Raw genomic sequence first — 138,529 nt, forward strand, 5'->3', positions numbered from 1 at the left:
AGGGGCGCCTGGGTGGCACAGCGGTTAAGCGTCTGCCTTCGGCTCAGGGCGTGATCCCGGCGTTATGGGATCGAGCCCCACATCAGGCTCCTCCGCTATGAGCCTGCTTCTTCCTCTCCCACTCCCCCTGCTTGTGTTCCCTCTCTCGCTGGCTGTCTCTATCTCTGTTGAATAAATAAATTTAAAAAAAAATCTTTAAAAAAAAAAGTGTTTGCAGTGACCAAGAAACACGCCCCTGGTCTTCACTGGAAGGAACGAGAACACCAACCTTTTCTTCAGAAAACCGGCAACTCCCAGCAGTGAAAAGGATATAAGTAAGCCCAGCCTTTCTTGTACAAACTGTATTTCAGGATAAACAGACAGCTATAACTAATAAGGAAAAATCTTTTTGTTTTTTTTTTTTTACAAAAGAATTCTACTTAATATTTGTTGAAAAGGCAAAAATTAGAAATGTCGCCATTTTGCAACCCTCGCTGAAACGAATGATCAGGCAGAGACTATGGGTGGATGGGACCAGTACGAGATGCGGGGAGGGGGAGTTCTGTAACGGAAGGGGGCAGACCATCACCTCCCAAACCCACGGTCTGATCAGAGCACCAGGAGGAGAGGGACATGGGGTGCCTGCTGGTGGAAGGCAATATGGAGTACATCCATTAAGTCAAAAAAAAAAAAAGTGGCCATAAGAACAAAAGGAATTGAGTCAGCAAATCCCAGAGAAAATGTGGAGGCCAGACACACTTCATAGGGGAGAACATGGGAGTAAAAAGCAAGGAGAAGAAATGTGTGTGAAAGGGAAATGAGCCAAGAACGTAGCAAGAATTCAGTTAGCAGAGCTGAAGGTCAAGATCCCAGGCCCATGGTCCACTCTCAGTTACCCTGGCAACAAGGCCTCCACTTACCCCAGAGGAAGTAAGCAATGATTAGAAGCAGCCAATGGCAAGCAGCCTGAGGCCCAGGAAGAGTTTGGGAAGAGTTTGAGTGGCAGACGAGGAATGAGGCCACCAATGGGAAGAACTGGCGGATAAAAGGATTATCTGGAGGCTGTCTGCTGGAGGGGTTCGGCAGAACCCCTGAACCGAGGCTTCTCCAGCCAAGTTTGGTCAAGTCAGAGCAGGTAAAATGGTACCACTCTGGTTGTTTCTTGACATCAGTGCCTGGGATGAATCTCACACAAGGAAAAGACAAAGAAAACTCACTCTCCTGTCTTTCCTGGGGCTGCCTGGAGTGGGGTGTAGACCTGGAGGGAAGCACAAGGAGCAACATGTGAGGACTCAGTAACCCAACCCAACCAAGAGGGTTCCATCTGAGCCCCCACGTGGCTGGCATGCACAGCTCGGATGGAGTTCCTCAGAGATGTGCTGAATCCATGCACCTTTCTCCTCCCTTTCCTTTTGTTGGGGGACCAGACTGGGAATTGCAGGGGAGAACCTCTCCTGTTCTAAGGGACAAGGCTGTGTCCGAGCAGGAAGTCATCACCAGGAGAGGGGAAAGGCTCAGTCGTCATAAGTGTGTATATGGGGCGGGGGTTATGGGGGCAGGAAAAGGGATCCTTCCCCAAGTCTTGGCCTCAGTGATGGCAGAACATGGGAACATGAGGGAGCCCGCGAGGTACCACTGTGAGCTCCAACAGCTGGAGAGGAAATGCCGCGAAACCCAAGGGAAGCCTGGGGAAGCCAGAGGGGTGTGGCAGACAGCATCATACCCCCCCAAAGATGTCCACGCCCTGATCCCTGGAGCCTGTGAATATGTTATCTGGCCCGACAAAAGGGGCCCTGCAGATGGGAATGAGTAAAGGGTCTTGAGAGGGGGAGAGGAGTCTGGGTATTCACGTGGGCCCAATTGAATCACATGAGCCCTTAAAAGCCCAGAGCCTTTCCCACCCAACGATGGGGAGATTCAGCGAAAGAAGACGCGGGAGAAGGGCGTGAGTGGCTGTTGCTGGCTTTGGAGATGCAGAGGGTCCCGAGTCAGGGAACGCAGGGGGCCTCTAGAGGCTGCCAGTCACGTGGGAGAGGGACACCTCCCATGTCCTCCTCGGCCCTCAACGCAAGATGTGGGGGGCTCCCGCCCCAGGGAGGGAAGAGAGAGGGAGGAGGAGGGAGAGCGCCTTGCTGTCCCTGATTTCTCCTCACTCCCGCCATTCCCAATGTAAAAGGAAAACACCGGTTTTCTGACAATTGTCTGCGTGATCCCACTTGAAGCGTGTCAGCCCACTTGCACCGGGCAGTTTCACATTGCCGGTCCGTATCGCAGGTCTGCCGGGTGTGCGACTCCAGGGGGTGCCATCCGCACAGAGCTGTGTCTCTCGGGCTCACACCCTCACCTCCTGTTTCTCCTTCCTTCCCCTCCTTTCTCCCGCAGATCTTTCCCCGCACTCCCGCGGCCTTTGCTCTTTTCTGCCATCTTGTGGTCATTCGGAGAATTACAGTCGCCGGAGCGGGAAGCGGGGTAAGTCCTAAAAAGCAATTAGGTACACTTAAAGCCCCTGGAAAGTGTTAGGGGAGGGAGGTTCATTTGGAACCATGATCCAGACAATAAGGCATATTTAAGCCATCTGTTATTTCCACATACTGTTCATTAACTACTCACTAGGAGCAGAGAAGGGAAAGGCAACCAATGGCTCTAAAACAAGCCTGGGGACACTGGACAGGTTGCTAGTGAATTAATCCACTGAGCAACTTCTGAAATCATTCTATGCTGTACATTCGAGTGAGAAATGGGTCTTGCAAGGCGCCGGGGTGGCTCAGTCAGTTGGGTGTCCAACTCTTGATTTTGGCTGGGGTCATGATTTCAGGGTCGGGGGATCCCTGCATCGGGCTTGGCACTTGTCTTGGAGTCCACTTGAGGTTCTTTCTCTCCCTCTCCTTCGGCTCCCCCAAATAAATAAATAAATAAATAAAATCGTAAAGAAAAAAAAAAAGAAGGAAATGGGTCTTTCCCCTTGACCTCGAATGTGGCAAAGTGGGATTCAAGTCTTTGAGTTTGGTTGCCTTTCTCTCTTTAAAGAATTCCCTATTAAGAGGTTAATGCAGGAGATCCTAAAATATTAATGGAACTGTGTTCATGGATTGGGAGGCTTAATATTGTTCAAATGACAATACTACCCAAGGCCATACACAGATTTAAAGCTATCTCTATCAAAATCCTCATGGTATTTTTTAATGGGAAAATGGGAATGGGAAATGGGAAAAACTCATCCTAAACTTCATAGGGAATTTCAAGGGACCCAGAATAGCCAAAAGAATCTTGAAAAATAAGAATAAAGTTGGAGGACTCACATTTCCCCATTTCAAAACTTGACACAAAGTTCCAGTAATCGGAACAGTGTGGTATCTGCGTAAGAACAGACATACAGGGGCGCCTGGGTGGCGGAGCGGTAACGCGTCTGCCTTCAGCTCAGGGCGTGATCCCGGCGTTCTGGGATCGAGCCCCACGTCAGGCTCCTCTGCTATGAGCCTGCTTCTTCCTCTCCCACTTCCCCTGCTTGTGTTCCCTCTCTCGCTGGCTGTCTCTATCTCTGTCGAATAAAAAAAAAAAAAAAAAAAAAAAAAAAAAAAAAAAAGAACAGACATACAGGCCAACAGAATAGAATTAAGAGCCCAGAAATAACCCCTCACAACAATGGTCCATTGGTTTCAACAGGGGTGCCACTGTCCTTCTATGGAGGAGAAATCGGTCTCTCTGACACACGGTGCTGAGAAAACCGGTTGCATGTATGCCAAGAATAAACCTGGGCCCTTACCTTACACCATATACAAAACTTAACTTAGAATTGATCCAAGACCCATATTCTAGGAGCTAGAACTATGAAGCTGTCAGAAGAAAACAGGCACGGTCTTGCAGTTCGCAATGGTTTTTTAACTGTGAAACCTAAACATAGTCAACCAAAATCAAAATAGATCACTGGACTTTGTTAAGATTAAAAACTATGCATCAAAAGACGCAACCAGGGAGCAAAAAAACCACCCACCGAATGGGAGAAAACATTTGCAAATCCTATCCGATAAGGGTTTCATACCCAGAATATACAAAGAACAACAACTCCACAAAAAAAGGCAAAATTGGGGCGCCTGGGTGGCGCAGTCGTTAAGCGTCTGCCTTCGGCTCAGGGCGTGATCCCAGAGTCCTGGGATCGAGCCCCACATCAGGCTCCTCCACTGGGAGCCTGCTTCTTCCTCTCCCACTCCCCCTGCCTGTGTTCCCTCTCTTGCTGGCTGTCTCTCTCTGTGTCAAATAAATAAATAAAATCTTAAAAAAAAAGGCAAAATTGCACATTTTAAAATGGGCAAAGGACTCAAAGATAAACAAATGGCTGACAAATACAGGGAAAGATGTTCCACATCATTAGGGAAATGCAAATCAAGAAGCCTAATGGGCCACCACTCAGCACCCAGTAGGCTGCCTGTCATTAAAAAGCCAGAGAAGACCAATCATCGGGACGGGCGTGCGGAAGCTGGGTCCCGCGCACGTTGCTGGCGGGACTGTAACACCGTACGGCTGCTGTGGAAGCACTTTGGCAATTCTCCAAAAAGTTACATGCAGAATCACCGTCTGACCCAGCAATTCCACGCCCAGGGATACACCCAGAAGAACTGACCACAGGCCCCCCACCGGAGGCTTGTACAGAAACAGTCCTGGCAGCATGAGTCGCGGCAGCCGAAAGGTAGAAACAACCCACGTGTCCAGCAACAGACCAAGGCACAAGCAGACCGTGGTCCATCCATACAATGGGCAAGTGGTCAGCCATGAAAGGAACGAAGCCCAGACCCGTGTTACATCAAGGGATGGACCTTGAAAACATCCTGCTAAATCGGAGAAGCCAGACACGAAAGGCCAACTATTGTACGATTTCACGTATACGGAAATATCTAGAACAGGTGCATCCAGAGACAGGAAGATCAGAGGCTCCCAGGAGCTGGGAGGAAGGAAGAGCAGAGGGATATTGCTCAATGGGGACAGAGTTTATGTCCGCGATGATAAAAAAGTTTTGGAGACAAACAGAGGTGTCATTATGAGGAATTGGACACTTGACCGTGGCTGACATGGCAAATCTTAGGTTGTGTTTATTTTAACTACAACAAGAAAATCATAAATAAATGCACAGACAACCTGGGAGAAGACCGTTTCAATGAGTCCACTAAAAACAAGAGCCCAAACTGTCATAATAAATGGGGAAAGGAGAACAGGCTGGTTTGGGAAGGGATCTTGAGAGATGAGAAGAATGGAAACAAGCTGATAGGACATTTAACCTGCCTCACACTGTATTTCAATGCGTTACTAACTCTTAACATCTTGAGGCTGTGGCTTCTGTCAGATCCTAAGTATGCGGAAAGCTGCCTAGAGCCTAGACTCAGAGGAATTGTCACCTGAGTGCCGTTTGTGGCCAACCGGACCAACTCCATCGTTGGCAGAGACCAGTGCAAAACGAAAATGCAAGACCCCTTGTTCAAAAAACATTAGAGTTTCAAGACTATGACATCAGAGCCTCAAACCAAGTACACTTCCAAGTGAGGGACCCATGCAGCCGGCCCTGTTGGTAGCTGAGAGCTAGCAGGGGCTGAGCGGGTGCTGGGGGTCCCGGGTACTGGATGGAAGTACAGAAAACAGAAGAGGGAGATGGGTGGCCCCAAGGTGCCAGTTGGGTCAGTGTCGCCAAGGCAGACTGAACAGGCATAATATACTGTTCCACAGCCTCACCCCACTCTTCGCTCCGCCTCGGCCAGGCTGGGCTCAACTCCGTGCATCTGGTCCCGGAAGGAACGAACAGAAGGTGCTGGACATCATTGGGTTCTGTGGGCCTGGTGCGGAGCTCTTCCTTCACCATCTCATTTGATTTCTGCCTACGAGGTAGATACTTTCTTGCCATCCGACGGAGGGGGAAACTGAGGCTCAGAACTGCTCTCTTGCTAGGGGGCCCTGCCAGGTCTTGAGCAGGAGGCATTCTCACGCTCACACCGAGGACCCTGCAGGAGGAAACTCGGCACTCCTCCTCAGCCGAATGCCAGGGAGCCTTGTACCTTCCTCCTGCCTTTGTAGGGCTCCTGAGAGCAATGGAAGGCTCCATGTCCTTCTTCTCCCTCCCTGCTCCCATCCTCCAAGTCTCCTGCCATAAACAGCCGAGACAGGCCCAGTGCCAAGGCAGAAAAGCCATTAGCAAACCTGATTCTAGGGGCACTGCTTGGCCCTGCAATTTCAAAGCTGCTCTGAGTCAAAATGTCCCTGCTAATGGGAAAAGCATACCTCCCTTCTCAGCTTGATTTAGAAGCCTTGGAGATTGGACGCCTCCGTGGCTGGAGCATCAAGACTGAGCCAAGTGGGCAGGAAGCGAAGGGACCCTGCTGCTGGCTCTGTCTGGCCAGTGGGGAAAGAACATGACAAGCACCTGTCGCCATGTACTGAGCACTCCGTTCCCCTGGGCCAAGAAATGAAGAAGTGCCTTGTCACCCTAAACCCTCAAAACCCCCTTCTGAGTTGGAAACCATGATTCTCATTTTACAAATAAGGAAACTGAGGCCCAGGGAAGCCACTTCCCTGGCCCACGGGCCCACAGTTAGTAAGGGGGCTGGTGGGATTTTACCCTGGGCAGCTCTGCCTCCCAATGTAAAGCTTTTAACCCCTTAACTATATGGACTCGTGAAAACCCAGCTCTGGGGGGGCTAACGAACCATCGTGGATCTCAGCTCACACCGAGGAAAGGTTCCAACGGCCGCTGGTAATCAAAACAAGAGATTCCTCTTTGGCGGTAAGAAATCTACTTCCTGCTAAGCTGCCAACCCAGGCTGCACCCCCCATTCAACGTGGGGCAGGCGACCCCCTCTCAGCTGTAATGACCCAGGCCCCAGAGGAGGACCCTCACCCATGGGGGCTCACCAATCCCACCCAAAAGCCTGGCAGACTCCCCAGCTGTAGCTCCCAGAGCCCCCCGCCAAAGACCTCAGCCATCAGGTGTTGGTTAAAATGAAGATTCCAGCCTAACTACCATCATGATTGGAAAGTAGCGATGAGTAAAAGCCGTACTCTATGAGAGAGCTGCAACAAGGGAAATGTGACATAAAGGGTCTGTGATCTCGCCTGATGCCACGATCCTGAGAACACGCTACACTGTGCTTTGTCGCCTACATTCATAGCAGAAGGACATCCTACATTGCCGTTAAAGGTTAATGAGAATAAAGATACCATTTTTTCCCCATCCAAGTTCAAGGGGTCAATGGACCCAGTTTGCAGGGTCTCCAGATCCACCAAACCCTCGCTGAATTGCCCCGCTTCCGCCCCATCCTTCTTTCTCCAGACTAACCCCAGATTCCATTTCCCACCCTGAATGTTGAAACCTATGTACCCTACAGGGTTTTTCTGCAGCCACTTCCGGATCATCATGGACAAGTTCTTGTTCGAGATTATCCCTCGAAGCCAGCACCTGGCCTGCAGGACTCTGACCTCCAGAGCTGTAAGATTATAAGTCTGTGTTGCTTGAAGCCACTTGGTTTGTGGTCCTTTGTTACAGCAGCCACAGGAAGCTCATACAGTGACCTTGCCCACGGCCTTTTGGCTTTGTGGCCCTCTGATCCCTCATCTATACAATGAGGAGAATGTTGTCAGTCTCCCCCACTTGTGGGGAGATTTAACCAAGATAATAAATATAAAAAGGCTTGGAAAGTGTCCTATAAATGAGGATTGGATTGTTCGGTCCATTTCAGTGTATCCTTGACCACCTCTCTTTCTGGCTGTTAGCTTTGAGGCCAAAAGCTCCTCCTTGTCTCTCCTTCCGCCCCCTCTCTTCCGTGCTTGGGAAATCTCCTGATGTGTCTTCTGTGGCCTCCCCCTGCAGATTCAGCTTCCAGATGAAGAGCAGGTGGCCGGCCAGGGGTCAGTGGGTTGGCCAGAGCTCAGGCTGGGAGGCTGTGCGACAGAATCAGTCACAGCAGAGAGGACCACAGCTGGGGGCAGCCACGTCCTTGTCTGCAGCTCTGCTGCCCTGTCTCCCTGACCAGGTAGAGTCCCTCAGACAGCCTGTTAAACCACCAAGGGCACTGGGCAAGGCATGACAATTAATCCTGCTAAGGAGATTCAAGCCTGCTCTTGACACGCTTGTCTTCCGTGGGGGGACTCCTTCCTGCCTTTACCAAAATTCATTCGTCATGCGTTCAGTCTCCAAATAAATACTGAAGTTCGCAGCATCGAGGACACGCCAACATGGTTGGTTGCCCGCCCAGCAGCCACTCTGCCCTCCTTCCTTGCTCCCAAAACCGTCCACCCAGTCCCAGGGGATGGACCTTGATTGGGCTAAGCCAATCCTGGTGTCCTCCAGCCTCCTGCCAGTGACTGGTCTAGAGGTGGGCATGTGAGCCCAGTCTGGCCAATCAAACCTAAAGAGAAGGCTAAGGGATTCTGGGAACACTGTCTTCCTGTTCAGAGAGAGATGAGCAACGAAAAGAGGATTTTTATCTTCTTTCTCCCCTCCTGCTCTGGACACTATTGTCTGAGATTGGTGATTTCTAGAGCTTCAGCCTCCATCTTGTGACTTTGAAGTGACCATGCTAAGTCTGAAAGAGTGACATTTCTAGGAAGGAAAAGCTGAAGGGTGGAAGCTGGAGTGGTTAATTTTCTGTGTTGCCTTAACTAGGCTACGATGCCCAGATGTCTGGTCAACCGCCAGGCTAGATGTTGCTGTGAAGGCGTTTTTAGATGTAATTAGCATTAAAATCAGTAGACTGATTAAGTGGATTACCCTCTATAATGACGGTGGGCCTCATCCAATCAGTTGAAGGGGAGAAGAGGAAAGGGGGGAGGAAGGGAGAGAAAGCGAGTATGGTAAAAATGTTAACATTTAAAGAATCTGGGTGGAGGGTATACAAGAATTTATTACGTTCTTCTCAACTTCGCTATATGCCCCAAATGAATTTAAAATAAACATTTAAACCAAGAAAAGGCAGTGGGGAGGGAGCCAGGTTCAAACTTCTTTCATCTCATGTAATGCCTGGGCTTTCCTTGGGAACCTGGAGTCAGAGTACCAGCTTCTGGATGCCCAGAAGCCAGCTCGGGTCAGTTACGGTCCCTCTCATACTCAAAACCAGTGTCTCCTGGGGCATCTGGGTGGCTCAGGTGGTTAAGCGTCTGCCTTCAGCTCAGGTCATGATCCCAGGGTCCTGGGATCGAGCTTCGCATCGGGCTCCCTGCTCAGCGAGGAAGTCTGCTTGTCTCTCTCCCTCTGCCCTTCTCCACGTCACCCTCCGCTCCTGTGTGCTCTCTCTCTCGCTCTCATTAACAACATCTTTAAAAAAAAACCAAAACAGTTCCTCCCTGAAGCTGCAAGGGTTAATCCCACCGAGCCATGGGAGTCTTCTCCCACCTGCACAGCACCACGCACACACCAGGCGGGTTATGATGGCGATGTTTTTATAGCAGCAGACACTCCCTCCCTCGTGTTGACTTGGGGAGAATCTGGATTTTCGTAGGCGAGACTTGCTTGACTCTACATGTACTCCTCTCACGGCAGAATAGGACACCAGTTTCAAATCCGGACTGTCCTGTTTAGTGGCCATATGACCTTGGGCGGGCACTTGAGTTTTCTGTGCCTCAGTTTCCTTATCTGGAAAAGGAGAATAATAACAGCACACCTCTCATAGGAGTGTTTGTGAAGGTAGAGGGCAGCGCCTGGCACAGGAGTGATGCTCTGTAGCCACCAGCAGTCATTGTCACCCACTGGCACGATCCTCTGTCTTGCATCTGCCGGCCGATGACACTAAGTTAGGGACTGGTCCCTTCCAACCTCCGTGTCATCATCTGTACATGCGGACAATGCTACAGGGAGGATTAGATCGTGACAAGCATGGGACATGCTTAGCCCGGTGCTGGGCACACAGTAAGCCCTCACTGAAGGACCAGGGGGAGAAAATGACCTGCAACATGCATTAGGACAGACAAATAACAAGTATTGCTGTTGAGGCTGCAGAGAAATCGGGACCTCTGTGCACTATTGGTGGGACAGTTGTGCCGCTGCTGTGGGAAACAGCATGGCAGTTCCCCGAAAAATTAAAGACTGAGATGAGGGTGCCAGCGAGGCCAGGTTCTGCTGAGGGGTCTCTCTCCCTGGCTTTGCGGGCAGCCACCTGCTCACTGTGTGCTCGCATGTTCTCCCCTCCACATGAAGACAGAGGAGGAAAGATCAAGAACTCTGTTTCTTCCTCTTTGTATAGGGATGAGGATCCCACCCCAATGACCTCATTTGACCTTAACCGCCTCCTTTTGGGGTCTGCCATGTCTCCAAATACATGCTCAGTGGGGCTTAGGGCTTCAACAAGTTAACTGCAGAGAGAGGGAGCAATTCAGCCATCGCACGGATAAACGATCCAACAATCCCACTTCTGGGTTGATATTGGGAAGACTTGAAGGCAGGGTTTCAAAGAGATTTTTGCACACGCACCTTCAGAGCGGCATTATTCACAACGGTCAAAAGGGAGAAGCGACCCCAGTGTTCGTCCACGGATGAATGGAGAAACCAAATGTGGTGTATGCATACCATGGAACCTTCTCCAGCCTTAAGGAAGGAAGCTCTAACACAGGCTCCAATGTGGATGAGCCTTGAGGACATTATGCTAAGTGATAAAAAGCCCACCACAAAAGGACAAATACTGTATAATTCCATTTATATGCAGTATCTAGAGTAATTAAAGCCATAGAGACAGGAAGTAGAATGGGGGTTGCCAGGGGTGGGACCGGGAAGGAGGGGAGATAGGGGGAATTGGAGGGTTGCTTAATGGGTGCAGAGTTTCAGTTTTGCAAGATGAGTAAGTTCTGGGGGTTGGTTGCAGAACAATGTGAACATACTGAAACCCTACTAAACTGTACACTTAGAAATAATTAAGGTTATAAATTTTATGGTATGCATTTTTACCACAATGAAAATAAATTGGAAGTAGATACAAATTCATTACCTGCAAATCTTGCCAGCATTAGAGCAATGGCCCTAAAATGGGCCACCAGGGGGCGTTGTGTACCCATTCCCGGTTCATTCACAGCCTCCCCCTTTTTTCCCCCACAGCAGGAGCTGGTGGTTTCTAGAGGGGGCAAAAAGCACTAGGGTCCTGGAAACAGTTAGAGCTCTTTCTTGCCCACTCCTTCGCCTGGGTGGACCAACCCCAGAGCTGCACCGCACTCTGGCCACAAATCCCTCACCCTTGACTCTGACCCTCGTCTTTCTCGGGGTGGCTTCCCTCTGTGCTGGAGACACAGGGACTTCTGGATGAAGTGCCCACTCCCTGCCTAGCTGCCTGCAGGCTTCCAGACTACCCAGGGGCTGGAGAAGGGGAAAGGTGACCAGGAGTCACCTGCCCCAGGACACCCAAAGATGAGAGGACACCCCAAGGGAAATGGGTCAGAGACCTCTTATTCCAGGCACAAAAGCCTCAAGGTCACCCAGACCTGGGGTTTTTCCAGCTCAGCTGCTCATTCCCTCCCTGGGCCCCAGACTCCTTATCTGTACAATCTGGAATAACACTTGGGAGGATTGAAAAACTTAGTAACATCCCTGATGCCTAGAAAACATTCAGCAAATGAGCAAATTACCATCCCACACCCTGTATTTGGTGCCCGCCTGGTGTCCTCCTCCCGCCTCCTTGTGGGTTTCTACCGCACAGCATCCACTGTCCAGTTAAGAAACCTCTCCTGAAAACACTCAAGCCCTGATTTTCTTTTTTTTTTTTTGGTAAATATTTTATTTATTTATTTGATATAGAGAGAGAGACAGCCAGCAAGAGAGGGAACACAAGCAGGGGGAGTGGGAGAGGAAGAAGCAGGCTCCCAGTGGAGGAGCCTGATGTGGGGCTCGATCCCAGGACCCTGGGATCATGCCCTGAGCCGAAGGCAGACGCTTAACAACTGAGCCACCCAGGAACCCCTCAAGCCCTGATTCTCTAGACATTTAACTAGTGATTTACCTGGTAGGGTTGCAAGTAACAGAAACCCAGTTAAACCACCTCAGGGAAACTGAAGGGTCTCATGAAATCCAAGAAAACATTGAGCAGCAAATAGCTGAGCAGAGCAGACTCAGGATCTGGGCTCATTGGAGAACCCTAGAAAGTCCTTCCTGTTCTCCCTCCATCTCTCTCTCTCTCGCTCCTTCCTTCAGCCTTCTTTATGCCCTCCATGCAGGTCATCCCCAGAACATACACCTGCACTCACTCCTTCCAGCCCAAGGACTCCACTGCCATTCCTAGGGCATGACAAGCACACTCCCACCTCAGGGCCTTTGCACCTGCTATGCCCTTTGCCTAGGATCCCCTTCCCTAGATCTCTGCCTCCTCCAAGTCTTGGTTAACTACCTCCCTCCTCCAAGTCTTGGCTCAGATGTCACCTCAGTGACTCCTTCCTTAAACAACAGGTTGAAAATTGCCCCTCACCCCCACCATAGCACGCTCTAGATTCCTCCTTTGCTTGCCTGCTTTTTTCCTTTAACCGTGGTTCACACACACAAATTAATCGTAATCCTTGCATCATAACCCACTCTCATCAGCTTTTAATGAGCCATTTCCACAAGGTAACACCCAGAACACCACCACCCTAAACAGAAACTAGAATCTCGATAATAACCTACATCTGACCATATGTTTCCCCCCTCATCCCAGCATCACATTCCCCCCACCATAGTCATCACCCCTATTTATTCTTCCCTTGTTTCCTTTTTACAATTTATTACTGCATTATGTGTGTGAGATTTGAGTGGCTCTTAACTTTATAGAAAGGATACCACATGTCTGCAATGGGACACTTTCCACTGGCTGTTCTATGCCAGAGATCCGTCCGTCTTGTGATGTGTGGCCGTAGTCCTTCATTGTGACGGCCGTGTAATACTTCATCATGAGAATTCGTTCGTCTGCTCTCCCATACGCGGGCACTTGGAGGCTTCTCCATCTGGGGCCACTGCAAAGAGAAGCCTTATGAATATTCTGCCACGTGACTCATGTGGAGCCCGGGCAAGAATTTCTGCAGGGTGCACAGTGTGGAGGAGAGTGCAGGCCCATGTTCATGGTGCGCACATTGTCTTCTATTTTGTCTTTAAAAGATGAAACCAGATTGCTTCCCGACACGGTTGCGTCCCCACCGGCAATGCCGAGAGGGATTCATTTTTCCCCGGGGCACACGGGCACTTTACGATATACCGTGTGTTTTCCTTGTGCATTTGTTTACTCTCTTTCTGCATCCCCACCCCCGTGTCAGCAGGGCTGGGATTTTTGTCTCTTTGTTCGCCATTCTATCCCCGGTGCCTAGAACAGAGTCTGGCACATAGTACGAGCTCAATAAACATTTTCCGATGGAATGACCGGAAGGATGGCCCGACACAAGACCCGAGGGCTCATATTAAGTATCACTGGATTATTATTATTCATTTCCCGCAGATACACGGATTCGTCTCTCAATTTCAATTCCCCCCAGTCCAGGGAAAGGATCACTGGCCCAAACTACTGATGCCTGGACCCCCAGGCCACCTCAATCACAGCTTCTGAGGGAGCTTCCCCTTCCGTAACCCCCTATGGCCCTTCAGATAAAAATCCCCCAACCATGCCGGGACTTAGAAGACCCTACCCAGTGACCCTGCCACTTCATCTTACCCCCTGCTCACCCCTGTTGCTCTAAAAAACACATTGCAACCCACCCACACTAAGCTCTTTCACACCTCTGGGCCTTTGCACCTCCGTGTCCCCTCTGCCCCCCCCCTTAACCACATTAAGACTCTGAATCCTTCAGAGGGTAGCTGAAATGTCACGTCCCCTGAGAAGCCCTCCCTGGCTCCTGAGACCCGGTAGGACCCCTGTTAGAGAGTCTCACGATCCCCTGAACTTCCCCTTCATGGCTCTTTGTAAAATTTTCTGATCCCACTTGGGATGATTCTTCGATTCATGTCTCACCCTCACACTAGACTCAGACATAGAGCAGGGATCAATTCGCCTGTGTCTCAGCGCGTAGCCCAGTGCCTGGCAAAGAGGCAGGGGCAATATTTTTGGACAGATGGATGGACAGATAAATGAGTGGATAGATGGAGGGAGGGAGAGGGAGATAAGAGGGTGGAAAGAAGGAAGAGAGGGAGGGAGGGAGGGAATGAGGGGAGAATACTCTCATGGATGGCTGTATAATGATGGAGGGCTAGAAGGGTGGCTGGATGGATGGATCGATGGGCGAATGGATGAGTAGATGATGGACAGAACAAAAGTTGAGTTGATCTCTTTCTGCCATCTTCCCATGCCGCCATAATGGTGCCCATGAGCATCCTAGCTCATGCTCTCCAGACCACCAACAATGCTAAGCCGAAAGGCAATCTACAAGTTCCTTTCCGTTACGTTCCAGAATCATCGTCTGGTTCCTAACCGTGATGGTGAAGCGTGGTTATGTAGGAGAATTTGAAATTCTTGTTATCACAGAACGAGGACATCGCTGTGAACCTCGCATGCAGGTTAACTAAGTGTGATCAGCCTGAAATGTGGTATGTAACTCAAAGATCCAGAAAAGGGGCAGAATCCTGTCCTCCAGCTTATCAGTTTGATCTCACTGTGCTGACAATCTCGGCTAGTATCGCAGCCACGAGGGGGCAAGATGAAAACACACAGAAGAGAAAATCCAGGTAGTCTTTTTCTAGGCAGGTAATGCATACAAACGGATTTTTTTTTTATATATAAAAGAGTTTGTGATCGATCGCTTTTATTCTTCGGCTTCTCCACTGGTGTCGGAGCCATCTCCCCAGTGGCTGGTGGGCTCCTTAAAGCCCAAATTCCTTTCCCCTCCTTGAAATCCCTTTCCCGCATGGCTTCCTGGGCTCCAGGCTTTTGCACTTTCAGATTTTCCACAGCCCAGTGGAGAGGGGCCGTTAGCGCCGTGCCGCACCAGAGCCTCACCTGGACGCCATTCGTTATTCACTCAACAAACACAGAGGCAACATGGTGCTGTGGGAGTTGCGAAAGTGTCTGGGATTCAAGCCCCAACTTTTCTACATACTCCCTGTGGGAACTTGGGCAAATCACTTAACCTTTTTGAGCTTTGGGAGGTTCCCCCCCCATCTGTAAAATGAGGACAATATTCCCCACCTTGTGGGGCGATCGTGAAGAATGGTATTATGTAAGTGCCTGGCATGTAATAGGTACCCAATAAATGATAACCACACCACTCGAGATTAATAAGACACGGTCCCTCATCTCATGGATGTTTCACTTTAGCGGGGACAGCACTGAAGTGGCCAATTGTGATACAGGCTGTCACATCAAGGTATGGATGAAGGAACATAGAGGAAGATGGCAATGAGTTCAGGGAAGGCTTCCTGGAGGAAGTGGCATTCAGTCAGACCTTGAATCTCATTATACAGTCCAGAGTCATGGGTTCTTCTAACTGGCTGCTAAATTTCCATGTGACCTTGAATCAGTCATTTCCCCACCCTGGGGTCCCCAAATCTCCTTCTGTAGCATAAGGTTCATAAACATTAGCTCGGAATCTTTTGAGTCACAGGCTCTTTTGAAAAGAATCTCTGAAAGCCAGAGCCCTTCTCAGAAAAAATGCAGACACGTAAGTTTGTCTGTAAGGGGGGAGGGGGCGCTCATGGACCCCGTAGAGCCAGCCTAGACTGAATCCCAGAGTTCAGTGATCTTGTTGGATCGCTACCACTGCAGAGCTGGCCCCATCCGCACACAGAGCCTCTGTCTGTGGTCTGCGGAAGCCACAAGCAAGCAGAATCACTGACTCAATCTGGGAAAGCCCATCAGGCACTGGGCTGCAGGACAGAGCAGGGGCCCGGGGAGGGGAGGTCACTCCAGCTGGCTGGGGACCCGGAGTTTGGTTCTGGGAAAGCGCCCCTGACCAGTCCTCCCCTGACCTCACCTAGTTTATCAGCATCTGCCCTGGGGAGGAAGAGGAGCGTGGGCTGCTCTGGGCAGGCTCCCAAACAGGCCGCTGACCCCCATCTGTCGCCCAGGCTGGAGTTCCCGGACACATCCTTCATCTTTCCTAATCTAAACACCCGCAGGCCTCGGGGGTTCCATCCCCCTCCCAGCTAAAGTGTGTGCTCAGCTGCATCCATTCTGCCAGAGGAGGGAGACCGGGCCATCCCATTAACACCGGAGCTGCTGCCATCACCTGCCTCCCTTTCCATCCAGCCAACACGCACCCAGCATTTATTAAGCACCTGTTGTTTACAGGCATCTATGAATGAGATGAAGGGTCTCACCTTACCTTCCTCCAAGGTCTCTGCCTCCTGGCCTAGGTCCCCTAAACTCCCCTCAGGGACAAGATGCTGTTGCTATCCCACTCACCTGGAGCAGGTGGGTACTATGGGGAAGTAGGCTCTGAACTGGCTAATTCGGTGCTGGGAGGAGAATCAGCTCTGGGTTGGTGTCTGGGCACTGCTCTAACCTGCTGTGTGATCCTGGCAGTTTCTTACCCTCTCTGGGCCTCAGTCTTCCCACATTTCATGATTTCATTTGGCTCTGAAATGGGCCTTGCTAGCTCCTCCCCCAGAATAGTAGAAGGAGAAGAGAAAGCTACCCTAGAGTGCTCGAAGATCTTCCTTTGGGCAGTCTCTGGATCATAGTCATTCATTCAAGCATTTATTGAGCACCTATTGGGTTCCAGGCCCTGGGACTAAGGCAAATGGAATGTGAAGACAACTAAGATTCAAGCAGGCGACCCATGGACACCTCACTCCAAGCCTGGCTTCCTGCATGGGGTCAGGAGACCTCCTGGGGTCCCAGATGGGCCTAGCCGAGGATTTGGGGCGCCCTGGGGGGGAATCGCGTGTCAGCGCCTCGGCGCTCCGGGCCACGGTCTGTCTCCTCCCCTTCCTCCTTCTCCGCCCCCTCCGCCGCCCCTCCCCGGAGCGCGGCCCCGGCCGCCTCCCACCCGCGGGATCCCGGCATCCAGAGCCGGCGCTTGCGTCCGTCGGTCGGCGGGGCAGTCTGTCCGCGCGCGGAAAGCCCAGCGCCTCGGCGTGCGGCGGCCGCGGGGCCTGGGAGGGAAAGGGCGCGGAGGCGGGACCGCGGCTCCCTCCCACTCCGGGGGGAGCCCAGGAGGCGGAGGTGCTGAAGCGCCAGCGGAGAAGGAGGCAGCACAGCGGAGAAGGCGGTGAGAGCGCGGGGTGATTAGGGACCCCACCCCCGGCTCCTGAGGAGGGCCGGCGCGCGCCTGGGGGAGGTCTGGGCTGGGGAAGGGGGGCTGGTACCCCCAGGGCGGGAGGCAGAGACGATCCAGCTCCCGGCTTCGCCTCCTGGGTGACGCGACCCCCGAGGGGCCCTGGGCCGCGCCTGCAGCGCCGCGCATCCTCGCACATCCCCGCGCATCCCCGCGCACCCTGCATCCCGGCCCGGGAGCGGGCCCCGGGGGAGGGGAGCGCTCGCGGAGCTGAGGAGGGGGCGCCGCAGGCGAGGAGCCTCGGAAAATCGCGCCCCCGGCCCAGCCCTCCCTTCAGGCCTGCCCCAAGGAAACGCGGGCGGCGACCCCCTTAAGCCCCCCTCGCTGGCCCCCCCATCGGTTCCCCATTGTTCTCAGCCGACCGCTCTCCCGGGAAGGGGGAGGGGGTGCTCCGCTCTCCTCTTAAAGGGCCCTCTCCCCTTCTTGTCTCCCGGCAGGTCGCGAGCACGAGTGGGGTGGGGCGTGCCCACGGGCCCCCGCCCCCCTCGCCCCCCCCGCCCAGCTCCGGAGCCGCAGCCCGGCCGGCGGGCCAGGGGTACGCGGCGCACCCTCCCCAGTGCGTTCTTCAACCACCCAGGCCTACCAGGACGCTGTGTGGAGCAGGAATTAGGGAGACTGGGACGCCCCCTTCGGCAGGCGCCGTCGGAGGGGCGGACCCGAGACCAGGCAAGCAGCCCCACTGGACCCAGGCGCAGGGTCTGGGACGCAGTTGGGAACGCAGAGGGCCGACTGGGCGCCGCAGAGCCAGCAGCAGCCTGGCCCGGGCCTCCTGGGTGACAGGCCCTGCGTGGCCGGCTGGGAAGAAGTGACTGGAGACCAGCAGGGAAGAGACTGGACCTAGAGTAGGGGCGGCTGCCTCACTCCCTTTCCTGAGCCAAGGGAGCCAAGGAATTTAGAGCCGCTTTCCCCATCACAAAAAAGACACTTGCTTTCCAGAGCGGCACCTTTATCTGAGACAGCGCTGGGGGAAGGGGTCCTCAGAGCCTGAAGCAGCACCCCACACTCCTTTCACCGGGGCCTCTGGGCCTCAGAGAGGCCCCCGAGTTAGAAAGGAGGCCGGTTGGCTCTTGCTGCCCCCCCCCCGGGGAGAGAGGAAGTTCCCTGCCTGTCCCCAGGCCCAGGAGGAGCTGGGCCGGTCCCAGTGGGGTCCTGGCCCCGGAGGCTGCAGCAGCGGCCATGTCAAGGCCAGGCCAGGGTGTGATGATGCCGGTGAACGGGCTGGGCTTCCCACCGCAGAATGTGGCCCGGGTGGTGGTGTGGGAGTGGCTAAATGAGCACAGCCGTTGGCGGCCTTACACGGCCACCGTGTGCCACCACATCGAGAACGTGCTCAAGGAGGACGCCCGCGGTTCCGTGGTCCTGGGGCAGGTGGACGCCCAGCTGGTGCCCTACATCATCGACCTGCAGTCCATGCACCAGTTTCGCCAGGACACAGGTGAGCACACTGGCCCCCACCCCACCTGTTCAGCCAGGCTGAGACTGAGACAGCCCCACCATCACCACCTTCGTGGTGGGAGGCTAGGATCCCGGCAGCCTCCCCGAGGAGGGGAGACTGAAACTGCTGGAAGGCTGGTCTGCTGATCCAAAAAAGGGACAGCCTAGCCTGGTCCAGCTGAAGACTTGGGTTCCAGTCCAGCCTCACGTATTAGTTGTAGGGCTTTGGGCGAGTCACATCACCTCTCTTAGCCTCAGCTTCCTCATCTGTAAAACTGGTGGATCAATGTCTCCCACAGCTGTGTGAGGATTAAATAAAATTGTGCTCACAGAGCACAGGACCGAGAAAAGCATCAGCACCCAGGAAGAGGGCTTTCCATGTGCTTCCTCACCTGATCCTTTTCCAACAGTCACAGACACTAAGTCTTATTATCGTATAATTATTATGATTATTATATAGTCCCATTTTACAGATAAAGAAACTGAGTCTCATAGAAACTGAGTGATTTAAACTCGGAGCTGAGATTTAGCCCAGGTGATTGAATTCCAGAGCCAATGCTCTTGACCCAGTTTCCTGCACTGGCTCCAGGTGCTGGTGGCATTGGGACGGTGTGATGGGGGGAGGGGTGGTGGTGCTGATGGTGGGGGTGGGGTGGCAATGATGGAGACTGTTGGTGGTGTTGCCGATGGTAGTGTTGACTGTGGAATTGGTGGTGATGGCATTGATCGTCGTGTTGGTGGTTGTCTTGGGGGCGGATTGTGATGGGGCAGTAATGACGGAGAGAATGAGGTTGGTGGCGGTCTTGGTGGCTGTGTGATAGGTGATGATGGTGATAAAGATGGTGAGGTCCACACTTAGCATTCGTGTTCTGGAAACGTGCCATCACTGTGGAGATCTCTCTGAGTCATTGTTGCTCGGTGGTCTCTGACAAGCTTGGGGGGCAGTGGGATGGCGAGTGCCTGCCTCAAGCAAGCTGCCAAACAACGCTTGGCATGTTTGACCCCAAGGACCAGCCGACGGAGGTTTGCAAATCCCTGGTTGACAGAACTGCACATAACAGCCTTGGAGATAGTGGGACACTTCCCTGCTCTCTAGAGCCATTCAGTACGGTAGCCACCAACTACGTGTGGCTATTTATTTATTTATTTTTAAAAGATTTTATTTATTTACCTGACAGAGAGAGAGACAGCCAGCGAGAGAGGGAACACAAGCAGGGGGAGTGGGAGAGGAAGAAGCAGGCTCCCAGAGGAGGAGCCTGATGCGGGGCTTGATCCCAGGACTCCGGGATCACACCTTGAGCTGAAGGCAGATGCTTAACGACTGAGCCACCCAGGTGCCCCTACATGTGGCTATTTAAATTCACGTTGATTAAAATTAAATAAGCTTTAAGATTCAGCCCCTCAGTCCCATTAGCCCCATTTCAAATGCTCAACAGCCACGTGTGTCCCATGGCTACCGTGTTGGACAGCATGATCCAAACATTGCCATTATCACAGAAAGCTCTAGTGGATAGCTATGCTCTAGAACATTGCTTGGTGCCTACAGTGTGGTCACCAAGTGTGGAAACACAGATGAATTCATAATACATGGTTTTAGTCCATCTGTTCCCATAACTCTGGGCCTTGACTGCAGCCAGTGGTGGTGCCAGGCATCCATTCATACTACCATACAATCACTTATTGACCTCGCTGTGTGTCAGACCCTGTGTGAAGCACTAGAGAAAATGCATGATGCAAGACTGACAGAGTCCTGAATAGAGGTTCACTGGAGAACCTGCACGAGAGGACCTACACTGGAGGTCCCAGGGAGCAAGCAAACACATAATGTACAGATGATCAGTTGCAGGTCTGAGAACATGAAATAAGCCTGGGGTAGGGATGGTGACAGAAGATTAATCTGAGGGGGCGCCTGGGTGGCACAGCGGTTAAGCGTCTGCCTTCGGCTCAGGGCGTGATCCCGGCGTTGTGGGATCGGGCCCCACATCAGGCTCCTCTGCTATGAGCCTGCTTCTTCCCTCTCCCACTCCCTCTGCTTGTGTTCCCTCTCTCTCTGGCTGTCTCTATCTCTGTCAAATAAATAAAATCTTTAAAAAAAAAAAAAAAGAAGATTAATCTGAGGAAGTGATGTTTGAGCAGAAATCTGAAGAATGATTGAAGGGAGCAGTGTTCCAGGCAGCGGGATCAGCCAGTGCAAAGGCCCTGTGGTAGGAAGGAGCAGAGTACATTCAAGTCCACTGAGTGTAGAGAGTGCGGTGAGAAGGTGGCGCAAGACGAGGTTGGAGCAGGGCCTGGACAGCCATGAAAAGGGCTTTGAATTTTCTCCAGACAGTAGAGAAAATCACCATTGAACCTCCTGCCCGTTCTTCCAGAGAGGTGCTGAGTCCCTGACAGAGAAGTGAGAAATGCTAGGCGTTCCCTGCCCTATCCGCCTGGTTTATCCCCAGACCCTTGTCTGGTGCAGGGCAGAGGTCGGACATCAGGAGGGGGTGGGTTTTCTCTTTGGCTTGGTGTTCGGCTCTCTGCAGGCTCAGAGCTAGCACTGGGTGCGGACATTTTCCAGGGCCTGGCTTGGAGGGTGGCCCTTAGAGGCAGGGATAGTTCCCTCCACCCCCAAGCCTGCCAAGTTGACCACTCAGCCTTTGATCCCCTCTTTCGGGCCACTTCTCTATTCCCAGCTCCCCCACTTGGGCTCCCAGCTCCCCAAACTGCCTCCATTCCCCACTTCGGCAGTCCCCTTAGTCCCAAAGGCACCCCTTTAACAGTTCAGCCTCACTGAATCCCCCAGAAGTTCAGTTTCAGTGACTTCTGTGCACCTCATCCCCAGAGCTGTTCACCCACACACCTGCCCTGCTTGCCGGAAAAGGGAAAAAACCACTTATCCCTCAACAGGCTCGTGGGAGGCTGCCAAGACCCCCCATGAGGGAGGAAGCCCGGAAACCTATGGGGTGGAGGGTGGGGCACCTTGGTTGTGGAAAAGTTTTCGAGGGAGGGGCTCGATGCCTCCCCACCAGACATGTTATCGTGTGCCCCCTGCCTCTCCCAGAAGTAAGACAATGTCAAGAAAGGACATCTTGTTCTCAGTGGTAGTGGTCCTGCGGAGAGCCTCAAGCAGGCGTCCTTAGCTCTCCACGCCTCAGTTTCCACATTTATGAAACGAGTGAGAGCATCACCTTGCTAGCAGGGCTGTTGGGTTGATGGAGAGAACCAAGCCTGTTATTTTATCCCACAAACGTTAACTGATCACCCACCGTGTGCCTAGCGTGTACTCAACACTGTGAATGCATGAGAAATGGGTAGGAAATGCTCAGTCTTGAAAAGATTGTGGTTCTCTCTCTCTCTCTCTCTCTCTCTGTGTCACACACACACACACACACACACACACACACACACACACACCAATATAAAGTTAGAAAACCCAAAGCTCTCATATATGTACTGAAATAGACTCAGCTCCTATCTAGATTTACTAATTGTAAAATTCTTGATAAGTTCACTGAAGCTGAACTTGAACTTGGTTTGGGGGGAAGTAGCAGGGAGCCCCAGCCTCGTTAGTACCCAAACGCTGGAGCTGACAGACTTTCTGATAAGGTCAGATAGTAAATATCTTAGCCTTTGTGGGCCATACTGTCTCTGTTGTAAGTGCTCGCCCCTGCCTTTGTAGCGTAAAAGCAGCCATAGACAGGAAGCAAATGAACGAATGTGGCCATGTTCTAAGAAAACTAGTGGTGGACACTAAAATTTGAATTTGTAGAATGTTCACAAGTCATGAAATATTCTTTTCTTTCCAACTATTTAAAAATGGAAAAGCCACTCTTAGCTCCTGAGCTGTGCAAAAGCAGGCAGTGGGCGGATCTGGCCCGCAGGCTACAGTTCACCGACCCCTGCTCTCGTGTTCTTAATCTGCCCCTGGGGTAAGACAGCCGCGGCCCACCCGAACACAGCATATGCTGAACTCCACACCTCGTGGGGGGCGCCACGGTGCCCACGTGTGTGCGTCCACGCACACGGCACCAGCCCGCTTGGATGCCACAGACACACGAATGCCCTCTCTATGGGTCTGTCGCACAGCCAGCGGAAGGAAGCCCAGGTGTCAGGCTCGGACCACAGGAGAGAGGCCAGGCCCCGTCCCTTGGGGGCTTCTGTTTGTTCAGCCGGTGCCCGCTCACCTCTTCCCTGCTGGGCTGTTTTCATCACTCCCCATGGGAGGCGAGGTTCCCTTTGAAGCTCTGTAGGTCCAGAGCCCGCATGGAGGGGGACTGCTGTGACCCTGAGCCACGTGATGTTAGCTCCCCACAGTGGTGTCCCAGGCGCAGGGCTGGAAGGAGAGCCAGGGGTAGGCGAGGGATAAGGCAGGTGCCCTTCACAGGCCTGTGTTCTGCAAAATCATGGTCTTCTTGCTGTTTCCCCAGAGCTTTCCTCATCGTCCTGGGTCTTGAGCCGCCCCTACCAGGGGCAAATCAAGATTTCACGAATGGGAAACCCAGGTCAACGGGTTTGCAGCAACTCGTGGCAGACGTGGACCCAAGAGTCATGGTGGCCTTGGGGGGAGGGGTTGGCTCCCACTAGCAGTGGGGAAGTAACGTGGGAACAGCATTCTGCCTCCCTGAAGGGAACTGTCCCCCACCCTGCCACTGGGCTGGTGGCTTCTGAGGGTCTCACCCAGACCCAGGATTTTCCACCTGGTCCCCACAGCTGGACAGTGATGTGACTTGGCCACTTCCCAGGCTACTCCCAGATTCCTGCCTGGACTCACCTGGCTGGGACAGGACGGGCCACCTTTCTGACTGATTGGTATCGCCCATTCTCCTCTCCCTCTGCTGCTAGGGGGACTTATGGCAGCCTTCTTCTCATTCTGTAGATGGGACAGCTGAGGCTGGGAGAGGCCAGGCTGGGGACCACCCACAGCTGCTGTCCTCCAAGCTCGAAGCATGGCTGCACCAGCTCTCCCAAACCTTAGGGCTGGAGTGACGGGGGCAGCTGGTTTCAATTTCCCAAGCCTCCATCATTCATTCTCAGGGAGCTCGGGCTCCGCTCAGCCCTGGTCACTGCCGTTATGGGAATGTCCTGTCTGAGGACATGCTTAGACTGTTGGAAACAAGAGAGGGGAGCGGCCATCACTAGGGAAAACACCGCCAGAATTTAGACTCCTAGGCAGGCCGTTGTTACAGATGGAGAGACTGAGGCCCAGAGAGAGTGAGTGACTTGCCCAAGGTCACACAGCCATTCAGCCCCAAGTTGGAATCCAGGCCTCTCAGACAGATCTTGGGGATAGAGAACAAGGTGACATTCCATGCTGGGCTGAGAGGCTCCCCTCCCCCTTCTCCCTTGAAAGCTCTGTTGGGGCTTGTTGTCAGGATCTGTTCCAAGGCAGGAATGGCCTGTGCAACACAAGAGACCTCCAGGACCAGCTCCCTAGTTACAGGACCTCTTGGGACCCTCTCCCAGCCAATCTGGGAGGCTCCTGCCTCTGGGCTTGGCTGCAGAGGCAAGAAGGACGATGTGTGTTTGGGCAGGGAAGGGTCGGTCCCATGGTGGCAGCAGGTCCAATGCATCTATTCATGGCTGTCTCCCACTACCACCTGTCACACTGCCTCCATTTCCACCATGACAGACCCACCCCTTTGGCCTCTGGATGCTTTCCCGTCTCCAGGAGCCTCTTCTGAAAACAGAAACTCATCTTTACTTTTATCTGACAGTTCAGTGATGTCTGCTCAGTAACAGGCTCTGGGCTGGGTCCTGGGGACTCACAGAGAGGGACAGGGCCCTTGCCAGATTGATTTCAGAGTCTCGTGAGGGCCAAGGCAGATACATAGCATGGGAATAGCAGTTGAACCCCCTGAGTCAGATACAGAGCCGAATTCTAGCTTGGCCCTTGGCTGGCTGTGTGACTGTGGGCAAACCCCCTAACCTCGGGTAGCCTCCGTTCCCTCCTCAGTAAAGTGGGAATGACAATAGTCCCTACCCGAGAGGGGTGGCATGAGGATTAAATGAGATAATCTAGGTAGAAACACGAAGAATATTACTTTGCATATAGTTATCGCATGCTCAAGTCGGAAAGAGATCAGTGCTCCATAGGAGAGGCGCAGGCTGCCTTCAGCCCGGTAATGCGGGCGGTGTGAGCCTGGGGGCTCTGAGAGAGGACTTCCTGGAGGACAAGTCCTCCAAGAGTCCGTATGGTTTGAGGAATGCTTCCAGGTGGAGGACAGCATCAGCAAGGTCCTGGAGGAGACCTCAGGCCCAGGTGGCAGAGGGAGGCTCTGACAGAAGAGGGGAGGGGGTAAGGGAGGCCTCTCGGGTCCCACTGGGCATCACAGGCTGCCAGCTGCTGCCCTTTAGCGGGCGGGCCCCAGGGGACCCAGAGCCATGCCGCAGGACCAGCCTTGTTAATCACAGGCCCCTGGAAGCCAGAGCTGAAGCAGGCTGGGCGGGGGCTGATGCAGACACGTCCTTACAGCCCAGTGGGTTCCCTCCACCCAGCCAGTAGGCATCACCCCATTTTCCACACAGCAAAGCTGAGGCTCAGAGGGCGGGGAGACTGAACTAGGAAGAGATGGGTGGAACATTTAGATCCAGGTCTGTGGCACCCACCCTGTGCCAGGCCTGGCAGCCCCAGCACCTTGGACAGCGCTGCCAGCACCCTGCCCATGCCTGTGGAGGGGGGTGATGGGGCTTGTGGGGGATCCTGGGTCAGATCCTCCTCACAGCCAGCTCTTTCCCTCTCCTCTCCTGTCCCCTGCCCCTCTGCATCCTTCCTTGCCTTCTCCCAACCCCCCAGCCTCCTCCTTCAGAGGGAGCTGTGGAGTCTGACCCAAAGGTGAGGGAGGTGATGAGCGTCGTGGTGGGGGAGGGGACAGGGACTGATCAGCGCCAATACCGGTAAGGTGGAGTCTGGGCATGATAAAGACAGTGGGGTCAGGGAGGGCAATTGTGGCTGTCCTGGGGAGGAGATGGAGGATAATAGGGGTTCCATGGGGGTGGTGATGGAGGGTGGAAAGATGATCCAAAGTGAAGGAGGAGGCATGGGAGTTCTAATGGGGAGGTGATAGAACACGTGACTGGAGGGTAATGAGGTGGGTTCAGGGTGGAGAGGTGATGGGGCAGGACTGGTCACAGTAATGGTGCCCATTCAGGCCGTGGGTGATGGGGTCCCTACTTCCCCTCCCCAGTGTGGAGTTCTCAGGGTGTGGAGGGAGCCCAGGCCCCTCCCCGGCTCACCTCCAGCAACATCCATGTCTCCGGGGCCTCCCTCTTTCCATTAACTCCTACATCACACCCCAGGATAGCCACCCCCAGGGCAGCCTCCACGCCCCAAGACAGTCATCCCTACACCCCGAAGCCCACACAGCCTCCTGATTGACACAGACACTCCCAGCAGCCCCTGGCTGCCCCTGGCTGATACCCACTGAGTACATGGGGCCCAAAACCTGGATCTGGCTGCCTCAGGGAGCCTTGCTGGTGAGGTCCAGGCTCCAGGTTCCCTTCCCAGCAGCAATCTGGTATTGGTCGGGGGAGGGGAACAGGCTTGTGACTTCGGGTAAAACTGCACTCCCTCCTTGAGCCTCCCTTCCTCCTCTGTGATGTGCGCCCAGCAACAGTACCTATCGCATGGGATTGTGATCAGTATTAATTCCTCCATTCAGGCAGCAGGAATGGAATGAGAACATACTATGTGCCAGGCACTGTCCTAGGCCCTGAGGATGCAACAGTGAACAGGACAGACAAACCCCCGCCTTCAAGGCCCTTCTATCTGGTGTGACACAGGAGGCCAGGCACCAAGGAGATCCCAGGGTGTGGGGCTGTTCCTCACCCTGGGGCCCCACAAGTGACCGGCTTGGGGGCTCGGTCTCCTCTGGATCCCGCGTGGCTGTGTCCTTGCTCTGCCACCCCGGCAAAGCCCCTCTCCCTCTCTGGACTCGTCCCACTGTAGCCCTGGAGCTGCTCCAGGCCACCACCTTCACCTGCCCGGGCAGTAGTAGCAGCCGATAATGGGGTGTGGGAGGGAGTCTGGCGCCGGGCCCCAGAGCTGAATGTCCTGAAATGCGGAACAAAGGACCAGGCAATCAAAGGAGGCAGCCCTGGCGGCCAGGACAGTCCTGCAGGCAGCCTCAGTGTGGCCGCTGCTCCTCCCGATGACAGGCTGTGCCCCGCCACTCCTGGGCCTTTGTCCCTTCTCTTCCAACCGCAAGCAGAACACGCCAGAGGAAGCATACGGTTTATCTGAAATCACACCGTTATGGGGCCCTCCTTCTAGAAAGGCTCCTCTCTTCTAGGCAATGAGGGTTCGTTCATGCCGAGGTGTTAATCACCTGACACTGTGGAAGTAAGAGAAGGGGTCTGGGTTCAAGATCTGCCTCTAATTTCTAGGGCATTTGGGTCAAGTCCCTTCTCTCTCTGGGACCCAGTTCCCCCATCCTGAGAACTCAGGCTGAAAACGCAGATGCGTGCAGAGCCTTGCACAGCTAAAAGAAGTGTGGGTAGTGGCTAGTAAGGCAAAGGTTTTCAACTGTTGTTCTCTAGTGCTTGGTACACAGTAGGTGCCTAATACATACTCGAACCCGTGGGGCCGTGGCTCGGTTTCTACCAATGGTGGCCAAGGAGGCCAGTCCCTGTGGCCACATTTTTGGATATTTTGAGACTTTTGAAATCCAGACGTGCGTGAGTCTAACCCCAGTTTTTAAATGCTGGTCACTTTTAAAAATGTAAATAGCACACAGACCGAAACAAACTCACATCCACCACTAACTTGCAATCTCCAGGCCAGTCATTTGCAGCATTCAGTTGGGTCCCTCACATTAATTTGGTCCTTCCTTCCGTCCGTCCTTCAGCTAGCATTTTCCGAGGGCCTATCCCTACGTTCCCAGCAGCCCAACTTTTGAGAAGCTCCCAGGCTGGAGGGAACACGGCCTCAGTATTGTAGTGAGCTGTGTGCTTTAACGGGGTCCTGCAGGGGCAAGGTGCTATGCGAGCCCCAAGAAGGGTGTGATTCTCCCTAAGGATGGCAGAGAAAATTCCAAGAGGAGAGCGCTTGAGCTGAACCAGGAAGATTACTTGGGAAGAATTACTCGGCAGGGAGGAGAGTGGGGTGGGTGAATGGAGTGACAGAGGGAGCGGCGTGTGCAAATCCCCAGAGGCACAGGCATGCACAATGCGTTCAGAAAATAACTAGAAGTTTGGTGTGGTTAGAGGGTGAGGCTGCACAGACAGCTTGTGATGGGTCTCAGAAATGAGCCAAAGAGCTTAGACTGTTTCCAAGGGCACTGGGCAGCTACTGATGGGTATTGAACAGAGGAGTGATGTGGTCAGACTTGAGTTTGGCTCTGGCTGCCACGTGGGAATGCACTGCAGGGTACAGAGGTGGGAGCTGGGACATGGGGGCGACTGTAGTCGCCGAGGCCAGCCATAATGGTGGCTTGGACCGGGGTGGTGGCGGTGGAAGTGGCCAGACGTTCAGATCCATCTGGGTTAAATCCTGGCTTCCTAACTTGGTAGCTGTGTGACTTGGGGCAAGTCACTTCACCTCTCTGTGCTGCAGCATTTGTACAATGCAACAACGGTGCGGTTCTATAGAGCGTTGTGTGGACTGAGAGTTGGCTTACTGAGCACTTAGAACAGAGCCTGGCACGTAGTAGGCCCTCGGTGGGCGTTTACTACTATTACGATGTCTGTTTCAGAGATGAGGAAGGAGAGGCTCAGAGCAGTCAGGTCATGTGCTCAGGGCCACACAGGGCTCCAGGAGCTGGAGGCTCTGTTCCTTCTGTTCCCCACCCCCTCATTTCCACTTGGAGTTCTTGCCGCTGTGCCGGGGGGCTGATCCCAAGTGTGCTAGAAGCCAGGTGACTGAGAAGCCTCACACGCAGCCCATAAAATGGGGAGAGCCAGCTGCCAGCAGCCTGCGGGACAAGGGCCTTTCGGACCCCACTTGAAGGCGGCAGCCTCTCCCAGCGCCAGGCAGCCCCTCGGCCTTCCTTGCCCCTCCCCCCTCCTCTCCACTGCCCTGGTCTGGCTGCCAGCCGACCCTGGGGAGCCTGGGCCAGCTTCAAACGTGCAGAAACCACTAATGGGCCACGGCTCTGCTGACGAGTCCCCTGGGAGAGTTTGAAGGCAAACAGAATGCTGCGGGATTATTGATCACAGGGCGTGGGGTGGGGGGAGAGGCGCCCTGGGTACAGAGCCTGCAGTGCAAACCCCAGCCGGGCCCCTGCCCCAGCCATCCCTCCTCGTCGTCTCAAGGAGCCTGACCTTCCCCATCTTCCAGATGGGACTAAAACCCCTCGGGCCGATGTGGAGGCTGGGCTGCGTGGCACAAGTACCCCCCAGCGGAGGAACTGGCTCGGCCGAAGCACTCGGTAAATCGGGATGGTTGTAGCGGTGCTGCCGCTGCTGCCAGGGGGCGTCGGCCACGCGCGCAGTCAGTGGGGGTTAAGGGAGAGGACCTCTATTCTGGAAGGTCGAATAGCAGGCTGGAGCCTCTGCCGTGTGCCTTGCCCATCCTCCGTGCCTCAGTTTCCTCCTCTGGGAAATGGGCTAGAGGGAGTAGAGTAGAGCAGTAAAGGGAAAAGATGTGGGAGCCAGGCAGCCAGGTGTGGGGTGCGGGGACCCCACTTCCTCGCACCGTAGCCTTGGGCATCTTTCTGAACCGCTCCAGCTGTCATGAGGATTACATGAGCTGACACGAACCGGGGCCAGAGAAGTGTGTTCTCTGACGGGCAACTGTTGGTGTTATGACTACTTCTGCGGCGGTGGAGGACCCGTCTGTAGAGTCCCTCACTGGGGCCCGGTATCTAGCGGGTGCTCAACCCACTGCCCCGCCTCCGGTCACAGGCCCGCTGCCGGACACCCTGCACCTGACAGGAAGTCCCATGACCACCTCCCACGGAGCCCTCCTTCCCATTGGGGTCTGGGTGCCCCCAAACTGAGATCACTTCCCTGCAGGAAGCCGCCCCCAGAGGGAGGGGTCCTCTGCTGGGCCTCAGGGCTGGCTCAGTCCAGGGAGGAGCCCTTTGGAGGCTGAGGGGCAGGCAAGAGGGCATGGGGCCCTCCCTTCTTTACAGTCAGCTTCTTCTAAATGCCAAAAAGCTGGGTGCTAAGACACCCCCACAACACACCTCCAGGAAGGGGGTCAGATCAGCACCACGTTCTCAGGGCAGAAACCTCTCACAGCTAAACACAGAGAGTGAAGCTCAGGTAGTGAGTCCCCCATCGCTGGAGGTATCCCAGGCTGGGCTACCATTTAGCTGGGTTGAACCCCTGAGAACCAGTCCAACCTGGCCTTTCCTTTACTCCGTGAATGGCGCATCAGTTCCAGCCCTCCCAAGGTTACACTTCTCTGGGCCTCAGTTGTCTCATCTGTAAAACGGGAATAATTCTGGTCCCTCCCTGGAAAGAACCATGTGCAAGGAGAAAATGAGTTAGTGAAGGAAAGTACCGAGCACCTTGGGTGCTCAATAAATGCTCACTCTGTTGTTACTGCTGTAGCTACCCTCTGCCCCCTCGTCTTTCCTCCCGGCTCTTCCCTGTCTCTTGGCCTCACTCTCTTGTTCTCCCTGACTCTCTGTGACTGTCTCCGCCTCTAGGTGTGGACTCTTGTTTCTTTATGTCTCTCCCACCTGGTCTCGCGCTCTGCCCCCAGCTCTCCTGGTACCGCCATGCCACAGCACTTCCCATTTCGATCGAGGCCTCCCTTTGGCAGTCTCTCTTGCATGTGTGTCTCTCTGTCTCTCTGCGCCCCCCCCCACCATCTCTCGCTCCCCACTGTGTTTTGATCTCTCTGTTGGTCTCTGCCCCAGGCTTGAACCACTCACTAGCCCCAGTGGCCGTGGCCGCCCCCACACCCGGTCTCCACGGGCCCAGCTCCTGAAATCCTCCAGCTGACACTTGGCCAAAGCCCCTTTTCCCTCAGTGCAGCTGGAACAAGATTGGAATTTTTCAACCAAACATTCTTAAGAAACGAAGGGGAGTTTGGGGGACAGACAACAAAAGCAGACATACAAAAACAAGCCCAGGGATGGTCCGTGCTTGACACGGGTCCCTAACGGCCACGGGAGCACAGTCCCCCCTGCCCCCTCCCCCGTGGCCGCTGCAGCTGGGCGCCCTGGAGGCCCAAGAGGGAAGTGGTCAGCTCAGAGACACCCAGCAGAGTGGGTGGGTGAGAAGGACCAGCTGTGCCTCCAGGCCCCCAGTTTCCCAGGCTGAGGAACCTCCGGCCCCATCTTAGACCCATTGTTCTGGCCAAAAATCTAGGCCAAAGCCACTGGGGAGAAGTGCTCCAGCTCCCTTGGAAATCTGAAGATGTCAGCCCAGGCATGTCACCCGGGATCCAGCCAGCCCCCCTCGGCCTGGTCCACGGCCAGCCCCAGCCTGATCCCGAGCCCGAGGTGGACGGACGGGCAGGCGGCGGGCAGTAGCGGGCACGGCAGGGTGCAGGGCCCAGCAGGGAGGACGGCAGCTGCCCTAATTACTCCAGCTCTCCAGGTTCCAATCTCGTTTGAAAAGGACTCCAGGGACGCAGCCTTTAATAACTACCAGTAAACAGGCAGGAAAATCGATACCTGGTAAATAGAGCCCTGGAGAGAGGGACGCCTGGGCTGGCTGGCCCTGACTTGCTGGGAGGGGCTCTCAGAGTCCTTTGTCGTGGGGCTGGCCAACACTGGCCTTTCCAGTACTGTCCCCCCTTCCCCGGGGACCCTGTGTGCGCTTTGGCTCCCGCTGCTGTCTCTGCTCCCTCTCCATTAAGACCAGCCTCTCCTCCTCCTTTCCACTCCCTCCGAGCCCTGGCCTGTGCCAAGTAGGTTGCCTGTTTCCGTTGCAGACACCTCCTTTGCACAGGCTCTGTGCCTGGTGCTGGGAATGCAGGCGTGGGTCCGACCTGGTTCTTGTCCTCCTCAAAGTCATCCACCAGCGAGGGAGATTAAGAACAACAACGAATGATTTAGTGACAATGCAAGGACAATGCGTGGACAGTGCAGCAGAAACAGAAAAGCAAGTCCAGGAAGAGGGGGACACGTGGAGGGTTTTGTTGGATGAATAGGAGTTTGCCAAGTGAACAAGGGCTGGGGGAACACGGGTAATGTATGTAGTAATAACAGCTGTCTTAGTTAACATTCATTGAGCACTTACTGTGGCCTAGCACTCTGCTGAGCACCTATGGCCAGCATTATCTTGTTTCGTCCTACAGTAATTCTTTGAGGGTATGTATTCATACCCCCATTTTACAGATGAAGACACTGAGGCTATGGTGTGGAGTCAGGATTTTCTCATGGCCTGTGAGACTTCTGAGTTGTTTCTCTCACCCACTTCACTCTGCACCTCCCACCTCTGACCTTGCCCTGCCCGGCTCAAGACTCGACACCCAGAGGTGGTTAACTAGAGCAAGTTCCCATCCTTTCCCTTCCCAGCCAGGGGTTACACCTTCCAGGTAACACGGTGACTTAACCCTCACTGGGAGGCTAAGGGTGGGACTTCAGGCACATCAGACTTGAAGATCATTTATCAAGAGCCCTCATTTTGCAAACAGGCTCTGGGAGGAGAAGGCCAGCACTCAGGAACAGAGCAGGAACAGGATCCAGAAATGTTTCCTCTAATCCCCTCTCAGGCCTGCCCTGGAGGAACAGCATTGTCAAGGAAAAAATCGATATGCACACACTCAATTAAAATGATAAATCAGGCATCAGAATGAGGCAGCCCGGGAGATGGGGGAGGGGGTGTTCCCATGATTGGCTTGAACAACGCAGGAGCCCAGGGATCCCATTCCTCACAGGTCTCGCTCACGTCCACGGCTGCAGCTCTCTGCCTCAATTTTCCCAGCTCTCGGGGTCTGGGCAATTGACAGAGGCGGGTGTAGAGTCCATAGCCCTTGGGATTCTGACAGAGGGGCGAGCAGAGGACAAGCTGTTTCAGGCCTGGGTAGGGACCCAGGTGAAGGTCAGGGAGAGTCTGTGCTCAGGGGAGAGAAGCCTGAGCCAGGCAGAGGGAGGCAGGTGGAGGCGGGTCTTCAGGCAGGTCTGTGGGGGGTCCCCACCCCTCTGGCTGCAAATCCCTGTGCCAGGCCCCTTGGGGTTATGCCAGTTAACAGCCGAACTGTGCTCCGTGTTGTGAGGGTCTGCTGCCTGCCAGGCTCTGTGCCTGGCACTGGGGTACAGCAGTGAGCAAAGCAGTCAAGATCCCTGACCTCTTGGGCTGGCAGCCTAGTGGGAAGAGGCAGAGAGTAAAGAGAGTATGCAGATTAATATATCGTATCAGGTAGTGCCACGTGCCAGGAAGAAAAAGAACGTCAGGTGACTAGCATAACATAATTAAATAAATTAATTAATTAATAAATAATAAAACTTACTACAAAACAGAAAGAGAGAAAGAGAGAAAGAAAATGTCAGGCAAGAAGATGGCACTGGGACAGCTGTGTTAGAAGATGGTCTGGGAGAGTCTTTCTGAAGAGGTGACATTGGAGCAGAGACCCAAAAGGAAGGAGGAAGGAAACTAGGAGAACATCTGGGGCCCGCTGAATCCTTTTCCAGGGGGAAGGAACAGCAGAGGCAAAGCCCTGAGGCTGGACGGTGCTTGGGGAGTTGGAGGAACCACAAGGAGGCCAGGGTAGCTGGAGTGGAGCGAGCGAGAGGGAGGTGGGACATAGTAAGTCAGAGAGGAAGACAGGACTCATGGGACTTGGGAGAAGCTTTGTAGACAATGGGGGCTTTGGAGGGCATAGCCAGGACTTTGGCTTTTACTCCCAGTGAAAGGGGAGATCATGGGAGGATTTTGAGCAGAAGAAAGTTGTAATCTGATTTGCAGAAGCAGAGCCCGGTTGTGAGTCTACTGCACCAGTCCAGGCAGGAGAGAGACAGTGGTTTACAGCAGGTAGAATCAATGCAGTGAGAAGTGGTCAGGTGTGGGATGTATCTGAAGGTAGAGGTGACCAGGTCTACTAATAGACTGGGTGTAACTTATGAGGTAAGTCAGGGGTGAGTCCGAGTTTTGGGGTGGGGTGGTATGGGGGCCCGAGCAGCCGAAGGTAGAGCTCTATCCAGCAATCGCGATGAGGACCATTTCAGGAGGAGCAGGGTTAGGGTGGGGAAAGATCAGAGCTCTGTTTTAGCAGGGGTGAGTTTGAGGGGCCCGTTGGACCTCCACAGCAGCGTTCCGAGGGGCAGCTGGGATCCACAAGTCCGGCTCTCAGAGGGAGAGTGTGGGTCTGGAAATGATGGATTTTGAAGTCATCAGAGTGGTCCTTTTCACAACCCCACAAGGGGGTTGTGGGGTTGCTTGTACCCATTTTAGAGATGAGAAAGCCTGGAGCTCAGGGATGTTGAGTCACCAGACCACAGTCACAGAGCTACCACGCTGGGCAGTGGGGACTTGAAACGAAGTGTTTGCCTTCCAGCCCCGGGTGGCTAGCCCAGTCCCTGGGCTCTGTGGCTATTCTCACTGAATCCTCCCTGCAGCTCTGTGCAAGGGGGAGGGGCACGTCATGGGCCCCCATCACCTTCATTTTCGAGCTGGGGCCACCAAGACCTAGGCAGGCTGAAGACACTTGTCCACAGTTGAGAAGTAGTCAAGTGTGCAGCCTTCCTGCACATGTGCCAAGTGAGCCCGGTCGAACTATCCGTCCACAGTGGTTGCAAGGCACAGAGCAGGCTAAAGGCTCTGAGAAGTCCTGCCGCCTGGACCTTGCCTGATCTCTGTTTTCAGGTAGTATCCCAGGGAGCACCTAGAGCTTTGGGAACATGAAAGCAGGGGTTGAGAGCAAAACCTCAGTGCTCTCATTTTTTAAATGGGGGCATGAATACCCACTTGGCTGGGGTTATCATGTGGTTATGTGCATTTTCAATGAGCACTTGGCATGGAGTCCTCCAAAGAGCAGTCAGCAGATATCTGTTAAAGGAAGGAACACGTGAACAAATAGATAAATAAAAAGCAAAGGAATTGGTGGGTGAAGGGATGGACAGACGCAGGAATGAGCAAAAGGCATGAAGGGACACAAGAGTAACCACACCCAAAAAGGATGAGGATCTGAACTAGTGAATGCATTCATACACTCAGCAACAATCTGTTGAGAGCACCTACCGTGTGCAGGCGATGGAGACCCAGCAGTGAGGAAACCGAAGTCCCTGCCTTGGTGACATTCTAGTGAGAGGAGACAGAAAACAAGATAAATAGGTAAAATATAACTTATGCCAGATGGAGAAAACCAAGCAGGGATGGAGAGAGAGAAAAGGAAGTATGTGGAGGGGTGGCACATTTTTAAAATAGGGTGGCAGTAGATGAGGGAATGGCTGAATGCATGAATTAAATTCGGGAGTGAGAAGACAGTGCATCCGTGAGAAGCATAAGGGATGACTGCAGGCATGGGTGAAGGATCTAACGAATTACTGAATGAACGAACCCAGGAAGATATGCATGCAGGAACTAGGGCGCGAGTGAAGGAATGAATGAATGAGCCAATGGAAGAGTGGTTGAGTGAAGAGGTGAATTCGTGCTTGAATTAAAGCGCCGACGAGGGGATGGGTGAAGGAAGTTTGGAACGAGGCACGAAGGCCGGCCAGCCCCCCACTGCCTGCATGGCCCCCCGCTGCTGACCCTGCTCTCTGCGCTGGGTCCCAATGGCCCCCGCACCCCCTCGCCCCCACCCCACTCCCCGTTCCCTGGGCCTGTGTGGACCGCCCCGGTGTGGATGGTGACCCCGGAGGGTGGGGGGTACGTGCCCCCCAGCCCCGCTCTGACCGCCCTCCCCTTGTGAGCGCAGGCACCATGCGGCCCGTGCGGCGCAACTTCTACGACCCGTCGTCGGCGCCGGGCAAGGGCATCGTGTGGGAGTGGGAGAATGACGGCGGCGCGTGGACGGCCTACGACATGGACATCTGCATCACCATCCAGAACGCCTACGAGAAGCAGCACCCGTGGCTCGACCTCTCGTCGCTCGGCTTCTGCTACCTGATCTACTTCAACAGCATGTCGCAGATGAACCGCCAGACGCGCCGCCGCCGCCGCCTGCGCCGCCGCCTGGACCTGGCCTACCCGCTCACCGTGGGCTCCATCCCCAAGTCGCAGTCGTGGCCCGTGGGCGCCAGCTCGGGCCAGCCCTGCTCGTGCCAGCAGTGCCTGCTGGTCAACAGCACGCGCGCCGCCTCCAACGCCATCCTGGCCTCGCAGCGCCGCAAGGCGCCCCCCGCGCCNCCCCGGCGGCGCGCCCGCCCCGGGGCAGAACAACCTCAACCGGCCCGGGCCGCCGCGCGCCGCCGGCGTGAGCGCACGCGCCTCCATCCCGCCGGGGTAAGACGGGCCCCGGGCGCAGGGTGGCTGCCCTCCAGGGCTAGGAGCGCAGAATCGCGGTGATCCTAACAGTCACAGGCACTGTCTAGCTTCTAGTGGGTGTTCACTTTGTGCCAGGCGTTCATTAACGCCTGAACGTGTTCTCGCTGCCTTCCCTCCAGGCACGGGGACGCTACGCACGAGGTAGGTATCGGCATCACCCCCAGTTTGCGGATGAGGAAGCCAAGCCCTGACTACCCCCAGGAGCACACGGTTCACAAGCAGGGGGCGGGGGGGGGGGCATAAACAGTCCTGGTGTGAGCTCCGTGTGTATCCCTTGCTGAACTACCTGCCGCATCTCACTTCCTACCCCAGAAGGTTCTGTGATGCCCAGGTTGCAGGTGGGGAGGCCGAGGCTGGGAGTGGTATGTTACCTTCCGACAGTCACCCAGCTGGAGAGCAGGGATTGGCATTCAGAGCCCGCGGATTCCAGAGACTGTGTTGTGTTGTCTTGGAATTTTTAGGGGGTTCCCGCCCCTCCCCCAGTCTCATGTCCATCTCATGTGGAGGCTCCAACAAGCACCGACCGCTTGTTCAGAATAGTTCCCCTATAGGCCACCCCTGAAGTTTCCCCGTTACTTTGGGCCGTACTGTGGTTTTTGGGGGGCTCCGGAGACCCCCGGGTGACCTGGGGTAGTAGCAGCAGGGGGTGGAGGTCGAGGAGAAGTCAGGCCGGAAAGAGCCAGCCTCTCTACTCTGCGCTAGCCCAAGCAGCCCTTTTAGGGATCTCCTCTGAATTGGCTTTCCCCACGGGGTTTCACTGAGGAAATCCCTGGGGCGAGGGCCTCTCAGGCCCCAGGATGGGGACCCAGTGAGTCTGTCGACTGCCTGCCCTGAAGCCCTGACTCCATCAGTCTCAGCCTGACGGAATGGGAATGAGAAGGAGGAGCAAAGACCTTGCCCTTGAGACAGACCAGAAGGGAAATGACTAGGTGGGGTGTGGGCTGTGGTGCCCGAGAGGAGGGGTGCCCAGGAGCCAGGGAAGGCCAGCAAAGGTCAGATCTGGATAGAATCTTTGAGGTCGCCACCTCCAGGCTGGAGAAGGGAAGGAATCCTAAAGCTGGCTGCCTTGTCTGCCTTCTGTCCCTTTGAAAGTGACTGCTTGGGCTCAGATGCCCTCTCAGCCTCCTCTGAGTTACGCTGTCTGGGGTGCGTCCTTCCCTTCTTTGAGCCTCAGCCTCATCGTCTGGCAAACAGGAGCAGGATCTCCATTGTGTGGGGACGCTGTGGACCTGAACACAGCGTCTGCTCATCGCAGTAGTGCCACGGTGGCACTTAGGACTCGTGGCACCCAGGGAGAGGGTTGGAGTGGGGGCAAGGGAGCCGCCGCCGGGGCTCGGAGCAACGAATTACTCCTGATTCTTTGGGTGGATTGCTGTAGCTGCCACCTGCCTTCTCACCCTTCCCTGCGCCTTCCCCTCAGGTCATTCCTGCGGGAGAAGAGGGCGGGCCATGGGGACAAGCAGAGGGGCAACCCCTGTGGCCCGGTGCCAACAGAGGGGAGCCCCGTGGAGGTCCAGAAGTCCTCTCGGGGAGGCGTTGTAGGAGGGACTCACCCACTTGGGGTCATGGGACTGCAGTGTTCCTTGTAGGTAGCCTGGCTCTGTTATGAGAAGGGAGGGCTGGCAGGCCCCCGAATGACAGCAAGGGTAGTCAGCTGAAGTGGGTGTGGAGGGGGCAGGACCAGGGAAGTTCAGGGACCTCGGCAGCAAAAATTCGAGAACCTTCTCTCTGGGGCTGTGTTATTGTAACCCACTGGTGGGTTATGAAATCAAAAGGTTGAAACCAGATTTTTCTTGGAATGGAATAGAATGGAATGGAATGGAGTGGAATGGAATAGAACAGAATAGATAGAATAGAATAGAATAGAATAGAATAGAATAGAATAGAATAGAATAGAAAATATAGGCATATATTCTACATAGTGACCGTAAGAATTGGTCCAGGAACCTTTTGTATCACGTTTACGTGTGTTCAGCGGGTTTCCAGGTGAAGTGGATTTCTTAGTCACTGATGAACTTTGTGCAATCCAGTGTTTCAGTGCAGGCTGGGAATTACTCAGCTTTTATTGCTCAATATTAATTCTCCAAGTATGTACCGTGGGTGTGTGTTCACAGAACTGAACAAGACACATGGGCCCAGAGTGACGGGGAGACAGACATACAGCAAGTAAATGAGTAAATGAATACAATCACTGGAGGGAGGGAGAGGGAAGGGCTGGGAGGTAGGGGGACAGGGTGGTATGGCCGAGAGGGAATGGGGGGAGGTCAGGGAAGACCCCTCTGAGGAGGTAGCCAGATCTGGAAAAAGGATGTTCCAGCTAGAGGGAACAGCATATGCAATTCAGCGGGGCTTGGAGCACACGGCGCTTTCAGGGAAGGACATCTCAGGCAGTGGCACAGCAGGTGCGAAGGGGTGGGGGTGGGAATGTGTACAGCAGGCTCTGGAGACGGTACAAGGTTGGAGGTTTCCTGCTAGAACAGTAGGGGCTGAGATTGTTCCCAAATGGGGGTACAGAGCCAGACTGTGTGGGGCCTTAGGGGAGCCTGGGTTTGGTGCTGCCAACAGTGGGGAGCCACAGAATGTGCTTGAGTTCAAGAGGGCTGTGGGGAGAAGAACTTCTCCTTGCGGGTACTGTGCCGATCATTGAACATGTCCTGTCGTGACCTGCTGGAACTCCGTTCTCCCCAGCCACGTGCCCCCACCCAGTCTGTACTGCTTCCCCTCCTGCTCCCCCTGGAGCCGTTTGTTACGCTCTCTGAGAACAGACATTGGCCTGCGAAGGGGTGGTGGGAACTGTCAAGTGCTTTCTCATCCCTCCCCAGCCATGCAGACCCTGCCCCGCCAGACAAGCCTGTGTCAAGGCCCCCTCCCCTCCGAGGAACCCCAGCTCAGAGTGGGGGGTGGGCACAGGACCTGTGGGGTCTGCCTCGGAATGAGGGGAGTGTGAGGAAGACGGGTGGGGGTAGCCGACCCTGGTTCCTCCTGGCTGAAGCCGCTGTGGCCAGGGCACAGCCTATGAGGGGAGACAGATGGGGGTCTCTGAGGAGCCAGGCAGCCAGCCCCCCAGGCCTCGCCCTGGTCCCCCACACCCCCCGAGCCTTCATGGCCTTCTACGCGCTCTCTCTGACTCTATGTTGATGTCCAGTTTCCTCTTTGTGAGGACACCAGTCATAGGTTAGGGTCCACCCTAATGTCATTAGACCGCATTCTAATCCCCTCTGCAAGGACCGGGTCTCCAAAGTGTCCAAGGGACTGGGGGTGAGGACTCCATCAGAGTTCTAGGAGGACACAGTTCAACTGATAGCAGTATCTCTACGTATGGTTCACTGTGTCTCTCTGTCCGTCTGTCTGTCTGTGGTTCCCTCGCCACCTTTCCTTTTCCTCCCTGCTCTCTCCCCTACACTTCCTTCGGTCCCACAGAACTGACACAGACCCCAAGTCCAGTCCTTTGTCAGCTGGGTGATCTTGGGTGCATGGCTTCGCCTCCCTAACCTCAGTTTCCCTACCTGCCAAATGGAGCTAAAATCACTACCACTCATGCATGCTGCCCCAGCAGGGCCCACGGCATACCAAGCTCTAAAACTGCCCACCCCGTATGATCACTTCCCAGCCGCATCTCAGCCCCGGGTGGGGAACAGGACAGGAGGCCCAGAGAGGGGCACCAACTTGCTCAAGGTCACACAGCCAGTGGGACCAGAGCGTCCCCCTGGCCCGGGTATTTTTCCACTGCCCCTGTGTTGGGGCGGGGAGCCAGCTGGCAGCCTGGGCCTGGGGGACACGCAGGGGTGGGGAAGATCCGCCCTGTCTCCTGAGAGGGCAGCGTCCAGCACTTTGGAACGCAGCTGCGGGGTGGACTCAGAGTTTCCACCCCACGTGGTGGAGGGGAGAGAGGGGACAGCTGCAGGCCTGTTTCCATTTACTGAGCTCTTGCTTTGTCCCGGGCCTCATGTCATGGCCTTTCCACACGTTGCCAGTCTTAATGCCCATAGAAACCCCACGTGGTGAGTCTGATTTTCCCCACCCTTCACGGGAAGAGACGAGGCTCCGAAAGGCTGACACTTGAGCAAAAGTCCCCCACTTGGGAGTGTGATTCGAAATCTCCAGTCGGGCAGGGTATTAGGGTGCCCTCCCCCCACTGCCTGTCCACCCCAGGTTTCTTGCCAAGGCCCCAGAGACCCGGCCCTGATTGCACAGGGTGTCAGGGAGCCCGGGGCAGTGGCCGGGCCCAGCTCTGGCCCCTCCTCGCACTGTGTGACCGCAGTGGGACTCATTGCCCCCTCTGGTCCCCAGCGGCTGCACCTGTGAAGCAGGGCCGCTGTCCAGCATGAGGCCAGGTGTCCAAGTGCCCTCACTTTGGAGCCTGCACACACGGTCTCCACTGGCCGCCAGCTATGGGAAGGGGTGCTTCTCCCGTTCATCCCCATCAGGCTTGCACACCACGCCAGCCTGAGCAGAGCCAAGTGGCCTCTTCATACCTCTGGTTCTTCGTGAGCCTGAGGGACCTCTTCCTGTGTGCTGGCCACCAGCGGTTCCTTCTTTTGCCAATGACTTGTTTATTCCTTTTGCTTATCCTTCTCTTGAGCTATTTATTGCTTCCTTACTGATGTGCATATGCTCCTTTTGCGTTAAGGGTTTTAACCCTTTATCTGTCATCTTTTTATCTGTCACAGTTTGCTGTTTCTTTTGACCTTCTTTATAGCCCGTGTTCATCTGTTTTTAGATGAATTAGCCCATATATATTGAGCAACTACTGTGTGCCAGGCATTGTTGGGGGCCCTGGGGATGGAATAATGGACAAGGCAGTTCATCCCTACCCTCCCGGAACCACAGTCTAGCGAGAGACAAACAATAAACTAAATAAATAAAATCTAGAATGTGGTCCAGAGAGGAGTCATTGCTGCAGAGGGAACGTAAAGAATGGGAGACACAGAAGGACTGACGAGAGGGATGTGATTTTAAATAAGGAGGTCACAAGAGGCCTCCCTGAGAATGTAACATTGGAGCAAAGACTAAAGGAGGTTAAAAAGCAAGTCACGCAGAGAACTGGAGGAAGAGCATTGCAGACAGCAGGAACAGCTTGTGCAAAGGCCCTGGGGCAGGAGCAGGCCTGGTATGGTTGAGGAGGTCAGTGTGGCTGCAGAGGCTGCAGGGGGTGAGTGGTGGGGGGGGGAGGTCGGAGATGAAATGGGGCCAGTCCTCTAGGGCCCTGAAGCTGTGGGGGGGCCTTGGGATTTTATTCTCAGTGAAATGGAAGGCAGCAGGGTTGTCAGCTGGAGAGAGTGGTGTGACTTTGTTGTAACAAGTTCCCTCTGGATATTGAGAATATGCCGCAGGTGGGGCCAATGCAGGAGGCAGGAGCCCCTCTGGAGGTGGGCTTTGATGTTGTAGGTGTATTTGGGTGTTTTCCTCCCGTTTTTTACTTCCACCAGTGATTTTACGTTTTTATTTTAAAGACGTCATATTTTGTTCTTCATTTAATAGGTATTACATGTCAATGCTTCAAAACCTACAAAGTACTGAAAAATACAGCATGAAAAGTCTCACCCTTACTGTGTCCTCCCCCATCGGGCCTGTGGCCTGCCCACCCTCCCCCTTTTCCTGGCCTCACTGGTGTGCAGTCTCCCCTCCCTCCCGAGCGCCTCACCACAAGGTCAAACCAAACACCCCCACGCCCCAGACCTGAAGCACTTCCTGCCCTGCTCCCTGGGAGGCCAAACCACACACTCCTGTCTGCATGCGGCTGCCCCAGGTCGTGGGAACCGTGGGAACCGCCAGCCCAGCCCAGCCACCCCCCGCCCCGCTCTCCTGCCCGGCCTCCCCTGACAAAGCCCTGCTCTGGGGCGCTGGGTGGCCAGGGGATTGAAGGAGAGTGATGCTGAACCCCCAGGCCTCTGGATAAATCTGGCTCTAAGTGGTAACCAGCCCTCCAAAAGTCTCTCAAGGGGACTTTTGCACCCTTTATTCCCTAGGAGTGGTCAGGGGCGGGGGTGAGAGGTCCCATTGGATAGAGGAGAAACTGAGGCTCATAGAAGTTCAGAGGCTTGTCCAGGCAAAAAGGAGAAGTGAGCAAAAGCCTCCAGACAGCGGCCGTTGATGGCCTGTGGTTTTGCTGGGCCCAGGGGGCACCCTGGAGCTCACTGTGACATCCTCAGCCCCAGGCCCTGCAGAGGGGGGTGGGACTGGGGAGTTGGCTGGCCCCAGGTACAGGTGGAGGGGGCACTGAATGGGGGCAGGTGAGGGGAGCAGGCCCAAGGAACATGGGGGATCCCCAGGGGCTGTTCAACTTCCTTCTCCCATGACGTGGCGCTCTCACTTCTGCCTTTTCCTACCCACTTGGACCCACCTGACCGAGGCTGGAGCCGCCCAAGGTCCCCCAAGGGACCACGGGGTAAGTGCCAGGGGTCCTGAGGGCCCCTGAGGCCAATCAGGGGACCTGGAAACTGTCAGCAGAGAATGTGACATGTCTGGTGCCTACCCGAGGCATGGGGGCTGGGGGAAGACAGGGAGGCCAGATGTGGGCAGAGCGATGGAAACGCAGCCAGCCTAAAGGGAGTGTCCATGTGACTTCCTTCTTCCCTGGGGTCCCAAGCCCCCCTTTATGCCTGGGACAGTGAGGGGTGGCCAGAGTAGGCACCCGGGTCCACTCGTTCAGCCTCTCATGCAGCCTACCTGGGCCTGGGCCAGGTCCGGGGTCCAGGTCAAGAATTTCAGCCCACCTGTAGGGTCCGGGGGGCTCAGAAAGCTTGCTCAACTCCAGATGGCCCCGCAGATCCGCCTGGTGGGGTCAGACCTGGCCTCTGACTCAGAAACTCCAGGAACCCGTGTCAGCTGCACCACGAACCAGCTGGGTGACCTTAGTGAAGTCACTTCCCTTCTCTTGGCCTCAGTCCCATCATCCATAAAACAAATGACAAACAGACTCCATCTCATGCACTGTCTCTGCTTGAATGGTTACATCTTCCAGGAGCGCTCTTGAGGGGGAGTCGGAAGTTGCATTTTGGCTTAGTAGAAAGGAGTGCTGGGATCGATTGGTGATGCCTGCCATGGGTGCGAGTTTAGCAGAAGTACTACACACGCCATGTATTTGCCATCCCTGCTTCAACCTTGTCTCTGCGGGGACATTGGTATTAGAACTGCTGTCTCTAAGGGCACCATGGGTCCTCTGAAGGGACCACAGAACTAGCAGGGCAATGTCTTCTTTGGTTCAACTCCTCCATTCAGTACTTTCTGAGAACCTATCTGCATGGAGTTTCATCCACAATCCTAAGGCCCCAAGGCTGGTTCAGACCCATTTCTAGAAGCTCACGATCTGGTTCGAGAGCTAGAAGTGGAACCATACAATCAGAAAGCAAGATAAAATGTCTGTATCCTGAAAAAAGAGAGAGAGAGAGAGAGAGAGAAACATGGTCCCTTGGGAATTAAAAGGGGGTGGCTGTGAATCCACTTGAGGTGATCAGAAAAGGCCTCATGAAGACAGAGGCCTTTACACCTGTCTTCAAAGGACAGGCATGAATGGGAATAGACAGTATGAACAGGCAGGAGGAATAGTGTGGCACAGGTGCCCGGGCAGGGAACAGTGTGAGGAACAGCAGCTAGGAAAGTCTCACATTATCTCTTCCCGCCTTTGAGCATTGCCTTCCAGCCAGTGCAGATATGAAGCATCTCTGCTTTTTCTTGGCAAGGAGGAAAGCCGAACACTCCATCCCTCTTTCCCAGACTAAGCCCGGGGGGGTTTCTCTCAGACAGAGCCTCCTGCCTATGCCTCTAAGCCATGGAGAGGGAACTTGGTTCATGTCACATGGCTAAGCACAGACTCGGCAGTCTGACAGCCTGGCTCTTCCACTGGCAAATTACTTCTGCTCTCTGGGCCTCAGTCTTTCCCTCCCCATAGATGGGCTGTCACAGACTCTGGGGAACGAGTAGATGAGGGAGTGAAGCAGGACAACAGCATCAGGCCCATAGTGAGAACCTGGAATTTTCGACTATGGAGAACACCCCACTGTCTGTCTCTGGGTGGTACCACCACTAAGACAATTTCTGTGCAATGCCCAGGTTCCCCAAAACCTTGCCATGGAAGCTGTGCCCCAGGTGGGATGCGGAGCATTTCTGGGAATTTCTGAGGGACTGTTTGCTTGGGCTGTCGCGTAGGATGCCCCCTGAGCGTGAGCTCTGGCAGAGAAGCTCCAGGGGACGAGAGGCCACAGGCGGTGTTTCTCTGGGACAAGTCTCCCTTCAAATATGTGCAGAGAACACATGGGGGAATGCACCTGCTCAGAACATTCCCACCAAATTCAGCCCGCCTTCCTTCATGCAACGAGTGTTTGTCAGACACCTGCTATGCGCTGCACACTAGGGTTGAAGTCAGGTGATCAAGGAAGGTCTCTCTGATGAGGCGGCTTTGCAGCAGAGACCTGGGAGAGCCATTCGGCATCTGGGGGGGGGTGGGGAGTGTTTGGGCAGAGGGCTTAGCAGGTGCAAAGGCCTTGACAGGGGACTATGCTCAGTGGGTTAAAGACACACCAGATGTGTCCAGAGAAGAGAGATGGAGGGGGTAGGAGATGAGGTCACAGAGGCAGGGAGGGCCTGATCAGACCAAAGACTTTACAATCAGGTCATGGTTAGCGCTAAGACAATCAATCAATCAATCAATCAATCAATCAATCAATCGAAGTAATGCAAAAACAGAGATTTCTCCGGAGTAAAATGGTAGGGAAGGTCTCTGATAAGGTGACGTTTGAGCAGAAATCTGTGTTAAGTAAGGGATCAGGGCATGAGGATATCTGGGGAAGGGCATTCTGGGAGAGAGATCAGCAAGTGCAAAGGCCCTGGGGTGGGAATGTGGCTGGTGTGTTCGAGGAACTGCACGAAGATGAGGGAGGCTGGGATACAATGGATGAGGGGTGACCACAGGGGAAACAGAGTTCAAGGGGCAGGTACTGGCTATCTCGCATAGGGTAAGGAGGTTGGATTTTACTCTGAGCAAGGTAGGATCTGTGCAGGGTTGAGGGCAGAGGAAGAACAGGACCTGATGCAAAGGTGGGAAAGACCACCGTGGCAGTGGGACCCATCTCCACCCTGGGGTGGCCAGGCCTGGCTTCTGGTCAGAGCAGATCTCAAGGGGGCCTGATAGCTTCCTCCTACATTTGCCAGGCTGGGCCCCAAAAGGGTGGGGCAGAGAGTGCAGCCTGGCCCCCCTTCCGGGAGGCCTGCGGGCAGCAGACTCTTGTCCAGGGCAGGAGGATGTGCTCGCTGACTCGGAGGAAACAGTGCATCCCACATCAAAAGGGGGCCCCGGGTGGCTCCCACGCTCGGGCATCGTGGGAACCCTGCTACCCTGGGTTCTCTCAGGGGGCCTGCAGGTTCAGAGAGGCTGGGGGCTGCCTTCACACTGTTCCCCAGCTCGTGATGAGTAAATAAAAAACAGCCCCACTGTCACATCCTATCCACAACCTTCCCAGGAGCAAGACTAATTTTTGTAAATCAGGCTCTGTGGTTTTTAAGGGCTGCCAGAAATTGTAGGGCAGCTGAGATTTAGAAACCTTCCTTTTCTGAGGTGCCCCCTTGCCTAAATCCTAGGCCAAAGACTCAGCAAGACCAGGGTCCTGAGCTGGACCAGACGCTGGGCATTAGATAGATCTGGGGTAGTGAACTGTCCTCACTGATTGGCCAAGGCTGTGCTGAGGCTCACGCTCAGCTTGAGAGTGCTGTGATGGATTAGTGATGTCTGCCGCAGGTAGGAGACAAGAAGCAGTGGTTTCCGCACTAAGTATTGTCCTTGCCATCCATTTTACACATAGCCCTGGAGAAAAGGAAGGATTTTTTTTTCATGAGACAGAAGGGAAGAAAGGAGATGGGGGAGACCTAGATATATTGAGGGCCTTAGCAGCGTGTCTACACCAGAACTCTTTTAAAGGACGGGGCAGGGAAGAGGAGAAGCTTGAGGTATATGCCCCTTTGCTTTCCTGTAAGAGTGTGGGGAGGGCTGAGATGAGGTGATAGCCCGCAGGAAGGTCCTGGAGCATTATGACTGACCCCGAAAGGGTCAGATGGAAACTCAGCCCCATCACTTGGGTCCCAGCAGGCTGCTAGGAGGAAATCCTTCTCCACTCACACCTCTGCACCAAACTATGAGCTTTGCATGTTTAGTCTCCCTGAACACTCACAAGGCTTTATTCCCATTACAGATGGGGAGGTTGAGGCACAGCACCTTTCCACACATCACCTCACCTGACCAGGTGCTGGGGGCCCCATGGTACCTGCCCGCCCATAGTACCCCCCTCAGGAGCTGCGTTCAGCGGTTCAGGTCACCGAAGTGTTCGACGACTGATATCTGCTCCAGACACTCCCCAGCCAAGCGTTTGTGTGTCTGTGTGTCTATGTGTCTGTGTGTGTCCCCACATGCAGCGAGTGGCTGTATGAGCTGGCTTCTCTTGTCCGATGGAACGCCCTCACGATGTGCACATGGGTGTGTCACCATGTGTGTCATGCGTTCCCTGAAGCACGTGTGTATGTGCTTGTATGGTGTTTCCCATACGTGTGTGTGTGTGTGTCTGTGAGGGCTGTGTTCCCTGAGATGCATCTGTATGTGCCTTTGGATATAGGTGTGCATGGTATGTGTTCCCTAGGGTGTTGGTGTGTTTGTGTGCTTGTGTGTCTGCGTGCAAATGTGTGTGGCATGTTCCCCACGCACAGGTATTCCGTGTCTGTGTCATCTGGGGAATGAGCTTCCTGGGATGTATGCGGGTCTGTGCATGTCCTGTGGGGAGGGGCCTATTTGTGCCATGTTCTCCATGTTGTGTGTGTGTGTGTGTGTGTGTGTGTGTGTGTGTGTGTGTGTGTACGTGTATGTGGTGGTGTGTTCCCCAAGTATATGTGTGCATGGAAAAGTAGCGCCTGCTCCCCAGGAGCGCGTGCATGTTTCTGGATCCACTGAGGCTGCGCCCACGCCTGCCAAGCATACCCTTTGCTTGAAGGTGCTTCCCAGCTGGCTGCCCGGGACCGACTGTGTCTGCCAGCGGCAAGTGACCAGGCAGCACTGGCCAGGCTCAGACCTTAGCAGGCGGGCCAAGGGGGTGGCAGCAGCAACTTCCCCAGCCGTCCCTGCCCCCATCCCTTCCTGCACCCCCTCCTGGCACATCCCCCAAGCCTCTCTGGCTCCCCTGGCTTTGAGATCACGCCTCTTCATCGAGGCTTATCCATCCAGCCCTTCAACAGCCAGACCGTAGTTCACCTACACAGCCCAGCGCTAAAGTCATAAAGACTCAGGCAGGCACAGTGTACAGATCGCCCCAGCCCCTCTCATCCAGCCCTCCCAGCAGCCCTGGGGGTGAGGTGTTATTATCCCCATTTTACAGATGAGGAAACCGAGGGTCACAGAGGCTCAGTGACTTGCCCAAGTTTGTCACTGCAATACTTTCATGGTTTCCTCTCCAAGGGGAAGGGAAAAGATACACCGTGACTTAGGGGGCGGAGGTGCAGAGAAGTGAAACTTCCAGCCAGGGTTACACATCAGTGGGGTGTTGGTGATGAGTAATGCTATTCGAGTCTTCGTTAGGTGCCGGGAATTCTGCTGGACCCTTGACATGCAGAATTTCATGGGCTCCTCAGAGCAAACATAAGGAAGGTGCCATTTTACAGATGGGAGACAGGCTTAGGAGAGGTGCCGTGATGTGCTGTGTGACACCCAGCCAGTTAGTGCTTGAGCTGAGATATGAGAGCAGCTCTGGCTGATTTCCAAAGCCAGAGCTCTTTGGTGGGGGAGGGCAAAGAGGGGAAGCAGGCTATGGTTTCCTAGGGCCTCTTCACTTGAAGAGGGGCAATGCCTTGGTTACAGGAACTGACATCAGTAGATCTTCAAGAGGGTAAAAAAGTGTTTATTGTAAAATGTCTTTGGAAAACCTAGATGTGTCATTCCTAATCATATTTCTTTATGCAGGACTTATCAGAGCCTTCAACGTACTCATATATGTTGTGAATTTTCAAGGAGACAGTGTTTTATAACTTATTTGATCCCTGAATGCCTCTTTCCCAGAACCTTTTATGGGGACTAATGCTCCATATAGCAAACCTGGAAGAAATAGTGGAATGGTTGCATCACCAAGAGTTGGGTTTCAGGCACAGTGGCCAGTGGAAGGGAGCCTTTGGACCCCACGCTCTCACAGGGGTGGAGGCCAGCTGAGGAGGGGGGAAGAAAAGTACTCAGTCTAGGGGTCCATTCCATTATAACTGGGGCAGAGGTCCCAAACACACCCCGCCCCATAATAGAAGGATGTCTATGTCCGTGGGGATCATTCTAAATGACGGGGACAGGCACAAAGAGGTCAGAGTATCTCCAGGACCCAGAAGGCAAAAAAGGATCCCCTGATCTTCTGGTGTGGGGGGCTGGAGTCCAGCTGCGCCCTCTTTTCTCCCCTCAGGGTCCCCGCGCTCCCGGTGAAGAACTTGAATGGTACCGGGCCGGTCCATCCGGCCCTGGCAGGTGAGATCCAGCCCTGGAAGGACAGACGGGTGGGGCCCATGAGAAGGCGGCCCCACCTGTCTGCCCTGTGACTCCGCCCCTTGACGGGGCTGGTGGGCGGGGCCCAGAGGAAACGCCCCTTACGGTTGGACGCTGACTCTGGGGTAGGCGGAGCCCGCAGAAGGCACTCCATTCGGCTTCCACCCGCCCTGGGGGCCGACGGGACCCCGGCCCACCCGCCTGAAGGCCCCAGGATTCCTGGGGTGGGCGGGCCCTGGGGGAGGCCTCCAGCGCCCACCCAAAGGCGGGAGGACGGGGTGGGCGAGGACCGGTGGGCGCCCCGCCCCCTCACGGCCTCGCCCCCTCCCCAGGGATGACCGGGATCCTGCTGTGTGCGGCGGGCCTGCCAGTGTGCCTGACGCGGGCCCCCAAGCCCATCCTGCACCCGCCACCTGTGAGCAAGAGCGACGTCAAGCCCGTGCCCGGCGTGCCCGGGGTGTGCCGCAAGACCAAGAAGAAGCACCTCAAGAAGAGTACGCCATCCACGCCGACCCTGACCCCACTAACCTAAGCCTTGACCCCGACCCCTCTGACCCCTAACTGCAATTTGTTCTTAGGACTTAGAACTCCACCTCCATCTCCTGATCTCAGCTCCCTTTCCCCTGACCCCCTCTGCCACCAACCTGATTGCGGCAACCGCTGACAGGTGACTCCTGCCAACCCCTCTCTGACCCCTAACCCCGTCCTGAGCCAAGCCCTCAGGGGGAGACTCTAGGCACCCTCGAGCCCATCCCGCTGTGTCGTTGCAGGTAAGAACCCCGAGGATGTGGTTCGAAGGTACATGCAGAAGGTGAAGAACCCGCCTGATGAGGTGAGCCCCCACGAGAGAGTCCTGGCCTGGGCAGAGGGGGGCCACCTCGCCTCCCCACCCTCTCCAGTGGTTCTGGGTGTTACAGTCTCTCCTCCCAGTTTGGGGGTTCGCCTTTTCTCTCTTATGCAATGTCTTCTGGTAAACAGAAATGCTTACGTTCGATAGAATCCCATTTATCAATCTCCCGATGATTGACAGCTTTCGTATCTTATTTTCACCTGTATTTTCCACCCCGTGTTTAAGTTTTGCTTTTGATCGTTAAGCCTTTAATCCCTCTGGAGGGGGGTGCGAGGGAGCCTATCTTCCTCTGCCATGTATCTGCATTCAGTATATGGGGTGTCCTCTCCCTTTGCCAAATGGGTACCGGAGGCAGGGCAGTCTGCCACCCTTGGGAGCCTGGGAGCCTGGCCCCCGCCCAGGGACAGCGCTGACCTGAGGGTGTCCTGCCCTGGCTGGTCCTCAGTCTCCTCTCTGTGCCCCCGCCCATAGGACTGCACCATCTGCATGGAGCGCCTGGTCACAGCATCCGGCTACGAGGGCGTGCTTCGGCACAAGGGTGTGCGGCCCGAGCTTGTGGGCCGCCTGGGCCGCTGCGGCCACATGTACCACCTGCTGTGCCTCGTGGCCATGTACTCCAATGGCAACAAGGTGGGCGGCGCCGGCCAGTGGGTGGAGCCAGTGGGCGGGGCGCAGGCAGAGGGGCGGGGCCGGGATGCCTGGGGTCCTCACCGCCAGCCTCTCTCCCCGCCCCAGGATGGCAGCCTGCAGTGCCCCACCTGCAAGGCCATCTACGGAGAGAAGACGGGCACTCAGCCGCCCGGGAAGATGGAGTTCCACCTCATCCCCCACTCGCTGCCGGGCTTCGCTGACACCCAGACCATCCGCATTGTCTACGACATCCCCACAGGCATCCAGGTGAGCCCCGCCCCCTCCCCGCCCCCCTGGCCTCAACTCCTCTGAACTCTGCAGAGGCCCCTCCCACACCTGTCCGCGGTTCAAGCCCCTGCTCCCCTCCCTACAGGGCCCCGAGCACCCCAACCCAGGCAAGAAGTTCACCGCAAGAGGCTTCCCACGCCACTGCTATCTGCCCAACAACGAGAAGGGCCGAAAGGTAGGTGCCCTGAGGGTGCAGGGGTGTGAGCGCTGGCCAGGGTCCCCCTCACCCCCAATCCCTGTTTCCTCCCTGCACCAGGATCCACCACTACCTCCTAGTGCACGCCCAGCCCTGCCAGCTGCTTCACACCCCCATCTCATCTCCAGCTTGGTGAGGTCGAGGTCTAGACCCCGTTTTACAGAAGCCTCAGACAGGGCAAGTGACTTGCCCAAGGTCACACAGCTAGTAAGTGGGAGGGCCTGGATTTCATCCCAAGCAGTCCAGGCTCTTCACCACCGCACTCCGGATTGTCGGCTTCACTTCTTGTTTTTCAAGAGAAGCCAGACCTTCTGACTTTCGTGTGAAATCTCCAAAGAAGTCACAAAATGTCTATTTAGCAAACCAGATACAGCTGAGGGCCTTCGATTTGAGACCCAGATGAAACAGGCAGATAACCTGGAAAGAGCTCTTACTGGGAGTCCATCTGGGGAAGCGGCCAAGCTGGGCGGCCCCCAGGAAAGCCGCGGGGCTTGGAAGGTGCTAACGGAGCCTCGGCCTCGGCCAGGGAGGGAGGGAGGCCGGGCGGGGCCTCCAGCCGCAGGGCGGGGATGCTGGGACCCTCGCTCACCCCGCACCTGTCCTGGCGCCCGCCCCCCCAGGTGCTGAGGCTGCTCGTCACCGCCTGGGAGCGGAGACTGATCTTTACCATCGGCACATCCAACACCACGGGCGAGTCGGACACCGTGGTGTGGAACGAGATCCACCACAAGACCGAGTTTGGGTCCAACCTCACGGGCCACGGCTACCCGGACGCTAGCTACCTAGACAACGTGCTGGCCGAACTCACAGCCCAGGGCGTGTCCGAGGCCGCAGCCAAGGCCTGAGGCCCGAGGCTGCCCACTTGCCCTCCTGCTTGGTCCCCTGGCCCGGCACTTGCCTCCCTCCACCAGGTGTGTCCTGGCGGCCCAGGTTCAGGGCTGGGGAGGAGCCTGCGGAAGGAGCCAGAAGCATTCTGGAGATGTGGCTGGTGGTAGTTGGAATGCTGGGAGGATGGCAGGCCAGCCGGCTCCGACTTGTAGCTCCCCGAGCCGGTGGCAGAGAGAGCACCAGGAACCACAGCAACCTCCCCACCGAAAAGACAGAGTCCCACCCCCTCACGCTAACACACGTGTCCTGTTGAACACATGCACGCACACCACGTGCCTCTACTTACCCCCACACTGGGGGGGAAGCGACAGAAGACCCCTGTGATACTCCATGTGGATTCCCATCTGTGTCTCTATCACATCTGTACAGGCTTGTCTGCAAACGGGACTCAGGTCAAGCGCCTGGGGGCCTGCTGGGGCTCCGAGGGATGGGGGGCCCTCGGGAAGCTCAGCCTCCCCCCATCTCTGCCACCCGCTGATGGGCAGTCGTGGGCCCATGGGGTAGAAGCCCCAGATGAGTCAGCAGGTTTGCGAAGGGGCAGGCCGGAGAGAGGGGGACCCGAGGGATCTTATTTCGTGCTTGTGTCTCTTCATCCTTCTGGGACTCTGACGTCCTTCTTCTCCCCTCCCATCCCCAGGCCTTATGTCTGTCCCAGATAAAGGCACTGTTCTCCTTTCCTCCCCACCCCATCCTCTCCACCAAATCGCTCCCAAACATCGAGATCCAAAGGCTGGAGCTTCTGGCTTCAGGAGAAAGACAAGGAGCCCTAGCTTAGGCCAGCAGGTCTAAAAAGCCGACCGGACAGCAAAGAGTCCATCTCCCTTTCCTTGGGAGTGGGCAGTGGGGTGGCTGATGGTCTTGGCCAACCAGGGGCCTGTTGCCCAGGCAACTCACCAGCTCCGCCTCTGTTGATTGGCTGCCACGGTGGAAGTCAGCCAAGATTTAAAGGGACGCCAGAGATTGCTCTTTTGAAAACCTACCAGTCCCACTGTGGGTGGAGAAATAAATGGTCTTTCTCCTCCTCACTCAGTCTTTTCCTGCCGAGGGTGGGGGGGAGGGTGGGTGGCTCTGTTCCTGGGGGCCTCTGGTCCACCCCCATTGGGGAGCTTGCAACAAAACGATGACCCCTGGACCATTGCCCCTCTGCCTTGGGCAGCTGGAGATGGAGGGTCCCCATAATTCTCTTGTCTTGGGGTACGCAGGGAATGTGAGGGTGACAGACACAGACCCTCCCAGCCCTGGTCCCCAAGAGGGCAGGGCTGAAGGTGCTGTTCTCAAGCACGGCACAAGACAATGCCCACAGCTGCTCCCCCCCTCCACAGTACTAGGAATGAGGGACCCCCAGCACAGTACTGGGAATGAGGGACTTGGGCTGGGAGCTGAGAGCCTACAGGAAAACATGGAGGAGCTGGGAGACACGGTGATTGGCTCCTCGAGCCCCCGCCCCTGCCCTAAGGAAGGAGGGCCCTGTTCTGTCTAGGGACAGATCCCAGCATCTGCAACAAGCTTCCTATCAGCTCTCAGCATCCCGGGATGCGGGGTGGCTGTGGCGGATGCTGTGGCTCCGGGCGACCCCTGCTGGCCAGGCTCGGGATAGCGCCGCATCTTTCTGGGTCCTCCTTGTCTCCAGATATGCTTTGGTTTCTGTCCCACCCTCTAGTCACACAAAACCAGAAATGAGTCCTTGGAGGCCCTTCCAGTTCTGCCAGTTGGGTGTTCCCAAATATTTTACCCTCTATGATTCATTCTCAAAATCTCTCTTCAAACCCTACTATGCAAAATTGCCCAGCTCTGTGATTATCAAATCCTGTGTTCGACCCTATCATGGGGGAACTTGTTAAAAATCCTGATCCCTGTGCCCACACTCCCTCAGATTCTCATTCAGTAAATCTGGGTGGGGCCCAGGAATCCACATTTCTAGCAGACAACCTAGGGGGTAAGTTTTGGACCACAGTCTAAGAACCACCCACCCCTCGCCCCTGGCTCCGAAGCCACCTCCGTGGAACCCAGTTTGACAACCACACGTCTAGACACTCCCTCCTTATTTTATACAGCATGAACTGAGGTTCCAAGAGGGGTTAAGAACCTAGCCCAAGGTCTCCCAGGCTCCAAGGGTCTGAGCCTCCATTATTCCCAAGGGGACCTGATTCTGGAAGCTTGTGGTAAGGACTCTCGGCCAAGGCAGGGTTCAGGACGATTAGCGAGGTTACACGGCTTGGCAGACATGGAAACAGGAAGGGCTGAGCCTCTTTAGTGCCTGTCTGGGGCAACAAGGCCACGTGGGTGTCAGGGATTCACGTACAGCTGTATCCAGCAGCTCAGGACCTGGCTGGCCTGGTCGGTGTGGGCAGAGGCCAGTCTGGTTTAGCAGAGACCTTCCGCTGAGCCGAATGAGTCAGGCTCCCTATCCCATCCACTCCCACCTGCCTCAGCCCAGAGACAGATTCATCCAGTACAAAGGCCAGCCCCCTGCCAGAGGGCTTCCATGCCCGAGACTAGGACATCTCCAGAAGCCTTCACGCTACCACAGCATCAATGAGGTACAGAACAGCCTCGAGGGGCCTGCTGGCTCCTTCCTCCTCCTTCCAGGCTGGCCCTGGCATCTCTTCAGTGCCCGAGGGGGCCCAGGGCCGCCTTCTGCTGCTCCCGCTGCTGGAACTCCTCGTGGGCTCTGTCCAGATCTGCAAGCACCTCCAGCAGGCGGCCAGCAGCCTCTCTCTTCCGGGCCAGGGCATCAGGACAGGCTCCTGTGAGGGAGACGAGGAGCCACAGGGGCTCAGCCAGGCCAGGGCGGGCTGCCATAACCCAGACCCAATGGCTTTTTCAGGCTCCAGTCTGGCCCTGTGCCTTGAGAGCCCACACTCCGTCCCCCCACTCGCCACACCTGCTGGTGAACTGTGAAGGGGAGAGTCGTGCAGATGGACACAGGAGTATGCTTAGCAAGTTAGGGCAGGTGGCAGAGATGGCGAAGAAAGGGGACCTCCTTAGCCCCTTACCTTCTGTGGCCCCGGAGTCCTTCTCTGCATCTGCCTCTGGACTTGAATCTGTGTTGGGATCCTCCTGGAATTTCATCCTGGAAGTTGAAAGGGAGAAAGACAAGGTTGGCCCCTGATTCCCAATCTTGTTCTCCACCTCAGAGATTCTCTGCTGGTTGCAGGAGACATGACAGGCCCCCACTAGTCTCCACCACCACCACCATCATCACAGCAAATACTTAGAGCGCCTGACACTATTATAAGCCCTTCACATGTATTAACTCATTAAGTATCACAAAAAAATGTATCCGAGGTAGATACTTACTGTTGGCTCCATTATATAGTCCACTGAGACACAGAGAGGTAAAGTAACTTGCCTAAGGTTGCACAGTGTAATAATAACCGTTACCGTGTATTGAGAGCTGTGACCAGGCATCTACAAAATGCTTCATTTGACCGCTCAGGACAACCCCATGAGGAGGGTACTATCATTACCCCTATTTTCCAGATGAGGAAATGGAGGTACAGAGAGGGTAAGCAATGTGCCCGAGATCACACAGCCAGTAAGTGGCTAGCCCTGAATGTGAAGCCAGGCAGGCCAGCTTCAGAACCCACTCTAGAAGGGGCTGGAACAAACGGGTCACTGAATAGGAGTGAAGCCCACCAGGAAGGAAAAGAACAGATCGAAGGTCAGTGCCCATGTCTCAAGGGGCCTGGATATTAAAAGACCCAAGACCCCGTCCTGCACCGGGGCCTGCCTGAGGACGCCTCCCAGGCCTCCCCTTGAGCCCGCACACTGCGCACCAGCGAGCTCCTGAAGCGGGCGGAGAGAATGAATGAATGAACGTGGGAGGCCATGCCGGGCAGCTGGCCTGGCCGGTCATCGCGGGGCAAGCGGGCTGGGCAGGGGCACCCACCTGAGCTGGTCCCGCCTCAGGAGCAGCTGCCGATACACCATCTGGATCTCAGCGTCGGGATCTAGCGGGTCGCTCCAGTCCCCCAGGGTGACGGCCGAGTGTGTGCGGCTGCAGCCAGCAGCTGAGGGGAACACGGCCCCATCAGGACCACCTCCCATCGCCCCCTCCAAAAGCCCCCACGGTAGATGGTGCCCAGGCCTCGACGTTTCTGCCTCTAAAATCACTCTTCCAACCCACTACTTCCATCAAGCCCCACTGCCTCCACTCCCGCCCCGCAGAGCAGTGCCTCACCTCCCTCTAGAGTCCTCCCGCAGTCCAGGCTCCAGCCACACAGACCCTTTCAATCCTTCAGCCCTCCCTGTGCCACCTCCCTGGGCCTTTGCTCATGCTCTTTGCTCTTAATACAACACCTCCTTACCCTATCCCTGTCTCCAACCTTCGTTGCTTAATGCCTACTCTCCTCAGGTCATATCTAAACAGCACCTCCTCCAGGAAGCCCTCCTTGATCTCCTCCTCTGCAGCTGGGTCAGAAGGCATTCTCTGGAGTCTCAAAAGCCGCATCTTGGTACTTAGAAGACTATATTACAATTGTCTGGTTATTCACTTGTCTTCCTGCTGAGCAAGCCTGATGTGTGTAGATGCTTGGCACATAGTAGGTGCTTAAAGAATAACACCTCACGTGTCATGAGCACTCTGCTCAGCAGTGTTCTAAGTGCTTTGTGTAGACCAACTCGCTGAACCCTCACAACAGCCGTAGGAGGCAGGTACTGTCATCCACCTCATTACAAGCTTGAGGAGACTGAGGCACACAGAGGTTAAGTGACCTGCCCCAGGTTGCACAGCCGGCGCAGGGGGAGGTGGGACATCCACCGATCGACAGCTAGGGAGCGCGGAACCTGAGCCCACCTGCCTGCTCACCTGAGCGCTCAGCCTGGAGGCAGCAGGTCCAGCGTGAGCTGCGGAAGGCACCGGGGTGGCAGGAGGCCAGCTTGTCCGGGTTGGGGGCACTGGCCTTGCGCAGGGCCGACAGCCACTGGTTGAGCTCATTCACGTTCTGCAGGGAGCCGGGGTGGGGTGGTTGGGAGGGAACCCGAGGGCCGCCCTCCGCCCCGCCCTCGCGGCGCCTCACCTTGCACTGGAGATACGCGGTGTGCAGCCCTCCCGCCGCGCCCCGCGTCATCACCTGCATCACGTGCGGCAGCTGGAAGGCGCCCTCGTCCACGCGCTCCACGGCGCAGATGTGCGACACCGGGATGGAGGAGCGCATCTGGGAGACAGGCCTGTCACTGCAGGGTAGGCTGGGGGCCGGGGTGGCAGGGCCCAGGGACGGCTTTCCTTTGGGGGCATGCATCAGGGGATGTGCCCCGGGGGTGGGACACTCAAGACTGTGTGTCCGTAATCTGGGTGCAGGACCCCCGTCTCGAGCCCTGAGTCCCCCAGCCCTGCCCCATCACCCTCTAAGGAAGCCAGCTCCCCTGGGCACCAGATTCCATCACCATCACCAATGAGCACAGCAAACCACTGCCATGGCAGATGGGATGTGCTTTCCAGCACTCCGCACTTAGCAACTCCCACCAGTTTCTGAGGCTGGGTCTATGTGCTGATGAGGAAACTGAGGCATAGGGGGATCCACACCCCTCCTGAGGTCACTCAGCTCGTGGAGCCGGCGTTGGAAACCAGAGATTGGAACTCTAGAATCTATGCTTTGCTGACAAAGTGGGAATAATAAGCAAGCACACCCTGTCCGGAGTTCGCTGTTCCTCCCAGACGTGCAGACAGAAATGCGTACACACCAGCAGGCGCCTGAGTTGCTGCTGGATTTCAGTGGCAACCCCATGAGAACAGGGATTTTATGTCTTGTTTACTGCTGTGTGTCCAATGCCTAGAACACTGCATGGTATACAGTAGGCACTCAATAAATGTTTGATGAAGGACCGAGTGAACAAAAGCCTTCGTGTGTGTTCCTATATAGCCAGGCAGGGACCTCTGCACAAGCAGATCCAATTTTAGGTGAGTAGGATGGCGCATGGGCATAGGCCTGCGGGGGAGCATCAGAGGGCTGCTAAGCATTGTCGGTGCCCTGTGCGTGTCACACCTGGGCGGGGTCCGGGGGTCCGGACCACCACAAGAGCATTCTGAAGGACATCTGATGGTGTGTGTGTAGGTGGATGCCTGTGTCTGTCCTGTGCTCACACTGGCCCAAAGGTGTGAGCAGAGCCTGGCCTGAGACTTGGACTTGCCCAGTCCTTGTCCCCCTCCTGGGCCTCAGTTTCCCCCAGCTTACAGAGAGGCAGCTCAATAAGGGAGGCCACTGCTGGAAACCCCTCTGCTGTGGGCTGGAGCCCCACCTGCCACTCAGGACTCTTGGAGTAGGAGAGAGTCTCCCCGCTGAGCCAGAAGTAACGCTTCTTGAAGGCAAAGCGTGTGGCCAGGCTGGCGGGCTCCTCCTTGCGCTTCAGCAGGTAACCTTCACGAACAATCACCGAGGGGGCCACCAGGGCCCTGACTGGGCCCCCAGCCTCTGGGAAATGGGGAGGGGGTGACAATGAACCTCTCCTATCCAGGCTCAACCTGCTGTGCCGTCGTGCCCAGGGCCTCTATGGCCGAGCATGACTCTTCCCCCTAGAGGCAGGAGGGTGAACAACAGGACGGCTGTGGACTCCACTCTCTCCATTAGGGAGTGGATCACTGAAGGTGGGGTGGGGAGCACAAAGGAGGCATCAAGGATCCCTCTCCCGAAGCTTTGTAGGCAATGGTGCAGGCAGCCAGTGTGAGAGGGGTGGAAGGGGGGGCATGCCTCATGAAGTCAGTCCAGGGAGTACCTGCTGGAATCTAGCCCCCCCTGGGGGGGGGTCCCTCCCCAGCGCCACAGGGACCCCGCCACACTACAACCAAAGCTCCACATTCCGACAGGTTCCTCCTACATGACTTGGACCCAACTATCTCATGCCCCGAGCCCTACATTGTGATACAGACTTAGCCCCAACTCTTCTGCTGAAAACAGTCCCAGGCTCCATTTCACTCCCCATCAAAGCCCAGCTGCCTATGAAGCCCCCACACAATCTGGCCCTCACCTCTCCTTTGTGCCCCCTCATTCCCTCTTCTACACTGGCTCCTCCCTGTGGCTCCCTGTTCCCCAACACAGGGCCTTTGCACATGCTGTTCTCAGCCTGGAATACGCTTCCCTGGGATCTTCATGGCTTGCTCTCTGTCCTCCTTCAGGTCTTTGCTCTAATAGCACCCTAGTGAGGCCATTTCTGGCCACTCTGCCTAAAAGTTTGGCCTGCCACCCCCACGCCAACGTTCTCTTCCCTCCTTCATTTTTTCTCCTTACACAATCACTCCTGAACATACTATATTATTTGCTAACTCATCTTGATTATATCCTGTGGTCCCCAGTAGAATAAAACTTCCATGAGAGCAGGAGCTTCCTCTGTCTTTTCCACTGCTCTTTCCCTGGCACCTGGAACAGTGTCTACCAAGCACTTAATAGATATGTTTTGATTGCGTGCACACCACGCGACAGCACCCGCACATATCTCCACGTTGGCTGGGATAGCCTGGAGGACAGGGCCTGAGCTCTGTTCATCTCTGGGACCTAGTACAGGAGGGGCCAGGAAATGTTAGCTGACTGACTAGCTGACCCACAGGTCCATGGTCTCAGCACTGGTGGGGGGTAGGGGAGAAGGGCAGGTCCCAAGGGTCCACAGAGTGACAAGCCCAATGTGGCAGGAACACAGGGACTCACCCTCCTCCCCATCCACATCCACCAGCTGGTCCAGGAAGTGCCTCACACGTGAGATACTCTGCAGCAGGAAGGGGTGGAGGGGGGCCATCCAGAGCTCCTTGCCTTGGCCCAGCTGCTGGCCCAGGTTTCCGATGCTCTGCACAGCCTGGAGCAAAGAAGCAAGGGATGCCAGGGCCAAGGTCACTGCAGGGAGAAGGGCATCTGTGGACCCAGAACAGAGCCCCTGAGTCCTGACTCTCAAATCAGTGTTCAATGAAAGGGGAAGACTCACAGCGGCATCTGCTTTGAGCAGTATCTACCCCTCCCTGTGGACAGATATGCACCCCCAGTGCCCTTATTCTGTTCCCTCCAGAGCCCAATTCCCCCACCCAGGACTGCCTGATCCTATCATGCATACTTTGGAGCCCATCAGAACCTCAAAATATGGCCACTTTGCAAGATATGGTCTAATTCATACTAAGGTGTAAATGACTACTAGCTTGCTTCCCACTTTCCTCCTGGAAGGGTAGGGTTTTCGTTTCAGGAGACAAAATTGGAGAACATATGAATGAATGCCTTCACATTCAAGATGGACGGTTAATGGGTGTTTCAGACAGGTTTCTCTGGGTGTCATTTGGGCCTTCTGTTGGTTTGGCCTTCCCTCTGTTCCTGTGCTTTTCCCTGGCTAAGACCACCCAGAATGTGGGACTCCACTTTTGGCACCTTGGCAAGTAATAGCAGCGAGCGGCTGGTCTGGGGATCTGCGTGCTGGTCCCGGAGGTCAAACAGCTTCGGGGTGAGGATGGCAGGTGCAAAGAAACGCAGGAAGAGAAAGCCACTTATGGCCAGGTACTTCACATCCTGTCAAGAGGAGCAGCAGGTAAGAGGAGCCCCCAAGGACCCACTTCCCAGATGGGGAAACTGAGGCAGCAAGGACTATAGATTGGTGGTGCAAGGGGAAGTGGGATGGGAGGTGGGCCAGGAGACCATGCCGGTCTGCCAAGATGGCTTTTTCTCTCTGGACCTCAGTTTCTCCACCTGGAAAACAGAGTAACAATACCAATCCTGCATGATCCGCTCTAGCCCAACATCGTCCGCTTTGTGCCGAGCGCCATGCTAAGGGCACAGCCCTATAAAGGAAGCAGCATCATGATTCCCCTTTCACAGGTGAGGAAGCAGAAAATCAGAGATGCCAAGGGACTTGCCCAAGGTCACGCAGTTGATGAGTAGAGGAGGCAGAGTTCAGCCTCCCAATCTGATTTATTATATTAATAGCACCCCACCAGATGCCTGGTCTATGGACTACGCACCCTGGGAGGGATTCTAGCTCCGTTTTACAGAGAAGGCAACTGAAACCCAAAGAGAGGTCACCTGCCCAAGGCCACACAGCTGTAAACGGCAGAGCCGAGATTCGAACCCGGGCAGGATTGAGCTCTCGGCTCTTCATCACACTCTCCTGCATTTGCCCCTTGCCACTGCGGAGTGCTCGCTGAGGAACTAACCTGAACCACTAACAATCCCGTGGGGTAGGTACTATTTTCCCCATTCTCTGGGCGAGGACACAGGCTCAGGAGTGAACCCAGGCAGGCTGGCTCCTGAGCCTGTCCTGTGTGGCCCCTCAGTCCCAGCCTCTGCCTTCTACAAACTGTAAAGTGCGGTGCCCCTCGGTGTGATTCCCGGGCCCTGGCCCACCTGCAGGTAAGCCTGGATCCCCCAGCGCCAGCAGAGGCAACTCAGAGAGAGGGTGTGCCTTTATCCCCGGCGCATCTGGCTCTCCCCAGGTCACTCCCCCCACACCGTTCACACTTGCCTGGCTATATTTAGCCCGAGAATGTGCTGCAGTATTTATTTAGGGGGTTGTATTCACACTTGAGACAATACCCTCCCTGGGTCCGTGCCAACTTCCTTCAGCACCTCCGTGCTGACAGTGAGCCCTGCCGACAGCTGGGTACCCGACACTGCCCAGAAGGAGGGTCTCTGCCCCCACCCGCCCTCATCTGGAACCTGAGCTGCCCCCAAGGCCACCGTCCCCGTGGTGCCTGCCATATTCCAGGGTAATTTTAGTCCTTGACATCAGCTCTTTGACTTCCTTTCTTAAGGAGGAGGAACAAGTGTCAGAGCGGCAGAGAAAGGAGTTCCCCTGGGTTTCCATGACCCCATCCACCCTTGTGGCCCTGAGAAAGTCCCTGCTCCCTGCCCATGGACTCTGCCCACCGTGGGAGCTGAGAGCCGGAGGACACTTGCGTGTCACACTGGGTCCCCCACTGTCTGGGGAGCCAGCCTCCCCGCTTCCCTACCCTCCTCCCTGCCACAGCTGTGTCCCACTTAGCACCTGCAGCCCAGGCGAGAGCCTGGCAAAGTGGGGCGTAAATCAAGCGACGTCCCAGTTTGGAGGCCCAGAGCTCACTCCTCAGCAGGAGCTGAGGGGAGAAGGGAGAGACCCCCGCTGGGAGACCAGAGGCCTCGCTTTGAGTCCACAACCCTTGGCCAAGACTCTTTACCGCTCTGGGCCTCAGTGTCCCCACCTGTGAATAGAACGTGGGGAGAGGTATGGCGTAAGCAAGGGCTCTTAACTCAAGCTGTCGGGACTGGGCTGTTACATCTCCAACATTGAGCAGGTCTTAGATTTTTCTGCAAAGTGAACCCCCAGTCCGCATTTCTACTACGCCAGCACTACCCTAAGAGTTAGCCTGATGTGATGTCATCTGTAAGGCAGGACAAAAACAGCCACCTGGAAGGGATGCTGACCATTAAACCAGGGGGGCTCAAACGGGTAACCCATGGGCCAGTCCAGCTGCGAACGTGTAACGACCGGCTCAAAGCGGTGGTGTGGGGTTGTTTTGTTGTTTTTGTTAGGTGAATTAGTGCCAACATTTAAAAAAGGAGAGACCTCACACAACATCCAGAATGCTGGCTTTAGAAAATAAACTCTCGCGGTTTGGCAATACTGGCTCCCCGTTCCTACCCGGCAATGAGTGCCAGGAGCTACCCCATAAGACAAGCCGTGGGCACTCCAGCTTGCCACAGTCCCTACCACGCCCTACTGCCCCAGCCGGGACTGCTTCCTCCATTCACCTCTGTGCCTGAGGCAGCACCCGGACTCTCCGCTTCTACGTGAATACTGGCCAAGCACCAGCACGCGCGGGCATTGATTTTTAGGCTGTTCTGGGCCGTGCACCCGCGTGCTCTCGCGCTCTCTCACACTCTCTCTCGCTCGTGCTTTTTCTCTTCCTGAGAGCGGAATTTAAGAAGCACTTACTTTGGGCCAGACTCTCTTATCTGGTGGTTCTGAGCGCCGATTCGAAGCCAGCCTGCCTAGACAGCTGCCGAGCCCAGCACCCTGTGCCTCAGTCCCTGTGGGTCTCTGCTTCCTCCTCTGGACAATGGAAGGAGTACTGGTCCCCACCCCAGAGGGGGACATGGAGACGAGATGAGGCAAGGAACCCCTGGTCGGGGCTATATATAGCGGCAGCCGCTGTTACCACTGTGAGCACCACCCCTGGATCCCAGACCCTGCCGGGAAGACCGTCCCCGCTCCCGACAGGACACACAGTACTTCAGCGCGGGCAGCTCAGGTCTGTCCCCCCCTGCCCCGCCCGGCCTCCCCGTGTGACCCTGGACAAGCTACGGCCCCTCCCCAGCCTCAGTGTCCCCATCTGCTCCATGGGATCGCGTGGCCCACCTCGTGCTCCGCCTGGGGGAAGCGCTCCTCCACGCGCTGGCGCAGCTGCTTGAAGACGAGGCGCATGGCAGGCGGGCAGCGCCCCACGGAGCCCACGATGGCGTCCACGATGGGCCCCAGGTAGCCCGTCAGCAGCCCCAGGCTGGCGTCCCGCACGTGCTCCTCTGAGGGGGCGCCCTTGAAGGAGATTCTCCTGGGGAAACAGAGTGGCTGTGCCTCCGAGCCCAGCATCCGTCTGCTCAAAACCCTCCACCAGCCCCTACTGAGCTGAGAGCACCCGCCTTCCCATCCCACCTCCATAACCTCCCCTCCTACCATTCCCACCAGGCTTCTTGCTGCTGCTCAAACATGCTGAGCTCACTCCTGTCGCGAAGTCTTCTGCATGCTGTTCCCTCTGCCTGAGACACTCTTGCACCCACGTTTAGCTTAAATGTCCCCTCCTCAAAGAGACCATCCCTTCCCCATCACACATCACGGACCCTGGTTCGGTGCATTGTCGGCAGGGACATGCCAGATACACACGCCCACCTCAGGGCCTTTGCACTGGCTCTTCTCCCTGCCCAGGATACTCTTCACCAGATTTGTGCATGCCTCTGTCCCTCATCTCCTTCAAGTCTCTGCTGAAAGGTCCCCTTCTCTGTGAGGCTGTCCCTCTGACCACCCTATGAAATATTGCAAGCCCCTGCTCTGCTCCTGGCCCTTCACACCCCTTCCCTGCTCTGTCTCCCTCCATTCCCCTGAGCACCTTCAATAACCTTCTTTAGTTGGCTATCTTCCTCCCCGTGGAAGGCGGATTTGCATCTGCTTTGCTCCCTGCTCTGGACCAGTGTTCAGCCAGTGTCTGCACAATAGGTTCTCCACACTGTTTGTTGAGTGGACGATGGAATAACACTTCTCTAGCTGTAATGTTCTTGCCCCTTCCCACACAGGTGTGGGGTCTGTCTTGCCCACCTCCCAGATGGGATTCGAATGCAGGAGCTCAGTGTCAGAGTCCTGCCCGTCACCACTACATTACGCAGCCCGAGGATCGCGGTGGTCCCAGTGAGGCTTTCTGCTGGAATGCGGGGCTCCTGAGTGGTAGCCCAGGAGGGAGGGGAGGCCACTGGCACAGACCCAGCCTGACAAGGCTCTGGGCAGACAAGGAGGCTGCCAGGGGTTGGGGTTCACCGCTGAGGCATTGCTCACCTGGTGCGGCCCAGGTCCATCTTGCACGGGTCCAGCTCCATGTACTTCTTTTCCTCGAAGACGCGGTTAATCACCGGCTTCAGGACCTCGTGCAGGTAAGGCATACCCACGAGCTGAGGGCAGGGGGTACCACGTGGGACGGGGCTGAGGGTGAGGCCGGGGCATGCACACGAGCCGGGGCCGGGGGAACCGTGCAGGGAGGGGCTCAGAGTGAGGCTGAGGCCTGCCCAAGGGCCGGAGTGGGGGGTGCTCTCCAGGTGCATCTCAGAGCAAAGCCGGCCAAGCTCTGGGGTCCCGGGAAGCACAGGAAAGGGGTCCCCTTGAGGAAGCTGCAGCTGGCCCCAGCCTTTGCCTGCTCACCTTCATAAATTGCTCCATTGCCTTGGATGCCAGGGAGTTAGAACGGAAGAGGGTGTTGGGGTCAGCTGGGAGGACAGAAGGAAGTGTTTGCTGGGATTTGGGGGATGAAGCCACCTCACCCCTCCCACCCTAGATGGGAGTCACGATTCTTCCAGCTTCAGGAATCAGGGAGGTTGCAACACCGACTCCATTCACAGTCCAGGGGCCCAGAGTGGTTCAGTGAGTGGCCTAAGGTCACACAGCTCAAGAGCAGCAAAGCCAGCGCCTGGATCCAAGACGGCATCCCCAGCCGGCTGTTGGTGCACAGCGTAGGGACCCCCCCACACACACACACAGAGGAGCCCCTGACCTCTGCCTGAGGCCCCGCGCTTCTCCCTCAGAGACCCTGTGCAGACCCAATCCTGGGGTGAGATGTCTGGGGCTCATGCAGGCAACTCACTGGTCCGGGTCACCTCCCGCCGGGTGAGATAGTCCAGAAAGGACCCAGCCAGGCCCTGGCCAAGAAAGAGCTTCACCAGCTTGGTGGCGAGGTCCTGGCGGCAGTCCCCCGAGGTCAGCTCCTCCAGCACCGCCAGAGGACTGACAGCATCCTCCTGGGCAAGGACAGGAGGCAGGAGAGGTGGCCCGGGGTCCTGGGACCCCACAACAAAAGAGCCCCGGAGGGACCCCTGAAGCAGGGAGGCCACCATCCAGACCCCAGTAGAACGGGTGTACCCACCTCCGCCGGCCCCAGCACAGACTCCATGAGCAGCTCCGTGAGCGGCTGGTAATGCTGGGAGGGCAGGATGCGGTCCTCGATGAGGCGCACCTTCAGCCGCACAGCGCCCAGGGTCCCCCTGACCGGGGTCAGATCGCAGGTGAGGGGGCAGTACGTGCGTACGCGCAGGTGCGGACGGCCAAGAGAGGCAGGTGGGAGCGCAGATAAGGAGCACAGATATTAGCAAAACAAGGCAGATGGGGACAGGTGTGCACAGGTGTGAACAGGTGTGGCCAGGGTGGCCGGGTGTGAACAGATGTTGACGGGGATACACAGGAGCGGACGAGTGCGGACAGTGTTAACAGATACGACTGGTGTGGAATGACGTGGGCAGTGTGAAAAATGTGTGCATTGTGAACGGACAACGGGGGCAGGTGCGGATAGTGTAGTCCGATGCAGACAAGTGTGGACAGGTGTGGACAGGTGTGGGCGTATTTGAACAGATGTTGAGAGGGATACACAGGAACGGACAGGTAAAGTCGATGTAAACAGTGTGGCCAGTATAAGGTGTACAAGAACAGACAATGTGAACAGGTGTGCACAGGTGTGGAACGACCCAGGTTTCTGACTAGTGTGAGCTGATACGTTCACGTGCAAACAGGTGGATGGGTACAAGGTGAACTCACTTGCACATAAGTAAACGCATATTGTAAGACAGACATTTGCTAAGTGAGTGGACAAAGTGACCTGTTGACAGCTTGTGGGCTGACATGGGCACCCACCAGGACCTGCCCACAAGCTGAAGTCACATGAGTTCAGCCTGGCCGCCTCCCTCCGCACCCACATTTACCCAGAATCCTCCTCGGCTCTGGGAAAGGGCAGGAGACGGAACCAGCCACTGGGTGCGTTCTGCTGCAGGACCTGTGGGGGGAACTCCACCTGCGGGGGGACACGGAGACCCTCAGCCGAACCCGACCTTGCCAGACCTGGAAGAAGAGCTCCGACTGCTCACCTGAGGAAGGGAGGCGTAGCCTGCCAGGGGCCACCTCCTCTCCCCTACCATACCCCACCGACACAGCAGCAGCCACACTCCCTCTCCCAGTCCCAAAGTATTAGCTCCTGCCAGGACACTGAGGGCCTCCAGGGTACACTTAATTTACAGCTGGGGAAACTGAGGCTTGGAGCGATGGAGCGACTTGTCCGAGGTCACACAGCTGCTAGAGACCACATATCTGGACTGAGGGCATTTTCAGCTGTTTGGGGACACAAATCGCATCTGTCCAAAAGCTTAAAGACAGTCCAGAAGGCCCCTGAGCCCCACCCCCTCTCTTTTAAAATAACTTTATAAAGATGTAATTTGCATCCCATACAATTCACGTATTTAAAGTGTGTAATTCAATGGCTTTCGGTCTACTCACAGGGTTGTGCAACCGTCACCGCTAATTTCAGAACGTTTTCTGTCAGCCCCCCAATGCCTGTGCTCGTTAGCTGTCACTCCCCATCTCCCACCCCCACCCCCAGCTCCTGGCCACCACTCGTCTACTTTCTGCCTTTACACATTCACTTACTTCAGGCATCCCATATAGGGGCGCCTGAGTAGCTCAGTTGGTTAAGCGACTGCCTTCAGCTCAGGTCATGATCCCAGGGTCCTGGGATCGAGCCCCGCATCAGGTTCCCTGCTCAGCAGGGGGAGTCTGCTTCTCCCTCTCCCCCTGCTCATGCTCTCTCTCTCACTCACTCTCTCTTTCAAATAAAATAAAATCTTAAAAAAAAAAAAAGACATCCCATATAAATGAAATCATATAATCTGTGGGGACGGGCTTCTCCCCCTTAGCATGCTTCCAGATTCATCCGTGTTGTAGCAGCTGCCCGACTTCATTCCCTTTTACGGCTGAGTACTATTCCATTGCAAGGATACACCACGTTGTGTTTATTCATTCAACTGCGGAGGGACGTTTGGGTTGTTTCCGCTCTTGGCCATCACGAACAACGTTGCTGTGAGCCTTCATGTACAAGCTTTTGTGCAGACATGTGTTTCCATTTCTCTTTGGTGCTCACCCAGGAGCGGAGTGCCAGGGCACGTGGTGACGGTCTTTGACCACGTGAGGAACAGCCAGACTGTTCCAAAGCGGCTACTCCATTTACACGCCTACCCCCTGCCCCCCTGGCTGTACATAACCAAGCCTCCCTATAACTTGCTATAATCTTGCCTCCTTTTAAAAACTGTCAGCCCTGACTACACATCCATTCCCACTGAGAGGCAGGGGCAGTCACACCCATTTTACAGATGTGCAAACGGAGGTTCCAAGAGAGAGACCTTGAGCCCGGTGCTTCCAGGGGTAGGGGTGAAGGGCTGAGGTTCTGGAGTCAGGGAAACCTGAACTCAGATTCTGGCTCTGCTCTTTCTTAGGCATATGGCCTTGGGAAAGCCACTCAACTTCTCTGAATGAACCTCCGTTTCCCCATCTATCAAATGCAGACAACAGTCCCAGCCTCACTGGGTGGCCACGAGGGGTACGTAAGTGAGATTATGCTGGAGAAGCACTTAGCACATGGTCATCCTGAGTACTCTCACTCCAGAATGAGCATCTGGGCTTGCCCTGTGACCTTGGGCAGGTTCCTGTCCCTTGGAGAGCCTCGGTCTCCTCACCTGACAATGGGGTAATGAGACTCTATCACCCAGGCCAGGTCAAGGAGCCAGTTGAGACAGCTTTCATACCTATCATTCCAGATCCTAGGAGGTACAGCCCATCTCCCTTCTCCTTTCCTCTCGAAGGCAGTGGGGAGCCATGGAGGGTGTCAGGGGAGGGGGTGCTTACCATGCCCAAGAAGTCATTCTTGCCCACCATGTCCCAGTCCCAGAGCTCCACCCGCAGCGGGGCTGGGGAACCCGGCATCTCCCGCAGCTCCAGCACCTCATCCCAGTGTGGGAAACGGGTCTTCTTGATGGTCTGGGGGAGGGGGAGTGAGGGAGAGCTGAGGAGGGCCTGCCTCCATGCCCACCCCTCCCCCGATCCACGCCACCACTCACTGAAGTCTCCAAGCTCTGGCTGCCCCAGAACACACGTGCGAATGGGTCAGACGTGCCGGTGATATCTCGGGGGGCCAGGTCCCTGGGGACAGATGAGGAAAGGAGTGAGGGATGCAGGACCCTTGAGGACCAATACCCAAGCTGGACTTTGGAAAAGGGGTTCAGGATAGATCATTCAAATGCCTCTGGCCTTCACCATAGGGACCCAGCAAGGGGCACCCCTCACCTTGCCCGTCCAAGCCCAGTATCTTCCTGTTGACCAGTGCTACCCTATGGGGAGGCCCTAGTATGCCCCTATCTTCCAGATAAGGAAACCAAGGCACCAGAAAGTCAAGTCCTAAATCAGAAAGCCCAGGAGGTGAAGATGCAGTGGGGAGTGGGAAGGGAGCCTCAGTTTCCCTGGAGCCCCTGGGTAGGAGACCAGATGCCAGGGTTCAAAGCCTGGCTCCACCACTCACTGGCTGAGTGACACTGGGAAAAGTCCCTTCCTCACCCTGAGTCTCAGTTTCCTCATCTGGAAAATGGAAATAATAACAGATCAACCTCACAGGGCCAAGGCTTAAATGACATGATGTGTATAAAAGGCTTAGCATAGCAGCTGGCAGGATGTTAGTGCTCATTCATTCATTCATTCATTCAACAAATACTCCTATCCACACCCTACCTAGGACCCAAGAAAAGGTTTGAGACAAGGACCCCCTGTCTCTGGTTGCCACGACAACCTGAAAGTCTCACCTCAGTCAGCTTCCCCAATCCCCCCTTCCTGAGGTCCCCCAAATCCAGTGACAAGTCCCCCACCAGGGGCTGCTTGCTTCCTCCTGCTGCTCCTCTCCCACCCGTTTGGCATCCAAAGCCTTCTTTGGTTTCCTAGGAGCCAGCCCAGTTGCTAAGCGACAGCAATCAGTCCCTCTCCTGCTTGCAAGGATCCTGCACAGCCTTGTGGCTGGGGCGGAGGCCACTGGCACAAAGCAGATGAAGAACCCCCTATCCCACGCTCAGTCTTTGTGCCTGTCCTCTGTGACCCCAGTAATTCAACCAGACTCCAGGGAGCCCCAGCTGGAGACAGAAATCTGGAGATGGTGGGAAAGGCACAGAGAGGGCAAGAAAAAGCTTTAAGGTCACACAGCAAACCAGAAATAGAGATCCTCCCCAACCTGAGTGAGGACTGGTCTAAAAGTGAGGGTTGGGGGAGTAAGGTGTGAAAACAAGGCAGAAAGACAAGATGGGAGATGAGAGGGGGGAAAGGCATGGGAGCATTTAGGGAAGAAAAGTGATGGGGGAGCTGAGGAAGAGAGGAGGGGATTACTGAATGATGAATAGGCAGAAGGGAAGATGGATATCCCACGACCTGGTCCTACATCTGTCCTCCTTCTCCTGTTTCTTTGGGAGAGGACCTATCCCTCTCTCACACTCCCAGCTCACATGATTTAGGTAGGCTGATCCCTCTCTCCACTCCAGGAGTGGGTGTGGGACTCAGGCCTAACCCATCGGAGTCCATGTAATTGGGTCAGAGATAGGTACGTGCCCCAGACTGAGCCAATAAGAATCAGTCCCAGGACATTAGTTGGAAATCATGAAGGAAATTTTTCTTCAGTTGGACCTGCCAAGTTGGTAGGATGCCATCCTGGGGCTGCTGGGGTCATCTTTGCCCACAACTGGAGAGAGACTGCCTGAGAATGAAGCTAACACAAAAGATAGCCAAGAAATCTATGTCTACAGATCCTTGATGTCACTGTTTGAGCACCTGGATCCAGCCATGCCTGAAGCTGCATGTCATTCATCCAAGCCAATCTGCTTAAGCTAGTATGAACTGGGGTATCTCTCGCTTACAATTTGATTAATACACCTCCACACTTTGTCTGGCCATCCTGAGTGTCTGACCTTCAGCTGCCGGTCACTGGGGACCCAGCAAGGATTTTGCTCGTGTTCTGACCCCAGGAACGTGCAAACCTGGTGAACTTGGACTGTTTGCCTACAAGAGATCCTGGTTGTGAGCCCAGAAGTGCCCCAGGAGTGAGGTGGTCTCAAAAACCAAGACCGCTAGGGGAATCCAGCAAACTCTTGCTCATTCTCAGACCTACCCCGCACCATCCCCCATTATGACCATACCTGGCCTGGAGCACGTGACAGCGAAGACAACGGCCACGCGCATCCTCCAGCATCTGTACATCCAAGCAGATCTCGCCCTGAACCTCGGCATCTGGGTCCACACGGCTCAGGTTGATCCAGCTATCAATTCCTGCAGGGCACAGGTGCTCACATTTAGTAAGTACCTACCGGACACTGGCATTGCATTAACTTAAACATTCAATTAACATTAAATGTGTATTAAGTCATGGACGTCTCATGTGAGCCTTCTGATGTAGGTACTGTGATTATCCACGCTTGCAGACGAGGAAAACGAGGCACAGTGAAGGAAGAGCTTGGCATGTGATCGCACGGCTGGGAAGTGGCAGAGCTGGGATTTGAATGTGGGCAGTACAGGCCAATGCCCTTCACCCTGTACCATCGCACACTTCTCCCTGGTATACAAAACCCTCCATCATTTAATCCCAACATACTCTCCCCTCACAAAAATGTTGGGGATTCCTACCTCTGAGCCTCCGTCCAGGCAGTTCTCCCTGCCTGAATCAGTCAAGTCAATTTCAACTTCTGTTTCTCTCTCTCATTTCTCTCAATACTTTGAAGATATCATCCACTGACTTCTAGCTGCCATTATAGTTGTTGGGAAGTCATTTCAGCCTGATCACTGATCTCGTGTCAATGGTCTATCTTTTCTCTTTAATTTTAAGGGCTATGTGTTTGATATTCGGCAATTTCACAGCATGGGCAGGTAAGGATTATTTATTTATTTATTTATTTATTTATTTAATCCTGCTTACTGTGGGTTGTGCTGTTTCTACTTATGGAATCATGTCCTTCCTTGAGTTCTGGAAAATTCCAGGTCATCAATTTTTTTTTATCACCTCCTCTCTCCAATTTTTTCTACTCTTTCCTCCTAGGACTCCAATTAAATGGATGTTAGACCTTCTAATTTTCTATGTCTCTGAACTTCTCTTTTATATTTTTCTTCTTGTTTCTCTGGGCTAAAGTCTAAATAATTTCTTCAGATCTCTCTTCCAGCTCACTAATTCTCTCTTCAGCTCTGAATGATCTGCTGTTGAACTCAGCCACTCAGTTTTCAATTTCAATGACTACTTTTTCTCTATAAAAGTTCAATTTGGTTCTTTTTCAAATCTATTTTTAATGTATTGCTTTAATTTATTATGATTATTGCAGGGCCTTTCTGGTGATTATATTTCTATTTATTTAAATATTTTATTCCTTTTAAAATTCTGTATATCATAACTATAAAATCTAAAATCTTCATGGGTTCAAATTCAGTGGTTATTGTGTCTGCTAACTCTTGCTCATGGTGGCCCACTTCCTTGTGTGTGTGATGAAGTACAGTGCCACCTCACCTCTCTCTGTCTTCACGGCTACCACCAAATCCAGGATGCCATCAGCTTCCTCTCACTTGACTACGGCAACAGACTCCTAATTGATCTCCTACATGTATTCCGGTCCCACTGTGATCCAGTATCCACAAAGCAGCTCAGAGATCTTCTGAAAATGTATCTAATCTCTCCTGTCACTCCATTCTCTGATAATATGGCCCCACTCTCCTCACTGTCTTGCTCAAGGACCTTCAATGCCTCCCCAGTGCCTCCAGAAGAAAGTCCAGACTTTAGCCTGACACCTACAACCTTCTCCAATCAAGACCCACCCAGTGTTCCATCTGGCCTGGCCTACACCTGACCCTAGAAGAGAATCTACAGAGACATGCCTTACTGTCTTTCTCGAAGCACCTTTAAGAACCAACTCATTCCCCTTCATCCAGGAAGCCTTCTTTGACTTCTCTAGCCTTCACTCTCCTCTTATCCTCATCCACTGTCCTGCCAGAGATATTCCACATGCCTCCACCCCCACACTCCTGTCTTGCTTAAAAAATAAAAAGAACCCACATTCAGACACATGGATAGTTTCCTTTTTTTTCCTTGCTCCTTGCTCTATGTGAACATATTTTTTGTTTCTATCTGGTACATAAGCTCTTAGAGTTTGGCCTCCTACTTCATTCATCTAATTCCACCCCCTTGGATGGATGTTTGAGGCACAACGGGTACAACTCAGTGGGCAGGTTGAAAACATAGACTTTGGAAGCAGGCACAGTCTGGACTCAACTCCCAGCTCTGCAACTTCTGGGAGGGGCAAGTGCCCTCACCTCGCCAAACCTCATTTCCCATCAGCCATAAATTCAAGATTATTCTAGTGCACACTTCACTTGGTGTTGTGAAGACTAAATATAAAGTGCTTAGTAGCATGCCTGGCACACAGTAAGCCCTCATTAAATAGGAGCAGTGATTATGATAATCAGCATGTAGGCTTTCAACATATCCCCACTGATGAAAAAATACATCATTCAATTACTGACGTTGAGACAATCAGTAGTCATCTAGACACAAGTAATAAAGTTCAATACCTCTCCATACCTTGAATCTGGATAAATTCCAAGTGAATGTAAAAAAGGAAAACAAATTGTTGTGAGGAGGAATCACGTAAAAAAAAATTATCTTAGAGTTGGGAAGGCCTTTTTAGGTATCACAAAAGTCAAGAGCTGTAAAAACAAAAAGATGAACTAGAGAAAAAGAAATAAATTTTATACATAGAAAAAAATGATAAGCAAAAACATAAGTGACAAAGGGAGAAAAACTATTTGCAGCTAATATAACAGAGTTAAATTTCCCTAATATGTAAAGAGCTCCTACAAATCAATAAGAAAAGCCAAACAACCCAGTGAGGGGCAATGCACATACAATGCAAATAAACAACAAACAAAAAAGAAAAAAAGTGACTCTTAAATATGTAAAGAGGCTTTAAATCTCATTCATAGAGAAATACAAAATTACCTATACAAAGAGGCAATTTTTACCTATCAGATACAAGATCAAAGAGCTTGGTAATTGCTGGGCAAAGGTATAGGGTGGGCAAATTGTTACCTCCCCCAAAGAGGGTAACTTAGCAATAACTCTCTAATGTGCTAATATGGATACTCCATGACCAAGCAAATCCACTTCTAGGAATTTATCAGACTGATTGATATCACTGCACATGTGTGAAATCACATTTTTACAAGGCTATTCATGGCTGTACCGTTTGAACTAGGGAGAGACAGTAAACCACCCAAGTGCCCCTCAGGAGGGAACCAGCCAAATAAATGATGATACATCCACACAATGGAGTGCCATGAAGTCAAAGATCAAAGAATGCGGAAGCTCTTGGGGCGCCGATATGGAAAGATCTCCAAGATATGCGGTGAAGTGAAAGGCAAGGTACAGAACAGTGAGTGTAACACGCTGCCATTGCAATAGCAGAGAATGAAACACATATAGTGCCGTGTTAAGAGCCCAGACTGGAGGTAGACAACCTTGGTTCAAATCCCGGCCATCCCACTTAATAACTTCGTGATCTCGGGCAAACCATATAACCTCAGGATGTTCACCTATGGAGCGGGCAGAAAAAGAGTACCTACCTCACAGGGTTATTACCATAATTAAATGAGTTGATTCATGTAAACCACTTGGAATAAATAAACCTATTTAAAATAGGTTTAGACCCTGAGATCAAGACCTGAACTGAGAGGGGCGCCTGGGTGGCACAGCAGTTAAGCATCTGCCTTTGGCTCAGGGTGTGATCCCGGCGTTATGGGATCGAGCCCCACATCAGGCTCCTCTGCTATGAGCCTGCTTCTTCCTCTCCCACTCCCCCTGCTTGTGTTCCCTCTCTTGCTGGCTGTCTCTATCTCTGTCAAATAAATAAATAAAATCTTTAAAAAAAAAAAAAGACCTGAACTGAGATCAAGAGTTGGACGCTTAACTGACTGAGCCATCCAGGCGCCCCTCTGTGTGTGTATTTGTGATATGTGTGTGCGGTTTGTGTGCATGTGTGTGTCTGGGTCCCCAGGTGTCCTCCACCTGTATGGCCCAAGGGTCCCCAGCCCCCTGTGCCCTCTTTTGCAGGACAGCAACTGTCTAGCGGAGCCTGAGCCCCTTCTGGGGGGAGGAGTACGCCATACACCTGCCTATTTAAAATAGCTCTAGGGGCGCCTGGGTGGCTCAGTCAGCTAAGGTCTGCCTTCGCCTCAGGTCATGATCTCAGGGTCCTGGGATCGAGCCTCATGTCGGGCTTCCTGCTCAGCAGGGAGTCTGCTCCCCCCTCTCCCTCTGCCTCTCCCCCTACTTGTGTTCTCTCTCTCTTTCAAATAAATTAATTAAATCTTTTTAAAAATAAATAAAATAAAATAACATAAAATAAAATAAAACAAAATAAAATATCTCTAGAAGGACATACAAGAAACTGACAACCTTGAAAACGAAAATGGAATAGCTGGGTTAAGAGGAACAGTTTCACCACTAATTATACCTTTCGAATATTGAAGTATGTAAAGTAATTAACTACTCAATAAATAAACTAAATTTAAAAAAAAATTTTTAATCAACTGATGGCGACGCCTGGGTGGCTCAGTCGGTTAAGCATCTGACTCTTGGTTTCAGCTCAGGTCATGATCTCCAGGTTGTGAGATTGAGCCCCATGTCAGGCTCTATGCTGGGCATAGAGCCTGCTTAAGATTCTCTCTCTCCCTCTCCCTCTGCTGCTCCCGCACCCCACTTGGGTGTGTGTGTTCTCTCTCTCACTCTCTCTGCAAAAAGGAAAGAAAGAAAAGAAAAGAAAAAAGAAAAGAAAAGGAAAGAAAGGAAGGAAGGAAGGAAGAAGAAGAAGAAAGAAAGAAAAAGAAAGAAAGAAAGAAAGAAAGAAAGAAAGAAAGAAAGAAAGAAAAAAGGAAGAAAGAAAGAAAGAGAGAGAAAGAAAGAGAGGGACGGAGGGAGGAAGGAAGAAAGGAAGAAAGAAAGGTCAACAACTGAAATAATTTTCCACTGAAGACTGCTTCCTCGTGCCACTTGCTACGTGCCTGCAAACGTGGGCATGGCCACCCCTATTCCGTCTGCCCAACTGAAGGGTGCTGCCCCTCGCCCACCTCGGGGGTCGGCTGCAATTGCGTCCTTGCTCAGCGAGATCTTGCCAATGATGTCGTCGCGCCTGTGGAAAGGCGGGCAGGGGAGGGTCCAAGTCACTGAGTAGCAGGAGCAGGCATCAAGGGCCGGCTGGGTGGCTACTTTGCTCCCGGGCATCCCGCCTTCCCCCAGGTCACCAAACATGGGTCCCCAGTACACGCACCCCACTGTATCCTCGTCCAGCACATAGAAGGCCAGATGGTGGAAATCCAGGGGCACATGTATGGTGTACTCCTCCCCCCAGAAGGGGCTCAGGCTCCGCCAGACAGTTGCTGTCCTGGAAAAGAGGGCACAGGGGGCTGGGGACCCTTGGGCCATACAGGCAGAGGACACCTGGGGACCCAGACACACACATGCACACAAACCGCACACACATATCACAAATATACACACAGAGGGGCGCCTGGATGGCTCAGTCAGTTAAGCGTCCAACTCTTGATCTCAGTTCAGGTCTTGATCTCAGGGTCATGAGTTCAAGCCCCACACTGGGCGCCATGCTGGGTGTGGAGGCTACTTAAAAAAACAAAAACAAAACACAAATACACACCCAGCAACCCCAACACTCACATGTCCCGAGACCTACGTAGACACATGCACACACACACACACACACTTCCACAAGGATGCACACAAAAAGAGAGACACAGATACACCAAGAAAGCCAGACACACATCCCCGTATACACAGATACACAAATACATCCTCAGAAATTTCTAGAAATGCACATCTGTTTCTACATATGGACACATGTAGATACAGAGAAAACAGACACATTCACATAAACACACAGACCCAAAAAAATGTCCAGCACACAGACACACACACACACACACACACACACACACACACACAGAGTGATAGATGGCAGATATACACAGTAACCGACAACATGTAAATCCCACCCATCCGCTCACTCACTCCGTAAACACCCTGGCTGTGTGCCAAGCCTGTGGGCTATGGAGAATCAGTGGAAGAGGTGCCCAGGTCCCTGCCGCCACAGAGCCCCCTTCAGTGGGCAGGTGCTCTCTCCTGAGCTCTTATGACACATAACACAGTGAGAGAAGTCCTGTGATTGGGGTGAGCTCAGTGGCACCTGGCTGGGTCTGCGGGTGTGGACAGGAGGAGTCAGAAAAGACTCCCTGCAGGAGCTAGTCAGGCAAAGGGGGAAGAGAAAATGAGGACAAGATGGCTGGCACAGCATGTGCAAAGGTCCTGAGGCAGGAGTGAGCTTGTTGAGTCTGAGGAAGAGGAAGGTGCTGGATGGGAAATGGGGAAGCGTGAGAGGCCAGGAGACCATGAAGTCAGCAGGAGCCAGAGCACTCAGGAAGCAAGAGGGAACCACAGGAGGGTTAGGGACCAAAGCAAGCCTAGAAACAGACACACACACACACACAGAGCATCTTCACCCAGACGCCCCTGTACATGCACTTCCCTTTACCCAGAAGGGAATGAGGAACCCACTTTGCCCAATGAAGACACACCCAAATCTATGGCTGCAAAATTGGGTCATATACCTGCCACTCTTCCCTTCCCTTCCCCCACACTCTTCCCCAACAGAGTGTGAACATACACACGCGTAGGCACACGGAGATGCGCACTCTGCCCTCTACCCCAGACCACTGTCAGATGGACCTTTCTTCCCAAACACCCTCTTCCCCCTGTCCTGGCCTTTTCCCGGCCGGAAGTCCCTCTTCAGAGCCCAGAGATGGGCAGACAGCAGCCTGGGATCACACAGAGAATCTCTCTGTGGGTTTGGGGGTGGACCCACAGCGTGTGGGGAGGCGGCAGCATGAACATAGAGAACAATGGAGGGGGTCAGCTGGGGTGCTGCAGGCTGACCCTCACCCATGTGGGCACCCCACCCCCCGCTCTCAGCCCATCCGGACCGGAACCAGCCCCAGAAGCATCCTGAATCCTGCTGTCTCCATAGGAACCCAGGCCTCAGCCACCCGCCCACCTGCCCACCCACACCACTCAGGCCTGCGGGGGTGGGAGCCAACCACAGCCCAGCCCGTGTCCCTCCACCCCCGTCCAAACTCTCTCACTCACCAAACATGCTCACGTCCTCACGATGGCGTCTGTGTAACCAAACAAGCAGACACTGGTGCTCACGTGTGTATGCAGGGCAGCCCACGGGTGTGCACACACACACACACACACGCACACACACACACCCCCCACCGGTACACAATGTGAGCCTGTGAACCGCACACTCCCAGGGACATGCACATGTGGTCACAGGCATTCACATCAGCCCTCCACCACCCCCACACACACTCATAAGCAGGCCCAGCTGGGCACGCATACACACACACACACACACACACCCTGGTGCCCGCAGCACCCAGCAGGCCCGGAACCAGCCAGCCCAGCCAAGCGTGAGGTGCCCGCCTCCGGGGAGGCCACTATGGGAGGCACAGGCTGGCAGCTGCTGAGTCAGCCCCGGGACACTGGCAGGGACATCATCTGGTCCGGGGGGGAAGGTGTCGGCCAGTCAGGATGGGGAGAGGGGAGCTGGCAGCCCCAGCTGTCTGTCCCGAGAGGAGCAAAGCACCAAGCATCCACTGACAGCCCCACACATCCATCCTCGGTGTAAGCATTGTCCTCGCCTGGCTCCTCTTTTCCACGTGCAATCTTGCGCCCAGACTCCCCAGGTCTAGAAGGAGCTCCTCCTCCATCCCCTGCCCTGTTCCTCTGTCCGCAAGCCCAGCCTCTCCTCTCCTCACCTGGCCACCACCTCGTCATCCACCTTCACGATGCAGTAGGGGTCACTGCTCCCAGACCTGCAGGAGGAGGACGTTCAGGAGGGAGGCTGAGAGGGCAGCCATGAGTGGCGGTCCCAACCCACCCTCATGTACAGATAGGGGCAACTGCGGCCCAGAGAGGGGCGGGGAGTAGCCCAGGGTCACACAGCAAGTCGGGCTAAGAGGCAGAACCTCAGGGGACCAGCAGGAGATGCCATGGGGCACAGCCCACCCACTGCATGCCCGACCCCCGTGCACGGGCTCTCTGGGCTTCCACTCACAGAGACAGAACACTGAGGCATGAGGCCAGAAAGTTCCCAGGGCTGGTTCCAGGAAGCCTGGAGCCATGGTCCACGGCATGCACTGGACAGGCATTGCAGTGTTACCGCCTGCCAGCTGTGGAACCCGGCAAGCCCCCTCCTCTCTGTGTGTGCTGCTTTTTCCTCTCTATAACGTGAACACACATCTCGTGGGGGGGGGGGTAAGGGGGGCCGGAGGAACAAAAGGAGATAAAGCATGGTGGGCTGCATCTCCAGCTGACCCCAGAGCTCTCCTCCAGGAGCCTTAACACCCTGGGGAAAGCATTGCCAACCAGCTTTTCATTTCCACGGGACTTTCCCTGGGGAGGGGACTCCCAGTGCTCAGCCTGGTGGGGATGCCCCTCTGCTGGCACAGAACAGGGCACCCAGATCTCAAAACTCCACCAACAGCACAGATGTGCTGCAGCCCCTTGAAGAGGCAGGAGACATGAGCCAACCAAAGCCAGCTCCATCCCCCCTTCATAATAAGAGTTACCAGCCCACTCCCAAGCTGTCCACTAGGGCCCTCATCTTCCCTCTCTCCCATTGCACGGGCTTCCTTTGTCTTCCACCAAACTCAGTCCAGCCTCAGGGCCTTTGCACTTGCTGTGGCAGCTGCCTGAGACACTCTGTCCCTGATCTCGTCATGGCTGGCTCAGTCCTATTACTCAAACCTCAGCCCCAAAGTCACCTCCTCAGAGAGCCCATCCCTGGCCACCTCTGTCCTTTGTAAAATTGACCTCCGATCCCTCTGGGCACCTGAAGGCATCTTGCTCCCTGTTTCTCTCTGTGTTTAGTGTCTGTCTCCATGGCTCCCTCAAACTTCTGAACTGTGAGCTCCTTGGGGGAGGACCTGTATCCTCCTTCCCACAACCCCCCAACTGAGTTGGGATTCAAACCCAGGTCTGTGGGGCTCAGCACACATGCTCTTAACAAATGTCACCTTCGCCCCAGTTCACAATCCTCTCCCCAAGTGGCCCCCTCTTCTGATGCCCCAGCCCCCACCCCTCCTCTCTCTCTGCCACCTTCAATCAGTCACCAATCCACAAATGCCCCAGGATTTCAGGGAAGGAGTTGCTGGCACAAGGACCCAGCTGCCATCTGAGTCCTGTCTGCTGGATGAGTCCTTCCTTGTGCCTCAGTTTCCTCTCTGGACTCCCACCCTCAGCTCCCTCTGTGTGGCTGCTCCAGTGCCTCCACTTCCCCATCAGGCCTCTATCCCTGAACACCTCAGGCTGGGTGGTGGTCTGTGTCCCTGCACTCTTTTCTGGGTTCTACCGCTGAACCCACTTCTGAGTAGCGCCCTAGGCCTCAGTTTCCCCTTCTGAATCTATCTCAAACCCACTGGGCTGAGTAACCCTGGGAGCCTCAGTTTCCTAATCTGGCTCTATGCCCCGGGATGCCTCTGGCTGGGTAACCCCTATATCTCAGTTCTCTGGCTGGGTTCTCTATCCCTGAGCCTCTTTTAGGTACGGTCCCATTCCTCAGTTTCCCCAACAGCAGATGTGGAGGAAGATTGGCTGGGATCCCACTAGCAAAGAGCTGGGAGACACGCCCCCTTCCATCAACCAGGACTGACCCTGGGGCACCTCTTGGGAGCCAAGTTTTCTCGTCGGCTCCACAGCTCTGACGCACAAGGGCCTTATCAGGCTCCCATCAGGTAGAAGGCAGCAGTGGCAGGAGGGGTGCCCCCTCCAGACCCTCAATCTCTCCAGACCCTTGACCTCTCCCATGGGCCCTGCCCCAACTCAAGTGTGGGAAAGAAGGCCCCTCGGCCACTGCCTGCCCAGGGTGGTTTATGCACGGGAGCAGTCAGGGCTCAAATCCCAGCTGTGTGACCTTGGGCAAGCGATTTTGCCTCTCTGGGCCTCTCTTTCTCCCATTTATAAAATGGAAATGCTCACAGGACCACAGGAAGTGTTAAGCTAGGACCTGGCCCAGAGTAAGCCCTGGATGACTTATAGCTGCTCTTATTAATAAGGGTAATACTCAAAAATTGTCAGTGGAGGCCTCCTCCAGAGTCAGGTCAGACCCTGCCCCCAAATCTGATGAGGCTTCAGGACGAGTCTGGGCCCTTTCCCTTAGGAGACCAGAGAGAGAACACACCCCCATCTAAGAGTCTCCATGGGTATGGAGATCCCAGCAGACTCTGAGGACAGCCCCTCTGAAGAAGGGAGCCAACAGTTAGGGAAACTGAGGCAGGGTGGCTGGATCCCCAACTAGGGCTTAGTGACTCCTTCCCACCCTTGCTGTGGGGCTCACCTTGGCCTGAGAACTTGGGGGAGAAAGGGTGGCCAAGAAGTGGAGGAACCAGATATGAGTTAAATCCCTCTGCAGGAGAGGCAGAAGGAGCCCTGCGAATCCCGTCGACCCCACAAGCCATGTCCACCCTGAGAGCCGTGTCCGGGGCCAAGCGCAGCACCCGCCACTCCCTCATGGCCCTCACCCAGGACCGGGAGATGGAAACCTGATTTCTGGAGGCCACTCCACCCCACCCCCGGCCCTCCGGCAGTTTCCAGGCCCCCATTCCTGGCCTCACTGCCTCGACAGTTCGAGAATGTCATTCTCAGAGGCTCTGACAGGGTGTCCCAGAAGGAGGGAAGCAGGGGCTTGTCCAGATGCTGCATTCACACAGCCAGCGCTCTGCTTCTATCCCAGGTGCATGCTTATTCGGGGGTAGCTGATGAAGATGAGGGGAAGCTAAAACTGCTCCCAGCAGCCCAGGGTTGGGGAGGGGTGAGGTTCACAAAATCAAAGGCGGGAGACCCCTCGCTGGGGACCCACAGCTGGCGGGGTCAGGGCATAGCTAAGCCCTCATCTCAACTTGAGTAAAGGCTCAGAATTCAGATTTCTGCTCACCTTGGCCACGGGGTGAATCCTAACAGGCTCTCCACCCCCCACAGCTGCTCTGGGCTGGGCAGCTCCTGTCCAGAGCTCCCATTGTCCAGGTGGGAAATCAAGACCCAAGAGGACCAGGTTCAAGGTCACACAGCTGACGTCCTGCCAAGGATCCCACACCTGTTCCAGGTGCTGACACCTCAGAGCCCCTTCCGGGCTCCAGGCCAAGCAGGAGGGAGACCCCCTCCTGCCACGGTCTGCTGATCCGGCAACTGCTGACAGCCCTAGAGGAAGCAGAGCCAAGGACTGGTACCAACAGGAGCCCCAGGGTCCTCCAGCCCCATCACACCTGGCTGGAGAGGGTGCTACGGCGGCGGGGGGGGGGGTTCTTCAAGAGGCTCAGCATCCAGGGAAGGCCCACACAGGGAGCTCCTCGCTGGGGAGCTCAGGGCTCTGAGTCCAGAGGACCCCAGTTTCCCCCAGGCCTGGTTGGGGGGCCACCTGATGACTGTCTTTGAACCTAAACACCAGATGCACACAGAGGAATACTGGGGCCACCCAGCGCTCTGGGCCTTCTTCCCAGGCTTCTTTTGATAGGCACCCACCCTGGTCTGGAGAAGCCCCACGTCTGGCACCGGCCTGAACTAACGAAGAGATTCCCCCCACCTCCGATACCCTCCCCAGTTCCAACAAAATCCGACCCTCCAGTTCCCTTTCGTACATCGCAGGAACAAAGACACCCCCCTTCCTGGGGGCAGGTGGCGCATCTGCTAAGTCTGGGCGCCCCTTTCCGATAGGACAGCGATGGGCATGGGGTTTTAGCCCCGTGAAGGCGGATCTGCACCAATACTGTGTCTTAGACAAGAACCCCCTGCCCATCTCCCCGACCCTCCCCGGCATGCGGAACGGGCTACCCCCGCCTCATCCCATGTCGGTGCACCCCTCACCCGCGACTCCCCCGGGGGTACTCACACGTCCTTGGCGGGTAGCGCCCGGCCCTCCACCACGCGGACATTCAGGGAGCTGCTCTTGGCCATGGCGCCCAGCCCCAAACTTTACGGGCAGAAGGGTGCCCAGGTGCCGAGGCTGGACCACGGAGGGGACGTCTACATGTCACCAGCTGCGAGCCTGACGCCCCGTCCCGGGGTCCCAGCGCCGCCTATGCGAGACGCGGGTAGCAAGGCGGGAGGTTTCCGGAGGAGAAAGAATAGGTGTCTGGGGAGGGGGAGCCCCTCGGACTCTACAGGTAGGAGCGGTGCACGGAGGAAGCCGAGCGCGCCGGGGGCACCCGCAGCTCTGGCCTCCTAGTCTGGAGCTCCAGGAGGGCGGGCGGGGGCGGGAGGGGCAAACCAGGGCCCTCCCCCCAATCCCGCCTCCCGCGTGTCCCCCGCCCGTCCCCGGGCCCCCTCGCGCGCCCTCTGTCGGCACCCCAAGCAAGTGCGCCGGAGCGCACCGGCCGCGGAGACCTGGGCGCGCAGAGACTGCCAGGTGGGGAGCAGCCCATGGCCAGGGCGGGCGTGGCCGGTGGCTCGTGGTGAGTTGGCATGGGGTTCAGAAGACACAGCTTGTCCCCTGCCTGCCCTCCCTCCAGCACAGTTGCACCTCCCTGGCCCTCCCCTGCCTCGCATCCCGGCTCCGCCTCCTCGGTCCCAGCTCCGTGCCCTGTCCGGGAGCAGTACCCGCGGCCGGCGGGAGGCGTCGCTAAGGAGGGAGTGGCACATTCGGGGTGGGGGTGGCGGGTCCGTTCAGAGTCAAGGGAGGGGCCCTGAACATCCCCTTCCCTCTCCTTTAGTTTCCAATTAAACCCAGACTGTGCGAGCGGCAGCTCCCACGTCACGGACTGGCACTGCGGGGGAGGCGGCTGCGGCTGGAGGGGGAGGGGAGGCCTGACGCTAACCACGAGAGCAGTGACAGAAGTCATCTACAACTGTTTGAACACTGACTGTGTGCCAGGCACTGTTCTAAGCGGTTTCCGGGGATTGTATCGTCTTCGTCCTCACCATAATTCTACGCACTAAGTACTATTGCACTATCGCCCCCATTTTATGGATAAAGAAACAGGTTCAAAGGGATTAGATAGCTAGGGAAGGGCTCAGGCAGTAATTGGCTTGCCTTCCTGGATTGGAATCCTGACTCCACCACTTGTTAGCTGTGTGGTCTTGAGCAAGTCACTTAACCTCTCTGCGCCGTGGCTTGCTTTCGTCATCTGTACAATAGGAATAACATAGTATTCTGCTCACAGGGTTTTGAGAGAATTCGATGAGATAAACCAGACTGGAAAGAAGCAGATACAGGTCTCAAAACAATCACAGGCTCGTAAGAAGCTTCTAGAAGGCGTTTGCTATTATCATTATTTTTGTCCTTCGAGGCACAACTCAAATGTCACCTCTCCTAGGAAGCCTTCCAAGATACCCTTCCATCCCCAGACAGAGGTCTTCTTCTCTTTTTCTCTGCTCCTCAGCTCCAGGTTTGTACATTTTTCAAGTGTCAAAACTTGGAAGTTTGAAAAACACATTTGAAACAATGCGACAGGAAGAGCCTGTCCCACGGCAGATACTTACACTATTTCTTCCCATGAGTTTATTGTTTACCCGCCTGAGAGTTCTTGGAAGAGCTGCCATCAAGCCTGACTCAGTTTGGTCAGCCCAGGGCTGGGCACCAATGGGAAGGCCCCAGCTGAATGACTACCACAGCCGACGCCCAGACTGGCGGGACCAGGAGGGCCTGGAACAGCCACAAGGAGTAACCAGTGATCTGTCTCCCAAGTTCCCTCCTTGACATCCCAATCAGAACCCCAGCCAAGCTGGTAAGGGATTCCGATCCCTGGAGTTCTCTCCCCAGCTGGCCACTGTCTGCTGAGTCCTCCAACTTCCAAAGACTGGGCCTCCATTACCCCATCTGGGATATGGGTCTAGCAGGGCTGGCCCCAAGGCTTAGAAGTATTGCAGCATCCTTCAGCAGGGTACGAGAGGCGATCCAGGGTCGAATCCAGAACCACGGTAGCCCCAAGGGAGTGTTAACCACCAATCCCCTCCAGCGGCCTCACTAGTCACCCCCGATCCTTACCAGGGGAAAACGGTACTGGCTAAGTACATGTTACTTCAAGACAGGCTCCCTGTCCTTTTCCTGCCCCCACCTAGGTGAAAGCTTTAGGCTAACCCTTTTTCTTCTGAGATCCTGCAGAGACCTCAGATAGGCTCTCCGGCTCCCAGGGACCCGTGACAGAACATGAGGGGCCCGGTCCTGGGGCCATGTGGGATGCCAGCCTAACCCGCCACCAGCCAACTCGGCCAGTCTTCCGGAGCTGAGCAGGAAGTCGCATTCCCAGAGTCCCCTCCACAGGTCCCCAGGGAGGTTATGAAGGCTATGGAATGTGCCAGCCAGGCCTCCACGGAGCTAGCTCTGTCACCTGTCCAATAACCGGCCTTGGACCCTGAAATGCGCCTGGGGCTGTGGTCACAGTCCTCAAACTTTCCAAATGGCTTCGCCACTTCCTGTTGTTCTGAGAAGCTCTGACTTGAAACTAGCAGAGGGTTTGAGGTCTCCCAGGGCAGCTCCTGTTGAGGGACCAAAGGGTGAAGGGGGCGGAGAGAAGGAGTGTGACCTGTTGGAGACTACCCAGCTCAGAGAGGGGAGGGTGGGCTCACAAGCACCCAAACCTGGGCCGTCATGTGGGAAGGGTCTCATCTTTCTCACGGTTGTTGTGAGTCGATCCAGAGTCAGTGTAAGGCACCTGGCATCATTCCTGGCACATAGATGCTCAAGAAATGGTTAGCCTCCTCCCTTTCCCCTTCCTCTAAGCCCTTAAAGACAAGCCCATGACCATCTTCTTGCAGCTCTCTACCTAGCCTAGCACCCCTGGGATGCATACAAGTGCTGCAAAAAGCCTAAAGTGGCAGGAGACAGGCCCTGAGCTCAGGGGGTAAGAGCAGAGGTTCAAGCACCCAGCCAAGCCAACCTGAGACTGAATTGTGGCACCTACCCTTATGAGCTGGGTGTTCTTGGAGACCCTCTGGGAGCCTCGGTTTCCTTATCTGTAAATTGGGGATAACAACAGCACCCACCTCATCGCCTGGGTGTGAGGATGGGATAAAGAAAAAGTCAGCTGTTTGGCACAGCCTGGCATACAACCAGGGCTCAGTAAGAGTCATGGCCATAGTAGGACATCCTGAACCCAAGGCTGTGTCTGACCCCGAGCTGCCCTAGGTGGAACACCAGGCCCCACCCCGAATTCCAGGGACGGATGGGGCTACCACATCTCAGTAGCCAGAGAGGCTCCAGGCTGCTGCGCAAGAAGAATTTGGGGCTTTGCATCTCAGCCGAGAAATCTGATCGAGAGATCCCAAGGTCAGGGATGGCCGTGTTCCATCTCACGTGTTCGGCAATGCCACAGCGGGAACGTGAAACTGTCCACGGCAGAACTTACCCCCATGGAAACTGGCAAATTCTATAATGTGGGGGGTGGGGTGGGAGGGTCAGTTTAACACCACACCAGATTCCCCTTTGAGACACCACTCCTGAACTCAATATTCTTAAGATTTTACTCCTATCCCCTCACCCCACACCCACAGTGCCCTCGCCCTAAGCTGCCTTCCAAAGCCCTTCCCTTCCGTTTCCCGTTTCCTTGTTGATCTCCCACCCATACAAGTGAATAAAGATGTGGAGGGGCGGGGCTAACAAAGTACAGACAATGTCGTGTCAATGTCAGGGACTACGACTGGGCTGTTAAAAAGGATATGCTCGAAGACCTGGAAGGACAGGAAAAATGCTAAAAAAGAAAATATAAGTAATGGGGGAAACACGATGCCACAAAATATTATATGTATAGTCTCTGTATGAATATTCCTTTTATTCAGTAGATCTGTGTTGAGTGCCTACTGTGTCCCAGGCAGTGGGGATACAGCGAGGTACAAGACGGCCCAGCCCTGCTCTCCTGGGGCTCTCAGGAGCGTGGGGAACTGACAAAAGTCGCTCGCTGCTGACGAAATAGGTCAGTAGGAGGTAGGAAGTGATACGCAGACAGTAAAGCAAGTGTCACAGTAGGGCAGCAGCAGAGGGCTTTCCTAGACACGATGACATGTGCTGCTTTTTTTCATCAGAAAATGCTCTGCGCTGCCTCCCACTTCTGAAAGCACCCCTGCCCCGGCTTTGCTGATGGCCCACAGCCTCCGGGAAGGCAGTCGAGACCACTCCCCGCCTCCCTCACCCCTGCCTGTTGGCACCATTCTGTGACCTTGGTCTCCTGTTCTCTTGTTTTGTGGTATTTTACAGGCTCGTTGTATCTCTTAAATGTCAGGGACAATGTCTGATTCATGCCACGCCTCCCACACCGCTTGGCACATAAGAAAGACTGAAAACACGCTCGCGGGGTTAAACAGAATTCTGTTCCCCTCCAGGGCTGGAATCGGGCCTCTCTCGTTGCGATAATAGTTGTATTATTTCTTACTTCCTTTCTCCCCACAGTGCCTAGGATGGCGGCATCACCACTGCCAACTTATCGCCTCTCTGCGCCACCTCCACCCCCAAACCAGGGCCAGACCCCTTCTCTGGCTCCACAGACCTGTCTGTCTCTAGACCTTAGTTTCCCCTCCTGGGAAGTGGCACTATCCCTTCTGAGGCCAAGGTTGGGGCAAGGCACTCAAGCCCTGGCCCAGGTTGGGGGTGAGGAGCGTGTTCTTTGTCTCGGGAACACAAAGCCCCATTTGTGATCGCCGGGCAGGATTCTGGGCCGGGAGCCACGGAGGACAGGAGGCTGCGGTGGGAGGAGTGGGCAGGATTTCCACAAACCCCTCCCATGGGCTGGCTGCCGAGGAAGCAAAAAGTCCCCTCCTCCCGCAGCCTGAAACAAGGTATCCGTCTGTCACTCTGACCCCCCCTGCTTCCTCCTTCCTCAGCCCTACTCCCCAAGGTGCCCCCTCCCGCCCCCGCCTTGGAATGGAGAAGTAGGAAGAGGGAAACCACCCAAGCATGAGACCTGGGGGTGGGGAGAGTGGATATTTCCAGAGCTGTGCGCTGTGGTCAAGGGCAAGGCCAGCCGAGAAGTCGTGTCCTGCTGTCACGCAGCAGCCCCACTCACCCTATCTCTCAGGATGTGGGGACAGACATAGGTGGGGGTTTGGGACCTGTGCCTCAGCAGCATGGCAGGGGAGCCCCCAGGGGACCTAAGAGCAATGGGCCATTTAAAACAGAACTGCTGAGGCCTGGGGCACGGACCCATAGCTTCAGCCTCGTGAAGACAAGCTGTTCGTGCAGGGACTTTCTCCACTCCTTGAAGCCATGAGTGGTTAGTTCCAACGCAGGGATGGGTTATCTCTAAAAACAAAACCAAGGCCCACCACTTCTCAGCCTCATGTCCTCGGAGGGTCACTTAACTTCCCTGGGCCTCTATTCCCTCATCTGTTACTGGTCACAGGTCTGGCCCCTCCTGGGTCCTCTCTCATCATCCTTGAATGCTGCACACCAACCTGCAGACCTTTGTTCTCTTTGTGAGGAGGGGCCACATCCTCCTGCCTCAGGGCCTTTGCACATGCTATTCCCTCTACTTGGAATACTTTTCCTTTCTTCTTCTTACCCTTCCTCATCCTTCAGGTCCTTGTCTCACCCCTCGCATGTTACTGCCTCAAAGAGGCTTCCCTCCCTGCTCCTTGCACCCTAGTTCTGCCTTATGCACTGCTGTATCCTCACACACTGCCTGGTACAGAGTAGGCGCTCAATAAAATATCTGCCCCCAAAAAACACCTCTAAAAGAATAGACATCCAAAAGGCTAGGCTGCATACTAGCTTCAAGATGACGACAGCCACTGAAGAGGGAAGGAAGGGAATGAACCTGAGGAGGGAAGGATCCAAGAAGGGCTCAACCGTATCCAGAGTATTGTGGTTAAGAGGGTGGGCTCCACACCCAGGTGGCCCAAGTTCAAATCCCACCTTACACTTGACACAATGCGTAAAGGAAAAAGCGGCAAATCGGATCATCCAAATTTAAAACCTTGCTTTGCAAAAGACCATGTGAAGAGACTGAAGAGATCACTACAGCCTGGGACAAAATACCCAACAGAGGATTATCTGGAACATCGAGACCTGTATCTAGAATATATAAAGAAGTTCTCAAGACTCAACAGCTAAGAACACTGCATTAGAACATAGGCAACAGGCACGAACAGATATTTTGCTGAAGAGGATACACAGATGGCAAAGAAGCACACAAAAAGATGTTCATTATCACAGCCGGGAGAGAAATGCCAAGGAAAACCACAACGAGACACCACTGCACACCTGTCAAGACGGCTAAAGCGAACGTGGTGAGGGTGAGGATGCAGAAAAGGGGATCACTCATACACTGGCCTTGGGAATTTAAAGTGGCACAGCCGCCCTGGAAGAGACTCCAGTAGCTTCCTTAACAATGGTGCTCGTGGGCTTCTATCCTGGAGGGAGGAAAACTCAAGCTCATGCAAAAACCAGGACATGAATCTTCACGCTGGCTTTATTCAAGAGAGCCCCAAACTGCAAATAACCCAAACGTCCTTCTACCTGAACGCTTCACCAGCCCCGGCACACCCATCCCATGGCACGCTACTCGGCGATCAAAAAAAGTAAACCCTGATGCGTGTAGCAAGCAGGATGGATCTTAAGAGAGTTAAGCTGAGTGATAAAAGCCAGTCTCGAAGGCTACATACTGTGCAATTCCACTTATATAACATCATTGAAGGGACAAAACTGTACAGATGGAGAACGGATACACAGTTGCCAGGGGTTAGGGAGACAGGAAGGAGGGAGGTGGTCTTAGCTATCAAAGCCTGGGTGGCTCAGTCGGTTAAGTGTCTGCCTTTGGCTCAGGTCATGATCCGGGAGTCCTGGGATCAAGCCTGCCGCCCGCTCAGTGGGGAGTCTGCCCCTCCCTCTCCATCTGCAGCTCCCCCAGCTCATGCATGCTCTCTCTCGCACTCTCTCTCAAATAAATAAATAAATCTTAAAAAAAAAAAAAAGCATAACATGAAGGATCCCTGTGAGAAACGTTCTGTGGGTAGCTTGATTGTGGCTGTCACAGGAGTCCACGTGTTGATAACTTTGCACAGAATTAAACACACACACACACACACACACACACACACACACACACAGAAGTACATGTAAAACCGTGAGGTCTTAATGAGCCTGGTGGATTGTATTGTTGCCAATTTCTTGGTGGTGATATTGTACTGCAGTGTGCAAGATGGAACCGCTGGGGGAAACGGGTGGAGGGAAATGGGATTTCTCTGTGTTACTTCTTCAATGGCATGTGAATCTACAATGATCTCTAAATAAAAAAGTCTTCCAGGAGCTACACATCTATTAGAATGACCTTAAAAAAACCCACCAATACCAACTGCTGGCAAGGATACGGAGTAATGAGACGGCTCGTGCATTGCTGGTGTGAATACAAAAATGGTACGGCCCCTTGGAAAAAGTTTGCAGTTTTTTATTCAGTTAGACATAGACTCACCATATGACTCAGCAATCCTACTCCTACGTATTTATACAGAGCAGAATGAAAGCTTCTGTTCACACAAAAAACTGTACATGAACACAGGCTATATTTGTAATTGCCCAGAACCAGAGATGACCCAGCTGGAGGCTGACTAAACAGACCATGATATATAATCAAATACTACTCAGCAATGAAGAAGAAGGAAATACGGGCACACACGTCGACATGAATGAATCTCAGATGAACGCTCCTGGGTTACAGAAGCCAGACTCAAGCAGCTACAAAGTACAGAATTCCATTTCTGGGGACACCTGGGTGGCTCAGTCAGTTAAGCATCTGCCTTTGGCTCAGGTCATGATCTCAGGATCCTGGGATCGAGCCCCCATCGAGCTCTGTGCTCAGTGGGGAGCCTGCTTTTCTTTCTGTCCCTCCCCCTGCTTGTGTTCTCTCTCTCTCTCTCTCTCTGACAAACAAATAAAACCTCAACAACAACAACAAAAAAGAATTCCATTTCCAATATTCTGGAAAAGGCACAACTATTGGGACAGAGAACAGGTCCGGGGTTGCCAGGGGCTGGGGCGGGGACAAGGGCTGATTATGAAGGAGCATGGGGACTTCGCAGAGTGATGGGAACATTTTGTATCTTGGCTGTGGTGGTGGTTACGTGACTTCACGCATTTACCAAAACCCATAGAACCAAATGTAAAAAAGAAATGAATTTTACATTATGTAAATTATACCTCAGTATTTTTAAATCAAGAAAAAATTAGGTCGTGTATCTTATAACTTCACATCAATTTATGCAGAAGAATATATGGGCAATTTAATGCAACATGCTCGAAGAGGAAAATGTACATTATTTCTGCTCCTTTCTAAAAATATGCTCTAACAAAACGCTCAGGAGTTGTTTTTAGCCACGTAGGCACTATAAGTATAGTCTTTTCCCTAATAGTGTTATTCTACTATAAGAAAATGCATTTCTTGACATGAAAAAAATTATTTAAAACAGGAAACTAAAACGATAGAAAGCAAAGATGATTAGATGCTAGGGTGTGTTATTTCTGGGTGGAGGACCCAGGGGTATTACTCTGGGCATTTTTCCCCTAATACCATCCCCTGGAGTGCTGTTCTAAGAATTAAATTGCTGTTATATAGACGGTGCTTGGCACAGTGTCTGAGCCACAGTAAGGGCCCAAAGTATGTCAGCTCCTCCCCTCCCCTATTCTCCAAATCTAGACCACGGGTCCCTTTCAAGCCCGTCTCCACTGGGTGGTGCTAATCTCCCTCACCGGGCTGGGGGCTCCATGAGACTTGGTCAGGGTAGCCCCAGCCCCAGCAAAGGGAGTTGACTTTCAGTGAGCTGCAACATAGTAGGCCCTCAGCATCTTGCCAGGGAGTGAATGACCCTGCCCAGGACCTGGCAAACAGTGGGCACCCAATAATTATTCTTTCGAACGGACAACTGAGCATACAGCCATGATAGAGGCGTTCCATCCCACCCAGCCAGAAAAGGGCTTGACCAGACGTGCGGCGCCAAGAAGGTAAATTTTTGGCTGAGGGACCCACCTCCTCCTCGCTGCACCCCAGTTTAGACTAGGGGTTAAAGCCGCCTCTGGAACGGGCAGAGCCTGCTCCCTCCCTCTCCCTCCCAGGATGGATGCCCCAGGCCTCAGGCAGGCAACGGAATGTTGTGTGGTTGGTTGCCCCGGCAACCAAAGCCTGCTAGGTGGCTGACTTAGAGCACAGAGCTCGCTGCCCACTGCCCTCCATCCGAAACCCCCAGGGCCTCCGGAGCTCATGCAAGACTCCGGGCTGGTGGAAAGAAAGCCCAGGGCAATTGCAAGGAAGATGGCCAAGCCCTGGGAGGAATATTTCCAACTGGCCTTGCAAGAGAAAATGCCCAAGTGAGTGCTTCAGAATGGCAGGGAGGGGTGGAAGGGGGGAAGAAGTGGGAGGGATAACCCATGCCTTCCCCTTGCCTGTGGTGCCCTGCTTCCTTCGGCAGTTCCTGGTGGCGGATTACTGTCCGCACTTCCCAGAGGGAGAAACTGAGGCTCAGAGGAAAGTGGTCTCTGGGCTAGTTGGGGCAGAGCTGGGGGGCCAGCCCAGGCCTCTCTTCTGTTCCTGATCCCCACCCCGGGCTGATGTCCAGCTGAGACTAAATCGTTTGGACTGAGGGGGGAAGGAATTCTGTGAACTCCTGCTCCCCTCTCCCTGAGAACTCTGCATTTTCAAGGAGGAGTGGAGGAAGCTTGTTGGGGGCCTGCTTTGTGCTCGGCAGTGATTGAGAGTCCCAAGCTCAGTACTGGGAATGCCCTGCTGGAGAGAATGTTCAAGCATCCCTTCTGCTCTATACACAGCACCGTGGAGGGCTGTGTGCAACTCCCCTTCCCCCAACACACACCCCAGCCAGACTCCAGATCCCTGCCTCCTCCTGGAGCCCCCGCAGGGAGGTCTAACAGCCTCCCAGCCACAGCTTGGCCACAGCAAGGAGCTGATCTCCCCTGTGCCCCATTTAGCCTTCCACCAGCACCTTCCTTCCAGTTCACCTGAAGTTCACTTTTCTCGGCCCCTTCCCCCGCCCGGTCACTGCACCAACTGTGCTCTCAAACTGCAGCGTGACCGACCCTCCTCACCCCTCCCCTACAACCACCTGAACAGAACCAAATCCCATCACCATCTCCTGCAGCTGCCCTGCCTCTCCTATGGTCCTCGCCCCCCACAGCAGCCTCAAGTGTCTTCCACAAACCAAGGTCCTTCTCTTAGGGCCTTGGCATTGGCTGTTCCCTGCGGGTATCCACGCGCTCACTCCCTCTTGCCCTTCCAGTCTTTGCCCAGATGACCTCAGGTCTCCTTGGAGACTTTTTCACCTCCCCATTGAAAGATTTCCTTTTGCCTGCTTAGTGACCTACCATGTCCTAGCATTATTTATTGTTTGCTAGCTTTGTTTTCTGTGGCCCCCCAGCAGAATGCCAGCTTCTGGAAGGTGGGGATTTTTGTCTGCCTTGGTCACATCTGCAGCAGCCCCCCCTCCCCGTCCTAGAAAGGTGCCTGGCACAGTGCAGTTGCTCAATATAATTTGTTGAATGAATGAACAATTCAATAGCTAGTATATGGCTAATGGAGGCATTTTAGGCACTAGTGGGGAGTCTGGGGACCCTGACTCTTGCCTCCTTTATCCCTACCTCCCCCTTGGAGCCCTTCCAGGAAGATCCCAGATCAAAATGTGGACCACCTCCCACCAGTGCTGCGCCTCCTGGAGAAGAGGCAGGAGCTGGTGGATGCAGACCTGGCTCTGCAGGCCCAAAAGGAGGTGAGCCTCCACTGCAGTCCCTGAGATTTTGGGGGACCCCAGGCAAAAAAAAAAAAAAAAGATGGTGAGCAGGGGTTGGGAAGTGATAGAACCAACTTATTAGCTACAGGGTCGGAGACGGGTCATTTCATCACTCGGAATCTTGGGTTCCTCATCAGTGATCAAATGAGGATCAAATGAGATCAGTTGGTGCAAATAAATGTGCACTGAGCACCTACTATGTGCACGACACTGAGAGTGTACTAAGTGCATGACACTGCACCGGGATCTAGAAGTCTCACCATAGTCCCCACCCTCATGGGGCTCACAGTCTAAAGAAGGAGACAGACAAGTGTCCAGGTGGTGAAGGCTATCAGGTGGGGAAGCACTGAGAAGGCTGTGGGAACCCGGAGGAAGCCCATATCTCCACAAAGGGGTGGCCAAGGAGGGCTTCCTGGAGGAAGTCATGTCTGGGGATTGGGGAAGGGCAAGTCAGCTAATCCAGCAAAGGGGGTGAGGTGAGGAGGGAGAAGTGGGCAGAGGGAACAGCGCATACAAAGATTGGAAGGCAAGGGCGAAACACAAGTGGATGAGTGTCTGGAAGACAGTGTCAGAGGAACGGGGTAAGATGAGGCCAGAAGGAAGAACAGGGACAGCGGCATTCAGGGGCTTCAAGAAGGCATTCAGTCTTCATCACCTGTGGTGGGAGCCACTGAGGAGGGGGGGTGTTGAGCAGGGATGTAGTGACAAGAGCCAGGACAATAGATGACAGAAGTTAAGTATGAACCCGAAAGCGCTGGATAACTTGAACCCCCAAACGCACACACACCCCCAACTCCTCACCTCTCCCCAGGTGTTCCAGACCATGATGGCAGCGCAGAAGCAGCGCTGGGAACAGGTGGAACAGAAGGAGCGGGAGCTAAAGGGGTCTTTTGTCCGCTTTGACAAGTTCTTGCAGGTAGGTGGAGACAGCTGAGGGAGGGGAGGCAGGTCACTGGGTCACAAAGTCACCATCCCGTAGGGGCCAGACTTGCGTGTGAATTCTAAAAGTGGGCTTCCTAATACAAGAGGGAGTAGTACGAAATACGCACGCACTGCCTGATGCATTGGAGTTTTTAAAAAGCATGGGGGAGAAGCGAGGGACCAAAATCAGAGACACTGGCTGAATCTGCCCACGGGCCATCTATTTGCAACCCACCGCGCCGCGTGCCGTGTTGGGGCAGGTGGAAGCGGTGAGTCCCGCCGGCTCCCAAGTACTGAGGGCAGTCGCCTCCTTTCCATCTGCCTCCCCAGGACACCGAGGCCCGGCGCAGCCGCGCACTGCGGAGGGCGGCAGAAGAGCGGCTGCAGGCGAGCCGCCAGGAGGCCGAGGCGCTTCGGCTTCGGGCCCAGCTGGAGGAGCTGCTGCGGGAGCGCGCGCGGCTGCAGCGCCGGCTGGAGCGCCTGGAGCCCTGCGCGCGCCTGCTGGGCGGAGTGTTGGAGCAGCTGCCGGAGGTAAGCGCCCTGCACGTGGCTTTGGGGCTCTGGGACGGCTCTGGGTGTGCACTACTGGAGCGCCGCCTGTACACCAGGTATCACCACTTATAGAGCATTGACTGTATGCCAGGGACAAGGTTTGTCCTTGAACTCTTCCCAACGCCCGGTGAAGTGAGTCCTGCTCTTGTCTACAGCATTTTATAAATGGCGAAACTGTGGCTCACAATGGTAACTAACTCTCAGGGAGACACAGGCGAAGGGGGGGTGTATCCAGGCACTCCATAAATACCAGTGGAATGAAACAATCCCAGGTAGTGAGGCTTGGCTAGGCTTTATGCTGGGGTGGGGAGGGGCAGGGGTAGCCCTCATTCCTGGGGTAGGCGCTGTGTGACGCCCTCCTTTCGCACGTGGGCTAACCGAGGAGGTGCCCGAGGGCCAGGTGGCGTGGGGACTCCATCTCGACCGCACCCCAGTTCCAGGAGGTCCCAGAGCTGGTGGCGCGCTTCGATGGCCTGGCCGACATGCAGGCGGCGCTGAGGCTCACGGAGCGCCAGCGGGTGGCCGAGCTGGAGGAGGCGCGCGCGCGGCTGCAGCGGCTGCGAGAAGCCGGGCAGGACGAGCTGCTGGGGCAGGGCCAGAGGCGAGCGCAGCTGCTGGAGCGCCTGGAGGCTGCGAGGGAGCGCACGCTACGTGGGGTACGGCACACCGGGAGGAGGTGGGCACCGGGGACCCCAGCCTCCCATCGCCCGGGACGAGCGCCAGGGTTCACAGGAACAGAAGGGGCAGCGCTTACCCCCAGAGGGGCGTTGGTGGGAACGCGCAAATGCAAGCGTCAGAAAGCGCTTTAGGGCACAGGGGGCCGGTCCTAGCGGAACGTGACCCCCGGTTCCTGCTTTCCTCTCCCCAAGGCGCCCATGCGCCCCTGACTGGAGGGAAGTGGCCGGGCCCCAGCCCTCCTCAGCCAGCTCCAAGCTTGATCTGGAAGGGGACGGGGGTGTTCTTCAGGAATCCAAGTGGATTCAGATCCAGAACACGGCGGCCGAGAAGACCCTTCTCCTGGGCCGCACTAGAATGGCGGCGCTCAACCTCTTCCAGCTTGTGTGCCGGCACAAGAGGCAGCCCCCCGCCCTGGACATCGAGGACACTGAAGGGCAGCTGGAGCAGGTGCGCTCCCTCCTTACAGCCCCTCCACCCCCCGAACCTTCAGGAACTTCCCAGCGCGGGAAATCTCACCCACTCTGGGTTAAGCATGACCCTCTGTGAGCCGCACGAACACTGCCAGCACCACAGATGTGGGCTCCACGGCCACCTGGGAACCCTGCCTAGGACGCCTGGGTTGGGTCTCGGCTCCGAGGGGCATCTGGTCTGTGGCCACATGGAAGTTGGGCTCCTCTCTGGGCAGTGTGCTGACGACACCGCACGTTCATGACAGCAGTCTGTCCTTTGTCCCAGGGTCAGACGGCACAAACAAGTGACAACATCGATGAGAAACCAGGTGGAGACTCACCTTTAATTAATCCCTGAGCCTCTTGCTCCCTGCACGGACAGGCCTCAGCTTCCCTAGGAAGGGAGAGGGTGGGGCTGGGTCCTTCCTTGTCTTTCTGCACAAGCGCATCACAAATGTCACTGTGGACCAAGTCATTCAGGTTTGCAAGGTTGTAGAATGTGTGACATGGTTTATAACGGAAGGAGGGGTTTCTGACTTCGGACAACTCTGTTGCTTCTAATGGGGACCCAAAGCACAGTCCCTTTTACTGGAAGAAACACGTAGAAATGCTTGCCTGCCCCTGCCACTCCTGTCCTGCGCCCAGCACCCTGGATCCCAACCGAACACCAAGAACTTGGGCCCCAAGAGCCTACCTTTGTGCCACATGCTGAGTGGGACAGATCTGTGGACACCACTGCTCTCCCAAGTGTGGCCCAGTACCCTGAGCCACACAAGACAACACCAGGAGGGACAGAGGCTCAGTATGACAGAGTGGGCAAAAGCCTGTCCCTTTTCAACCGACCCTGATCCTACCAAGGAGAAAGGCTCAGTGCAGGGCGAGTGTGCCTTTAACCCCTACAGTGCTCCCTGGGCCTGGGCCCGGGCCTCACACTCCCTGTAAGCAGCAGCGGCAGGCCAGAACCAGGAGTGCAACCGGGTTTCATGTTCATCATAGTATTTTTCCATTGCCCCGCCACTTATGACAAGGGGTAACTAATTCTATTTTTGTTAGAAATATAGTTTCCTTCTCAAATGTTTATTTCAGTGACAAATGTGAAGGGAGAGCCCAAAGGTAAATTGGCCTCAAGTTCTGGCACTTGGCAGTGGACCCGTGGGCATTAAGTTCACATCAATAAGTAAGTTAATTAAAACGAAATATGGAAGTGTTAGCCCATGGAGATGAGAGCAGGTCAAACACCAACGAATATGACTGATCTATTAAAAGGGGGAAAAATGAATTAATAGAAATGAAAATACTCATTTAATTATAATGCAGGTGATAACCAGCTAGGAAACTGAGGGTGTCTGCTCACAGACCATTCAGGAGGCTTGGACTGAGGCTGAGGGACCCAGAACAGCCTAGGGCAGGTTGACTGGCCCCTGGGAAACACCGTCATTGCTTTTAATAGAGGTTTCCACCCCCAACCCCTGCTCTGTGGCATCCCAGGTTGGGGGGGGAGTGGAACTGGACACTCAGGGGCTGGGATGTGACTGGCTGGCCTGGGGACCCACAGGTGAAGCTGTTCATCCTGGACCTCTCTGCCATGCTGGCCAGTCTTCGTCAGGCCGAGCTCACACCTGCCTCCCAGCCCTGACCCAGGTGAGTGGGGGGGGTCCCCCAGAAAAGAGGTGAACATTTCCCGCGGGGTGTGTGCTGAATGGTCCTCACCTTGAGCTCCGAGCGAGATGGGAGGGCCGTGCCCGCTCAGACTGCTGTGGGGAGTAATGGAGGGGCATACAACAAGTACTAAATAAATGTGGGCTATGTCCCTCATCCTATCCCTCATCCACCACATGGCCTGGGCCAGGTCCTCCCTCCCAGGGGAGTCATGGCATTAAACAAGCCGATGTGTGTCAGGTGTCTGGAATGAAGCCCAATGCAAATTCTGGTAAATTCTAGATGAGTGTTTGGTAAGCAAAGTAAAACAGGACCAGCAAGAGGGCCACACAAGCACCCACACATGGGGCATCTGCTCACAAAGCTTCCTCTATTGTGGATCCGTGGCCTGAGAATCCAGCTGCTGGAGGCTGCCCTTGACCTTCCCAAGACCCCACACTGGGGCTGGGGAGCCCAGGGCTTGGAGGGCAGAGGCCAGGTCAGGTTCTGACCTCTGTGGGTGTGGTGGGGCCATGCGAACCCCTTCACAGCCAGAGGAGGAGCTGCTGAGCCCTGTGCCCCACACCCCACTTCCCTGCTCCTTCCCCATCCCCCACTTTCTCAACTCAGCAGGCATAGTAGCTGGGACTTTAATACCTGGGTCCGCCCCTTCCGGTTCCTTGGGTAGACTGCACTCCCCGTCCACTCGAGGTGCTTAGTAAAGGTTTATTACATTAAAAATACATCACTGGGCCTGAGGCACGCAGGGCTTGGCCCCATGTGGCCACCACCTTGGAGCTCAGGAACCACCTAGAACACGTGGAAGCAGCAGCAGCTGAGTGTCCCGACCCTGCCAGCAAACCGCCGGGCACCCCCGAAGACCCTGTTTGAATGGCTCCATCCCGGGCAGAGGCAGCACCCCTCTTCTGCAGCGGGCTCCACGGCCGGCACAGGGCCAGGCACGCAGTGGCACATGGGGACATCCGCTGACGGAGGAGCCCGGGGCTGGCTCACCTGCCTCACATCCTCTTCCTCATCTTGCCCTTCTTGGCGGGGGCGCCTCGGCCGAAGGCGGCCCGCTGCAGCTCCTGCGCGCGGCGGCGGTTGCGGGCCGAGAGCTGCTTCAGGCCCCCGCGCTGTAGGAAGCGAAGCTTCTGCGCCCGGCGCCGCTGCTTCAGAATCTGCTGCTTGGTCTTGAGCTCCGAGCGCACGCGGCCTGCAGGGGCGCCTGGGGTGCGGGGCTGGGACGCACCTGCCAGGACAGGAATTCAGAGAGCTTGGCTTTCTAGTCACTCCTACGGCCTCCTCTTCCCAGATGCCTCCAGACCACGCCCCTCCCCCGCTCCCGCTCTGGGTTCACTGCTGTGGCCCCAGTGGTCTGGCTGATGGTAGACGCTAATAAAGCTTCCAGAGTCTGCTGTCATGGTCAACGGCGTGGACCCTCAAGCCCACACTGCCCGGGTTCAAATCCCAGCCGGGACCTCCCGGACCTTGAGCAAGTCACTTAACTTCTCTGAGCCTCCGTTCCCTACTCTGAATTACAGAATAGCACCTACCCCACGGGTCCCAATGCGGAGATGAGGAGGAGGCGTGTACCGTGCTCAGAACAAGAGTCAGCCCAGAGTAAAGGCCTCCTAGGTGCACTATCACGAGTGTAGACCGTCCGATGGAAATTATTGAGCATGTGCTCCATGCCGGGCACTGGGACCCAGCACTGACTGAGAAAGGCTCCAGTCCCTGTCTCCAAGGACTGCACGCGCTAGGCTTGTTAGCTTAACTTCCTTGGGCAAGAGAGAGGTCAGAGAGGGCCAGAGAGGGGAAGGGATGTGCCCACAGTCACAGAGCAAAGTGGTACCAGCAGACGCCAGTGGCCCCACCCCAGCCTGCTCTCCCAGGTCTCCGAGAGGGCACTTATTCTCTGCCTCCCTGGCTCCCCACTAAGCCCTGGGTCCCCTTCCTCTACCACGTTCCCTCTCCCTGCCTGGCTCCTCCCTTCCCACAAGAGTGACCTTTTCCGGGCTCCCACACAGATGATCATTAAGGCGGCCCCAGATGTCTCCACGGGGGCCAGGGTGCCTGACAGGGACCCATCACCTCCAAGGAGGACAAAGCACGGAGGGAGAACAGCTGCTCCTTCCTGAAGCCCACAGGCCATTCTCACCCCGTGGCCCAGCAGGCCCAGAGCAGTGGGTAAAACCAGGAGCTGGGCCATGAGGGGTGAGAGGCCCGGGGAAGGCAGGAGCCCGTCCACAGGGGCACCGAGAGAGGGAGATGGAGGCACCAAGCGGGAAAAGAGACACACAGAGAGACAGGGAAGGAGAGAGACAAAGACTGAGAGATGCGTGTGTAGAGAGGAAGAGAAACGACGAGGGAGACAGATGGAGACGGAGAGGAGACAGAAAGACCAAGACATGGGAAGAAAGGAGACCAAGACAGAATGAGGAGAAAGGCAGAGAAAGGAGAGGGACAGGAATGCAGAGTCAGAGAGGAACAGGGACCCAAAGAGGAAGCTTCCAAGAAAATCAGAGACAGAAAGGGAAAACTGGAAGAGACCTAGCCAGAGAGGAGAGACGCTGAGGGAAGAGGGGAGTCCACACGGAGCACTGAAGGGACCTGGAGGGAGGTGCAGAGGACGAGCTAAGGGGCTGTGACAGAGAACAGCGCCCAGACTGAAGGTCCCAGACCCAGAGACACCCAAGAGGAAGTGAGCAGCCCTTCGAGGTTGCGGGGAGACAGCAGGGCTAGGTCCCTGGCCCAGGAAGGCCCTGGGGAGGGGAAGCACCTAGGCCCAGTTGCCGCTCTCGTGAGCTAATTCGCTCCCCGCGCCTGTAAGACAGACGTTCTGTCTTCTTGCCGCCAGGTCACGAGGGGAGTGTCCAGCACAGAACCTGTCCCCACACAGCAAGGGGGAGCCCGCTGACAGAGGTGGGGGCAGGATGGGGGCCATCCCTCCCCCAGGGCACGGTGGACGTCCTGAGCCCTGCCACCCCGTGGTCCTTCTGCCCTGAGGGGCTGACCAAGGCCCTGGCATACAGGGCGGCTGAGCCGCTTGGTGGCTGTAAAGGACAGACTCTGGCGGACAGAGCCCGCTCAAATCCCACTGCAGCCTGGCACAGGCGCAAGGGCTCAGCCCGGCCAAAGACAACCAAGTGATGCTGATCAAATGGACCACTTGGCAACCTGTTTTGAGGACCATCCTACCTTGGCCTCTGCCCCACTTCCCGCCTCTTCGCTCTGGGCCTCGCTGGTGGGATGGTCCTTCGTCTTCTGAGTCACGATCATCGATTTTCTGTTTCTGTTTCCACTTCTGGTAGCTGGGAAGCCGCGTTAAGGAGGCTGCGTGCCGGACCATGATGCCCTAGACACCAGTGGGCGGGGAGCAGGTCCTGAACCCCCTCCAGCGGATATAGGTACCACCTCTCCGGGTGGGGCAACAGAAGCTGTTCACCCCGCCCCCACATCCAGAGTACGCACTGATAGAGGCTGCTCGGCCCCTCCCCTGACCCACTCCCACCTCCGGGGGCTGCTCGGCCCCGCCCCCCCGCCCCGCCCCTCTGGATACAGGTCCCGTTTGTAGGAGCTGCTGATGTAGCGGCCACTCTCGGTCTTTATCTTTTTCTTGTCTTCCTGTCCTGACTGTCCCACAAACCGTTTCTTCTTCCGGTCCCTGCGGGAGACAGAGTTGGGAGAGCTAATGTGGAAGGAGGTGGCCTGGGGCTCACGCTTCCCCTCGGCGCCTGTTTCTTCCCCACCCCCTCAAGGGAAGCAGCCAGCCGATGTCCAGCATACAGCAAGTGCTCAATAAAGGCCCATTCCCTGCCCCTTTTCACCTCTTCGTGGCAGCCTACGTCTCAAAAGGTGGTGTGGGGGTCACTGGGAATTGGGGGGCTTGTATCAGGGGTAGGGGCTCAACGGAGGTTCCCAATCCTACCCCACCACCTCCTGGCTCTGTGACCCTGGGTTAAGTCACAGCATTTCTCTGGAACCACAGTCCAAATGGGAGAAATGCGTCAGGAGCTCTGTCGAGAAAGACGAGCTGGCAGCAAGGAGAGATGGATCGAGATCCGTGCTGTGTACGGTCACATCAAGGGGACAGGACGTGGGGGTGGGGGCGGTGGGGTCACTGTCCTTGCTGTATGTCATCACATGGGACAACCCAGAAGGGCTCACAATCCATGCTGCACAAAATCAAGTGGGGGGTGTGATACTTCCTGCTCTAGGGGAACAAACGGGAGTCAGGACAGATAGGGGCCACCTGCCCACTGTGTGGGACCGCAGGGCAGACAGGGGGGCACGGGGGTGCATGCTCACTCGCTCGCTCGCTCACTCACCACTTGAGCTGCTGCCGGCCCCTGGTCAGGTTCTGGGCCTCGTCCCCCATCAGGTCCAGGACAGCGCCAGCCACCTGTTGCTCGAATGCCCCCCCATCCCCACCGATGCTCAGGCTGCAGAGGAAGGGCGGGGACATGCCACAGGGTCAGTGGGGGGTCCATCAGGCCCCACCTGCCCCACCCCAGACCAGCCGGCCACTCACCCGCGCTCACTGTCAAAGTCCTTGGGCCGGTAGGGGATGTAGAACTCCTGGTCCCGACGCCGGGCTTCCTCCCTCCGCCTCTTGGCTCCCTGGTTGGGTCCCAGCTGCTGCCGTTTCCGGCCCATGACTTCCGTGAAGACATCCTGGCAGACCGAGGCCGGGCGTCACACCCGCAGCCCCGGGGGAAGCCGCCGGCCTCTCCACCCGCCAGTCCAGCTAGAGTTAAGGGCCAGCAGCTTCTGGGACTTTAAAAGTTTGGAACTGCCATCTGCACCCTCTGTTTCCTCGTCCGCACTGCGGGACGACCTCAGCGCCAGCAGAGCAGGCCAGGGGCAGGAGGAGGGGGCTGTGGGCCAACCGGGGTAAGACCCACTTTCCAGCCCCAGGCCCAGACTCTAGGGTCGCCACGGTGGGGGCCATACCTCCATACTCTCTCCCGCTGCCTCCTCCTCCTCCTGGGGCTTCTGTTCCAGGGGTGCCGGGCAGCCGGGGGCGGGGCCAGCTGTGTCCTCCTGCCGCCCCTGCCGTCCCTGCTGGAAGCTGGCGATGGCCTTGCGGTCCTTTTGCCGCTTGGCGCGCATCACCTGGCTGCTCAGGTCCCGGCTGGAGGCGTTGATCTCAAAGATGGTCTGTGGAGGGAACACATGAGTCCTTCACCCACCGGCCTGCTTCTCCCCAGCCCTGCCCTCACCAGCCTGGTGGGCTCCCTATGGCATTCCTCCCCGAGTCCTTTCAACTCTATGAGGTGCATACTCTGGTTCCCTGCATTTCACCATTAGAAAGGAGGCCCAGAGAGGGCAAGTAACCAACCCGAGGTCACAAGGCTGAGACAAGCGAGCGTGGCATTTCGATCCTGATTTACTTGGTTCTGAAACCAGTACTCTTAACTAGGACCCTCTCCAGCTCCTTTTCCCTGATACTGGCTGCCTGCCAGTCTTGCCCACTCCTAAGTAGGTCCTTCCGAGCTTCTGTGCATGCTTGGCATAGGCCCCAGATGGGGTGCCCAGTGGGAGCCAAGAGGGGATGACAGGTGCCTGAAATCACAGACAGGCCTGGCAACATCACTCCCCTCTGTGAGCCTCAGTCTACCCCTCTGGAAGGGGCAGGAAGTGGCTACCACACGTGGAATCTGCTGCAGACCAGCAGAGATGGTTCTAGAATAAGAGGCATCTCTAGGGATGCTGAAGAGGCAGTGCCTCAAGCTCAGAAGAAAAGCCCCGCTGGGGTCCTGCTGGGGGTCAGGAGCTCAGCCAGAGTCCTGGCTCCACGGCAGCCACCGTGACCCCCGGCCCCGTGGGCTCTCCCACTCTGACTCACCGCCCGCGAGCGGTAGCTCTTGATGCTGTCCACCAGCTTCAGCCGCTGCAGCTCCTTCTCCTCGAAGCGCGAGCCTAGTGGGCATGGGGAGGAGGAGGCGTGAGGCCGGGGAGGCTCCACGGGGCCACCCGCTGCCCACCGCCCCAAGCCCCCTGCAGGGACTCACTGAAGAGGGGGTGCAGACCCAGTCCCGCGAGGTCCAGCTCCTTGGCCCGCTTGATGGACTCAGGCGAGGGCGCGGGCCGGGAGCGCACGTACTGCTGCTGGGCGTTGTCGGCCACCCGGCCCAGGCCCCGCAGCTCCAGCACCGCTGCCAGGGTGCTCCGCAGGCCGCCCTCCTCGTCGTCCACCACGCTCTGCGGCACCCGGCCCAGCACGCCGTCCGCGCCGCCCGCACCTGCCGGCACACACGCAGCCCATCAGAGGCCTGCTAGCCCGGCATCCTGCCTGCACCTGTCCCTCCCCTCCCCGGCCCGGAAGCGCGAAATAATCCCCAGCTACAGAGCGGCTGCTCCGACCGGCCACTCAACCGAGCTCGACCCGCAATTACAGCCCGAGGGCCGCTACCTGTTCTCCCCAAGATCGTTTTCTTGGAACTCAGCCCCCCCATGAAGGTTCTTATTGTCCTTGGCTAACTTGTCACCAGAAGGGCGGGACTGAGGAGCTGCCGCGGGTCATCGGACCTGCGGAGCCTAAGCCATTCCCTCGCTCGCTCTTTCTGTTGACTCTCCCATGAGACCATGGGATCCCCCAACAATCCCACGTTACAGAAGAGGAAACTGAGGCTCAGCAGAGGTTTAGGCTTGCCCAGCAGCATGCTGCAGGGTGGTGTCAGGATTCAGCTCCTGCATCGGGTCAAGAGCCTGGCCGCCCACCTCCTCCGGACTATGTCGGTCCCGGGCCATGCTGCCCACCCTGCTGAGCTTCGGGGCAAACCCCCCAACAGCGAACTACTCCACAGCTGGCTTCTGCTAGGACGCCGTGGGGGCTCCTTCCCTCTCCCTGCCCCTCCCACCCCCACTGCTGGGTCTCAACCCAGGGGGTCTGCCAAGGGCTCCAGAATCTACATTTGGACAACGGGCCCAGCGGCTCGGCGGCAGACACTCCTGATGCTCTGACCCTCGGATGCAGCACACAGTAGGTGCTCAGTGAACACGTGTGGGGCTGCCCCCAGCACGGGCTCCATTACACCTGGCTTCTTGAATCCAGGCTCCCACCTCCCTGCCGAGTAACCAAGCAACGTGGGATGCGTGGCTGGGCCTCACCTGTAAAGCGACCCTCCCGATGTTCCCAGATGGACACAGGAGACAATGTACACTAACAGTTTGACACACAGTAGGACCACAGGAGGAGGCTCCCGTGATCGCTGTTGCCCGCCCCATGCAATCCCGCCCCACAGAGAATAAGGGAAAGTTCTGTGAGCTCAGCCTGAATGAACCTCAGTCTCCCTCTGCCTGCCCCGGAAACTTAGTCAAGGGCAGGGTCTCAAACAGATACCCGCAGGGGCCAGACAAGAGGAGCAGGGGAGGCAGGGACTACAGTGAACCTGGGGGCCCATCTATCCGGGGCACGTGGCCCAGACCAACTGCGTAGCAACCTCAGGATAAGGTAGACTGAGCAGTTAGACCCAGCCGTTTTCCAACAGACATCAGGAATCTGGATTTTTATGTGAAATTCTGAGTTTAAAATACAGGGATCGCGCCCTAGGGTCAAATCCAGCCCAGCCTCCTCCCAGAGCCTGCACCGTGAGCTCCGCAGGTGACCCACAGGGACCTCCTGCCTCAGTGTCCCAGCCTCCACTCACCTGAGGACCCCTCATGGGGGGGGGCAGGGGTGAGGGCGCGGCCGAGGAACAGGTGCAGGTCCAGCAGATAGGGGACCTCGTCTGGGGCCACCAAGGAGTAGGCTGTGCCGCTTCGGCCGGCCCGGGCCACGCGGCCTGTGGTGAAAAAAGGTCAAGCTGAAGCAAAGACAAAGGGCCCTATAGCCCAGCATGAGTCCCGCTGGCCCGACTCTAAGGGGTGCAGGCCAGGCCAAGGCCACACCTCCCTGAGCTGCTGTCCTCGACTACAAAAAGAGAAGGGGCCCCAACAGTCACCAGGGTTCCCTGCACAAGCGTGTGAGCCCACACAGTGCTCTGGGAAACAAGCAGAAATAAAGGTAAGGCCCTGTGTTCGTTATCAGCATCAAAAGTCTTCAGCACCCCCACTTCGGGAGACTTTCCCCAAGGAAATAACCAAGGACCCAAAGATGCACATTCAACGGTGTCTACAGCAGCTCTGCCTGGAACAAGCCCAAGTGGGAAACCACTTCAAGACTTGACAGAGGCCTGGCTAAACGACTTAGCTGATGACCACATGATGGGACAAAAACACAGGTGAGGAAAGGGGCCGGCACACTGTGGCCAGTGACCAAACCTGGCCCCCTCCCTGTTTGTGTCAATAAAGTTTTATAGGCACACAGCCATGCTCCTTCATTTACATATTTTCTCAGGCTGCTTTCGAGCTACAATGGCAGAGATCAGGGAGATTACATGCCCTCAGAGCCTAAAGCATTTACTATTTGGCCCTTTACAAACTCAGATTTGCCAACCCCGTCACAGCGTGATGTTTAATGGTGAATGGAAAACACGCGCGCAAGACAAAGGTGACAGGAAAGAATGTCCAGTGTGATTCTAATTCTGTGTTGAGTGAATCCAAGTGTAAAGTTACCTCTGGCTTGTTTCTGCATCTTGCAAAAACAAGAGTCACCACATTTGCAAGATTCGTTCTGGGTGGTCTGACTCTCACCGTGGGTCACACGGCACATGAGAAACTCCCTTTGCGGGGGGGGGGGTGTTCTGCAGACCCCTCAAGGAAGCTGAAGCCAGCTCTTCCCAGAGCCATAGATACCAGGGCACAGCAAGCAGCAAACAACAAGGAGCCCAGGCCCCCAGACCTGCGGCTGGGGACCTGGATGGAGGCCTCCCACACGCCCCGACTGAAGGTGGCAGCAATTCTCCCGGGGCCCAGCATGGGCAGCCAGAATTTACTTATTCAACGAAGTTCAATGGCATGGAACCTGCCCACCAGATTCTCCTCTCACGCATTTAACTTATTTGTACTTAAAAACGAAGGCACAGTTACAAGTTAAAAGGAGGCAAAGAGAATAGAATGGTGGTTGCCTGGGGCTGGGGGAGGGAGGGCAGGGAGTTAGTGTTAATGAGAACAGAGTTTCAGTTTGGAAAGACGAGAAGGCTCTGGAGGTGGACGGTGGTAACGATTGCACAACCACACGAACGTACTTAACGCCTCTGAACTTATACCTAAAAACGATTAAAATTGCAATCATGCATGGTGTATACTTTACCACGATTTTTAAAGAGGCAGCAGTGGCAAGAGACATACTAAAATGACAGCCATGTCACCAGGGAGGCAAGCAGGGACAGTGGTGAAGAGGAGGTTCCAAACCCAGCGGTCCCACTTTGCTACCTGTATGACCCCTGGCCAGTTATGAACCTCCCTGGCCTCAGTTTCTTCTTCTATAAGATGGGGCTGATGCTGCTGGCACCCACTACATAGGATGGTTATGCAGACGGAAAGAGTCAGTAAAATGCTAGCACCCAGGCCCGAAAGGAGCGCTGGGGGGGGGTGGGCACCAGCTGCTGTCGTATCCCCAATGACAGGCACATGGCTTACTGCCTTCTGTGTGCTTTGCTTCATTTTCCAGTTTTCCTACTATGTGGGAACCTTTCTTTTTTTTTTTTTTTAAAGATTTTATTTATTTATTTGACAGAGATAGAGACAGCCAGCGAGAGAGGGACCACAAGCAGGGGGAGTGGGAGAGGAAGAAGCAGGCTCATAGCAGAGGAGCCTGATATGGGGGCTCGATCCCATAACGCCGGGATCACGCCCTGAGCCGAAGGCAGACGCTTAACCGCTGTGCCACCCAGGCGCCCCTGGGAGCCTTACTTTTATCCCTGAAAAATTACAGAGTACTTGGCCTGGGAGGGCAGAGATGAAGGTGGGTCCCACGTGCTAACTCGACAAAGTCAGGAGCCCCTTCCCGTCTGCCCTGGATGACAGGAGGCAGAGGGGTCCGTGTGTTATTTCGATCTTGCAAGGTTTGAAGGAGAGGAACTAAAAAGACAGAGTTTCAGGGAGAGGACCGTGAGGAGGAGGGAGTCAGGGGACATGCCACCAGGCCCCAGGACAGGAAAGGGAGAGAGAGCCCAGAACGGGGCATCCAGACAGCGGGAGGATCGCAGCTGCTCAGAGCTGTGGGAACCAGGCCTGGGCCACATCCCCAGAGATGCGAACTCACGGGGCCTCTGGCCAGGCCTCGATTTCTCTGCCTAGAGCACTGAGCCCTGCACCATCAGCTCCCACCCTGGGCCAGGTCCAGCCATGGGCTCCTCACCCACGCGGTGCAAGAAGAGCTTGCCCTTGGCAGGAAAGCTGTAGTTGATGACGTTGTCCAGTAGCGGGATGTCCAGGCCGCGGGCTGCTAGGTCCGTCACGATGAGGGTGGAACACTTGCCGTGGGTGAACTTGGCGAGGTTGATCTTGCGGGCCGTCTGGTCCAGGGCACTGTAGATGTGGGTGCAGCTCACCCCCTGCGTCGTCAGCAGCTGTGCAGAGTGAAGACAAGAGGGAGGGAAAGGGGTAAGAGGGCTTCCAGGAGACAGGAGAGGAAACCAGGCCACGGCGGGGGTGCCACGCTGTGCTGGGAAGACCGACGGCTCTGGAGGGGGACACCTCTGGTCTGAATCCTAACTCTGAGGGGTAGTGTCATCAGTACAAACGGGGCCTCTATCACCTCCTATCTCTCTGCAGGGCCAGAGGGGTATCAAAGGAGATGACATGTGCAGAGGTCTCCTGTAAAAGTGCCAGCCCAGAACACCAACCTCATCCCGCCTCTGCCACTAACATGCTGTGTGACCTTGAGCAAATTACCTAACCTCTCTGTGCCTTTGCTTTCCTTATCTGTAGAATGGGGGAGACTAATAGTTCCTTCTTTGTGGCTTTGTGACAAGGACTAAATGAGTTACTATACATACAGGGCTGAGCCCAGGGCCAGGGACATAAGAAGTACTGTGACAGTGTTAACCGCTCTTTAAAAATTACTATTTTGGTTTTATTCATCAGTGATCCCAGCAGCTGCACAAAGGAAGCACCGTTAAACGCACGTGAAACCCAGTGAACTGCGTCCTCAGATAACAGACCCCAGGTGCGGCCACCGGGGTAGGTGGTAACGACTGGGAAGGGGCACCGGCAGCCTCTGGGGCAGCTGGACTGCCCCAGGCCAAGGGTCCCGGGTATATACATATAGAAAAACTACACCATGCTACTCCTGGAAGCTCAGGACACTTTACCCAGCTTCCAGCTTGCAGGGCACACCTCCATTTTAAAATGTGAGATACACGGAACGCTGAAAATCTACAGAAAATGGGAGGATTGGGGGCTGGGGAGGTACACATCAAAACAACCTGGATGTAGGGAACTATCAGAGGAATCAAGACTGGGCCTGAGTTGATAACTGAGTACTTGGGAGTTCGTGATGCTATTCGCTGACGTTAGTATGTGCTTGGAATTCTTTTTTGTTTTTTTAAAGATTTTATTATTTATTTGAGAGAGAGAGAAAGAGAGAGAGAGAGCGTGCTCATTCGAGAAAGAGCCGGGGTGGGGGTGGGGGGTGGGTAGCAGCAGAGGAAGAGGGAGAAGCAGGATCTCTGCTGAGCAGGGAGTCGGCTGCAGGGCTCGATCCCAGGACCCTGGAATCAGGACCTGTGCCCAAGGCAGATGCTTAACTGACGGAGCCACCCAGGCGCCCCAGCAATTCTTTATGACCAAAAGTTAAAGAATAAAAGAGGACCAGCCCTGGCCAGGCCTGTGCCCAGCTCTGGTGCTGCCCTCTGGTGGCCGCACACGGAACTGCAGCTCCGACCTTGCCACAGAGGAGGTGGTGTCCCCAGGAGGATGGCCCAGTGGTGGCTTCCCCAACCGACCCCCTCAGGGCCCCCTCACCTCGCTGAGGTACTCGGCGTGGTGCTTCGTGGCCACAAACACCACCGTCTGGTCCTGGGGCCGCACCACGGTGCGCAGCAGGTGGAGCAGCACGGCAGCCTTGGTGTCCTCGCGCACCAGGAAGAAGGAGGTCTGTGGGGAGAGGGGCCGCGGTGGGCGCACAGGGCCTTGGCAGCAGGCCGGGGCAGGGGCACGGGCGGAGCCTCACCTTGAGCTGCTCGTTGAGTTTGGCATCCACATCGAGCCGGATGAGCACGGGCTCCGTGAGGCCTGCGGTTGGCACAGGGCGGGTGTTGGGGGGTGGGTAGTCACGGAAGGACGAGCCCCGCAAGGCCCCAAACCGGCGGCGGCCCCTAGCCGCGCCCCGGCTCACTCACCCGCCCGCGCGAACTCCACCAGCAGTTTGGGCAGCGTGGCAGAAAACAGGACGGTCTGGTGGCCCCCGGGGAGGCGGCTGATGATTTCCTGCAGCTGCTCAGCAAACCCCATCTCAAAGAGCCTGAGGACAGAGGGCGGGGGTCGGGAGAGGGGCTTCCACCCCAGCGAGCTCCAAACCCGCCGCCCTTGCCCCCGGCGCACTCTCTGCCACTTGCACTGTGTGTGCCCCATGTGATTCTTCACGTCACTTTTTAGTTCACCTTTTCTCTGCGTGACCACCTCATCCCCACAGTGATGACCTAAAATCCTTGAGTCTGATCTCAGTTACACGGCTCAGTGTCATGCTGAAGCCAAAGCTAGCGGCCCTCCCTCGGCGCCAGGCACGGTTTGAGTGCTTTCCAAGCACTGACTCTCCCAGCACCTGCCAGTGTGGGCTAGTGGATCCCCTGTCCATGGATGAGCCCACCAAGGGCCACGGACCCTCAGATTTGCCCAAGTTCACAGAGCTGGGTTATGATCCCACCCCGTCTGGCTCCAGTCGGCGCTCCCCACGCTGTGCTACTTTGTATTTCTTTGAAATCATGTGTTTGCTGTTGTACTGTTTCCTTCCATATCCCTAAAAAGAAATACAGTATACAAACACAAAATAAAAACTGTCGGTGCTGCCCCGGGTCTGTGGCCCACGTTGGGGGAAACGCTGCCTTGAGCACGGCCACACAGGCCTCTCCCGGTGAAGTGCTGCCTCCGGGCCTCGGGGCCAACCTTGGCGCAGGTGCGCAGGCAGCGCGCGGCCTCACCTGTCGGCCTCGTCGAACACCACGTACTCCACACTCTGCAGCCTCAAGTTCATCTCCACAGCCACGTGCACCAAGCGCCCAGGGGTAGCAATGATTCTGGAAGGGGGCGTGCAGGCCAGGTCACCCGGGGCCGGGGCCGCCGGCAGAGCCCTCCTCGCCCTCCCCAGCAGCTGGCCGTCGGGGAAGAGACCCCAGACTGCCGTCTTCAACCCAAACTCACATGTCGGGATTTTCATGCAGGGCGGCAAACTGGTCTTCCATCCTGCGGGGGAAGAGGAGGTGTCAGCTTGACACACAGGCCGCTTTAGTCCCTCTCTGTCTCCAGAACCAGGTGGCCAGGTGAGGCCCACACCCGCCCCCAGGCTCCGAAGTCGGGAAAGGCTATGGCTGAGCTACTGGGCAAAGGCGCTGCCCTGACAAGACATGAGTTCAAACATACAGACGGACTGATACTGCAGAGTTCCCCAAGAGATGGGCTCAGCCCCGGAGCTCCCCTCATTCCCTCTCTGGACTGTCACCTACCAGCTAACCCCGGAACTGCCAGCTCCCCAAGATGTCAGGCTGCTGGGTCTCTGTCCTTGTTCTTAAACCCCCGGGGCACACAGCCCTAACGCTGGTCCTCCTCTGAAACACCCTCGGAACACCTATAGGAGCCAGAATTTTGAGTCTGGCCTAGCCCAGGGAGGCATTTCGGACAAGCAGGAGCTCCAGAGATAACAAATTACAACGCGGGCAAAAGAACACTTAAAAGCCAAACATTCTTCTCAGAATTCAAAGCGACCGGTCACAGTGACATTCCGAGAGAAGAATAAGGAAGGGGCTGCCCTGTGAAGGAGAAGCTGTGGGACGGGGCAGGAGACTGGGGTCCAATCTTAGCTCGACCACCAAATCGCCACGCGGCTCTGGGCCCGTCACATCCTCGGTCTGCTCATCTGGAGAACAGATATGGTGACTGCCACCCCAAAAGATGAGACCACTGCATCGGGAAACCTGAGCTATTACCAACGCTCCTTGATTTCTGGGCAACAGCTCACTATTAGGTGTGCGTATTAAAGTAGGTACAACCGAGCAGCCTGAGAGTCGACCCTGTGCACCGCCAGCTCCCCTAGGAGCACCCAAACCCCTTTAGGAGCTGCGTGGGAAACTCCTATGGTATTTCACTGCCTGTTCCCCCTTCTCTTTGGGGTGCGCAGAGACGCTGCCACTGTTTCTAAGCCTCCCGGGCTCTGTTGACCCGGCACCCAGGAGACTCGGCTGGTGCTTGCAGGGTGGGGCCCATGGCAGGGGGCGAGGGGGTTCTTACTTGTCCCCGCCCAGGATCAGGGCGGTCCTGAGGCCTGTGAACTTGCCGAGCTGTGAAGAGAGAGAGAGGGAGAGAGATGACTCAGCCCGTGCAGGCCTCCCTGACCGGCCCGGCTCAGCCCAGCCCAGCGGCCCCAACAAACCTCCTTGGTGAACTTCATGGTCTGCAAGGCCAGCTCGCGGGTGGGCGAGAGGACGAGGGCGCGGGCCCCGGTCTGGGCGCTGCGGGTCTTGAGCCGCTCGAACATGGGGATAAGGAAGCAGGCCGTCTTGCCGCTGCCGGTCCGGGCCATGGCCACCACGTCCTTGCCATCCAGGATCACCGGGATGGTCTGCAGGGAAGCGGGTGGGAGAGGGGCAGGGTCAGGTCCTGCCCCCTGTACCACACGCTCCAGAGCACTGAGCCCCCAGGGAGAGGGCGAACTCGGGGTCTCGCCAAGTGGGAAGGGGTCTGTTGCCCGGTCCTGAGCCCATTCCTGCCAAGGCTTATTTTGTACACTTCCAGGGATGAGCAGCTCACTACTCCCAACTCTTTCCACTGCTGGAACACACCCTTCTTAGGTAAAACCAGACTCTACCTCCCAGTCTTATCCTCGTCCTCAGAACCCCAGAGAATCATTGTCCACCTCTTGGCTAAATGTCTGAGAACAATGCTCATGACCCAGAGGTGATAATGGGGCACCTGCGAGTTGCCTGGACAGGGGCTTAGCAGTGGGCAGCCCTGAGGAGGCTCAAATGGCAAAGAGGACAACTTTCTCCACCTGGGAAACAGACCAGATGTGACAGCTCAGACAGGGGGCAGGGGTCTCGAGGCTGGACAGGAGGGTCAAATCCCTCCCCCCAAGCCCCATTAACCTTCCCCGTCTCGTACCTTCCTCTGGATGGGTGTTGGCACCTTGTAGCCCTTCTTCATGATGCCCTTGAACACTGGGTAGCTCAAGCCTGGGAGAGAGACAGGGGTGGTCGGGCGAGGGCAGCCCCGTGACACAACACAGAAAGCCGACCAGGCCAGATGACCGTATCATCAACATCAACAGCAAGAAAAAAACGAAAGGCGACGGAACAAAACTTAGGAGACAAACCGAGCCCCGGGTGGGATTCACCTCACGCAGATACACGCTTAGTGCCGTGAGCCAACCTGGGGTCTCAAGGTGGCGGGATCTAAGCCCTGCTGAGGACCTGTGCCCATTGCAGGCAAGGGAAAGGTCACGTGGCAAGTATTTAGGGCTACCGAGAGGGGATGTCTGCAACTCGCATCAGAATGCTCCAGGATGCGGAGGACAAGCAAGGGGGTGGTTTGGAGCAACAGGATGGTCGACACTGGCGATGGGTACGGGGAGACTCACTGTTTTCTATTTTTTTATATGTTTGAAATTTTTTATAGCTAAAAAAATGGGTGGGAAGTGGTCAGGGGCTGCGAAGGGCGCAGGTGTGGGTGCTGACCAATGAGGCACGTGGCCCCGCATGAGGGAGGAGGTGGCTTTGGAGACTGAACATGACTCGGCCTTGTGGCAACGAGAGGACAATGGGAGGCCTGGGGACAGGAAGCACCGTGGCTGTAGCTGCTTTTTCGTCAACCCTTCATCTTTCTGATCCAGAAAGGCAAAAAGTAACCACATGTAGATATTTTTATTTGCTTTTTCTCTAATCACTGATAAAAGTTTAGTAGTTTTAACATATTAATTCACCGTCCAAATTCCTTTTGTGAGTCGACTATTCATTTTCTTCACCCAATGTTCTATCAGGGTATCTTTTTCTTACTGATTTGTAAAAGCTCTTTGTATGTTAGCGATGTTAATCCTGGATCTGCCCCCAAGGTGGCAAGTACGTCCCTGATACAGCATTTACTTTGACTTAGTTTACAGGGTTTTTTGGCGAACATACATCTAAACGAAAAAAAGTCAAATTAGACAAGGTTCAGATCATACCTAGGGCTTCTTCTTTTTAAAACTATAAAAATATTCACCTTGATATTTAAATCTTTGCGCCAGATGCTACTGATTGGTAAAGAGCAAGAAGGAGAGCTCGGCGTTATTTCCCGCTAGCCAGGTGTCCCCATACCACCCACTACACCTTTCTGCCCTCTCCTCTGAAATGCATTCTGTCCTGCAGTAAATCCCCAAACATCCTCGCCTATTCTGTGGCCAGCGCTGCCTTGAGTCTGCTTTATCTGCTCTCTCACCGCGCCAGTCCTCAGTCTACCCAACACCTACCACAGAGCTGGGCCCTGAGCACAGAGGGCATGAGGAACCCCTGCTGCGCCTCCCCCAAAGTCCCTGGATGCCTGGCTCACCCACCCATGGACTGGAAGCCTCCGGACTTCTTCTTCTTCTTGTTCTGGGCGCGTACCATCTCCCGCGTGTCCGGCTCCACGTCTGAGGTGCATTCCGAGGTGGGGAAGGTGGGCAGGGGTCTGCCAGGTCCCAGCTGGGAGGGAGGAACAGAGAGGCAGCGTCACCCCAGGCACAATCAGACCACTGGGGACAGGGAGAGGGACTACCTTGTTGTGGGCACCCCTCCATTCAAGCCCATGACGCCCCCGCCAGATCACGTGACTTCTCTACTAAAGGGCTCCCCTATGACTGGGCCAGGGCAGGGCAGAGGGCCAGTGTGTGGGCCGTGCAGATTGACTGCCTAGGTTTCAATCCCAACTCTGTCACTTTGTCACTTACCTGTTGCGATACCTCAGGCGAGACACTTAATCTCCCCGAGTCTGTTTCCACGTCGGGGAAACGGGGATGACATACAAGAGCACATGTCTCACAGGGCGTGTGAAGACTAAATGGGTAAGTGTAAAGCCCAGAGCAGCACCCAGCACATAAATGGTGCTATTATCATCATCGGTATCCTGGTCTGTCATCCAAAGCCCTCAAAATTAAAAACCCTAGGGGGCCAATCAAAGCACATACTGTGTGTGTGGTTCTAGACTTCTCCAAGCTGCCCTGTCCCCCTCTCCTGAGCCCCCTTCTGATCCATCACCCTTCCCAGCTCTGCGCTCTCTCATGCTGGCCTCCTTCCTGCCTAGCCAGAACCCACTTGTCCTAGAACAGATATATCCAACCCAGACACCTCCTCTGGGGAGCCTTCTCAGACCACAGAGCTGTCCCCCTTCCTCTCAGAAATAACATTTCTGGAGCACTAATTCATAATAATGGTTAAAACTTCTGCGGCACTCACTCGAAGCCAGGTGCTGTTCTGCGCATTCGTATAAATTAGCCCACTTTGAATCCTCACGGCAACTCTATGAAGTAGCTATTAGTCTGTCCATTTTACAGAGAAGGAAAATGAGACACAGAGCGATGAAGTGACCTGCCCACGCTCACACAGCCGGCAGGGATTTGAACCCTGGCTTCAGAGTCTAGGTTCTTTCCTCTGTGACCCTCTGTGGCCCCCTACGACCGTCTGGGTCAGAGCTGCAGCGGGTCCAGTGTGGTCTGTGAGCTAAGAATGATTTTATACATTCAAAAGTTTGTAAAAATATCAAACAAAGAAGAGAATGACCTTATATGGCCCCACAAAGCCTAAAATATTTACCACCTGGTCCTTAACACGTAAAGTTTGCCAACCTCTGCTGAATGAGCAGAATGCGTGAACACTGTAATTTAATCCTTTCATGAGTCTTGTAATCCTCTGTCTTGTACACATGTGGAAACTTCTGCCTTCTACAGATGCGGCACAGAGAGATTAAGCAACTTCTCCAAAGTCCCACAGCCAGTACACGGTTGGGCCACATTTGAACACAGAACCGCACCAGGGCAAAGCTTTTTGTCTGAACTGTATCCGTGGGCTCATCTTTGGCACCTACTACCTTGCCCTCTTGTGTGCTTTACCAATTTCTCCACGTTTATAGAGCACCTACTGTGTGCCAAACACTGGCTCCAATGGGGTGCGAAAACATAATAAGATCCAGTCTGGTCCCTGGAACACAGATTCCTCTCTTATCTAAACACCCACTCTTTCATCTACTCACCCAAACCCCACTCTGTGCCAGGCACCGGCTGGGCACAAGGCTGTGGGAAATAATGGGCTTTTAGCTCTTCTGCCCCCCTGGTGATCACATCCGACCCTCCACCTTTTGCATACAGTTGGCACTCAGTAGTGGAAACAGCATGGGCCCTAGAACCAGAGGTTTGAATCCTGGCTCTTCCACTCACAAGCTGTGAAGATCTTGGTCAAATTCCTAAACCCCTCTAGGCCTCAGGGTTCTCCTCTGGAAAATGGGGATGGCAGCACTTAGCTTACGGAGCTGGTATGAGGGTTAAATGATAAGGCTTGTAAAGTTCTTAGCATGGAGTCTGGCACACACTAATCGGTCAGCAAACGCGAGTTTAATTTATTATTTGTTACCCAGGGGCTTGGGGGCGTCACTGCCTCAAGCCACGAGGCCCGGCCTCCGCTTAATTCAACCTGGCAAGAATCCCCCAAACTCTTGGAAGTCAGCGCTTCGGCACCCGCACTTTTCATTGGACCAAAGGGCGCGAGGACCCGCCCCCTGGGCAGGAGGTAGCCAATGAGAGGCCGCGACCGAAAGCCGGCCAGGAAGGCCCGAACGCCCGGGCCCCTGGAACGCATAGGCTCTAGCGTCGGGGGCCGGGGCGTGACGGGTGTGGAGACACGTGCTCAGACTGGCGGTCCTGTCCCCGACCCCCAGCCAGCCGACCTCTCCCCACCCTCAGCCGTGCCCACTCCCCAGCTGAGGAAACCGAGGCCGCGGGGCAATGCGCAGAGCCGGGGCCCGGGCTCCAAAGTGTGCCCCGGCGCCGCTCTCCTACCTTCTGGGCCCGGGTGTCATCTTCCGCCTGTATCTCAAACTCGCCGTCCTCCGAGTCGCTGCTGCGGGCCTGGGAGGCCGCGCCTCGGCGCTTCCGCAGCCCCTTCTTTTTCCTCCACTGCGCCATGGCAGCGCGGGACCGAGGTCCGGCCGCCGCGCGCGTGCCGGCAGCCATGCGGGCCCCGGTGCAGGGAACCGGGGAGGGGGCGGGGCCTGCAGGGACGTACCAACGGCGCAGCCGGGCGGGGGGGGCATCGCGTCTATGCTGTCCGCCTGCGCTGCCTCTCCTTCTGTAGCCCTAGGAGGATTGGCGCGTACGCGCGAACACACACCTGACTGGCGTGCAAGGGCCCTCTCCGTGGCTTCGGGGAAACTCCGGGTGCGTCGAAACGGGGTGCCCCCCCCCGGTGCTAGTGGTTCCGGCCGCGCCGCCCCGCCCCTCGCTGGTTGCCGTGGGCTGCGCGCGCCGGACACACGTCTCTAGGGCCTGGCTGTCGCGCGAGTCCGTCCGCGCGGTTCCCGGGGCTGGGGCTGGGGGTGGGGGTGGGAGCTGGGGGCGGCCGGAGCCTCCTGGGCTCTGGGACTCCGGGCTGCAGATAAACTGGGATCTCGGAGGCATCCACGGAGGAGTTCAGACCTGGTGAGGAGGGGCCACTGAGTTTGCAGCCGACATCCTGGAGCCGAGATGTTCAGGTAGGAAAATAACTCAAGAACGCAGGGACCTCGGACATCAGCCGGGGCGTTGACTTGGGGAGCGGGGAATACGGGGCAATTGGAGGGATGGGCGTGATCTGCCAGTAGTAGAATGGTTAAGTACGTAAGCTCTGCACTCTGTCAGGTTCAGATTTCTCTTCCACTGTTTTAGCTTTATTAGGTGCGACTTACAGGTGTGACTTCGGCTTCTAAAGCCTCAGTTTTGTCATCTGTAGAATGGACAGAACCAAAGCTACTTCGAAGGACTGTTAAGACGATTAAATGAAGCAATGCTTGTAAAGCTTTTTGCACAAGGTAGGCATGAGATAATACTGGGTATTATATTCACCGCATAAACACATACAGGATTTAAGGACCTGCCTTGTCTCCCCCATCCCACCATGCTAAGTTTTCTTGTTGGTGCCAAAATAGGCACAGGCCCCATCTCTTCTTCATCCGCGTAGTGTTCAACACTGAGCACTGTATGCCACGAATGCACATTTATTCATTAAATATTTACCAGTAACACCCCTCTCCCTATTGTTGTGACAGCCAAAAGACAGACGAACAGATTTCTGAAGTGTCGCCTGGGGTTGGCGGCTCCCCTTTTGCCCTTGGGTTGGGAACTTAAGCGACAGCCCATCTTCCTCTGCTGGCTGACAACGACAGGGGTGTTTCACAGGGAGCCCTGGAGGCGGGACCTGGCAGGCAAAGCATGCCTGGGATCACGCAGAACTATGGGCAGCATGAAGACCCCCGTGGAGCTGGCGGTCAGTGGGATACAGACCCTCCCCCTTCAGCACCGTTGCCGGGGCAGCCACCGGGTCAAGGCCAGGGCGTCATACGTGGATGAGTCTTTGTTTGGCAGCCCTGCGGGTACCCGGCCCACACCACCAGACTTTGACCCACCCTGGGTGGAGAAGGCCAACAGAACCAGTGGAGTGGGCACAGGGACATCACGGGCGTCAGGGGCCAACGGGAGCTGTGAGACCACCTCCTCCAGCGGCAGCACCCCAACCCTTACACCAAGGAAGAAGAACAAATACAGGTAACGGGATGGGGAGATGCACTCCTGTACTTGTGAAGCCACCTGGGTTCCTATTAGAGCTTGCTGTTGACATGCTGTGTGACTTTGGGCAAGCACCTTGACCTCACTGAGCTGCAGTTTCCTTATGTGGAAAATGGGACCTAGTGGGACTTTGGAGAGTAAATGAAGTGAGGTGTGTACAGGGCTTGGCACAACATCCTGTCAGGAAGCTCTCAAAGTGATAATGATGATGGTTGAACACCCATTTCCAAATGCCACAGACCAAGCAAGTGAGGCCCAGGGGGGTCAGGTGATTTGCCTAAGATCACAGAGCAGTTTGCATAAGAATATTAATGTGTTTGATCCACGAAATGACATAAGATGTAGTGGGTCCCAATTTCAGCGAGTCATTTTGGAAATGGTTTTTGCTGCCTTTTCACGAACAACCTAGAAAAACAGGAGTTGATGCTAATAGTTATTATTGTAAATTAATAAGTTAGATTATTTGGATTATTTCAGGTTGATATCCGCCTGGAGGAAGGTGTCTAGTGGTGAGCCACAGGGCTCTATCTTGTTTATTGTCATCGGTGGTTTGGACAAAAACACAGAAGACTGGAATATTCGTCATTTACCGCTGCCATAATAAAATACCTAGACTGGGGAGCTTAAACAATGGAAATTAGTTTTCTCGCATTTCTGGAGGCTAAACGTCCAAGTTCAAGGTACTAGCAGACTGAAGCCTCTCCTCACCTGTTCTCTCATGGCCTTTTCTCTGTGAGCATGTACACTCGTGGTGTCTCCCCCCTTTCTCACAAGGACACCAATCCTGTTGCTTTAGAGCCCACCTTTATGACCTTGGTCAAACCTAATTATCTCTTTAAAATTCAGTGTGAATTTTGGGAGGGCATAGTTCAATCCGTAACAACTAGCCAATCGTATTTGGGGTCCATTCTGAGCCAGGAGGGGCATAGATTGGTGGAAAGGAGTGAAAATGGGAATGGTGCCTATTTAAGGACATAAAATTCAATGAGAGAAAAGTAAGGCTCCGTTATTATTATGCCAGCTTGAGCATCATGCATCTGACGTAGGGGCCATAAGGTAGGGTCAGGTCGTCATTAGCAGCACTGACACCTACAACGTAGCTGAAAACGTTGTTGTAGTGTGGGCTGCATTAACAGGGGTATGGTGTCCATGATGAGGGAGGTCAACTCAACGCTGTCCTGGAGGTCAGAATGTTGTGCAGGATGCTCACAAGTAGAGGGTGTCAGGAGAGAAGGTACATAAAAGAGAGGCTATTGAGTAAAACCTTTGGCTCTGGACAGACAGGCAACAAGCAGGTGTGGTTTGAGAAATTAAATCAAGCGGCAAAAAGTTGACGTTTCAAAGACTTGCAGGTTCAACACAGAAGCACTCTCAGTCCTGGCCAAAAGCCATCAAGCTGACACCTTGTAGGTGTGCCATGAACATTTGGGAGATGAACAGAAAAAAAATAATTGCTGAGTGAATCTAATTAAAGGTGAGAAGCCTAGAAATCACTTGTGTCTGATATGCTGATCCCAGAGCTTGGGCCCTTGAGCCAGGCTGGATTTGAATCTTGTCTCTACCCTCCTTGCTGCAGGGCCTTCCCCTCCCTATGCCTCCTTTACTTGTTTGTAAAACGGGATTATTCTATCTCCCTCCTGTGGAGGTTCCCTGAGAGATAATGAGATGAGGCACATGACAGGCCGGAAGAGCCCTAAGTAAATATGCAAAAATTTTAAAAGCTGCTTTGGTGAGGAGGCCAGGTCAGCTTTATAACAAAAGTTCAAACTGAGCGCCCTCTCAATGCCAGGCACCTTGCTGTGTCATTTCAAATACTGTGGACGGGCCACAGGACTGCAGAGGATTCGGCTGACAAGGCCACTAGGGAGAAGGAGAATTGGGGGTAAAAAAGTAAAGACTGTAAAGATTAACGTTATATTAACTGGGACTCTGAGATGCAAGTGACAGAAAACTTAACCAAACTGGCTTCAGCAGAAAAAGGACATGTAGGGCTTGCTTATCAGGGGCCCAAACTGTTGTTGGATCCTGTCTCCCTCTTAGCCCAGCTTGCCCCGCCACATTCCAGCCAAGCCAGCCACCCTTACATCCTGCCGGCTTATCAAGGCCAGTTGGCAGACAAATATCTTTCCTAGTGGTTTCAACAAGGGTCCTAAGGCAGGCGCTCATTGGGCAGGATGGGTCATATGGCCTTTCCCAAGCCAATCAATATGGCCAGGAAGGTGCGATATGCAAATTGGCCAGGCCTGGGGCATGTAGGGGAGGTAAAGGGGGAGGTCGGGATGCAGGGGGCTGGCTGCTTGGCTGGGGAAAAACAACAGAGATGGGGATGGTGGGACACCAGAGGGCTGTGGCCTCGCTGTGGCTGCCAGGCTAGGAGACAGGGACTTTGGGATCGACAGGCAACCCTCTCTGCTACTGCAGGTGCCTGGCAGGGGTGGGGGCTTAAGGTTTTTAGGGTTTGTTCATTCCCTCAGCTGACTGCATTTCTCTTCCCTTTATCAGACTGATCAGCCACACTCCTTCATACTGTGATGAGTCGCTCTTTGGCTCCCGACCTGAGGGCACCAACTGGGAAGGACCATGGATGGCAAAGGGGGATGCTGCCAAACTCCATTCCCTCTTCTGGACACCCCCAGCCACCCCTAGGGGCAGCCACTCACCCCGCCCCAGGGAAACCCCGCTGCGAGCCATTCACCCAGCTGGTCCCTCGAAGACAGAGCCCAAGGTGGCAGCAGACTCCCAGAAGTTGTCCACGGATGGGTTAGACTCTCCACACCCTCTGAGGCGGGAACGTTCCCATTCCCTCACACACCTGAATGTCCCCAGAACTGGTCGCCCACCCACTAGTGGCCCCCACACCAACGGGCCTCGGGATCCCAGGCCTTCCCCATCGGGGGTGACCCTCCAGAGTCCCCTAGTGACACCCAGGGCTCGCTCGGTTCGTATTTCAGTGCCAGCCACCCCCCAGCGAGGTGGGGCCACCCAGAAACCAAAGCCCCCTTGGAAATGAGTTTCTTGGCCGTCCCATCAGGCTTTCCCATGCGGTCACGGCAAGGGGCCCAGTTTCGAAGGAGGGCAGACGGGAGTCTCCTAGGTGACCATGAGGCATTGGAGAAGCACTCATGGGGGCAGACATAGCGAGAGTGGGCAGTGCCTCTCTTTATGCTGACAACTGCCAGTTTCTTCCTTTTACCCCATCATGGGGTTTTGACGGCTGCCCCCTGAGATGCCTGTTCCAGTCTTGCTAGAGCCATAGGCCGTAGAAGTGCCAACCCAGGGGTGCCCCTGGGAGGGGCCCACCACTCCCCCATCACTTCCACATCGTCTTGCTGCCAAGTGTGAATAAATGGCACGATCGCCAACCTGAAGGGTCCCTTATTCCTTCAAGCCAAGCTTCCTGCTCAGGATGAGTTTCCAGCTGAGTCTGGAGTTTTCCCAGGCACAGTGAATGGACCATGGGGAACAGGATCTGGGTGATGCGTAGGTGGACATGTTTTTATTTTAACAATCATGTATTTATTTTCACATATTAAAAATATATCAGTACCTCATCAAAGCCATGACTTTGACTAATTTTATTTTCCTTAGGGTAAGGGCCAATAGAGGCCTGAGTGGAATTAAATAACAAAGTTTAAAAATATAATAAAGAAGTGGCAGAAATCATAACTGTGGCCAGTTGACAACTAATGTTTGGGAACATGGGCCTCATACATTTCCCACGTTTTCCAAAAAAACAGAATGACGAGGACTCTGCCAAGTGGAGAAGTCCAAGAAGGCCAGAAGGTTACACATGGCATCCAAGAGCACTTGGGACAGATAGCGGGGTAAGCACTCCGGGAGCGACCCACTCTCTGGCTCAGGTGCCTGTCATCTGCACCACCCTGGGTCAGGTCACTTACCCTGCTCGGATGGAGTTGCACCCAGAATCTCAGGATCCTGCTGGATTTGTGTGGGGGCTAGGCTTTGGCCTCTTTGTGTCCCCATTTCCCTCCAGTGCACCTCCAGGAAGCGCTGGGGTTCTAGAGAGCCCAGTTAGAAGCCACATCCTTGGTTCTGTACTTCCCCCTCCAGGAGGGGAAGAGCAGACACGTGGGGGAGCAGTCTGGGAGGGACCAACGGTGGCCAGGACCAGGGACACCCATGCACATGCCTACAGGGGTCAGGTGGGCCGTGAGCAAAGCAACCCCGCCGCACTCTTGGCACAAACACTTTGCAAACATGTAGGATGTTTAAACTCCTAGAATTTTCACAAAGAATTAGTTTCCTCCTTGGTTTCACCTGAGACATCTAGCTCTCTGCCTTTATCTCCTCTCCCTGTGTTAGACAAACCAGAAATGCCTCTCCTCCTGAATAAAAGAGGGTGACAGTCCGAGTGTGGTGATACTGGCGCAACCGGCACAGGCTGTGTGTGTGGAAGGCAGCTGGGGGTGGTGAGGACTGGGGCAACCTGCAATGTCTGCCATCTTAAAGGGGCTGCTGCTCGGTTCTAGAAGACAGGCGGACCCCGGGGTATCTGGATGAGATGTTTCCAGGAAAAGCAGAAAGCTGGATTTCTCTGGGACAGTTCCTGACCTGAAAACCTGATCCTGGAGTTCTCTGCCTGCCCTCACCACACCCCCCAACCTCCTGCAGGCAGCTGTGACCACAGCCCACCGCCCTGGTGGCTGGTATGTCCACTGCAGTCGTGGCAAGGAGCCTGGGGCCAAGAAGGCTGCAGCCCAGGGTCTGGGTTCCCACTGAGGCTAAAGGAAGGAATAGCTCTGTGCTGACATCCTGGCCCACGTGCTCTCCCCATGGGAAGGGCATCTACACGTATGGACACACGCAGCCAACAGCCCTGGGCAAAGGGACATTTATTTACAGGATGTGGTTTAAACGGCTTTTAACTTTGAAAAACCATTCAGGCCAGGAATGGCAAGGCTCCCCCTCCTTGTGGCCTCCTGGCCTGCTCTGTGGGAAGTGAGGAGCCCGGTGGCACAGGCCAGGAGCCAGGCCCCCAGGGGGAGATTTATTTCTTGGCCTTGCCCTTGGCCTTGGCCTTGGCCTTGCTCTTCTCCTTGATCCTCCCTTTGCTCTTGCTCCGCTTCTTCTTCCTGGACTTGAGCATGGAGCGGACCAGGTAGCCCCTCCACAAAGCCTGGATGAGCGTGGCGGCCCGCACCATGCGCAGCATCTCCTGCTCCGCCTCTGTTCTCTTCTTGGCGTTGACCTCCCGCTTGGCCCGGATCTGGGAGAACTCCTGCACGAGGACGTCGCACTTCTGCTTCAGCTCCTCCAGCTGGACCTTCTCCTCCTTGTGGATGAGGTCAAGCTTCTCGTACTCTTCCTGGGATGAGGGTCGGGGGGGCGTCACCAAGCATAGGGCGCCACCTGCCACCCTCTCCCCCACGCACCCCCACCCATCCTGAAGGGGCTTCCGCCCCAACAGTGCCGCCTGCGCTAAGCCTTTCTGCATCCGAGGCCCAGGTGAGAACAGGAGAGGTGCTGTGGTCCATCCCCTCTTGAGGTGGGACCTGACTGAAGTCATCTCAGGAAGAAGGAAAGAACCCAGGCCGGTGGGTTGGGCAGACTGGGTTTCGCATCCCAGATTGGCTATGCCTTGAGGGGGCCTTCACTGTCGGAGCTTCATTTGTCCTCTGAAACATGGGGACAATTCCAAACCCAGGAAGTGGGTGGGAGCTTTCTGCAGGATTAAATGATGGGGTGGACACAGTGTACCAGATGCAGGGCCAGGCACACAGTGGGGACATAAAAATGCAAGCTCTGGGGCGCCTGGGTGGCTCAGTCGGTTAAGCATCCAACTCTTGCTCTCAATCCAGGTCATGATCTCAGGGTCGTGAGATCGAGCCCCACATCAGGCTCTGTGCTCGGTGTGGAGTCTGCTTGGGATTCTCTCTCTCCGTCTCCCTCTGCCCATCCCCTCACTCACGCTCTCTCTCTCAAAGAAATAAATCTTAAAAAAAAAAAAAATGGAACTCCTGCCACTAAAGCCATGTGTCTCACAAAAGGTACTCAGAGTGGAATGACTGAGTCCCACAGTTCTTCCTTACGTCCAACTGTTGCCTCCCGTTGCAGTTTACATCTATCTCCCTCCCTCCCTTCCACTCACTTACCAATAGCCTATCAGAAGTGAAGGGCTCCCCAAGGACACAGAGCTGAGTAGACTCGGTCTCTGCTGACAAGGAACCCACCACCCTCATTGGGACTAGAGAAACAAGAGCACAGCCTCTGAAGTCCCTCCTCCCTGGAGCACTCCTGATCAGACAGAGCAAGACCCCCACTTGCCCTTCTCCTGACCTGGGACCACTCAGAGGCTGATGTCATCTCTAGTGCTTGCCAAACCTTCCTGGCCCTGAAGTTGGGACCGTGGGCCACCAATGTTATCACAAAGCTGTGGGGAGGGGCCGGGGAGGGGCTCGAGGGCACCCCGTTTTCCAGGCCACCATTCCCTAAGCACTTCCTCCAGGCCAGATCCTGTGCTGCGTGCAAGCATTTGTGACCATGGTGCCCCACTGCATCCCCATCATGGTCCCAGCATGGTCAGCACTGCCTCTGGGGATCACAGGCACAATCAGGCTCAGAAAGGTCAACCACGCCCCTTGCTTCCGGTCACCCAGCTGGTCAGTGACACCGGAGTATAAGCTCCAGGTGATAATGGGGACCATCCTCCCTGCGCTACTCCAGCACATGGCTCGTCTCAGGCCCATCTGGGTCACTGCGTGAAGCAGGGGAGGCAAGCTCATGCCTGAGTCTGCGGGGAAGGGGCCCCGGCTTGTGAGGCTGCTGGCAGGAGCTGAGCGTGGAAGGGACAGAGAGTATGGGATGTGGACACTAGATGGAGCCAAGATCGTTGGGCCTAGTGACAAGCACTTAGTAGCTTCCAGCTTCTGGCTCCTTCCTTTTCCATCTCTCCCTTCACTGCCCCAGGCCAGACAAACCCCAGGCCTAAGGGAGGGCGCAGGGAAGCCTGTCTGGGGAGGCCCAGAGCTTGGCATAGTTCATGGACCATTCCTAGAGGATCATGGGAAATGCACCCGAGAGACGTATTGCAGCACAAATACCTGCTTCTCACCCATCTCCATGTCGTACTTCTGGATCCAGTTCTCGATTTCCGTCTCCACTCTATATTTCTTCTAAAAAAATTCAGTGAGTCAGTGTTTGATGGATTAATATGAACAGTAAACTGCACCAAGCTCACTCTGCTCCAGGGTTATTGCCTTGCGCACCGAATCTACACAACAAGGTAGGTTCTCTTCCATTTCACAGACGTGGAAACTGAGGATCAGATGTGCTAACTCACTTGCCCAAGATCACAGAGCTGACAAGTGGTAGAGCCTGGAACTGGAAGCCAGAGGTCTGACTCCAGAACATTCTAGGCAGAGGAAGTGGCAAGTGCAAAGGCCCTGAGGTAGGAACAGGCTTGGGGTGTTTCAGAACAGAAATTGAGCTGGTGTGACCAGAATGGAATGGCTGAGGAGGAGCGGGGTCCCAGGGAGGTCAGAGTGAGAAGCTGCCTCGTAGAAGGAAGTGTCAGCAGGGGAAAGAGTTTAGATCCTAGTGTAACGGAGAGGGGAAGCCATTGGATGGATTGAGATGTAGGAGAGGGACAGAATCTAATTTGTTTTTAAAAGATCAGCTCCCATACGTACCATGGAATGTTGTTATTCAGCCGTAAAAAGGAATGAAGAATTGATCAATGCTTACGTGGATGGACCCTGAAAACATGATGCTAAATGAAAGAAACCAGACGCCAAAGACCACATATTGTGTGATTCCATTTACGTGAAGCATCCAGAACAGGCAAATCCATAGAGACAGAACACAGATCGGCGGTTGCCAGGGGCTGGGGAGAGGGGAGTGGCTGCTAATGGGTCCAGGGTTTTATCTGGGGGGACAGAAATGTTCTGGAACTATCCAGAGGTAGGTGTTGTACGGGGTGAAGGTACTAAATGCCACTGACTCGTTCACTTTACAATGGTTAATTTTATATCATATTCACCTCAGTGAAAAAGAAACCAGCTCCCTAATCCTGCAGAGCAAGAGCTCTTCACTTGGACACCGCGAACGGGCTGGCTTCAGGGGGCCTGTGGCCCCAGGAATCGTCCACCAGTTACGAGTAGGTGTACCTGTGCCTCCTTGTGGAGGAGAGGCCCATGGCTGCCACCAGATGCTGTGACACTAGACAAGAACTAGGAGCAAGTGTTGGAGAAGGTGCCCTTTGCGAGGAAACAGATTTGAAAGTAAGCTGGGTGCGTGCACGCTGGGGCTCCGCAGAGACACTGGAGAAGACGAAAGAAGAGATGACGTTTACCAAGCGCTTACTAGGCACTCATTCTTAGGAGAATCTCATTCAATTCTCCTAACGACCCGTTAGCCCAATCTGATCACTTTGGCCTTAAAAATGGCAAAACTGAGGCTGGAGGGGATTATGAAATTCACATCCTTTGTACAACAAAGTGGGTATTATCACCCCTTTGGGGTGGGGGTTGTGCTCAGAGCAGTTAAGGAACTTGCCCAAGGTCACACAGCCAGTTTGCTGCAGGATGGGACCAGTCCCTCTGCCCCAGTCCCCAGGCCTGTGAGCAGCCAGCTCCCAGGGGATGCTGGCTCAATCCTGGGCTTCCCCTGCTCCGCTGCCCTCCTCCTCAGGGGAGCTGTTCCCTGGGTGCCTGGAGCAGCCCTACCTTGCCCTGCCCTCACGCTAGACCTCTCTCTGCCCTTCCCTGCCCCGCGGACCTCCCTTGGCCTCCACCCCTTCCCCCCTGCACCCTGCTGTCCCCCGCACCTTCCTCAGCGCCTGCTCTGCCTCCCAGTTTTCCACAACCAGGTTGTGGTATTGGGACCTCAGCATGAGTAACTCCTGCTGGATCTTGGCCACCCTGGCCTGCGAGGCCCGGAAGTCAGCCTTCTGCTGCTTCTTGGCCTCCTGCTTGGTGCGAAGGAGGCTGTTCTCCGAGAGCTTGAGCATCTGGTGCAAGTGGTTTTTCAGTTCTTGGATCACAAAGTTCTCCTTCTCCACCTGGGCCGGGAAGACGAGAGGCTCTGTTACTACCTGCCCGATGCCCGATAATCCCAGGAGAACCGGCATTCCTGCCCGCTAGGAACAGGCGTAGAGTGGAACAGGCGACCTGCCTTATTACCTTGCAGATTCCTACCCCTCACGCCCCAGGGGGACAGAGACGGCCCGCTTGCAGGCAAGGGAATTGAAGCTCAAGGGGTCGAGTCGTCTGTCTGGGGCTGTACGGCTGAGCCGGGACTCGAGGCCAGGTCTGCCTGATTCAGAGCCCATGTTCTTGGCCGCCCCACTCTGCTTCCTGGCAGGAGTGATGGGCACAGGCGAGCCGGAGAGCGGCGGCCGGGCAGGTGTGGGACAGTGGTGGTACTCCTGCCCGGGGTACAGAACGGGAGTGCTCAGTTGGCAGAGACACTTGGCATCATTCTTGAAAGTAAGAGATACACATACTGTGGGGATTGTCACCTGCTGACACTCGAGGGCCTGACTTGTCCCCTGCCCTCAGCTGGTTCTAGAACAGGAATGGGGGTGGAGGATGGGGACTTTTTGTAAATAGGTTTCAAAGGCTGGTCCCAAGCCCTAGAGTCTCCCTCTGAGCACATCAGTGCGGTGACTGGCTCAGGCCAGCGGCCTTGGGCTGGGCCGCAGGGGGTCTGAGCTCGCCTCCTGCCCACAGGGAGCTGCGGGGTGGAGGGGCCTTTGGGCAAGCCGATCCTGAGGGCAAGGCTTCCCGCTCTAGGTGTTTGGGTTCTAGAGCAGCTGGTATTATCAGCAGTCAGAGCTTTTCCTGACCCCACAGCCTCCTAACTGGTGTCACCCCCTCATTTTACGCTGAGATCCAAGGGACGTGATAAAATTTGCCCACCTGGAAAAATGGAATTCGACCCCAGATCTGTCCAACTTGGAGGCCTGAGCTGTTTCCACCACCTGACTGGGACCAACAAAGCCACTTGGGGCCCCTCTCCCTGTCCCTCACTGGCACCCTTCTAACCTGTGAGTGGTCTCCCCTGACTGAGCACCCAAGAGCCTGTCATCTCTCCACTCAGAAAGAGTTTCCAGAGGCGACTGGGCGGCTCAGTCAGTTGTTAAGCATTTGCCTTTGGCTCAGGTCATGATCTGGGGGTCCTGGGATCAAGCCCCGCATCGGGCTCCCTGCTCAGCAAGGAGTCTGCTCCTTCCCCGCCGCTGCCTCCAGCTCTGCTCTCAGTCTCTCTCTGTCTCAAATAAATATATAAAATCTTTAAAAAAAGGAAAAGAAAGAAAATAGTTTCCATGCCCCTCTTTTGTGCCAGGCTTACCGGGGACATGACAGTGGGCCAAAAGAGACAAGGTCCCCATCCTCTTATGGGGTTGCCAGACCTACACCAAATCATCAAATAATCACATAAACATTTACCAACAAACTCTGATGAATGCCTTAAAGGACGACGTCGGTGAGAACGTAAGGACGGGGGAACGGCCTAAGCCTACGGACTACTTCCAGGCTGTATCCCTAATGGGCAAGGACCAGGGCCCTCCTCCCCTTTCTTCCACTTGCTGGTTGGACCAGTGGTGACGTGATGCGGGGACAGTTTCTGGGTCCACAGTTAGAAGTCCCATATGGGGGGGTGCCTGGGTGGCACAGCGGTTAAGCGTCTGCCTTCGGCTCAGGGCGTGATCCCAGCATTTTGGGATCGAGCCCCACATCAGGCTCTTCTGCTGAGAGCCTTTTTCTTCCTCTCCTACTCCCCTGCTTGAGTTCCCTCTCTCGCTGGCTGTCTCTATCTCTGTTGAATAAATAAATAAAAAATCTTTAAAAAAAAAATAAAGAAGAAGTCCTGTATGGGGCACAGCAGAAGGGCCAACACAGAAGGAGCCTGGACCCCTGACAATTTTACAAGGCAGAGTTCCTGTGCCTGCTCCAGCTTTTCCACTAGAGAGAAATACATTTCCATCTTGGCTAAGCCACTATTATTCTGGGTCTCTGTTTCGGCAGCCAAACCCTATACTTAGATACCATCTCACAATGTACGTAAAGCATAATACATAGTTATGTGTCCCAAATGGTTATTAGGTTAGGATCATGTTAGCATTTCCCTTCTTAAAAATTCTTCTAGAGCTTCCACCTGTCCCATCTGCCCCTTGTCCTCAAGACAGAGATCACATGCCTTGATCAGGCCTCAAAGGCACAATGGGATCTGCTGGCAAGGCCTAAAGTATTTACTATCCAGCCCTTCGTAGAAAAAGTTTGCCTGATGCTGGCCGGCAGGTCCCTGCCTACCTCTCTTGCCTGCTTCACTCCCTCTCGTTCTTCATGTGTTGGCTTTGATGTCTCTGACCCTTTGGGTCCAAGCTCAGTTCTCTTGTAACACCGTCTCTAGCACTCTATGCTTCCCCTTCATTATACTTCTCAAAACTGTAATTAAATCAGCTCTTGAAGACCTACCTCCGGTGAACTGCACGAGGCGGGGGCCGTGTGGAGTTACATATACGACCTGGTACCTGGCAAGCACTCACGACAATATTTGTCAAGTGAATGAATGACAGCAGGCATTGCAATCACTGAGGAAAAACCACCACTGCCCAAAGGTCTGTCTCCTCTGTGCGGCTCCTTCCGTAACCTGACCAATACCATAAAACCATACCTCCGCGTCCCTGTTCTTCACGCTGGCCACCAATTCATTTTCAAGAGTGTTGATGATTCCTTGATTCCTCCTGTTCCGTATATTGATATCCTGTATGAACTGACTCTTGTCTCGAGCTTCCATGGGGCCGGTGAGTAGCTTCTCAAAGAGGAAACCCCGCAGTTCTATCAGGCAGTCGATGAAATTCTGGGCTTCGGCGCTTCTGCTCAGGGTGTACGTCTGCAAGAGCCTCACCGCCTGTGGATTATTGAGCAAGAGTCTCAGGGTGTCCTTGGTGGATTCTTTGATCTGCTGCATAAGGGGTGGGAGGCTGGATTTCTGCAGTTCTACGGAGAGGATGCGATCTCTGAACCACCCTTCCTCCTTAAACTCTTCCTCCTCCTGCAATCGCCTTTCTTTATCCTGCAGGTAAAAGACAGTGTCCAGGAGGCTGCGGCAGAGATCCTCGTGCTCGCTCACAGCCTTCATGATGTCCTGCCCCAGCACCCCCTCCAAGGTCTCGTAATTGGAAGCCATGTAGGACAGCAGGGTCACCAACTCCACCTTGTGGATGGTCTCGTCCAGTACGGACATGACCCTCTCGGCCTCAATGGTGGTGAGTTTGGACTTGGAGGGGACCAAGGGTTTTAGCAGGGAGGCTGGCTTCTTGGATGGCTCTGCCGTCAGCTTCATTCTGTTGATGTCGGGGCCCTGGTAGAGAGGGGCCACACCGAGGGCATCTAGAGCCATTTTCTGAGCAGTCTTCTTGCCTCCTTACGCCCTGGGAGATCAAGACGAGGTTAGACTGCACAGGTCTCCAGCTGTTATTGTCTCTGGCAACCCTGTGAAGGAAGGAGTGAGCAGTTAGTCGAGTCGTGCTGCCAGGATGTGGCTGGTGTGGCCCTGGCAGCCACACACAGGGTCGATGTCGAGAGTTCATCCCGGGTGCCCCACAGCAAGTACACAGAGCCCCTCATTGAAAGCAGTTTCTAGCTTTGTGACAGCATCGGGCCACAAGGGTGGGACGACCAAGGGGAGAGGTGTCAGGCAGGGAAGCGACTTAACTATGTAGGACAGTAAGTAGCCCCTGAAATGGATTTGTTCAGTCATTTATAGTAATGAGCATTTAAATGCAACAGATATCATTTCGGGTGGCTTAACATGAATGAATAAAAGTCAATGTGAGTGGACTTATTTAAAAAAAAGTATCTAAATATGGAAAACGAGTTACACGGGTGATGGAAAGAGTTGAGAGGCTAACCAGGGAAGGGGAAGCCATCCAGTCAATGTCAAAGGCAGGAGTCTACCACAGAAGGAGGTGGTGGTGAGCGTGGGGACAAGGGTCACCCGGGGGGAAGCTGGAACCACAGCCATTTCCTGTCCAGGAGGAGCTATAGCTATAGCCCGGAGGAGCTGGGGCCACTGCTGGCAACGCAGCCCAAAGCAGAGAGAAGAAGAAAACACCATGGTTTCTTCTTCCTCCCGCCCTCCAGTCCACCACCAGTGCCTCCCATTGGCCAGACCCAGTCGGGAAACCAGATGATAAGGGAGTGTGGGCCCAGCAAGCCTGCAGGTGTCAGCAGCCTGAGGCAGAGCAGCACAGGGACAGAGCAAACAAGGCAGCTGAGAGCAAACAGGACTAGGACCAGCACAGCACCGCCTCACTGGTCATTAAGTGTGGATTGCAAACATCAGAGTGGGGGTGACATCGAAACACAATTTTTAAGTCCTGTTTCACTAAATGTGATGTCATATCCTGGATTGGATCTTGGAATGAAAAACGGACACTGGTAGGACAACGAAAAATCCAAAACCAAGCCGGATAGCATAGTCAGCAGCATTGTATCAATGCTAATTTCTTGCTTTCGACAGACACATCATGGCTATTTAAGATGTTAATGCCGCGGGAGCTGAATGAAGGGCATGTGGGAATCCTGAACAATCTTTGCAACTTTTCTGTAAATCTACAATTATTACAAAATAAAAAGCTTATTTAAAATTCAAGACGCTCAGAAAAATGTAAGGCAGCAATCAGAGACCAATCATTGATGTTGCCCACATGGCATGACGGCCGAGGACTAGATTTGCAAGTGGCCCTGCTTGGGCTCCGACCCGTGCTGGGGCACCCTGGGCTGGCTGTCTCATCCCCCTCAGCCTGGGCTTCCTCAGCCCTAAAACAGGGATCCTACGATTCAATGGGAAGTTTCTGGCACAGGGCCTGGGCATTGTGAGTGCACAGTAAATGATAACTAGCACGATTAGCCCAGGGAAACCGAGATCCCAAGTCCAGGACTGTGGTGATTTCCTCGTCTGAGTGTCTGGGCTTGGCTGGAGATCCGGAGGTACCGAACGAACACCTCCTGCCCGGGACTGGCTGGCCTTTCCCAACACACTGTGTCTAAGAGGGACCCCACCATGTCCCCATCCCTCACCCTGCTCCTTCTTTATCTCTCGTCCTGATGACTGGCAATGCTGTCACCCTAGTCGCTCACACTGGAAACTCGAGTGCCTCCCCCCCACTGACCCCCCACTTCCCAGTCCCTGTTCTCTCAGTGTTCTCTCCTTGACAGCTCCCAGTCCTTTCGTTCTTGGCAGCCTCTCTGCCACTGAGTGAGGGCCTTCTAATCTCTCACTTGGATGATTAAAGAGCTTCTTAACTGGTCTGCTTACATCTGCTCCTGCTCCCTGCAATAAGGATCATCCCCACAGCCATCTATTCAAGCATTTATTGAGCCCCTGGGGATATAAAAGAGATGCAAGATATGGTTCCTGTTCTCCCAGAGTTTATAACCTAGCTTGAAATGTGAAACATGCACACACGGAGGTTCAACAGCTATAGGAGGAAGGGCATGAAGTTGTATTCACGGAATAGGTTGAGGTCATGACCAGCCTTCAACAGCAGACTGGGGACGTTGGAGTTTATCTTAAAGGAAATTGGGATCCATTTTGACTTCAGGAAACAAGTAACAGGATAAAATCAGATTTTTGAGGAAGATCGGTCATAATGGATGATTTATAGGGAAAAGTTTGGTGGCAGGTAGGTGGGCTGGGATATTATAAACCTTCCACCACAGGGCCTTTGCGCATGCTGGTTTTTCTTCTTCTTGAAACACTCTTCTCCCTCCTCCTTGCTAGGTTAATTCTTTGTACTCAGAGCTCAGTTCAGGTGTCTCTTCCTCACAGAAGGCATTCCTGGGCTTCCAGAACGGGTCAAATTCTTGTAGCAGGTTCTTTTAAGGCCACGCCCCTTTTTTTGCAGGCACCATCCCCATCCCAATCTCCTTCCCTCTTGCTTGCCTATACTGTAGTGGCTGGAAATACTCAATGCTCAACTTCCCCACCTCCTTTACAGTTAGGATTGGCTATAGACACTGTTAGAGCCAGTAAAATTGAGAACTTTTCTAGGGGCTTCTGGGAGACCTTATTCCTTCCCAATACAAAGGAAAGACATTGTGGGCTTGACCTCCATTCCCTGAACTTGGGCTTTAATGCTGGCAGTGGCAGCCACTTTGTGAATGAGAAGGAAAGGTTAAGAGAATTGCAGGAATGCTGTCCCTAATGTCACTGAGCCTCTGGACCTTCCGAGGGCCCATCATCTCTTACCCAGATGACTCTGATAACCTCTTCACCGGTCACCCTGCTTCTGACCCCCTGCCCCACAGTCTCGTCTCAGCACAGCAGCCAGAGGGAGACTTTGAAAATGTCAGAGCCTGTCACTCCTCTCCTCCAAATGCAGCTCCCCAGAGCTGATTGCTAAAATTTCAGGGTGCTTGTGAGCTGGTTGTGAAGCCATCGGGAAGCTTGAAATCAGCCATGCTGGAAGTATTATGCCATGGAAATTGTCAAATACTACAAATCAGCACCCCTCCCCTCCAAACTGGCTGTTGAACATTTACCAGCACACCACCACCTCCGACAGCTCCCCATCTCACTCAGGATAAAAGCCAAAGTCCTTACAGTGACCAGGAAGGCCCTACATCATCTGGCCGCGGCGACCACTCACTCTTCCGTCCTCATACTGACCTTTTTGCTGTTCCTTGAACATAGCAGATGTGCTCCAACCTCTGACAAGGCCTTCGCGCCTGCTCTCTGCACACCACTACCCCCAGCCCTCCAGCCCCAGGTCTGGAACATTCCTCTAAATATCCTCAAAGCTTGTTCCCTCCCTTGCTTCCTTCTCTGCTCAAATCTCAGGGTAATAGTGAGTGCTTTCCTGATTCTCTTCCTAAAATATAAACTCTCTCCTCCTCCCTGCCCTGATCCTCTTATCCTGTTTACTTTTCTCCCAGTTAAGTATCACGATCTGATGTTTCTAAATGGGCATGTTTGTTTACTGTCTGCCTTTCCCCTCCCCTAAAAAGTAAGCTCCAGTGAAGGTAGGGACTTTATTTTGATCACTGCTACATACCGGGCCCTGAAAAATACACGTCAGCCTTGTCCTGGGGAGAGGTCTTGGGCTGGCACGGACAGTCTCCCTGTGCCATTCTAATCGTCACACTCCGTCTGTGGATGCCAGAAATGTTTTGAAAAAGGAGTCACCAGGACTTAATGAGCGAGACTGTTTTGCATTTGGGGGCCTGAGAGAGAAAGATGGGACCCTTGAGAAACTAGGAAAATTGAGGGCAGAGGTTTGGATGGGAGGACAAAGAGCTCGGTTTTAAACTCATTTAGTTCTCGCTCTTATCACTGGTATAGACAGTGGACAAGGGAGTCTCCATCTCCCCACGACCCATGTCCTCTCTGTCAGGTGATAGCGCCCCAGTTTTCCGTTGGGGAGCTCATCCTCTCTCCCACTGTATGCAGTCCTGGTGGGAGTGCCAATCAGAGAAGGCTGGGAATCCTGAAGAGTCACACGTGGGTGGGAGATGGTGGGAGCTGGGTCATGCCAGTGGGGTGTTCCTAAAGATCCTGCACTAGGACCTCCAGAAACTTCCTTGGCTGCTGTCCTTTCTGGAGCCCGTTCTTCAGCTTTTCCTTCACCGTTTTGCTTTAGTCACAGTGTCTGTGTCTTGCTATCCAAGAACCCTAGCTGAGAACACTCAAGGCATCGGACAATGAACGATCCAGATCCAGGGGGCTCCAGGGAGGCCTTGGGGATGGAGACATAAATGTTGCTGATATCTGAAGCCACAAGAGATATTTGGTTCTCCAAACCAGAGTAAAAGGAGAGAAGAGCTTGCATCAGAGGAACGTCTCAAGTCACTACGAGCCAGGAAGAAAGGCGGTCAGATCAGACGCTAAGGATGTTTCTTGGTCACTTGGCCAGGCAAAATGGGTCCCAAAGTCAGAAGCCCCTGGAGCTGACCACTGAGACGAGAAGAGGCATTATCTTGCATCTTTTTGTTTCCCACCCGCTTTTTGCTCCCAAGTCAATCTCGTGAATTCCCTTACGTCTTTTCCTGAAGATAATGTTTTAGGGACAGCCTGGAGTTTCCTCAGCTCCTCTCGGAGGACGAAGGATCTTTGCCTCATGACCACAGGATGAACTTGAACAAAGTGTTTCACGAACGCTCTTCTCCCCCATTGTCCCCCAAAGCTTTCAGGCATAAATCAAAACGCCCGAATTCTTCAGAGATTGCGGCTGGAAATGCAACGTTATTTGAAATGTTTCCAATTTGCTTTCAGCCAAATTACCTCTTTTGCTTTAAAGGGCAAACTTGTTTTCTTTGATTATGATGACGCCCGTCAGATTTTGACAGCTCATTTGGGTGAACACGAAAAAGCCAGTGGAACGAGGATCAGGGGAAATGCATGACTCTGATGACAAAAATCACGGGAGAATCTCTTTTCCTTGAATCCTAATATGATCGCTTCATGTCCTTTTTAATGCCACCAACCTTAATATTTAAATCATTTCCAACTTAAGACTCTCCTTTCAAAATCCCTGCCCTGAGAGTGAAGCAAGATTGTTAATGGATGGGGGACTTTAATTGGATCTTCCCTTTATTTGTCATTAATTCTGCTGATGAACTTTATAAATGGAAATATATCTTTATCATGCAAATTATACCTCGTCTTCATTCAAATGGGCTTGTTGGATATTTTATTACTTTCACTCTCAGAACATTTTGGAAAAAAAAAAAGGGTTTGAGTGAAATTATATTTTTTTCCCTCGGGAGAAAAAGAGAAAGAAAATCCGACCCTTGCAAATACCCCACAAATCCAGCAATGGTACATGGCATAGTCAGAGAGGGTTAAACAAAGCTGGAGTGTGTGTGTGGGGGGGATCTCATTTTATTTCATTTTATTCTTGGGGGGGTGGAAATCTCATTTTAAAGTAAGCCATTTTAATGTTAGCTAACTCTTGAGAACTAACTCCATACCAAAGGCTGTTGTTCTAAATGCTTTGCGGGAATTAACTCCTTCATTCCTTACAACAACCTTATGAGCTAGGTGCTCTTATTAGCTCTTCTTACAGGCAAACAAAGGGAGGCAGGGGGAGGTTAGATGCTTTCAGGAGTTTACAGCTCCTAAGTGGCCAAGCTGGGGTCTCAGCCCAGGCAGCCTTTCTTGGGAGCCTGCCCCCTATAACTGCTGTTCTGTCTGGTCTCACGATTTTTGGATCGACTTCTATAGCGGTAGTGTTCCTGCTGGTGTCGTATTCCTGTGGCTATACCCAGGATTAGACACAGTTTGCCACAACAGAGCTGTCGCCCCATCCCTCTCACCTAGCTCAAGAGAGCTTATCAGGATGCAAGTGAGTGAGTGGCTGAATTATTTTAGGGTGAGCCTTGAATCATCTCTCATTGACTTTTATGTTTTTGAGTCAATCATTACATACTTTGGAGCCCATTATAAACTAATTAACGAGACACACCTCATAACTGATCACGACACAGGGATCATTGGGCAGCAGGAGGCTGCCATGTATGAGGCAGAACGTGGGTTCTGGATCAGGAAAGAAGCCTTCATGAACGTTAGCTCTAATTCAGGGTTGTCCAAATCTCTCTCACTAGCATGCCACCTTTGGGATTTCTGCCAAGTCTATAGACCAAGCTGTACTATTATCAACTCAACTTTTTTTTTTCCTGAAGTATACTTTCATTCTTAAGTATTTTTCATTAAAAAGTATCTCCACTGTAACTGGAAAAATCTATATCATTTTCCTTATATAGAAGGTAATAATGTCTATAGCCTGTTATTTTACTCTATCTGGATGCTATTGCCCAGGACGATAAGTGTGAGCCCAGATCTCTATGGTTGAAAAGCAAGATTCGCAAGTGGTAGGGAGATGTTATAGACATACTAACAGAGAGAGAGAAGAGATAAATGACTAATGTCAAGAAGGAAAGAGGGGCCATCACTACTGATCCCATGGATGTTAAAATGATAATAAAGGAATATAATGAACCACTCAATGGCCATAAATTTGATAACCTAGATGAAATGGGCCAATTCTTTGAAGATACAATCTACCAAAACTCTCACAAAGAGAAATAGATAATCTCAATGGGCCTTTATATATTAAAGAAATCGGTCAATAATTAATAACTTCCCCAAACAGAAAACTCCAGGTCTAGAAGATTTCACTGGTGAATTCTACCAGACATTTGAGGAAGAAATTACACCAATTCTCTAACATCTCTTCCAGAAAATAGAAGCATAAGGAATATTTCCTAACAGATTCTACGAGGCTAGCATTACTCTAATACCAAAATAGACAAATACACTATAAGAAAGGAAAACTACAGACCAATATTTCTCACAAACATAGATGCAGAAATCCTCAACACAATATTCACAAATTGAATCCAACAAGGTATAAAAAGAATTATATTCCATGACCAAGTGGGATTTCTTCCATGTCTGCAAGGCTGGTTCAACAAAAATCAATTAGTGTAATCCATCACATCAACGAAAAGAAAAATCATATTAACAAATGCAAAGAAGCATTTGGCAAACTCCAACACCATTCATGACTTAAAAAACAACAACAACAAACTTCTCAGCAATTGAGGAATATAGTGGAATTACTTCAACTTGATAAAGGAGGACATCCACAAAAACCCTGCAGCCAGCCTCATACTTAATCGTGAGAAACTAGAAGTTTATTCCCTAAGATCAGGAACAAGACAAGAATGTACCCTCTTATCCTTCCTGTTTAACATCATATTGGAAGTCCTAACTCATGCAACAAGACAAGAAAAGGAAGTAAAATGTAATACAGATTAGGAAGGAAGAGATAAAACTATCTTCATTCACAGATGACATGATTATGCAGAAAATCCCAGAGAATCAATACACACACTTCTGGAATTACACGATCACAGCAAAGTTGCAGGATATAAGGTTAATATACAAAAGACTTATTAACACCAAACTGAGACTTTCTTACTGACATAATTAGAATTCTAAGAGACCTGAAAGGGGTCTTCAGCAAAGGCTTCTCACCAGCAATCAATGTAAATACCATGAGTGCCATGGTGTGTGTCTCTCTTCCTAAACCAGGCATTGTTGAAATAAAAAAGTGAGCTAAACACACCCTCTCTGATACCAGCCTTTGTAGTACGTGTATTCCTAGACAAGTTCTCAGTACATGGATTCCTAGACAACGAAATATTTCCTCAGTGATTCTTAGCTTCGATGGAGATTTTTTTTTGCTTTCCTAGCCCCAGTCTTGGTACTTCCCACGGCTAGACATAAAGGCTGCTTGCAGCTTAGCTGTGAGAGAGCTAAGAAAGAATGGTTGGAGGCAGAGCGGGCAAAGAGATGTTGTCACAAGAGATGGACCTCATGGTCTTTGTTTTTATTTTCTACCTTAGTGGAAAATTTGCAATTCCAGCATGACAGCAGATTGAATAAAACCATGTTGTGGGTTCCAAAATTTGCATAACTGTTTCACATACTTTTGACAGTTCTGCCACGTTTCTGAGATATACAATTCCCACCCACCCCAGGCCTTCAGGACCCAACACTAACACTAACCTAACACTCCCTGCTTCACTCCCTGAGGTCCTGCTTAGGACTCAAAGAAGTCTTTAATGACTAAGGGATTCCTGGTCACTTAGTTCTGATTTCACCCTCCTTGCTGGGTTAATAGGCAAAGGTTTTTTTTGCCTTTGAAGCAGGAGGAATTTTCCTTTTAGCCTCAGAAGATCCCACTGGTCTGGGAACCACGCAAACAGCTTTCTTCAGAAGAACTCTGTAGGCTTTATCTGAGCTTTCTAAGTCTAGAGTGGAGAGAGTGAGAGGCTGGAAAAA

The 138,529-nt window shown here is 54.6% G+C and overlaps 6 protein-coding genes across 14 annotated transcripts in view; 3 read left to right on the top strand and 3 right to left on the bottom strand.

Moving 5' to 3' along the window:
- Positions 1–16,650: 16,650 nt before the first annotated feature.
- On the top strand, positions 16,651–52,271 carry DTX1 (deltex E3 ubiquitin ligase 1). The gene is given in 11 exon segments (XM_034672441.1): positions 16,651–17,094; positions 17,598–18,595; positions 35,330–35,759; positions 35,761–35,856; positions 48,315–48,376; positions 48,727–48,888; positions 49,165–49,226; positions 49,716–49,874; positions 49,980–50,141; positions 50,248–50,337; positions 50,979–52,271. Coding segments are annotated over 10 exon segments (1,707 nt in total). The 5' UTR covers positions 16,651–17,094; positions 17,598–18,336; the 3' UTR covers positions 51,204–52,271.
- A 1,002-nt stretch (positions 52,272–53,273) lies between these two features.
- RASAL1 (RAS protein activator like 1) lies at positions 53,274–82,494 on the bottom strand. Of its 5 annotated transcripts, none has more exons than XM_034672437.1 (21): positions 81,783–82,479; positions 77,656–77,712; positions 75,093–75,206; positions 74,827–74,954; positions 69,930–70,059; positions 67,821–67,902; positions 67,609–67,740; positions 65,640–65,728; positions 64,811–64,928; positions 64,532–64,685; positions 64,093–64,157; positions 63,733–63,845; positions 62,548–62,740; positions 59,589–59,726; positions 58,887–59,031; positions 57,487–57,659; positions 56,268–56,405; positions 56,057–56,192; positions 55,139–55,259; positions 54,243–54,319; positions 53,274–53,993 (listed from the first exon to the last, which is right to left on the bottom strand). In XM_034672437.1, the coding sequence occupies exons 1-21, from the start codon at positions 81,845–81,847 to the stop codon at positions 53,854–53,856; spliced, it is 2,508 nt and encodes an 835-aa protein (XP_034528328.1). In that variant the 5' UTR covers positions 81,848–82,479; the 3' UTR covers positions 53,274–53,853. The 5 variants fall into 5 exon arrangements, with proteins under 5 accessions (XP_034528328.1, XP_034528329.1, XP_019661575.2 ...); XM_034672438.1 differs by having other exon boundaries at positions 74,893–74,954; positions 81,783–82,474; XM_019806016.2 differs by lacking the exon at positions 77,656–77,712 and having other exon boundaries at positions 81,783–82,482.
- Positions 82,495–90,749: 8,255 nt separating this feature from the next.
- CFAP73 (cilia and flagella associated protein 73) lies at positions 90,750–97,415 on the top strand. Of its 4 annotated transcripts, none has more exons than XM_034672725.1 (7): positions 90,750–91,178; positions 92,473–92,587; positions 93,420–93,524; positions 93,860–94,060; positions 94,516–94,737; positions 95,048–95,206; positions 96,764–97,415. In XM_034672725.1, exons 1-7 carry the CDS (start codon positions 91,072–91,074, stop codon positions 96,842–96,844), a joined length of 990 nt encoding a protein of 329 aa, XP_034528616.1. In that variant the 5' UTR covers positions 90,750–91,071; the 3' UTR covers positions 96,845–97,415. The 4 variants fall into 4 exon arrangements, with proteins under 4 accessions (XP_034528616.1, XP_019661577.2, XP_034528618.1 ...); XM_019806018.2 differs by having other exon boundaries at positions 92,482–92,587; XM_034672727.1 differs by lacking the exon at positions 96,764–97,415 and adding an exon at positions 96,295–96,451 and having other exon boundaries at positions 95,138–95,206.
- Positions 97,416–97,552: 137 nt separating this feature from the next.
- Positions 97,553–116,168, bottom strand: DDX54 (DEAD-box helicase 54). The gene is made up of 20 exons (XM_011232429.3): positions 115,952–116,168; positions 113,477–113,606; positions 112,051–112,121; positions 111,323–111,511; positions 111,181–111,230; positions 110,098–110,139; positions 109,878–109,973; positions 109,080–109,201; positions 108,911–108,972; positions 108,703–108,834; positions 107,096–107,306; positions 104,502–104,636; positions 102,864–103,094; positions 102,698–102,771; positions 101,803–102,009; positions 101,381–101,523; positions 101,178–101,291; positions 100,409–100,513; positions 100,048–100,160; positions 97,553–98,098 (listed from the first exon to the last, which is right to left on the bottom strand). The coding sequence occupies exons 1-20, from the start codon at positions 116,123–116,125 to the stop codon at positions 97,866–97,868; spliced, it is 2,634 nt and encodes an 877-aa protein (XP_011230731.2). The 5' UTR covers positions 116,126–116,168; the 3' UTR covers positions 97,553–97,865.
- Positions 116,169–116,451: 283 nt separating this feature from the next.
- Positions 116,452–121,268, top strand: RITA1 (RBPJ interacting and tubulin associated 1). Of its 2 annotated transcripts, none has more exons than XM_002925286.4 (4): positions 116,452–116,643; positions 116,816–116,958; positions 117,326–117,691; positions 120,215–121,268. In XM_002925286.4, the coding sequence occupies exons 3-4, from the start codon at positions 117,381–117,383 to the stop codon at positions 120,720–120,722; spliced, it is 819 nt and encodes a 272-aa protein (XP_002925332.2). In that variant the 5' UTR covers positions 116,452–116,643; positions 116,816–116,958; positions 117,326–117,380; the 3' UTR covers positions 120,723–121,268. The 2 variants fall into 2 exon arrangements, with proteins under 2 accessions (XP_002925332.2, XP_011230726.1); XM_011232424.3 differs by having other exon boundaries at positions 116,880–116,958.
- A 1,279-nt stretch (positions 121,269–122,547) lies between these two features.
- The window catches only part of IQCD (IQ motif containing D), a 22,745-nt gene continuing 6,763 nt past the window's right edge, over positions 122,548–138,529 (bottom strand). Inside the window, exons 2-5 of the mRNA XM_002925291.4 lie at positions 129,350–130,170; positions 126,498–126,731; positions 124,774–124,845; positions 122,548–123,038 (exon numbers count right to left, since the gene is read on the bottom strand). Of these exons, the coding sequence (XP_002925337.1) occupies positions 122,721–123,038; positions 124,774–124,845; positions 126,498–126,731; positions 129,350–130,078 (1,353 nt within the window). The 5' untranslated portion in view covers positions 130,079–130,170 and the 3' untranslated portion in view covers positions 122,548–122,720. The remainder of the gene's footprint in view (positions 123,039–124,773; positions 124,846–126,497; positions 126,732–129,349; positions 130,171–138,529) is intronic.

The sequence above is a fragment of the Ailuropoda melanoleuca genome, chromosome 12 (genome assembly GCF_002007445.2).
Source record: "Ailuropoda melanoleuca isolate Jingjing chromosome 12, ASM200744v2, whole genome shotgun sequence".
Lineage (NCBI taxonomy): Eukaryota > Metazoa > Chordata > Mammalia > Carnivora > Ursidae > Ailuropoda > Ailuropoda melanoleuca.

Excerpts from the sequence above, each read along its gene's own strand:
- RASAL1 (XM_034672437.1), bottom strand. The coding sequence starts at position 81,847 with ATGGCCAAGAGCAGCTCCCTGAATGTCCGCGTGGTGGAGGGCCGGGCG. Across the intron at positions 74,955-75,092 it reads CTGGACGAGGATACAGTGGG|GCGCGACGACATCATTGGCA; the intron begins GTGCGTGTACTG and ends GCCTTTCCACAG. Across the intron at positions 62,741-63,732 it reads ATGGACCTGGGCCGCACCAG|GAGAATCTCCTTCAAGGGCG; the intron begins GTGAGCAATGCC and ends CTGTTTCCCCAG.
- CFAP73 (XM_034672725.1), top strand. The coding sequence starts at position 91,072 with ATGCAAGACTCCGGGCTGGTGGAAAGAAAGCCCAGGGCAATTGCAAGG. Across the intron at positions 94,738-95,047 it reads GGGAGCGCACGCTACGTGGG|GAATCCAAGTGGATTCAGAT; the intron begins GTACGGCACACC and ends GGTGTTCTTCAG. Across the intron at positions 95,207-96,763 it reads CTGAAGGGCAGCTGGAGCAG|GTGAAGCTGTTCATCCTGGA; the intron begins GTGCGCTCCCTC and ends GGGGACCCACAG.
- DDX54 (XM_011232429.3), bottom strand. The coding sequence starts at position 116,125 with ATGGCTGCCGGCACGCGCGCGGCGGCCGGACCTCGGTCCCGCGCTGCC. Across the intron at positions 113,607-115,951 it reads ATGACACCCGGGCCCAGAAG|CTGGGACCTGGCAGACCCCT; the intron begins GTAGGAGAGCGG and ends CCTCCCTCCCAG. Across the intron at positions 109,974-110,097 it reads CTGCATGAAAATCCCGACAT|AATCATTGCTACCCCTGGGC; the intron begins GTGAGTTTGGGT and ends GCCCCCTTCCAG.
- RITA1 (XM_002925286.4), top strand. The coding sequence starts at position 117,381 with ATGGGCAGCATGAAGACCCCCGTGGAGCTGGCGGTCAGTGGGATACAG. Across the intron at positions 117,692-120,214 it reads AGGAAGAAGAACAAATACAG|ACTGATCAGCCACACTCCTT; the intron begins GTAACGGGATGG and ends TCCCTTTATCAG.